This window comes from Coptis chinensis, chromosome 3, assembly GCF_015680905.1.
Source record: "Coptis chinensis isolate HL-2020 chromosome 3, ASM1568090v1, whole genome shotgun sequence".
Classification (NCBI taxonomy): Eukaryota; Viridiplantae; Streptophyta; class Magnoliopsida; order Ranunculales; family Ranunculaceae; genus Coptis; species Coptis chinensis.
The window spans coordinates 118,649,923-118,769,877 of record NC_141458.1 but is presented as its reverse complement, the minus strand read 5'-3'; the positions used below and the strand labels follow the sequence as shown (position 1 = coordinate 118,769,877).

The 119,955-nt window shown below is 40.5% G+C and overlaps 11 protein-coding genes and 5 pseudogenes across 22 annotated transcripts; 2 read left to right on the top strand and 14 right to left on the bottom strand.

The window, feature by feature from the left end:
- Positions 1-2,071: 2,071 nt before the first annotated feature.
- LOC147513627 (membrane steroid-binding protein 1-like) lies at positions 2,072-4,837 on the bottom strand. 2 transcript variants are annotated; one of them, XM_086596772.1, is made up of 5 exons: positions 4,567-4,820; positions 3,225-4,306; positions 2,899-3,141; positions 2,749-2,856; positions 2,072-2,613 (listed from the first exon to the last, which is right to left on the bottom strand). In XM_086596772.1, the coding sequence occupies exons 2-5, from the start codon at positions 3,296-3,298 to the stop codon at positions 2,382-2,384; spliced, it is 657 nt and encodes a 218-aa protein (XP_086452898.1). In that variant the 5' UTR covers positions 3,299-4,306; positions 4,567-4,820; the 3' UTR covers positions 2,072-2,381. The 2 variants fall into 2 exon arrangements, with proteins under 2 accessions (XP_086452898.1, XP_086452897.1); XM_086596771.1 differs by having other exon boundaries at positions 2,749-3,141; positions 4,567-4,837.
- Positions 3,501-4,220, bottom strand: LOC147513628 (rust resistance kinase Lr10 pseudogene; annotated as a pseudogene).
- A 14,217-nt stretch (positions 4,838-19,054) lies between the features above and the next one.
- LOC147513626 (WD repeat-containing protein RUP2 pseudogene) lies at positions 19,055-20,514 on the bottom strand (annotated as a pseudogene).
- Positions 20,515-20,976: 462 nt separating this feature from the next.
- On the bottom strand, positions 20,977-23,878 carry LOC147513625 (uncharacterized). Its single transcript, XM_086596770.1, has 4 exons — positions 23,521-23,878; positions 22,182-23,260; positions 21,706-22,098; positions 20,977-21,566 (listed from the first exon to the last, which is right to left on the bottom strand). The coding sequence occupies exons 2-4, from the start codon at positions 22,649-22,651 to the stop codon at positions 21,335-21,337; spliced, it is 1,095 nt and encodes a 364-aa protein (XP_086452896.1). The 5' UTR covers positions 22,652-23,260; positions 23,521-23,878; the 3' UTR covers positions 20,977-21,334.
- A 5,698-nt stretch (positions 23,879-29,576) lies between these two features.
- On the bottom strand, positions 29,577-30,170 carry LOC147513624 (uncharacterized). Its single transcript, XM_086598937.1, has one exon. It carries the CDS (start codon positions 30,168-30,170, stop codon positions 29,577-29,579), a length of 594 nt encoding a protein of 197 aa, XP_086455063.1.
- Positions 30,171-33,371: 3,201 nt separating this feature from the next.
- Positions 33,372-46,248, bottom strand: LOC147513623 (WD repeat-containing protein RUP2 pseudogene; annotated as a pseudogene).
- A 954-nt stretch (positions 46,249-47,202) lies between these two features.
- On the bottom strand, positions 47,203-96,187 carry LOC147513617 (membrane steroid-binding protein 1-like). 3 transcript variants are annotated; one of them, XM_086596780.1, is made up of 4 exons: positions 96,056-96,187; positions 48,366-49,445; positions 47,890-48,282; positions 47,203-47,750 (listed from the first exon to the last, which is right to left on the bottom strand). In XM_086596780.1, the coding sequence occupies exons 3-4, from the start codon at positions 48,147-48,149 to the stop codon at positions 47,519-47,521; spliced, it is 492 nt and encodes a 163-aa protein (XP_086452906.1). In that variant the 5' UTR covers positions 48,150-48,282; positions 48,366-49,445; positions 96,056-96,187; the 3' UTR covers positions 47,203-47,518. The 3 variants fall into 3 exon arrangements, with proteins under 3 accessions (XP_086452906.1, XP_086452907.1, XP_086452908.1); XM_086596781.1 differs by lacking the exon at positions 96,056-96,187 and adding an exon at positions 49,706-50,074; XM_086596782.1 differs by lacking the exons at positions 48,366-49,445; positions 96,056-96,187 and adding an exon at positions 49,706-50,069.
- Positions 48,349-48,837, bottom strand: LOC147513622 (LEAF RUST 10 DISEASE-RESISTANCE LOCUS RECEPTOR-LIKE PROTEIN KINASE-like 2.1). Its single transcript, XM_086598935.1, has one exon. The coding sequence runs from the start codon at positions 48,835-48,837 to the stop codon at positions 48,349-48,351; it is 489 nt and encodes a 162-aa protein (XP_086455061.1).
- On the bottom strand, positions 50,658-51,047 carry LOC147513621 (WD repeat-containing protein RUP2 pseudogene; annotated as a pseudogene).
- On the top strand, positions 58,501-60,858 carry LOC147513620 (uncharacterized). Its single transcript, XM_086598934.1, has 2 exons — positions 58,501-60,445; positions 60,529-60,858. Exons 1-2 carry the CDS (start codon positions 60,350-60,352, stop codon positions 60,856-60,858), a joined length of 426 nt encoding a protein of 141 aa, XP_086455060.1. The 5' UTR covers positions 58,501-60,349.
- On the top strand, positions 77,281-83,731 carry LOC147513619 (chaperone protein dnaJ 6-like). 8 transcript variants are annotated; one of them, XR_015215558.1, is made up of 8 exons: positions 77,281-77,546; positions 77,670-77,686; positions 77,766-77,848; positions 77,948-78,031; positions 78,645-78,683; positions 79,223-79,460; positions 79,869-79,931; positions 80,100-80,654. XR_015215558.1 is itself a non-coding variant. In XM_086596776.1 (7 exons), exons 1-7 carry the CDS (start codon positions 77,470-77,472, stop codon positions 80,103-80,105), a joined length of 369 nt encoding a protein of 122 aa, XP_086452902.1. In that variant the 5' UTR covers positions 77,281-77,469; the 3' UTR covers positions 80,106-80,654. The 8 variants fall into 8 exon arrangements, 5 of the variants coding, with proteins under 5 accessions (XP_086452902.1, XP_086452901.1, XP_086452904.1 ...); XR_015215560.1 differs by lacking the exons at positions 79,223-79,460; positions 79,869-79,931; positions 80,100-80,654 and adding exons at positions 82,612-83,116; positions 83,186-83,731; XR_015215559.1 differs by lacking the exon at positions 79,869-79,931.
- LOC147513618 (uncharacterized) lies at positions 89,206-89,952 on the bottom strand. Its single transcript, XM_086598933.1, has one exon. The coding sequence runs from the start codon at positions 89,950-89,952 to the stop codon at positions 89,206-89,208; it is 747 nt and encodes a 248-aa protein (XP_086455059.1).
- Positions 93,475-96,197, bottom strand: LOC147513616 (uncharacterized). The gene is made up of 4 exons (XM_086596769.1): positions 96,056-96,197; positions 94,712-95,795; positions 94,200-94,628; positions 93,475-94,064 (listed from the first exon to the last, which is right to left on the bottom strand). Exons 2-4 carry the CDS (start codon positions 95,179-95,181, stop codon positions 93,833-93,835), a joined length of 1,131 nt encoding a protein of 376 aa, XP_086452895.1. The 5' UTR covers positions 95,182-95,795; positions 96,056-96,197; the 3' UTR covers positions 93,475-93,832.
- A 724-nt stretch (positions 96,198-96,921) lies between these two features.
- LOC147513615 (WD repeat-containing protein RUP2-like) lies at positions 96,922-98,215 on the bottom strand. Its single transcript, XM_086596768.1, has one exon. The coding sequence runs from the start codon at positions 98,162-98,164 to the stop codon at positions 97,001-97,003; it is 1,164 nt and encodes a 387-aa protein (XP_086452894.1). The 5' UTR covers positions 98,165-98,215; the 3' UTR covers positions 96,922-97,000.
- Positions 98,216-101,113: 2,898 nt separating this feature from the next.
- On the bottom strand, positions 101,114-104,112 carry MSBP1 (membrane steroid binding protein 1). Its single transcript, XM_086596773.1, has 2 exons — positions 103,550-104,112; positions 101,114-101,683 (listed from the first exon to the last, which is right to left on the bottom strand). Exons 1-2 carry the CDS (start codon positions 103,855-103,857, stop codon positions 101,329-101,331), a joined length of 663 nt encoding a protein of 220 aa, XP_086452899.1. The 5' UTR covers positions 103,858-104,112; the 3' UTR covers positions 101,114-101,328.
- A 5,129-nt stretch (positions 104,113-109,241) lies between these two features.
- On the bottom strand, positions 109,242-110,648 carry LOC147513613 (WD repeat-containing protein RUP2 pseudogene; annotated as a pseudogene). The gene has a single exon (XR_015217398.1). The product of XR_015217398.1 is annotated as a WD repeat-containing protein RUP2 pseudogene (transcript).
- Between the last annotated feature and the right edge of the window lie 9,307 nt (positions 110,649-119,955).

Sequence of the window (119,955 nt, the reverse complement as noted above, 5' to 3'; positions counted from 1 at the left end):
AAGTTTGAGAAGTTGACTTAAATCAATGAATCTATCCTAACTAGTAACTACAAGGTGTTCATGGACTCATGGTTGATGGATCTACTTCTTAGGCTATGTCCAATATCCCTGTATCCTCGCAAAAGTGGTGTGGGGAGCGGGGTGTTTACTTTTCATCCGAATATCACTCTCTATATATAGAGAGTGTTTTTGAGGAATGTAGAGTGCATTCTATGCAAGATGAATTGGAGCCAAATTGAAGAAATGCAAATGGCGCCACTTCACCGCCAGAATGGTTAAGCATATCATTTGGCACCATTTGAAAAATAGAGTCAATTGTTTTGTGTCCCACTAAATTCAGAAACTAATTATGACAATTTTATTTATTTATTTTTAATTATTAAGTGAAAATTTTATTGATATTAATAAGAAATTTTACAAATAATTAGGACAAGCGTGCAACAAGCTGCGCCGAAGTCCTTTCTAATTTTGCACCGGTCGAAGTGGCATAGAATGGTCCGAACCATTAGACACCAAAATTTACTCCCCATTCTCAAAACACTGTTTTTTGGTGAAATGCAGATAGAGGGTAGATATACCATTGGACTCAGCCTTAACATTGAAACGATCAGATGTGTTCTCAAAAAAAAAAAAAAAAAAAGGGTTAACTAAGTATTCTCTCCCCGCCCCCGCCCCCAAAAAAAAAAGTGTAAAAATAGATAGCGTCAAATGTGCACCAAATGAATGAATTTTCCCAGCAGTTTTTTTTTTTTTTTTTTTTAATCATTATTATTATTATCAAATCATAGTGTATTATATTATTGTTAGTCTAATTATTAATGCTAGTATGATGTATGATACTATGATCATTGTTCATGACCACTTGTTACCTGACCAAGTGGAAGACATGTGCTTCCTAGTCTAAAAAAATGGCTGCAATTGGTGTTGGGCTAATAAAAGAAAAATAAATAATGGAGAGCCCATGATCAGCTGGTTAATGGTTGAAATTCTTGCCTACCTGATGATTCTTAGTCACTTGAGTTAGTTTTGAAAATCTTAAAGAGAAGCAAAACAGTAGTTTATTGCGTTGGGCATTCTCTACAGTCACCCATTATTGAAAGGAAAAAGTCGTAAAATAGTGGATGTCAGTATAAGTCACATCCTCCTCGTTATACAGTGTTCCATTTCCATGAGCCAATATGAAGACTGCCTCCTGAAACAGGAGATATAGAAAATGGTTAAATGGCTAGAGAATGTTACTATTCCATGAGATATAGAAAATGGTTAAATGGCTAGAGAATGTTACTATTCCATATTCCATGCAAGAGAATGCTATCTGCTCGTTGAGACAACTTTGTTGGACGCTTGAACAACCCGCACATTTTCTTTTTCATGTCGCACATGATACCTGGCATATTTCTGCCAGACATGAACAGAGTCAAGCTGAGTCAAATTCCTTAACTTCACACGTAAAGATATCCGTTTTTTCTTAACTGAAGAAGTGGTCTGGAGTTTGATCATTACTCGTCAAATAATTTGCAGCACTCCAGGTTAAGGGAATTTGACACATAGGAATGCAACTCTTGACAGAATATAAATGCTCTGTACACAATAGCATAACTGCATGTGTAGGCCCTTTCATAATTGAAATTGCCTTCTTCTTTTGATACTTGTTTTCAACTTCACCATCACAAGTATGGTGCATGGTGCAGTAAAGCACATCACACATTTTACTGCAGCGACCTAATCGGAAGATAGCATAGGTAGCATGCAGGGTTCAATTTATAACTGTCAACGGGCTTGACCAGTCTTGGACAAGGTTAGTAACCTGACCAGAACCACACATCGCCAGATGGTAGCAGTTAAATGTGCACCATAATTATATATAGACAGTACCAGGAAGAGTGATACAACTTCAGAAGCACGTCATGGCACATGATGTACTGATCTGAAGTCTGAATTGTGAAAGTTACATCAGATTGAAGTTAATCACAAGAACGGCCAGGAAGAGATTAAAGAAGAGAGAGAGGGGGGGGCATGGACTTGATCAAAGAATACTAGTTACCTATTATCTCTCGAGACGCTCTGGGAATTTCGCACTCTTCTCTAATACTGTTCACCAAAACCAACATACAATAGACTAGAAACAGGTTCTACCAAGTTTTCCACCACAAAATTGTAATTAACCAGACTTAATGTAGGTAGCATTAGCACACATAACAAGATTTAAGTAAACAATCACGACTCATTGTCTGGTGCAGATGATTAAAAAAGGGATCCTTCCTTGACATCTCCATCAACTGTAACTTCTTTGGGCTTCAGCTCTACATTTTCTACTGCTGCACTTTCTGATGGTTCACCTTCTACAGTCTTAACAGCGATCATTGGGGGCTTCAGAGGAATCACCGACTGAGTGGTGCATTGTCTACTGGCACAATTTTCTTTATTGTTCCAACTTTCACATACCTGGTCATGAACTTGTATTCCCAGTCCTGTAAAGCCTCAAGTTCAAATGGGCCAAGACCTGTGATATCTCCAATTAGATCCTCCTCTTCAAACGACATCTTTGCAAGGGCTCTACTAGCATCCTTAGCAGAAAACAAAGCATATGGCCCACCGGGTCCATAAAACATTCTGCAAAGGAAGGGCAACATTAAAGCACATGAATATATCCAAGACATGTTACTGTGATACAGGAGTTAACCCATTGCAAGAAAATATGAGCTATATATAGGCATATAGCCAATATACAAGTATCTATGGATATACCTGCTTTGAGTAACATCATAGATCTGTCCTCTAATAGCCATAAGCAAAGGTTTCTTAGGATCTGATCCATCATAAGCTTTCAGCTCTTCTTCAGTAACTTCACCAAGTTGTACTGGTGCTTGTAAAGTTTCCATGTCTTCTTCCAAAAGTGTTGGTCTTGGTTTTGGAGCAAATAATCCAGAAACTTTGGGAAAACCCCCCCACAGAGAAGAAAAAGATCTGCCTTGAGTAACATTATAAACCTGTTCTTTAATAGCCATAAGCAAAGGTTTCTTAGAATCTGATTCATCATCCAAAGAAGTACTCTTCGAAGGTGGTCGAGACGTAGAACTCGAACCAGATTCTTTGTGGGTTGAATCCTCTGCTCTCTCGAGAGAATTTTCCTCAGGCACGCTGAAAATAGGATGGTTAATTTGGTTAGTCGCACAGCCTAATTACTATTGTACCATACATTTCATATCAGAAAATTCTCATACCGTTCAATAATGGCAGGAGTAAATTTTGGGAGTGGTCTAGCGCCAAACATGCTGCTTTGAGGCGAAGTCATCATAAAACCCAAACGGATTGGGTGGCTTCTCTAGTACTATTTCACCCTTCAGCATCTTCACTACAATGCTCATGTCAGGTCTATTAATGTGTCGTTCCTGAGTACACCATAATGCAACTAAAGATAATTTCTCAGCATTTTTTCTATTTTTCTCCTCAATGCCACATACCAAAAAAGATTTCATCTAGTTCTTCATTCTCAACTTTCAGACCAACTTCTCCTGAAACCACCCTGGTCCCACAGAGTTCCTTTTCTTCCTCAAAATTTCAAACAACATCATTCCAAAACTATAAACATCACTTTTATAAGTTACTAGTCGTCCCTTACCCACCTCTGGGGCAGCATAACTGCTTGTCCCTCTGTATCCTGATTGTTCAACCTGACTAGAATGTCTAGCCATTCCAAAATCTATAATCTTAGGAGAAAGGTTCGAGTCAATAAGCACATTCTCAGGCTTTATGTCGTAGTGAATTATTCGTGGGTGACAAACCTCATGCAAATAAGAGAGCCCATTTGCTATCTCAATTGCAATATTATACAACTTCCCCCATTCTATATCAAGATGATTTTTAAACAAAATCTTATCCAGTGATCCGTTTTTTATGTATTCGTAAACAAGTGCTTTCATGTCGTTATCAATGCAATACCCATATAGTTTGATCAAGTTTGGATGAGAAACACTACCCATGGTGCTCACTTCAGCCATGAATTGTTTTATCACGATCTCATTTGTGTTTTCTTTCAATACCTTAATAGCTGTTTCGACACCATTAGAGAATTTACCTACGTAGACGTCTCCAAAGCCACCAAAGCCTACAACATTTTTGGGATCTGATATAAAGCTCGTAAGTTTCACGCATGAAAATATACGTGGTGTAGCATACAAAAACTTTTCACTTGGTTGTGAGTATTCATCGCGCTCCATCAAGTTTAGGTCATACAATGTGGTTTTCGATAGTAGTCAAACCAAGTAGAGTATGGAAGACAGCTCAAGTGATAACAACCGGCCGGCTGTGAAAAAGTTAAAAAGTAAAAAATGAAAAAGCGGAGGACATAATTTGATGAATAGCAATAGAGTAAAGAATAGTAAGGTGACTGTAAGAATTGAATGCTCTTCGTTCACTAAGCAACCATATAATTTGATTATTGAATGAAACTAGGTAGAGTTGTAGACATAGAATTATAGTGTAAATGCTAAATAGTCGGCCCAAACAATATTTTCACATTGATAATCTAATGAATAACAAAGAAAAGCTAGCTTGGATGCATACCAAAATGACCAGAAGTGAAGATCCCCCGTTTTCTATGATTGGTGTGTTGGAGAAATCAGTTGGGTACTCAACGGTTGACTCTTATTGGTTTAGCTTTAAAAATCGATTCAATGGGTGCTCGTCTTCAAGAATAACGAAATGATGAATAATGACCCAATTTTATATAGTCTTTCAATATATGGTCTTCAATCTTGTCTTTTTTAATGGGACTTGTTGAGCTCTTTTCATTCTACGTTCTTACTACAATCGGCATCAATGGTTGAACTGTAAATGGGCATGGGCTATTGTCACAACAGCCGAATAAGTAGACTTGGGCCTCCGTTTAGTAGTGAGTATGATTTCTTGGGTCAGGCCTTCCTTGGGGAGATGAGTTTGAGATGAGATTTGGAGGTGAAGCCAACTTTTCAATCCTTAACACACCATTGCTAATTGATGTTGAAGTTGAAAGGCTCAATTAAAGTTTAGAAAAAAAATTAGTATATCATGCCAATGTGTCGTCGATCATCCCACTGAAGAGACTATGAAGCTTATATAAATTTTAATAGGTTATTTAGACTTTGGTCCTACTATTAATAGCGAAATTAGGTTTTGGTCCTACTTTTCAATTTTATTAGGCTTTGGTCATACTTTTTTCCTTGACTGTGAGTCAATATAGTTGACCCTGGTCAAGTTGTTTGTTATTTCGAAATGGCCAGAATACCTCTCTTTGTGCATGTCACGTGATTTTATGTTGACGTATTCAGTTCGCCACGTGTCGATATAAGGTGTGGTTACAGAGAACTAAAATATTAGACCGTCAATTTGTTGTTGTGCACATCTCGAGGAGAACTAAACCATAAGTTGGATAAACTTATACTTTAGTACATAAAACAAAGTCATCTTTTAGGAATTAAACCTACAGAACTTCACAAAATTAGAGTTTAGTCTTATCCATTACAGTTTAAAATTTTGTTAGGTTGAAAATTATTTCATTTGACACAAAAGATTTTACGGGAGCTCCACTCTCCAAAAGAGTGAGCCTTACAGGCCAAAATGCATTGAATCCATTAACCCCAAAATGTCAGGCAAAACCACATCATTTTTGGCTTCTCGACTATGCAACTCTAAGCATTCGGTGTTCTTCCAATCATCCCGTGGAGACTTTATTCTATTCTTGTAAACTGTAAAGGTTGGTGGACTTTATACGATTTGATACCCAAAACCCAAATCAATTACTTTAACATCTCCACCATCTAATTTTGAAGATTCATCTAAAAGAATGACTAGAGCACGTTCTGATACTCATCTTCCGAATCTAATTTAGTTCAGACACTCAATGAGTTTTTAGAAAATGTGGAAGAGCCAGATTTAGAGTTGAATTCGAGGTTTTAGCTGTTTTTTAGCTCTGGGTTGGATGAATTAGTGGAGGAGGAGGAGTGTTTGGGTGGTGGTGGAATTGGGTTTAATGGTGGTGGTAAATATAATGGTGGAGATGGAAGAAATTCTTAAAAGAGGTATAACTAATAAACCTCATCTTTAATTGTGTTAAATTTTGATAAAATAATTGTTTATTTGTTGTGATCTGATTAACACTATTTTTTTTTCTCATGACAAGCACACCGAAGGGTAATGTTGTCATTTTGAAAATACAAACAGATTGAAACAAATTGGCCAAGGTCAACTATATTGACTCACAGTCAACAAACAAATATAGGACCAAAGCCTAATAAATTTAAAAAGTAGGACCAAAACCTAATTTCACTATTAATAGTATGACCAAAATCTAAATAACCCAATTTTTATTTACAAGCCTCAACAAGTTCGTTCCAATTCAGTACATGAGGTACAACGGAGAAACTAAGACAATAACTAAATCTGTAAAGGGGTGTTTTGGATTTCTTGTTGGGACTGGGCTCGCTTCTGAGCGAACTGCCTACGTATCCTCTTCTTAGTTTGTCTCCTTTTTCTTTCTTTTCTCGGAGAGAGGAATCAGGCCCGACGTAGTTCAATCAGGTGGTATTTATAGGCTTAGGGAAGGATCAATCTAGAAGACACGTGTGTTTATGCTACACGTGTAAGGTCGAGATCGTGAATGAGTGTCGAGCTGGTTATATTATAAGTCATGCACTCATTGGGTGCTGATGAGGTTATCCTTATTTTCCGGGGATGGGTAATGATTACCCCTGATGGTTATCATTACCCGAGGCGTTCTGCCATGTGCTCGTACTGAAATATCTTCGTCCTCCTTTCTCGTGGAGGTCGCTCTTGGAGGTCATTGCACCGGGTGTTCCGAGGGAGCCGCTCCACGCTCGGTCTTGAGGGTCGGCGCCCCGAAGTTCGCTTTTACGCTGCACGCTGCATAATAAGATATCGCCCCTACGGCCCCTCTCGGTAGAGTGTTTACGCGATAGGAAACATTATGCCGAGAAAAAGAATGTATGGAAACGGAGCGAAGCTGTGGTGGACGACTTCGACTAGGACGACATGACTTTCGACCACGATGCCGATGCTTTGGCGGAAAGGGAAGTTATGTCGAGCATGCACGCGATGTAATCGTAGTAGTTGGGAAAGAAACGCGGTCGCCGCATTATTCGAACCGTTGAAAAGAAGCACCTTGGAACGCGTGTCGCGGCTATAGCCTAAAGGCTGTAATCATAACTTTTGGTAACCGAACAGCGGTTTATACAAAATCGAATTTGGGGGATGAAAAGGCATTGCGTGTTTTCTTCTTCCACAAAACGCAAGCTAGGGTTCCTCGTGAGTGCTTCGCCTGGCCGTTATCTTTCCATTTTCAATTTGCTTTCCTCCCCGCCGGTCGTTTTTTGCTAAATAGGTAGGTCATTGTAAAGGTATAGGTTTTCAGCTTGAGTAATTGGTAGAAAAAGAAAACTTGCCATAATGTCCGACTCGATGACACTCGACGGAGGAGGTCCGAGATATCCTTGAGTTGGAGAGTACGAGGATGAAGAAGCAGCGAGTGTTGGCATGGAGGTTGATTTGGAAGAAGAGGATAGGATAGGTGAGGGTAATGCCCGATCTAGGGTCGAGGTGACGAGCCGCGACGCCAGTCGAGGGGATATGTCGTCATCGTTTATGTGCCCCTTAGAAGTGTAAACCGTCGGCCGCTAACTCGTTCCCCGAACCGAGGGCAAAGATATGGGATTAATGTCCCCGACACGGAAATATACGTAACCACGATTGAGTGAAAATGTTCAGAGCGAGGGAGTACAACCCGCCCGAATGGTGGAATAATAATCTGTGAGGGTTACCGAGAGCGCGATATGCACATACCGCTTCGAACCGGTATGCGACTTCTTGGCGCTTTGTTGGAAGTCTCCCCGTTACCAGTAGGTAACACCGGCGATTATTTAAGGTGTTCGACCGCCGAACGCGAGTGGGGAATATGACATAAGTGGTATCCGACATAGTGGAACACTATGTGGTACGGCGATCGGGAACATGAACTTTAGCTTGCGCACCATGACGACGGGTTCTGGCCGCGGATCGATGGAGTAAGCAATGAGGCCCTGGACTAAGAGGCCGTTGTTGCTAGTTGGCAACCACCGGTGAACGGGTGTATACCGCAAACTAGGATTTGTAACATATCCGTGGGTAGGACATTTATCCGTTGTTTCTTGTCGAACGCGTTTGATAGTTACTCTAACAGTCCTTGTTTACTTTGATCGCAGAGTTTTCGCGGAAGAAGCGAACCGATCGTGGGGAAATAGAGAGGTTCGCGCGGTTGATTTCGTGAAGAAAAGCAAGTTTAAGCCGCTGAAGTTGCACACTTTTTGTGGAAAAGGGTGGGCCCGCGATCCGGAAAAAGGAAGGCGAAAAAGACCGAAGCCTCGAGGTCAAATAAGGGAAGAGTTGATGGAGGCGCCTTAACGGTTTGATTTAGTAACGCCGAGAAGAAGAGGCAACGGGCGATGGCGGCACGAGGCGACCGCTAGAGGTGGTACCTCCGAGCGGGAGGATCGAAGCCCACCGAAGCGAGGTTCGATCGATACACCCGTGGAGTTGGAAACGGTGGCTTTCAATCCTCGAAATGAGGAGCGGTCGGAGAAGAGGCCGCTGACGCCGGAGCAAGATCTTTGCCGAACCACGAAAGTAGCGCGGCACGCTCTTGGAGAGAGCTCTAGCGCCATGGGTGGTTCTGATGGTGGCCCAACTGGAGCTATTGTTTCTCGCCGGAGTGGAGCACGACCTGAGCAGGTCATGGACTTGGCCACTTTCGGGGCCGGGTCTAGTGCTCCCCGACGGAGGCGTGAATCCAGTCCACTAGCGAAAGCGAAAGCTCCACGTAAGGCAAGTGGAAAAGCTGTTATGGTGAGTGACGACTTAGAGGGGCAATTCGTGTTCCTGGATGAGAATGGGGCGCAACGAACTGTGAAGCGAAGTGACTGTAGCTTCAGATCGAGTAAGATATCGGGTTGCCTTCTAGAACAGATAGCTCTGGATGGCAATCGCAGGGAGCTAGATGATAAAGGGCTGGCCGATAATCTGAGGCGAATGGAAATTGCTCAATGTTTGGTATGCGTGTCTATCTTTGTTTGATGTAAATCTCTCCGTGATAGACGCTTATCAGGTTGTGGCTATTAACCATACGTGTGTATTTGCAGCTGGTAAGTGGGTTTCAAAAATTGAAGGAGATTGCGCAGTTCGCGGAGGCAGATAGAGAGACGGTGGTGAAGCCGCCCTCGATGAGTGAAGAACGCCCGTGAGGCCTCAAGATGGAACACGAGGAACCGGAAGGTTCAAGAAAACTCATCAAGAGCCGAAGTCCGCCAAAATGTTGAAAGACACGAGGTGAAGAGCCGAGGCAAAACTACTGTGGAGTCAAGAGAACGCCCCGGGCAGCCATCGTGGAGATTGGTAGGTTGAACGATTATGCCCTACACTGCAAGAAGGTTGCTCAGGACGCTACCAAAGCCTATGATGTTCTGGATGCAGATTTTGTGGAACTGGAGGCCGACTACAACGCTTTGAAGACAGATCATGCACGCTGCACGTCTTACCTCGGGGTAGAACGGGTGCCAGGAGGAATTAATAGTGCTCCCGTTATTTCAGAGGTTTTGCCCGCGAATCGTGATATCACTTAACCGATGCTACCGTGGCGATCCGATGATCGATGAGTTTAGAGTTGGATGGAGTATCTGTGATAGTGACTGGTACGGATGCTGAGATTGATGAATCGCTTCAGCCAGGAGAACTAATTATGGAGCCCAGAGGTGGCGATTTGTAATTTTGCTTTTTTAGTACTGTTAGCTTTATCTGTTGCGGATACAATAGCCGGGTTTCTCAGGGTAACCCGGGCGCGTTCGTCTTGTTACCTGTATGCTTAAGTACGAAGAACGACCTGGTGCTCCGTGCTGTGCTGCGGTACTCATGTGATAATGAAGATTATTTAGCCGGGTTGGATTTCCCCGAGTAATCAAAGAACCCGTTAACGATTATTTTGCTATCTTGCTAATGTAGATCGGTGCTTTGTCGTATGCCATGATTGTTGCTTACTTCTTTATTACACGCTTGCTCAACTATAATTGTATGTGGTGACGGTGCATGTGGCTAAGAATGGTAGGTATGTTGTAATGACAACTTCGACGCCCGGCTGAGATGTTTGTATGAGCCGTCGTGTTGTTAAATTATCTGCGGCTCTCGAGGTGGTGCTCGTGAATGTGGGGATCGATCGCCGGGCTTCTCTGCGGATGCTAGTCGAAACGCCGTGTTTAGTGCCGCTTAACAGCAAGGTGTTCCCTCGCGTGCGACCGTGGAGGAGGGATAATGAGCGGTTCAAGGAACGTAATGATGGCAGGCAGATGGTGTTTGGCGTCTCAAGGTAATTAAGAGGCGCTTAGGAAAAGACGTTTCCTTTTGAATAAAAACGGCTTATCACAAACCAAGACAAGTATTTGCTTACCTTCTTCCCAAAGCTTCAGTCTGCCTACTTGCTCTGCTCATTTGCTGTGCCTCTCCTCCATTGCCGCTTATCCAGGTACGTTTATTCTCTGCTGTGAGGATTCTCTTGTTGATAAGAGGTTGGGGTAAAAAACTATAGCTCGTGTGACAGTACGTTTGTGCTCTAGGTTGTTATCATGGCGAGATGTCGTCCGTATGCGAGGGGAAGGAACAGCATGAGGGAAACTTCTCCGCTGATAATGGAAGAGATGGAGTTTCAACCGCGCGCGTGCATGGTGATCGCGGGAAGAGGAAAGCCGATCTTTGTAGAGACGAAGAGTCATAAAGCGTTCTAGGAGGGTCAAGGCCCCATCGGGCGGCATTGTCTTTAGGTCGCCGCGAGCGGGTAGGCGCATAACGGGTCGCCACGCCATGCGGAGTGTAGCGACTAGGAGGGCAAAACCGCCGATCGGCGAGAGCTCGTCCCCGCGACCGTGGTGGTGATGTGGGAGCGAAGTTCTACTACGCGGGGAGGACGGGAAGAAGCGTATGGTGAAACGCCAGATCAGCTTCCACTCGGCACCCATAGCGACCGGTGTCCCGGGCGGGATCGTCTTGGATGGTGACAAGGCAGAAGGTGAAGGATGAGGACATGGACACGCCATCGGGGCGATGGATATGGCCGCTTGTTTGGTAAACTCGGACATATACCGATTTGTTATGTCGAGTTATTAAGGCGAACCGATTCTTTAACTTGCTTCATGCGTTTTTGCGAGGATATGACAAAGCCGAAAGATGTTGTACAAAACGCCGAGATGAATGGCAACCCGCACGCCGAGCTAGGATGTATCGCGAGCGTGGGGGGGCATAAAGAGAAAGCCGGAGTTGATGGCGACCAAGTATCGAACGCCACCGCGGAGAATGCCGCGTTAGTGACCGACGCGGACAGAGTTAGAAAGGAACTAGCTGTGGTGATCGCTTATGCGAAGAAATGTCGGAAAGGCGTGGCGAAAAGTAAAGAAGGCGATATCGAAGCCTCAGACGTTTATGCCGCTGGGACGAAAAGTATGACACCGAGGAAAACGATTGCGGGCGATGAAAGAGGGAATGAGATGCGTATGATGCCGAGGTCAGCTCGGCATACTACTTCGACTAGCGCAGCCCCGAAAGATAAGCATGTCATCACTGAGAATCGATAAGGTGATCTTCATTTGACTCTGTTAGTCTTGAGTTGTAAGTTTCGTTCACATTTTTCTCTCTTATACGCAGAGTCAACAATAGTGTGTGTTTCAGGGCTTGCCCGAAAGTTCGCCGCCATTTTATTCAAGGAACTGGTTTCCACGAAAGTGGCAGTTCCACACTTGGTTAATTTTTGTAATGATCATCGATCTGGATTTCCTGGGTAATCCTAGCAGATCGGTGGATGTAGCTGTTATGATGCATGGCTATATAATCTGATTGGAGATGTTCCGTATGTATATTGCCGTGGACTGGTGTGTAATTAGCGCTTTGCTTAGGATTCTAGTAATATACGTCCTGTCTTGAGGTCACCCTGGAAATATAGGTCGTCCCGTGCATGAGAATGGAGGGTCAATGGATCATCGCGGGCTCCAGGGGGAGCCGATCCGCTCATGGGGAGCGCTCGTGTAGTCAATCGTGAGACATATAAGTCATCGGCATAACAAGACTGTAAAAGGCTATAGAGCCTGTAAGCTCCGAGAGTCAGATACGCGGCGAGCGTTCTCGTGTGGTCGATCCTAGAAATATAGGTCCTCGACATAACAAGACTTGGAAAGGTCTGTAGAGCATGTAAGCTCCGAGAGCTGCATGCTTTGAGGAGAAATTCTCGTGTGGTCGATCCTAGAAATATAGGTCCCTCGACGTAACAAGACTTGGAAAGGCTGTAGAGCCTGTAAGCTCCAGAGAGCTGTATGCTTTCGGCGGAGAAAGCGTTCTCATGTGGGTCGATCCTAGAAATATAGGTCCTCGACGTAACAAGACTTGGAAAGGTCTGTAGAGCCTCGTAAGCTCGCAGAGTCAGATCATGGAGAGCATTCTCGGTGCAAAATGGGTGGCCGGCGAGAATGGTGGAACCGAAGGCGTTTGTTGCTTATCTATGCTGTGTAAACTGGTTGACTTGTCAATACAAGTAAATAGGTTATATCGTACTAGCTAATCCAAGAAACGTAGTTTTCATTAATGTGATCATAAAGATATACAACGTGAATATCGCTACTGGTAATTTTTTTTTCAGTAGATAAGTATTCCAAGGGCGAGGCAATATCTTCCCTTCTTAGGTTCTTAGCCAGTATGCTCCATTGCCGACGACGCGTTCCACTATGTAGGGGCCTTCCCATGTGGGTGCTAACTTGGAATCGTCTTGCGTCTTTTTAAGCACGAGGTCTCCAGGTTGAAAAGACCTAGGATGAACTCGCTTGTTGTAGGAGTTCTTCGTGAGTTTGTCGATAAGACGCGAATTCGATGGCAGCTAAGTCCCGCTTTTTTCTTCCAACAGTCGACTTCTCGCTAACACGAGTCGTTATGTCCTGACTCGACAAGTTCTGATCGAGTCGTAGTAACTGTTAGCTCGGTGGGAATTACGGCTTCTGTGCCATAGCATAAGGAGAATGGTGATTCGCCGGTACTGGATCTAGCTGTGGTGCGGTGAGCCCAGAGAATATTCTCCAATTGATTTGGCCATTGACTCTTATTCTTTTCAATCTTTTTCTTCAAGTTTTCCAAGATTGCTTTGTTAGCGGCTGCCTGACCATTACTCTGAGTGTACTGTGGAGTAGAAAATGCGTGAATGATCTTCCACTTGGCTAGAAACTCTTTGACCGTTCTGCCTTTGAACTGGGGCCCATTATCCATGACTAATGTGTGTGGCAAGCAAATCTGGTGATGATGTGGGTCCAAATGAAGTTTCTGACATGTGACTCTTTGACGTGTGCTAAAGGAATAGCCTCGGCCCACTTGGTGAAGTAGTCGGTTGCAGCGAGGACAAAGCGAAAGCCAGTACTCTTCTGTGGGATGAATGGGCCCATAATGTCCATGCCCCACATGTGGAATGGCTACGGGCTCGCTATGCTGATCAGTTCGCGAGCAGGTTGGATGATATTGTGGCTAAACGTTTGGCATTTGAGACATTTGAGGACATATGCTTTGGCATCGATCTGCATCCGGGGCCAAAAATATCCTTGAGAGATGGCCTTGTGGGCTAACGGCGACCACCGGCGTGATTTCCACATTCTCCTTCGTGGATTTCTCGCAAAAATCAATCGACCACTTTCGGGGTAATGCACCGTAAGTCGCGGGCCTCCAGCGTGATTTTCTCGAACAATTTGTTATGAACCAAACAATAACGCCGCGGCTTGGTAGGGGATCCGCTTTAGCCTTGGTGCACGCCTCCTCGGGGGCGTGCGCGGTCTTGATATAATCAATGATGGGTTGCATCCATGTTTGACTCAACCGAGTGGCGGAGAGGAAATAGGTCGCTTATCATCAAGGTGGTCGACTTGGTATGCAGGTCGATTGACGACTTCTATGAGAATTTGTCGGGGAACGCATTTCGCCGGTCCGGGTAGCCAAGTAAGCTAAACCGTCTGCGCGTGGCGGTTCTCCTCACGCAAGAAATGATGTATGTGTACCGCTAAAAGAAGGCAATAACCGATGAACGACCTTAAGATACTTGGAAAGGTTACCTTTAATGGGTAGTGTACTCTTTTGCAACTGGGCGAACGACCGGATTCGCGAGTCACTAAAGACTTGGATCTCTTTCGCTGCGCTATATCGTAGCCATACGAAGTCCCCCGATCGTTACTCAGACTCGCCTCATTGTTGAAGTGGCAAAGTCGATGCGAACGGACTTTTCCATCACCGATCCATCGGTGAAACTAAGACAACCCGATGCGCTGCCGCCCGGGATTGCTAGAACCATCTACAAAGAGAGACTAGGTGGATTTGATGTGCTCCTTCAAATCTGGGAGGTCGGTCTCTTGTTCCCAATTGGGGTCATCAACAGGGAAATCCGCTAAAAAATTGGCAACGACCTGTCCCTTCTGGGAAATTCGTGGTACGAATTCCAGGTGGTGTTCGCCGAGTTCTTCAGCCCAAACTGCCATTCGAGTAGTTTTGTTTTCTTTGTGGAGAATTTTCTTCAATGGGAGGTCGGTAAGAACTTTGATTTGATGCGCCTGAAAGTAAGGCCTGAACTTCCGTGCCGAATATAACAAAGCAAGTACTGCTCTTTCCAGGAAGGAGTAATTCTTTTCCGCTGTCGTGAGCGTCTTGCTTGTGAAGTAGATCGGTTTTTCTGAATTGTTTTCCTCTTTGAAGAGAACTGAGCTGATTAAATCGGATATCGACCGGATAGAGCCCCGAGTCTCTCCATCTACGAGGTTTAGCTAAGGCGCGGCGTGGTGAGGTACTCTTTTGAGAGTGGCGAATGCTTGATGGCACCGATCACTCCATGAGAACTGCCGCTTTTTAAGGAGTTGCAAGAACGGTCTACACCTATCGGATGCCCTTGATATGAACCGGTTGAGTGCAAATGACCATGCGACAATTTCTGTATTTGTTTCGCGGCGCGGATCGGGCATGTCTAAAACGCCGGATCTGGTGCGGATTCGCCGATCCTCGCCGAGACTTGATACCCTAAAAACTTGCCGGAGGACGCCCGAAAAGGCATTTTCTGGATTGAGTTTCATGCCCGCATGCGGGCGAATCGAGAGAACGCTTGCTTCAAGGTGGGCGAGGTGATCACCGCTTTCTTACTTTGACGACCATATCATCGATGTAGACCTCCATGGTGTCGCCTAACATGTCTTGAAATATGTCGATTGACCAGCGTTGATCGTTGCTCGGCGTTTTCAAGCCGAATGGGAGAACGTTGTAGCAATAGATCCCTTGCTCCGTTATGAAAGAGGTCTTCTCTTGATCCTCCCCTCGCGAGTGGGATTTGGTTGTACCCCACCGCAGCGTCCATGAAGGAGAGAAGCTCATGACCACAGTGTCCGGTCGACAAGTCGATTCGATCGAGGTAGGGGAAAACGTCTTTTGAGTGGCCCGATTTACATTCGTAAAATCGGCCGACGATAGGCTTAACGTTCGCTTTTTTTGGATGCGACCCACGATGTTAGCGATCCACTCCGGATAGTCTACTTTTCGGATAAAACCGACTTGCTTGAGTTTGTCGACCTTCGTCATTGATGGCTTTTTGAAAACGCAGGGATAGTGTGGGTCGTCGTTGTGACCGGTCTAGCATGGGGATTAACATTTAATTTATGGCATGCGATCGCGGGATCTATCCGAGCACATCGATATATGACCAAGCAAAACATCTTTATTCATAGATAAGAAATTTACAAGATGGGTTTTGATGGTGGGGTCGAGGTTAGCCCATACATATACAAACTTGGGGTCGCCTTTGATTGCCAAGATTCACTTTTTCTTTTTCTCGCATTTGGAGGTTTTTAACCGATGGCGATGGCACGGCTTGGCGACTCGCTATCGGAGGAGGTCTGAACACCTGGTGGGACGACTGACCGGGGTGAGGGTGGAGTTTAATTGTTCGGCAGCGCTGCCAGGGGTATCCACGACCTGGGGAGTGGGACTCGCGCTGCAGTTACATTGATAATGCCGCTTCTTTGTGGGCGGCGACGACATGGTGGGACGATCTCTGAAACTTTAACTGACGAAGCTACTGTCGTTGGATCAATGCTAGAGGTCTTGGGGGCATTGAGGACTTCGGGGGGCGAGTCGGTATCGGCATTGGAAGAACCGCTTGTAAGAGCCCCGGCGTTACGCTTGGCGATTCGGGGTTGGACTGCGACTAAGTCCGCGTGCCATTGTGTAGGCTGGAGGGTTCTGTGTGGCGGGGCAGTTCGCGGGTGGTCTCATTTGTTGATTTGACACGTTACAATGGTGCGCTTCAAGTTGATTGCTTCTAAGTTCCATCATTCCTCGAGGTCCTGGGAAACGGAGAACTTGATGCAAAGTGGATGGTACCGCCTGCATCTGATGGATCCATCGTCGTCCGAGTATGGCATTGTATGGTGAGTTGCTGTCTAGAACGCAGAACCGTGTATTGCAGGTGATCTTGTCCTCTCTAGAGCCCACCGACACTGGAAGTATAATATCACCCATGGGATCGGCTCTGGAACCATTGAACCCATAAAGGGGGGCGATCGGGTCTACGAGGACAGACTTGGGAAGATTCATCTCTTGCATGGTGTGATAAAACAAGATGTCACAGGAACTGCCAGGATCGATCAGAACGCGCTTGACTGTCCAGTTGCTAATTTTGACATGGACAACCAATGCATCATTATGAGGAAGGCAGACTTTGCTTAAATCGCCTCCCCGTAAAAAGTGATATCGCTGTGGCTGCGACTGAACCACGGGCGTGAGCTGCCTGGGAGGTGAAATGATAGACTTCTGAAGAGCGCCGAACACGACGTCTTTTTCTCTTGGATGAGGTTACGGAATCATCCGGAAAAGTAATCACGTGAATAGTTCGATCATTGTCCGCGATCGGATGAGTCTTTGCCGGCTTCGTGGCTTGAAACGATCTCGTGGGCGTCCTCTGGCGTGTGGGCGACCTTTGAAACTCTTGGGAGTGGCGAGATGGAGATCGACTCGCATTTCGACGAACCATCGGCCATGTCGCGGTCGCCCGTCGAGGAATGCGAGTGTACTGTTTGATGTGGCCGGCTTCTACTAGATCCTGGAGATAGTGTTTAAGCCCCCAGCAAGCATCAGTTTCATGGCATTTGGCGTTGTGAAATGCGCAAAAGGGGCTTGTCGAGCCGATCTCATCGGCTGCCTTCAGCCGGCCGGAAGAATGGGGCTCGCTTAATTTTACCCAGAATGTAGCTGGGGGAGCGCGTCAGGATAGCGAACTCTCTACTGTTTTCTAATCGGGTGCTGGCCTTTGGTGCAAACGACCTAGCGCGTTTCTTTGCCCGTGGTGTACGATCTGAGACTGCTGCGACCTCCTGGTTCTCTTTTAAGCCGTGGAGTTTTAAAGTTTCCTGCAACTTGATGTACTTGTCCACGCGAGCGTAGAGCTCGGACAGTGTCTCTGGGCGTTCCTTCATCAACGACCTGGAGAGGTCGGTGTTTTGCACTCGGCAAGCATTGGAAAAGGCCAGTGTGGCGAAAGATTCTTTCAAGCCACTTTCCATGCACAACAGTTCGGCCTTGAACCGTCCTAGGAATTCACGAATAGTTTCGTCCTTCTTGAATGATAACTGAAACAAAGAGTCGAGATCTGCCTTCTTCCGCCTATTGTGGACGTACTGGCTGGCGAACAAATCAGTAAGCTGTTCAAAGGTTTTTATAGAATCAGATTCCAGTGAGAAGAACCAATCGAGAGCGCCATCCGAGAAATTCGGGTGGAAATAATCTGCAGTGGAGATGATCAAACTCTGGTGAGTTGTAAAGTGCCAAACTCTGAATATAGCGAGCCATATGCTGACCAGGGCACGTGCTGCCGTCGTACATGGGAAAGCGTGGCTAGATAAAGTCTTGTGGAGAGGGTTTATTGAGGACCTCTGCGCTGAACGGAGATGCACGATACGTCTTAAGCATTTTGTGTACAATATGTGTCGAATCCTTCTTTGCGGCGTTATGGCCAATCCTTTGGGATAACTCGTTAATCTGTTGATTAACGTCGTTGATGCTGTTCTCGCTCCGTTGCCGCCTTGTTGTTGCTGGTAACTATCCACTTGAGCACATAAAGTAGCATTTTCCTCCCTGAGTAAGGAAATGCTCTCATTCGTTATTCCCAGCTGGTGGGCAAGGTGCTGGACTTGCTCGTCTAGGCTAACCATGCTTCGTGGGCTTGAGAGTTAGAGATGGATGAGCTTATTTAAAGTGGCTCTCAAGGAATCGAAACCACAGACGGCGCCAATGTAAAGGGATGTTTTGGATTTCTTGTTGGGACCGGGCTCGCTTCTGAGCGAACTGCCTACGTATCCTCTTCTTAGTTTGTCTCATTTTTCTTTCTTTTCTCGGAGAGAGGAATCAGGCCCGATGTAGTTCAATCAGGTGGTATTTATAGGCTTAGGGAAGGATCAATCTAGAAGACACGTGTGTTTATGCTACACGTGTGAAAGGTCGAGATCGTGAATGAGTGTCGAGCTGGTTATATTATAAGTCATGCACTCATTGGGTGCTGATGAGGTTATCCTTATTTTCCGGGGATGGGTAATGATTACCTCTGATGGTTATCATTACCCGAGGCGTTCTGCCATGTGCTCGTACTGAAATATCTTCGTCCTCCTTTCTCGTAGGTCGCTCTTGGAGGTCGTTGTACCGGGGTGTTCCCCGGGGGCTGCTCCTCCGGGTTCGGTCTCGAGGGTCGGCGGCCCCGAGTTAAACTTTACGTTGCAGGCGTGCATAATAAGATATCGCTCCCCTACAAAATCCATACGGTTTTTCTGAACGGACCTGGTACCGAGATTTAGATTTAGATTTACTTTTAATTGAACAACTTCGACTGACAAAAATCTGTAAAGCTTTAGCAAAACATCTAACATGTAACAGCAGCGTAAGCTTTTATATTCATATTTATGTTCCTTTAATAGTTTTTTCGTTTTTTAAAACAAAATCAAAGTGCAGGTGACTGCGAGAAATATTCACTAGATATGGATGACTTTCTTGTTCCAACAAAAACCTGCAAAACACCATCACATCCCCCCGCCACTAGGGTGCACTCATCATTCTCAACTTGCCTCCAGCACACACTACTAATGAACCTGTGGTCACGCCCAGCTCCGACGGTAGGCTCTAATCTGTGCACCCACATTGGATTGCCCCATCTTTTGTCGTAGACGAAAACTTCGTTACTCTCTGAACCACATCCAAGCAGTCCCCCATTCCTCCATACCGATAAGCCCAGTAAATTTCTGTTGTCGGTGTGCCCCCTGTACTTATAGTTTGTGCATCCTTCATATCCCATAGCTTAAGGCACCCATCAGTACCTGCTGATACTATCATTCCATTGCCTAAGAACCGAACATAGGACACTGTTTTTTGATGCCCATGAAATGACAACATTGGATTTGACATATCGTGGATGTCGTAAATGTAGGCCTTACGATCTGCACATCCTACTGCAATCAAGTCTCCCCTGTATCACTGTATGGGTCGAACTCAACACAACAAACTGCGCTCTTTGACATACTAGGTTGTGCCATGGCCACCCACTTATTACCAACACAACGCGTATCCCACATTTGCAAGGTTCCGTCATCAGAACCGGATGCACCTATTGTAGAACCTGAATGTGAATAATCTAAACTCCACACACATCGTCCACCATGCTCATCACGCTCGAAAATTGGCATGCAACGCTCAAGATCATACTCGGTAACAACTCCATCGTAGTCTCCAGATCCCACAACGCGACCACTTGTATTGGGCTTCCACCGCAGACTACTTAGTTTCGCTGGGGTACATATGTGGTAATCACATACACTAGTATGGTCTAACAAGAATGTTACTATTCCATATTCCATGCAAAAGAATGCTATCTGGTCGTTGAGACAACTTTGTTGGACGCTTGAACAACCCGCACATTTTCTTTTTCATGTCGCACATAATACCTTGCATATTTCTGCCAGACATGAACAGAGTCAAGCCGAGTCAAATTGCTCATGTCGATGCAACAACAAAAGTGGCAGCTTATATTTTCTCAGACATGAACAGAGTCAAGCCGAGTCAAATTGCTTAAATTCGCACGGAAAGATACCCGTTTTTGCTTAACTGAAGAAGTGGTCTGGAGTTTGATCATTACTCGTCAAATCAATTGCGGCACTCCAGGTTAAGGGAATCTGATACATAGGAATGCAACTCTTGACAGAATATAAATGCTCTATACCCGATTTAGGAATTCTAATTTTGTTGCTCATGCTCTGGCTAGGAAGGGTAGGTGAGCTCTTCCTTATTTTAGTTTAAATCCTGCTACGACAAGATCTCTGATTCAGATATGTGTGGATGATGTAAACTCTGTAGGAAGCACTTCCTAAATTTCAAAAGTGCCTTCCTTTTATCTCTAAAAAAATAAAAAATAAATAAATAAAAATGCTCTGTACACAATAGCATAACTGTGAAGTGTGTAGGCCCTTTCATAATTGAAATTGCCTTCTTTTGATACTTGTTTTCAACTTCACCCTCACAAGTATGGTGTATGGTGCAGTAAAGCACATCACACATTTTACTGTAGCGACCTAATCGGAAGGTAGCATGCAGGGTTCAATTTATAACTGTCATCAGGCTTGACCAGTCTTGGACAAGGTGACATCATATACCTAAGTAACCTGACCAGAACCACACATCGCCAGATGGTAGCAGTTCAATGTGCACCATAATTATATATAGACAGTATCAGGAAGAATGATACAACTTCAGAAGTACATCATGGCGCATGATGTACTGATCTGAAGTCTGAACTGTGAAAGTTACATCAGATTGAAGTTAATCACAAGAACGGCAAGGAAGAGATCAACTAAGAGAGGGGAGGGGAGGGACTTGATCAAAGAATACTAGTTACCTATTATCTCTCGAGATGCTCTGGGAATTGCAAACTCTTTTCTAATACTGTTCACCAAAAACAACATACAATAGACTAGAAACAGGTTCTACCAAGTTTTCCACCACAAAATTGTAATTAACCACACAAATGTAGGTAGCATTAGCACATATAACAAGATTTAAGTAAACAATCACGACTCATTGTCTGGTGCCGATGATAAAAAAACGGATCCTTCCTTGACATCTCCATCAACTGTAACTTCTTTGGGCTTCAGCTCTACATTTTCTACTGCTGCACTTTCTGATGGTTCATCTTCTACAGTCTTAGCAGCAATCATTGGGGGCTTCAGAGGAATCACCGGCTGAGTGGTGCATCGTCTACTGGCACGATTTTCTTTATTGTTCCAACTTTCCCATACTTGCTCAGGAACTTGTATTCCCAGTCCTGTAAAGCTTCAAGTTCAAATGGGCCAAGACCTGTGATATCTCCAATTAGATCCTCCTCTTCAAACGACATCTTTGCAAGGGCTCTACTAACATCCTTACCAGAATACAAAGCATATGGCCCACCAGGTCCATAAAACATTCTGCAAAGGAAGGGCAACCAACATTAAAGCACATGAATATATCCAAGACATGTTACTGTGATACAGGAGTTAACCCATTGCAAGAAAATATGAGCTATATATAGGCATATAGCCAATATACAAGTATTTATGGATATACCTGCTTTGAGTAACATCATAGATCTGTCCTCTAATAGCCATAAGCAAAGGTTTCTTAGGATCTGATCCATCATAAGCTTTCAGCTCTTCTTCAGTAACTTCACCAAGTTGTACTGGTGCTTGTAAATTTTCCATGTCTTCTTCCAAAAGCATTGGTCTTGGTTTTGAAGCAAATAATCCAGAAACTTTGGGAAAACCCCCCCACAGAGAAGAAAAAGACCTGCCTTGAGTAACATTATAAACCTGTTCTTTAATAGCCATAAGCAAAGGTTTCTTAGAATCTGATTCATCATCCAAAGAAGTACTCTTCGAAGGTGGTCGAGACGTAGAACTCGAACCAGATTCTTTGTGGGTTGAATCCTCTGCTCTCTCGAGAGAATTTTCCTCAGGTACGCTGAAAATAGGATGGTTAATTTGGTTAGTCGCACAGCCTAATTACTATTGTACCATACATTTCATATCAGAAAATTCTCATACCGTTCATTAATGGCAGGAGTAAATTTTGGGAGTGGTCTAGCGCCAAACATGCTGCTTTGAGGCGAGTCATCATAAAACCCAAACGGATTGGGTGGCTTCTCTAGTACTATTTCACCCTTCAGCATCTTCACAACGATGCTCATGTCAGGTCTATTAAGGTGTCGTTCCTGAGTACACCATAATGCAACTAAAGATAATTTCTCAGCATTTTTTCTATTTTTCTCCTCAATGCCACATACCAAAAAGATTTCGTCTAGTTCTTCATTCTCAACTTTCAGACCAACTTCTCCTGGAAACCACCCTGGTCCCACAGAGTTCCTTTTCTTCCTCAAAATTTCAAACAACATCATTCCAAAACTATAAACATCACTTTTATAAGTTACTAGTCGTCCCTTACCCACCTCTGGGGCAGCATAACTGCTTGTCCCTCTGTATCCTGATTGTTCAACCTGACTAGAATGTCTAGCCATTCCAAAATCTATAATCTTAGGAGAAAGGTTCGAGTCAATAAGCACATTCTCAGGCTTTATGTCGAGAGTGAATTATTCGTGGGTGACAAACCTCATGCAAATAAGAGAGCCCATTTGCTATCTCAATTGCAATATTATACAACTTCCCCCATTCTATATCAAGATGATTTTTAAACAAAATCTTATCCAATGATACGTTTTTATGTATAAGTAAACAAGTGCTTTCATGGATTATCAATGCAATACCCATATAGTTTGATCAAGTTTGGATGAGAAACACTACCCATGGTGCTCACTTCAGCCATGAATTGTTTTATCACGATCTCATTTGTGTTTTCTTTCAATACCTTAATAGCTGTTTTCGACACCGTTAGAGAATTTACCTACGAGACGTCTCCAAAGCCACCAAAGCCTACAACATTTTTGGGATCTGATATAAAGCTCGTAAGTTCCACGCATGAAAATATACGTGGTGTAGCATACAAAACTTTTCACTTTCGGTTGTGAGTATTCATCGCTCCATCAAGTTTAGGTCATACAATGTGGTTTTCGATAGTAGTCAAACCAAGTAGAGTATGGAAGAAAGCTCAAGTGATAACAACCGGCCGGCTGTGAAAAAGTTAAAAAGTAAAAAATGAAAAAGCGGAGGACATAATTTGATGAATAGCAATAGAGTAAAGACTAGTAAGGTGACTGTAAGAATTGAATGCTCTTCGTTCACTAAGCAACCATATAATTTGATTATTGAATGAAACTAGGTAGAGTTGTAGACATAGAATTATAGTGTAAATGCTAAATAGTAGGCCCAAACAATATTTTCACATTGATAATCTAATGAATAACAAAGAAAAGCTAGCTTGGATGCATACCAAAATGACCAGAAGTGAAGATCCCCCGTTTTCTATGATTGGTGTGTTGGAGAAATCAGTTGGGTACTCAACGGTTGACTCTGATTGGTTTAGCTTTAAAAATCGATTCAATGGGTGCTCGTCTTCAAGAATAACGAAATAATCTAAATAAAGGAAGATGATGAATAATGACCCAATTTTATATAGTCTTTCAATATATGGTCTTCAATCTTGTCTTTTTTAATGCGACTTGTTGAGCTTTTTTCATTCCACGTTCTTACTACAATCGGCATCAATGGTTGAACTGTAAATGGGCATGGGCTATTGTCACAACAGCCGAATAAGTAGACTTGGGCCTCCGTTTAGTAGTGAGTATGATTTCTTGGGTCAGGCCTTCCTTGGGGAGATGAGTTTGAGATGAGATTTGGAGGTGAAGCCAACTTTTCAATCCTTAACACACCATTGCTAATTGATGTTGAAGTTGAAAGGCTCAATTAAAGTTTAGGAAAAAAATTAGTATATCATGCCAATGTGTCGTCGATCATCCCACTGAAGAGACCATGAAGATTATATAAATTTTAATGGGTTATTTAGACTTTGGTCCTACTATTAATAGCAAAATTAGGCTTTGGTCCTACTTTTCAAATTTATTAGGCTTTGGTCATGCTTTTTTCCTTGACTATGAGTCAATATAGTTGACCCTGGTCAAGCTGTTTGTTATTTCTAAATGGCCATAATATCCCTCCTTGTGCATGTCACGTGATTTTATGTTGACGTATTCGGTTCGCCACGTGTCGATATAGGGTGTGGTTACAGAGAACTAAAATATTAGACCGTCAATTTGTTGTTGTGCACATCTCGAGGAGAACTAAACCACAAGTTGGATAAACTTATACTTTAGTATATAAAACAAAGTCATCTTTTAGGAATTAAACCTACAGAACTTCACAAAATTAGAGTTTAGTCCTACCCATTACAGTTTAAAAGTTTGTTAGGTTGAAAACTACTTCATTTGACACAAAAGATTTTACGGGAGCTCCACTCTCCAAAAGAATGAGCCTTACAGGCCAAAAGGCATTGAATCCATTAACCCCAAAATGTCAGGCAAAACCACATCATTTTTGGCTTCTCGACTATGCAACTCTAAGCATTCGGTGTTCTTCCAATCATCCCGTGGGGACTTCATTCTATTCTTGTAAACTGTAAAGGTTGGTGGACTTTATACGATTTGATACCCAAAACCCAAATCAATTACTTTAACATCTCCACCATCTAATTTTGAAGATTCATCTAAAAGAATGACTAGAGCACGTTCTGATACTGATCTTCCGAATCTAATTTAGTTCAGACACTCAATGAGTTTTTGAAAATGCGGAAGAGCCAGATTTAGAGTTGAATTCGAGGTTTTAACTGTTTTTTAGCTCCGGGTTAAATGAATAAGTGGAGGAGGAGGAGGAGTGTTTGGGTGGTGGTGGAATTGGGTTTAATGGTGGTGGTAAATATAAGGGTTATTTAGACTTTGGTACCACTTCTTATTACGATATTAGGAAATAGTACTACTTTTCAAAAAAAATAGGAAATAGTACCACTTCTATCAGTTGACCGTCAGTTGACCAAGTTGACCACGGTCAAACTGTTTCAATCTGTTTGTATTTTCATAATGCCCATAATACCCTCAATGTGGTTATCACGTGAGTAGGCAAAATACTGTTGAAAAAAAACAAAAACACGTGTCAAAATCACAATTTAATCCAATGGTTCAAAGAATAGAGTCGTTGGGGCCCCCATATAACATCGAGTTCTCCTGCAAGTCATATTCACCCTTCTTCCCTTTTCCTGCAAGTCATCTTCTTCCCTTTCTGCAAATCATCTTTAAACAGTATTTTGCCAAATAAACTTATAAACGAAGCCATGGGTGGAGCTCCTGTAAGAAGTTTTGTTGCACTTGAGGTATTTGCTAAACTAACTAAACTGTAATGGCAGAATAGTGGTACTAAAGCCTAATTTCAAGTAATACATTGGTATTAAAGCCTAATTCATTCTGACGGTTTCTAATTCATTTTTGGGTTCATTTTTTTCACAGATATGTCAGCTGTGTGAGCAAGAAGGCCACACAGCTCTAGCTTGTGCCTACCTTTATAAGAGATGCAACAGCAGCTCCCCTTATTCTCCCAATAGGTGCAGAGGCATTATGAAATTAAGCAAAGGTTCTGATGATTCTGGCAAAATAGTTCAAATGTGGCTTTCATGTGACTGGGTAGGGTGCTTCCATAAGGAGATGATTTACAGTGCTCCCAACCAGCCAATGGTGCCTGCTGAGAAGAATACTACTCTTGTACTAGATTGTGAAGTGTGTGGAAATCAGCTGTGTGTTGTTGATTATCCTAAGTGATGGTGTGTGTTTATGTAAGACCTTTTATGTAATGGTCCCTTTTTTTCTAATAATATAAAAGTGAAGTTCCTATAAATCCTAATAAGATATATCTGCAACAAATCCGAATGCAACACTAACCCTTCAACAGTACCACTGCAACACTGCAACAAATCCAAATACTTCAAACCAATCATATCAACAGCTCAACAGTACCACTGCAACACTAACCATCTTAAACAAACCATAATACTTCAAACCAAACCATAATACTGCAACACTAACCATAATACTTCAACGACACATAAACAAACCTAATCTTAGGAGTAGCAAACCTGAACCTAGACACATAAACAAACCTGAACCTAGCTAGATAACAAAGTAGCAAAACACATAACCAAACCTAATCATTGAACCAAAAGACAGAAACAAGGGACCCCAGAAACAAGCTAATAAACATAGAAGTCCCTACAATTTAAGCTGAAGCAGCCCTTAAACCTTGCCCCACGACTCTAATTGCAGCCTTCTTGTTCTGCTCCAGCAAAGCTGCCTTGCTCTTCTTATTATTCTCCGAAGCAATCTTGCTTTTCTCCAATGCAGCTTTGCTCTTCTCTAAAATAGATTTGTTCTTCTCTAAAGTCTTACTCCCTTCCACAGCACTTAAATATTGGCGGACCTCATCTTGTGTGCAGCCTGGATGTTCATCTATGAAGTCCTTGCAGATCTTTCTTCCTTGAGCCCCAAAGTTGTTATACCCACTTTTATATAAATGAGGATAAGGTGTAGGTGACTCTACTGCAATTTCTTTTCCCTTCCCCATGGATGTTTGCTTTCTCCTAGCCATTTCAGTTTTCAGTATTGATGTTTTGTACTTGAGTCTTGTGTGTGGAGGACTGAGTGTTTAGGGCTGTGGTTTTATAGGCTAAATCATTTAATGAGTTGGTTGAAGAAGGTTTAACTAGGGTAACTTAAATACTGGGTCTTAAAGACTAGGGTACCCTAAAGACTACAACTAGGGAGACTTAAAAAGATCTACAACTACAACTACCAAGACATAAGAGGATATCTTGCTAGAATCCAAGGTGTACTTTTCAAACAAATAAGGACTTCAAAGTACAAGGACTGGATATTCAAACAAGTGCATATATATGTAACCAAAAAAGTAGTAGTTTTCATGCTATGTCTCACATAAAGTGATAAAACTCTAGCTTATTTAGCAATGAGAAAGTAGGAGTTATAAAAATAATGTGAAGTTTACTCATAAAACTCCATTTTGATGCTACTGAAAACCATCCCCTATTAAAACAAGGGTAACAACTAGATATTAACAACTATAATGGTTATATTACTTTTATATAGGGCCCTCCACAGTCTATAAAAACCCCCCATTTCATATCATCACATTATATCATATATATCAGGTACAGTAGAACATTAGAAATAAATCAAATAATAATATTTACCACTTTAGTGCATGGGCAGTATCAAGTTGGCTATGTTCTTAACCTGCCTAACTATATAATAATGCATTTAAAGTAACAAGCAAAAGTAAATGAAATGAGTTAAACATTTGTTACCAGGCGTCCATCTCGTATACAGGACAGAAGTATAATGGGATCCCAAGTATAATCACTACGAAATGTGCTCCCTTTTTTCTCTGCTTGCATTCTTCTTGTTTTCTTTTTGGGTTCTTCATTGTGTCTTAAATACTGGATTCCATTAAAATAGATGGGGACACACAAACACAAGTACTGGATTCCATAACACATAAGGGACATAAACACATAACACAAGTACTGGATTACAATAACACATAAGGTACACATAACACAACCATTTGTTTGTGACATCATATCCCATTTGTTTGTGACATCATAAGCACAAGGGAAACACCTAAGCATAACCATGATCCAAAACAAGCAAAATATGCAAAAAAACACCAAAATATGCAAGCAATAACTGACCAACTACTGTGTCTGGCTAAGTGGCTCTTGGGCTGATGCTGATGTACTTGCATTTCTTGGAGGAGTTGAAGGTGTTTCTCCTCCTCCTCTAACTCCTCTCTCTCCCCTGGTCCTTGCTCCTCTCTCTCCCCTGGTCCTTGCTCCTATCCCTCCCCTGGTCTTTGCTCTTCCTCGGCCTCTTTGCACTGGGGCTGCTACTTGCTCTTGAACTAGTTCTTGTTGTTGTTGTGCTGCTCTTCCTCCTCTAGCCTTACCTCTTGATCCTCTTCTCCCTCTTTGCACTGGGGCTGCTGCTTGCTCTTGAACTTGTTCTTGTTGTTGTTGTGTTGCTCTTCCTCTGGGACTTGGAGGTTGTTGTTGCACTGGGGCTTCTTGTTGTTGCACTGGTACTTGATGTCCAGATGTTGCTTCATCTTGCACTGAGACAGTTCAATTAATATAGCATATACATCCACAAAACATTGAATTAAACTTACCCTTCCTTTTCTTAGAGTTCTTTCCATATTGGCCATTCTGTCTTAGTGCACATGTGATTGCATTGTGACCAAGTTCTCCACATTTTTTGCATTTCCTTTTTGTTTTGGTTAGTTCATCTTCTCTCCTGATTCTCTGTTTTCTTGGCCTTCCTGACTTTCTAGTTAGTTCAGGAGGCAGGACCAACTCTTCAGGGTCCTCCTGTTAAGAGAAATAGTACCAACATCAATATTAAGTTATCAAGTGTACTTATAATAAAGGATAAAGAGTACATAAATTAGGAAATCTAGTTGACTTACTATTTCTGGCCATTTCGCAATGTTATCAAGTGGGTAAAGGTAATTTGAATAAGTTTGTCTAAAAGCCTCAACACTGAAGTATGGACTACAATATCTGCCAACATGGTAAATAGTAAATTAATGTAAACATTGTAAATAGTAAATTAATGTAAACATTGTAAATAGGAAATGATTTAATTAAAAGAGAAAAACAAGTGTCTTACCTAGCCCACTTATCCCCTCTCCTTTGTCTGATGACAGCAATTCCACGTACACAAGGTACTCCAGATAGTTGCCACTCAATACATGTGCATTCAAGCTTCACTAAGTCAACTGAGTACCTTGACCCTTTCTTGGTATTCACTACTAAGTATTCAGTATCACTTACAACCCTTACCTCATACCAATTGTACCTCATCTCCCTTTTCTTTATCATGAATAATACATTTGGAACAACATCACCCTCAAGTAACTCCATAGAAAGCTCTCTTCTAGTATACATCAAATTCAATAAATCTAGGTTGTATTGGTCAATAAAAATGTATTAATGTGGTTTATCTCTTATGTGAAGTATCCATGAATTGAAATACTCACTAAAATTGTTTGTCAATTGATCACACTTTGCTGTCCAATCAAAGTGTGCCCTAGCCCAACAACTCCTTGGCTCCCTATCCAACCAATCCAAAGCTTTGCTATCAGTTTTGTTAATGACACCCAATATCCTTGTAAATTCTTGTACCTTGTATGCCTCTGCTGCTCCCCAAGCCAGATTCTCCCACAACTCACCACGGAAAGTTTTTTAAAGTTCTAGTACATGTGTCTGAAGCAGTATCTACAACAACATATGCACCAATCAGTCAAACTTCACATCATATGTATTAAGACATCAGTTACATCAGTCAAACTATGTATCAAACTCTATATATGTATCAAACTTCACATCAGTCAAACTATGTCAATATTATAAAACTTTACATCATAAAACATGTATTAAGACTTCACATCATATGTATTAAGAGCATGCATGTACCTGTGATTTGAGTCTGGAAAGTACTCAGCTACACTAGCTAATAATCCCTTTTGTCTATCACTCATGAATGTCAGCTTGTCCTTATGCATGTCTAAATGTGAGTTCATCTCACATAAAAATTGCCTCCATGTATCCTTGTTCTCTGCTTTGCATATGTAGATACCAAGAGGAAAAATTCCATTCATGGCATCAAGTCCTATAGCTGTCAAACAACACCCTCCATACTTGCCTTTGAGAAAACAACCATCAAGACCAACTATTGGCCTACACCCATTCCTCCACCCATCTAGTGATGCTTTGAATGCAACCAGAACACCAATCAAATTATGACTGTCTTGGTTCACAAAATATTTGGAAATACTACCTGGATTTCTTCTCATAATCTGCCTACACATTTCTGGGACTAGTTTATAACCATTCTCATAATTTCCATAGATTGCTTCAAGCATTTGCATTCTAGCATTCCAAGCAGTCCAGTAGGATATGTTAATTCCAAACTGTGAAAACATCTCCTTCATTATATCCTTTGGCTTGTAATCAGGATGGTCTCTCATTCTTTTCGATCTAAAAGTGCTTTAGCAACCCATGGTGCTCTAGCCTGTGTGTTCAGGTTCTTCTCATCTGCTTGACATGTATGTTCATCATTATAACTCCTGAGGATGAATGTGTGATTATCTTTTTTAGTAACACTAGCTATTATAGCCCAATCACATCGGGGAACTTTACACATCAACTCAAGTCTAAGTCTGTCATTTCTCACTTGCTTGGTACTAAACTTATGCTTGATTGCCATTGTTTTGAAGAAGTCCCTACAAACCTCAACAGTAGCCTATGACATCTTAGGCTTCAACTCACATATCCCAAACTCTTCCACCACCTGGATTCAAGAACTTTTGCCATCTCCTCTACCTCATAAATGTTTCTATTTAACTTCACAACATTGCCCAACTCAGTACCTTGTATTTCTTCTTCCAAATTTTTAACTTCTTCATCCACCACAATTGGATCAATGTCTTTATCTAACTCATTATATGAGCAATCACTATCTCAGAGGGAATGTAATCATAATCTGCATCATCACTTTCACAACTATTATAGTCTCAGATCCTTCTTATTGCCAAACACAGGTCCAAACCTATCACCATACTCATACTGATCATCTTCAGTGTCACTTCCCTTATCACCATACTCATACTGATCATCTTCAGTGTCACTTCCCTTATCACCATACTCATACTGATCATCTTCAGTGTCACTTCCCCTATCACCACCAACATTCAGGTTCTTTAGTATATCATTTCCCCTATCACCAACATTTAAATCCTCAATTACATCACTATTATCAAGGGTATTATCAACCATATGATCTTCTACATGAGCCTCCAATTCTTCAATATAGGCATGAATATTCTGAGTACAGAAGTCATGATCTATGGGATCTAACTGAGACTCTATCACATTACTATCTGGCATCACAACATCTTCTTCACTATTGCCTTCATGAACAACATCTTCTAAGATAGGGTCCTCTGAGATATTTACTTTATCATGAGCATCTTCTTCACTCTTGTCATCATCAGAAATCTCAAGGACCATTGGCTTTCCATTAGGTCCTAGCACTGGTTTAGTAATTAGTCTGTTAAGCCTTGCAGACCTTCTTACAGGTGTCATTGGTTTAGGTTTTATTTTCTTAGTGCCAACTGGTTTAGTCTTTTGAGTGGGAGTTGATTTAGGGTTTTGAGAGGGAACTGAAGTAGTGGGAATTGATTTGGGGTTTATGGTTTCTGTTTTGGGTGTTGGAGGTGTTGGAGGTTGAGACACATATAAATGATATTTCTTGTCTTTCTCAGGCTGAAGCTCATCCCATACATGCGTCATATGTGCATCATGTGTTATCCTACATATAAACCCATCAATTATACAATCAATCAGGTATATAACTCCTTCACCAACCAATTCTTCCACATCCGTCTTCAAATATTCCAAACAAAATTCATGCCCAGCCATTTCGATTTCCATTTTCTCACCACCATTGTAATCACTGCCCCTAATTTCACCAGCTTTGAGTTTTCCCCAACCACCATCATAATGAATGACAAATTCTTTCAAGCCTAACACCAATTTAGGATCAGCCATAGTTCACTGCAAAACAAAGGGTTATACACATACAATCACAAACAGAACCCCCAAATTCCAAATGCTGGTAATTATCAATTAGGTTATAGTCATACTTTTTAATGTAAATTTAGTTTTTAATACAAATTTATGACGTATGCAACAAGAGTGCAACAACATGCATGCAACAAACAAGGAAAGTTGTGGAAGCATTGATTAACAAACAAAGGGAAGTAATGTGTCCCTTTACTTTATACATGTGTTGGAGTTTTAGTGAATGAAATGAAATCTAACATACGTTATTCAAATAAAAACGTGATTTTTCATCTTACATTATGCAATAATATAAAAACATGATTTTTATTACCAAAACAACTAAAAAGCTAAGCATTAAAACTAACCTAACCTTTAATAATGACAAATAATGGATATCCAACGATCAAGACCCACGATCAGTTCAAATATCACCACGATCAGTTCTGTTCAACGGTTTGTGAAGCCCACGCGATAACCATCCTCAAAATTGATGACGAAATTTGAAGAGGGATAATGATGGGAGACTAAGTGTTAGAGAGTGAGTGAATGAGAAGTGTTATAGACTAAGTGTTAGAGAGTGAGTGAATGAGTGAGAGAGAGACGATGAAGATGTTTACCGATAGAGTGGTAGTGGTACCAAAGCCTAACTAACACATTTTATGTCTAGTGGGAGTTTCCCTCCTTAATTCATCGGGATCAACAAAAAACCAAATTAACGGCCAAGATTACAATACATCGCGCAACCGCTAAGATTGTAACACGTGGTGTCTGAGACACCTTAAAAAGTGGTACCAAAACCTAATTACATCAAACACGTGAGAGGCACGAGAGGGGTAATATTGCCATATTGAAAATACTGCCAGTTTGACCGTGGTCAATTTGGTCAACTGACGGTCAAGAAAAAAAGTGGTACTATTTCCTAATTTTTTTGAAAAGTGGTACTATTTCCTAATATCATACTAATAAGTGGTACCAAAGTCTAAATAACCCTAAATATAATGGTGGAGATGGAAGAAATTCTTAAAAGAGGTATAACTAATAAACCTCATCTTTAATTTTGTTAAATTTTGATAAAATAATTGTTTATTTGTTGTGATCTGATTAACACTATTTTTTTTTCTCGTGACAAGCACACCGAAGGGTAATGTTGTCATTTTGAAAATACAAACAGATTGAAACAAATTGACCAAGGTCAACTATATTGACTCACAGTCAACAAACAAATATAGGACCAAAGCCTAATAAATTTAAAAAGTAGGACCAAAACCTAATTTCGCTATTAATAATATGACCAAAATCTAAATAACCCAATTTTAATTTACAAGCCTCAACAAGTTCGTTCCAATTCAGTACATGAGGTACAACGGAGAAACTAAGACAATAACTAAATCCATACGGTTTTTCCGAAGCGGACCCAGTGCACCGAGATTTGGATTTAGATTTACTTTTAATCGAACAACCGGACCGACAAAAATCTGTAAAGCTTTAGCAAAACATCTAACATGTAACGCCAGCCGTAAGCTTTTATATTCATATTTATGTTCCTTCAATAATTTTTGTTTTTTAAAACAAAATCAAAGTCTGGTGATTGCGAGAAATATTCACTAGATATGGATGACTTTCTTGTTCCAACAAAACCCGCAAAACACCATCACATCCCCCGCCACTAGGGTGCACTCATCATTCTCAACTTGCCTCCAACACACACTACTAATGAACCTGTGGTCACGCCCAGCTCCGACGGTAGGCTCTAATCTGTGCACCCACATTGGATTGCCCCACCTTTTGTCGAGGCGAAAACTTCGCTATTACTCTCGAACCACATCCAAGCAGCCCCCCATTCCTCCATACCGATAAGCCCACAAAATTTCTGTTGTTGGTGTGCCCCCTGTAAGTCCTTATAGTTTGTGCATCCTTCATATCCCATAGCTTAAGGACCCATTAGTACCTGCTGATAGTATCATTCCATTGCCTAAGAACCGAACATAGGACACTGTTTTTTGATGCCCATGAAATGACAACATTGGATTTGACATATCGCGGATGTGGTAAATGTAGGCCTTACGATCTGCACATCCTACTGCAATCAAGTCCCCCTGTATGGGTCGAACTCAACACAACAAACTGCGCTCTTTGACATACTAGGTTGTGCCATGGCCACCCACTTATTACCAACACAACGCGTATCCCACATTTGCAAGGTTCCGTCATCGAACCGGATGCACCTATTTGTAGAACCTGAATGTGAATAATCTAAACTCCACACACGTCGTCCACCATGCTCATCACGCTCGAAAATTGGCATGCAACGCTCAAGATCATACTCGGTAACAACGCCATTGTAGTCTCCTGATCCCACTGTAGGGGAGTGATATCTTCATAAAGTTATCATGCACGCGTAGAGCATAAGCGAACTCAGGACATTGACCTCCAAGACCGACCTGTGAGCAGCTCCCTCGAGAACACGCAGGTGCGCAGCATAGGTGAACTCAGGACATCGACCTCCAAGACCGACCTGTGAGCAGCTCCCTCGAGAACACGCAGGTGTGCAGCATAGGTGAACCCAAGACATCGACCTCCAAGACCGACCTGTGAGCAGTTCCCGCGAGAACACGCATGTGCGCAGCATAGGTGAACCCAAGACATTGACCTCTAAGACCGATCTGTGAGTAACTCCTTTCAGGTAGGTGGTACGAACAAAGATGTCTCGGTACGAACACATGGCCAGAGACAGAACGTCTCGAATAAGGTCACCACCAAGGGTAATCATTACCAAAATCTTACTTGTACTTCCCACCACCGGGAAATAAGGGCGACCGCGCCAACTCCCAATCAGCACACGACTTATAATATAACCAGCCCAACACTCATTCACGATCTCCACCTTACATCGCGGTGCAAGAGACACACGTGTCTCCCGGATTGACATTTCCTCAAGCCTATAAATACCACCTATTTGAACTACGTCGGACCTGATTCCTCTCTCCCCGGAAAAAGAAAAACCACAAGAGGATACGTAGGCAGCTCGCTCATAAGCGAACTCGGTCCATCCAAAAAATCTCAGCCCTCTTCTCTCTCTCTTCACAAATCTTTAGGAAAACATAAACGCTCCTTTACATTGGCGCCGTCTATGGTTTCGATTACTTGAGAAATCACGTTACCCTAACTCAAAAATCTGCAATTCTCAAGCCCACGAAGCATGGTCAGCCTCGAAGCTCAGGTTCAAAGCCTTGCAGAACAAGTGGGTGTAACAAACGAAAGCATTTCCTTGCTCAGGCAAGAAAATGCTGCTTTACGGGCCCAAGTCGACGCTTATCAGCGGTAAACCGGTAATGTTGTTCTGAAAACGGCATCAACGAGGTTAATCGCCAGATTAACTTAATTGTCACATAGGATAGGCAGTGCGGTCGGAAGGATGCAACCCAAATTGTTCAAAAGATGCTCAAGACATACCAGCAGCGTCCCCTTCGAAGGCCGACGTTCTCGATAAACCCTCTCCTCAAGATTTTATCCAGCCACACTTCCCCATGTATGATGGCAAAGACGCCTGATCGGATGTGGCTCGATACATTCAAAGTTTAGCCCTCTACGGTTCCTCCGAGTTTGATCATCTTCATCGCCGACTATTTTCGGCCTCAAGGATGATGGCGACTTGATTGGTTCTTCTCTCGAACCTGATTCTATTAAAACTTTTGAGCGGCCATCGACTGTTTTACTAACCAATACGTGCACAACAGACGGAAGAAGGCAGATCTTGATTCGCTATTCCAGTTATCATTCAGAGAAGATGAGACCATTCGCCAATTCTTAGGGCGGTTCAAGGTTGAACTATTGTGTATGGAAAGCGGACTGAAAAAGTCTTTTGCCACACTGGCATTTTCTATCGCCTGTCGAGTGCGTAATACCGACCTCTCCAGATCGCTGATGAAGGAATGCCCAGAAACGCTATCCGAACTGTACGCCCGGGTTGACAAGTATATCAAGTTGCAAGAAAGTTTGCAGTCCAGTGGTTTAGCCGAGAACCAGGAGGTAGCAGCGATCTCTGATCATACCCCGCGAGCCAAAAAGCGATCCAGGTAGCTAGCACCAAAGGTAGGAACCCGACAGGATAACAACAGAGAATTCGCTGTCTTGACACGCTCTCCTAGTTACATCCTAGACAAGATCCAGCGAGCCTCGTACTTCCGCCCAGATGTGAAGCAGCCAGTAGATCGACCTGACAAGCCATATTGCGCATTCCACAAAGCCAAATGTCATGAAACCAATGTGTGCTGGGGGCTTAAGCACTATCTTCAAGACCTTGTCGAAGCTGGTCACATTAAACAGTACACCAACATTTCTGACGGTGATTTGCGTCATAAGCTCATGGCTCGCCGAGTGCACAGCCGATCTCCACCTCGCCGAGGGCGCAGTCGATCTCCACCTCGCCGTCACCATAAAGACATTCAAGTTCGCCCCCGCAGTAGAGGGCGTCCCCAAGATCGTTCTCGCCACGAGCAAAGACAACACTCCTCAGATCGTGACAATGCTCAAACAATTCACATGATTACTTTTCCCGATGATTCAGTTACTTCATCCAGAGAGAAAAGACGTCGTGTTGGCGCTCTTCAAGAAGTGTATCACTTTACTTCCCAAGTAGCACATGCTCCGCGTCGCTCAGATCGCCATTCAGGAGATATCATTTTCACAGAGGCCGACCTCAACAAAGTCTGCCTTTCTCACAATGATGCACTAGTCGTCCACGTCAAGATCAGCGACTGAACAGTAAAGCGCGTCTTGATCGACCCGGGGAGTTTCTGCGACATTTTATTTTATCACACTCTCCAAGAAATGAGTTTACCCAAGTCAGTTATGATAGATCCGATTGCCCCCCTTTATGGATTCAATGGTTCCAGGGCCGACCCTGTCGGTGATATCGTCATTCCAGTATCAGTGGGATCTAAAGAGGACAAAGTCAGCTGCAATACACGCTTCAGCATCCTCGACATCCAGTCGTCCTATAATGCCATCTTAGGACGACGATGGATCCACCAAATGCAAGTTGTACCTTCGACATTGCATAAAGTTCTCCGTTTCCCGGGCTCCAGAGGACTGATGGAGCTGAGAAGCAATCAGCTGGAAGCATACCATTGTAACCAAATCTTGTCAGCAGGAAAGATCGACAGTACACCACTCCACACAAGTAGCGAACCCATCAGTTATACCATGGCCAAAGACCTGGTTGCAGAGGTCAGAGCCAACGCATCAAAGCAGCACGCTGGGGGCTCCACTAAGAAGAGGAAGTCGTCCATTTACACTCCAGAAGCCAATCTAGCCGTTGCCGCTCCATCAGTACAGATTCCCAAAGTCGCGTCAGTTGGTATTAATACCGCAGTCAAGCCCCCGGAAGACCCCTCTCCTATTGTTATCTCACCAGTTGACATCCCAATGGATTCACAGCCATGTGTCGCACAACAAGTCTCCATGCCGACAGTCACTCCATCCCTTGCTCCTGTCCTCGTCACCACAGATACCGATCCAGTTCGGGTGAATCAATGCACTCTCCCTCAAGTCGCTGCAGTGCCACCACACGAAGAAGCGTCGCCACCCAGGCCAGCACTTCAACAGGTCGACAGAGAGCAGGTGAATTTAAGAACTGATAATGACCCCAAGTTTGTATATGTAGGGGCTAACCTTGACCCTACACTCAAGGCCCAACTTGTAAACTTTCTGGCTATGAATAAAGATATTTTCGCCTGGTCGTATATCGATGTGCCCGGTATAGACCCTAGTGTAGCATGTCATCGATTGAATGTAAGTCCTAATGCTAAACCAGTTCGCCAGCGGCCTCGCCGGTTATCTCTGCGTTTTCAGAAAGCCATTAATGACGAAGTCGACAAACTCAAGCAAGTCGGTTTCATCAGAAAGGTGAACTACCCCGATTAGGTCGCTAACATCGTGGCGGTCCCCAAAAAGAATGGAACAGTTCGCCTATGCGTCGATTTCACGAATGTCAATCAAGAAACACCGAAAGATAGTTTTCCCCTACCGCGCATTGACCGACTTGTCGACCAGACTTGCGGACATGAACTTCTTTTCTTTATGGATGCGTACAGCGGATACAATCAAATCCCACTTGCTGAGGAAGATCAAGAGAAGACCTCGTTCATTACCGAACAAGGAATTTATTGTTATAACGTCCTCTCGTTCGGCCTTAAGAACGCCAGAGCGACATATCAGCGTCTGGTAACTGACATGTTCCAAGACATGTTAGGAGAGACCATGGAGGTTTACATCGACGACATGGTCGTCAAAAGCAAAAAAGCAATCGACCATATTACTCACCTTGAGCAAGCGTTCTCTAGATTGCGCCGCACTCGAATGAAGTTGAACCAAGATAAATGCCTCTTTGAACGCGTCCTGCGGTAAATTTCGGATATCGTGTGTCACGGTAGCGGGATCGAAGCAAATCCAGACCAAATCCGAGCGTTCTTAGACATGTCTGATCCACAGACAAAGAAGCAGATACGGAAGTTGTCAGGCATGGTCGCTGCACTTAATCGATTCATATCCAGGGCGTCAGACAAGTGGCGTCCGTTCCTACAACTCCTTAAGAAAGGCGAGCAGTTCTCATGGAACGATCAATGCCACCAAGCATTCGCCACTCTCAAATAATACCTCACCACGCCTCCCGTCTTAGCCACACTAGTAGATGGAGAGACACTGGGGCTATACCTGGCAGTATTAGATTTCGCAATCAGCTCAGTTCTCTTCAAAGAGGAAAACAACTCAGAAAAGCCGATCTACTTCACAAGTAAGACGCTCACGCCAGCTGAGAAGAATTATTCTTTCCTTGAACGAGCCGTACTTGCTTTGATGTATTCGGCAAGAAAATTCAGGCCGTACTTTCAAGCACATCCGATCAACGTACTGACCGACCTTCCATTGAAGAAACTTCTCCACAAAGAAAACAAGACTACTCGTATGGCTATATGGGCCGAGGAGCTCGGTGAACGCCACATGGAGTTTGTACCTCGCACCTCTCAGAAAGGTCAAGTCGTCGCCGATTTCCTCGCCGATTTCCCTATTAAGGACCCACACTGGGAACCAGAGATGGAGCTTGCTGTTGACAAAGAGCGTGTCAAATCAATCTGGTCTCTCTTTGTAGATGGATCTAGCATCCCCGGAGGGAGTGGCATCGGAGTCGTCTTAGTGTCTCCCGAAGGACTTATGGTTGAAAAATCAGTTCGACTCGACTTCGCATCTTCCAATAACGAGGCAGAATATGAAGCGCTGATCATGGGCCTTCGTGTATATTTCTATTTCGGTGTGCAAAGAGCTTCAAGTCTTTAGTGATTTCATGGAAGTGGTTCGCCCAGATTGCTAAGGAGTACACTACTCAGGAAGGTAACCTTTCGAAGTATCTTCAGGTCGTTCATCATTTGTTGCCTTCTTTTAAGAGATCTACCATACACCATTTTTTGCGTGATGAGAACCGTCATGCAGACAGCCTAGCTTACCTAGCCACTCAAACACCGAGTTGCGCTCCATGACAACTCCTTATTGAGGTAGTCGACCGACCTGCATACCAGGTCGAGCATGCCCTAGTTATAGCCGATCTGTTCCTTCTCTCCGACGATCAGTTGCGCCAGACCTGGATGCAGCCCATCATGGACTACATCTACCAGGGCACGCTCCCTGTAGAGCGTGCCAAAGCCAGACAAATCCAATATCAAGCACGTCGTTATTGCGTGTTACATGATAAGTTGTTTAGAAAATCTGCTGGTGGACCGCACTTGCGATGTATTACTCCAGAGCAGGGCCAATTGATATTTGCCGAAATTCATGAGGGCGAATGTGGAAACCATGTCGGAGGTCGCTCTTTAGCCCACAAGGCAATTTTCCAAGGCTACTTTTGGCCCCGTATGCAGACCGATGCCAAAGCGTACGTTCTCAAGTGCTTAAAATGTCAAACATTCGCCATTAACATCACTTCACCGGCCATACTTGCGGTGATCAATATAGCAAGCCCATGGCCATTTCACATGTGGGGCATGGACATTATGGGACCATTCGTCCCCCAGAAAAGCACGGTTTTCGGTTCGTCTTAGCGGCAACTGACTATTTCACTAAGTGGGTCGAGGCCATTCCTTTAGCACATGTCAAAGAATTGCATGTCCGAAATTTCATCTGGACTCATATCATCACCAGATTTGGGTTGCCACATACACTCGTAATGGACAATGGACCCCAATTCAAAGGTAGAACCGTTAAAGAATTTCTAGCAAAGTGGAAGATAGTTCATGCATTTTCTACTCCGCGATGATTTCGAGTAATGGTCAAGCGGAAGCCAAAGAACAAGGCCATCTTAGAAAATTTGAAGAAAAAGATTGAAAAGAACAAGAGCCCAATGGCCGAACCAGTTGGAGAACATCTTGTGGGCTCATCGCACCACAGCTCGGTCCAGTACCGGCGAATCTCCATTCTCCTTGTGTTATGGCACAGAAGCTGTCATTCCTACCGAGCTGACAGTCACTACGACTCGGTCCGAGCTTGTTGAGACCGGACACAATGATTCTGTCTTAGCACGAGATGTCGATTTGCTCGAAGAACGGCGTGACTTAGCCACCATCCGAGTCGCATCTTATCAACAAACCCTGAAGAACTCCTACAATAAACGAGTGCATCCTCGATCTTTCCAGCCTGGCGATCTAGTGCTAAAAAAGACGCAAGACGAATCCAAGCTAGCCCCTAATTGGGAAGGTCCGTACATCGTAGAACGTGTTGTGGGCAACGGAGCGTACTGGATAAAAACTCAAGAAGGGAAATTGTTACCTCGCCCATGGAATACTTATCTGCTGAAAAGATTTTATCAATAAATCCTTTGTGGTTGTAGATTCTTTTTTTTTAAGCACTGCACGTTTAAGGTTAAATTTTTATGTTACCTAGCATAAGCTATTCCGTTTACTGGCATCAAAACGTCCTACAGCTCGCATCCAATGCACGACTAGTAGACTCCCCCGCTCTCACACGCTTAACGCGCCATACGCTCTCATAAACGAGAATGCTCCCCGCGAGCTGACAGCTCTCTGGAGCTTACAGGCTACATAGCCTCTCCAATTCTTGTCACATCGAGGACCTATATTTCTAGGATCGACTAAACAAGAACGCTCTCCGCGAGCAGACAGCTCTCTGGAGCTTATAGGCTACATAGCCTCTCCAATTCTTGTCACGTCGATGACCTATATTTCTAGGATCGACTAAACGAGAATGCTCCCCATGGCGAGCGCGACTCTCGGAGCTTCACGGGCTACATAGCCTCTCCAATTCTTGTCACGTCGAGGACCTATATTTCTAGGATCGACTAAATGAGAACGCTCCCCGCGAGCAGACAGCTCTCTGGAGCTTATAGGCTACATAACCTCTCCAATTCTTGTCACGTCGAGGACCTATATTTCTAGGATCGACTAAACGAGAACGCTCCTCGCGAGCAGACAGCTCTCTGGAGCTTACAGGCTACATAGCCTCTCCAATTCTTGTCACGTCGAGGACCTATATTTCTAGGATCGACTAAACGGCAGAACATATATATATTTTTAGAATCATAAGCAGGACGCTAGTTACACACAAGTAAACGGCAACATACATGCGGAGCATAACCAATAACACTATATGACTACTCGTCACAACAACTACATCCACCGATCTACTGGGATTACCCAAAAAATCCAGATTGGTGTTCATTACAAAATTAACAAAGTATCGAACTGCCACTTTCGTGGAAACCAGTTCTCTGAATAAAAAAGGCGAACTGCTCAGGCAAGCCTGAAGACACAGCTCTATTGTTAACTCTCATATAAGAGAGGAAAATGTAAACAGCACTTACAATTTATGGCTGACAGAGACAAAGGTAGATCACATCATCAAATCTCAGTTACGACATGCTTATCTTACGGTGCCGCTCGTTGTCGATTGTGCGAAAGCAGATCTCAGCATCACACACATCCCCTGCCCTTGTTCATCGCTTACAGTCGCTTTCTTCAAAGCGTCATACTTCTCGCGTCGAGGCGGCGAGGCGATACGAGGCTTCGGTATCGCCTTCGGGCTTTGGCGCGCCACGCCACCCGACATTTCTTAGCATAAGCAGTCACTACAGCTAATTCCCTTTCTAGCTCCGTCATGTCAGTCACTAACGCAACATTCTCAGCCGTAACGTTCTGGTACTTGGTAGTCATTACTTCCAGTTTTCTTTTGTCAGCCCCCCACGCAGCTCGCATACACCCTAGCTCGACGTGAGGGTTATCATCAGTCTCGGTGTTTTGTACAACATCTTTCAACTTATCATATCCTACAAGAAACTGCACAAACAACGTTAAAAAATCAGATTGCCTTGGAAACCGATATAACCACCTAGTGTGTCATGAACTCACCAAACAAGCGGCCATGTCCATCGTCTCCAGCAGCGTCTCCATGTCCTCATCTTTCACCTCTGCCTTGTCACCATCCAAAGCACGATCCCCTTCAGAACGCTGGTCGCTATGGGCGCCGAGTGGAAGCTACAATCTGAGCGTTTCACCATACGCTTCTTTCCCGTTTTCTCCATGTAGTAGAATTCGCTCCCCACATCCCCACATTGCGGGAGCGAATTCTCACCAGCGACTGGGCGACCTTGCCTCAGGTCGCTACACTCCGCAGCGTGACGATCAATGTCGCCTACCCGCTGCGGCGACCTAAACACAATGCCGCCGGTGGGCGTCCGAACTCCTAGGTCGTTTATGACCCCCGCCTCTGGGAAGCAGCTTTCCTCTTACCGCGATCACCATGCACGTGAGGTTCAAACTCCATCCTCTCCATTATCAGAGGGGACATTTCCCTCATGCTTTCTTCTCCCCTCGTGTATGGACGACATCTTGCCATGATAAAACCTAGGAAACAAGGGTACTATCACATGAGCTACAGTTTTATCCCAAGCTCTTCTCAACGAAATAACACTCACAGATGAGAATGAACGATTATCCGAACGGCAAGAACGAAGGTAGTGCGAGAAAAAGCAGAAGCGAGAAGACGGACTTAAGCTTAGGCAAGAAGAGCGAGCAAATACCTTTTGGTATTCGATGAGCAGTTTTATTCAATAGGAAACGTCTTTTCCTAAGCGCCTCATAATTACCTTGAGACGCCAAACGCCATCTGCCCGCCATCATTATGTTCTTTGAACCGCTCGTCTCCCTACACGTGTCACGCACGCGAGGGAACACTGCTGTTAGCGGCACTGAACACAACACGATTCGACCTACTTCACGAACCAGAGTCTAGCGACCTGGTGGCCTCGTTACGAGCAACACCTCGCAGCTGCAAGCAATTTAACAACAAGACGCCCATGCAAGCTTACCAGTCATGGGCAGGGAAGTTGTCACTGCAATGCATCCGCCATGCTTTGTTATACGCAGTATAACCACACACAACTATGGTCAAGCAAGCGATTCACACATAATAGGGGAACAAACAACAAGCGTGGCATACACACAAACAACGACCTGTCCTAACAAGCTGGAAACATAGTAAGTTAGCCGGGTTGCTGAGACTACTCAGGAAATCCAACCCGACTAAACAATATTCGTCCTCATATGAGTACCCCAAGCGAGCGGGTACCGGATCACTCACGATATTGGCACATACAAATAAAAGACGAACGCCGGGTTACCCTAGGAAACCGGCTATTGTATCACGACTTATAAGGCGACAAACATAACATAACAAACTTACAACTCGCCATCTCTGGGCTCAACAATTAATTCTCCGGGCACGAGTGATTCATCAATTTCAGCATCCCTCCTAGTCACCATAACCGATACTCCATCCAAGTCTAAACTCATAAGCACATCAAACGCAGCAGCATCAGTTCGCGGTATCGCAATCTCCGGCATGACCTCTGAAGCAGCAAGAGCGCCACTAATTTCTCCTCGCACCTGGTCTGCCACAATGTGAGATGTACAGCGTGCATGATCTGCCTTCAAAGCGTTGTAGTCCGCCTCCAGTTTAACAAAGTCTGCGTCCAGAACGTCATAGGTAGCGTCCGAGCAACCTTCTTGCGATTAAAGGCATACTCGTTGAGCCTACCAATTTCCACGGTCATTTGCCGGGACATTCTCTTGACTCCACGTAGTTTTTGCCTCGGATCTTACGCGCGGTGTCTTTCGGCATCTTGGCGGACTTCGGTGGCGATGAGCTTTCTTGAGATCTTCCGGTTCCTCGCGTTCCATCTTGAGGCCTCCTAGACATTTTTCAGCTCATGGGGACGGCTTCACCACCGCTTCTATCCGCGCTTCCATGGCGGGCAATCTCCTTCAATTTCGAAAAACCCACTTACCGGTGCAAAACACACACATGATTAATAGCCACAAAATAACAGCGTGTATAAGTGAACAGTTACATCAAACGAAGATAAACACGCGTACCTAGCATTGCGCAATTTCCATTCATCTCAGGTTATCCGCCAGTCCCTTCTCATCCAACTCCTTTGCGGTTGCCATCGAGCTATCTGTTCTAACAGGAAAAGCCCGATACCTTTTTCGATCCGAAGCTACAATCGCCCGGCTTTCACGGTTAGATTCGTTTGTGCCCCATGCTCATCCAGGTACACAAACTGTCCCTCTAGGTCGTCAGCAACCACAACAGCCTTTCCACTTTCGCTTTACGTGGAGCCGCCGCGCTTCGCCCGGTGGTTCGGGTTCATGCCCCCATCGGGGCGCACTAGACCCCGCTCCAAAAGTGGCCAAGTCCATGACCTGCTCAGGTAGCGCCCCACTCCGGCGAGAAACCGTAGCCCCAGCCAGGGCACCATCAGAACCGGCCCCTGCGCTGGAGCTTTCCCCAAGAGCGTGTCGCGCTACTTTCGCAACTCGGACATCGTCTTGCTCAGAGGCGTCGCGTGGCCTCTTCTCCGACCTGCTCCTAGCACGAGGGTTGAAAACCACCGTTTCCAACTCCACGGGAGCATCGATCGAGTATCATCAGAATCAGACATTATAACGAGTCTTTTTTATCAATTACTCAAGCTTAAACCCTATAACCTTACAATGACCTACCTACTTAACAAAACGCACTGGACAGAGAGGAAAGCAATTGAAAATGGAAAGGTAACAGCAACAGAAGCAGTCACCTGAGGAACCCTAGCTTGCGTTTTTGCGGAAGAAGAAAACACGCAATACCTTTTTGATGTCCCCAATTTGATTTTATATAAACCGCCCGTTCAGTTACCAAGAAGTTATGATTACAGCCTATGCTCTAGCCCGCACATGTGTTCCAATGTACTGTCTTTTCAGCAGTTCCGTATAATGCGACGACACGTTTCTTCCTCAACTGCTACGATTCTGTCACGTGCATATTACAGCACAACTTCCCTTTCCCGCCAAATCATCATGCCACATGATTCAAAAATTGCGTCGTCCCAGTCGAATCGTCCACCACAGCTCGCTCATGCTCCACACGGTCTTCCATTTTTTCTCTCAGCAGAGCGTTTCCCGTGGCATAAACACTCTACTGAGAGGGGGCTGTGTAGGGGAGTGATATCCTCATAAAGTTATCATGCACGCGTGGAGCATAAGCGAACTCAGGACATCGACCTCCAAGACCGACCTGTGAGCAGCTCCCTCGAGAACACGCAGGTGCGCAGCATAGGTGAACTTCGGGGACATCGACCTCAAGACCGACACTGTGGCAGCTCCCCGAGAACACGCAGATAGCGGAAAGCATAGGTGAACCCAAGACATCGACCTCCAAGACCGACCTGTGAGCAGTTCCCACGAGAACACGCATGTGCGCAGCATAGGTGAACCCAAGACATTGACCTCTAAGACCGATCTGTGAGTAACTCCTTTCAGGTAGGTGGTACGAACACATGGCCAGAGACAGAACGCCTCGAATAAGGTCACCACCAAGGGTAATCATTACCAAAATCTTACTTGTACTTCCCACCACTGGGAAATAAGGGCGACCGCGCCAACTCCCAATCAGCACACGACTTATAATATAACCAGCTCAACACTCATTCACGATCTCCACCTTACACGTGTGCAAGAGACACACGTGTCTCCCGGATTGACATTTCCTCAAGCCTATAAATACCACCTATTTGAACTACGTCGGACCTGATTCCTCTCTCCCCGGAAAAAGAAAAACCACAAGAGGATACGTAGGCAGCTCGCTCATAAGCGAACTCGGTCCATCCAAAAAATCTCAACCCTCTTCTCTCTCTTCACAAATCTTTAGGAAAACAGAAACGCTCCTTTACACCCACAACGCGACCACTTGTATTGGGCTTCCACCGCAGACTACTTAGTTTCGCTGGGGTACATATGTGGTAATCACATACACTAGTATGGTCTAACAAGAATGTTACTATTCCATATGCAAAAGAATGCTATCTGGTCGTTGAGACAACTTTGTTGGACGCTTGAACAACCCGCACATTTTCTTTTTCATGTCGCACATAATACCTGGCATATTTCTGCCAGACATGAACAGAGTCAAGCCGAGTCAAATTGCTCGTGTCAATGCAACAACAAAAGTGGCAGCTTATATTTTCTCAGACATGAACAGAGTCAAGCTGAGTCAAATTCCTTAACTTCACACGTAAAGATATCCGTTTTTTCTTAACTGAAGAAGTGGTCTGGAGTTTGATCATTACTCGTCAAATAATTTGCAGCACTCCAGGTTAAGGGAATTTGACACATAGGAATGCAACTCTTGACAGAATATAAATGCTCTATACCCGATTTAGGGATTCTAATTTTGTTGCTCATGCTCTGGCTAGGAAGGGTAGGTGAGCTCTTCTTTATTTTAGTTTAAATCCTGCTACGACAAGATCTCTGATTCAGATATGTGTAGATGATGTAAACTCTGTAGGAAGCACTTACTAAATTTCAAAAGTGCCTTCCTTTTATCTCTAAAAAAATAAAAAATAAAAAAATAAAAATGCTCTGTACACAATAGCATAACTGTGTAGGCCCTTTCATAATTGAAATTGCCTTCTTTTGATACTTGTTTTCAAACTTCACCCTCACAAGTATGGTGTATGGTGCAGTAAAGCACATCACACATTTTACTGTAGCGACCTAATCGGAAGGTAGCATGCAGCGTTCAATTTATAACTGTCATCAGGCTTGACCAGTCTTGGACAAGGTGACATCATATACCTAAGTAACCTGACCAGAACCACACATCGCCAGATGGTAGCAGTTCAATGTGCACCATAATTATATATAGACAGTATCAGGAAGAATGATACAACTTCAGAAGAACATCATGGCGCATGATGTACTGATCTGAAGTCTGAACTGTGAAAGTTACATCAGATTGAAGTTAATCACAAGAACGGCAAGGAAAGATCAACGAAGAGAGGGGAGGGGAGGGACTTGATCAAAGAATACTAGTTACCTATTATCTCTCGAGATGCTCTGGGAATTGCAAACTCTTTTCTAATACTGTTCACCAAAAACAACATACAATAGACTAGAAACAGGTTCTACCAAGTTTTCCACCACAAAATTGTAATTAACCACACAAATGTAGGTAGCATTAGCACATATAACAAGATTTAAGTAAACAATCACGACTCATTGTCTGGTGCCGATGATAAAAAAAACGGATCCTTCCTTGACATCTCCATCAACTGTAACTTCTTTGGGCTTCAGCTCTACATTTTCTACTGCTGCACTTTCTGATGGTTCATCTTCTACAGTCTTAGCAGCAATCATTGGGGGCTTCAGAGGAATCACCGGCTGAGTGGTGCATCGTCTACTGGCACGATTTTCTTTATTGTTCCAACTTTCACATACTTGCTCAGGAACTTGTATTCCCAGTCCTGTAAAGCTTCAAGTTCAAATGGGCCAAGACCTGTGATATCTCCAATTAGATCCTCCTCTTCAAACGACATCTTTGCAAGGGCTCTACTAACATCCTTACCAGAATACAAAGCATATGCCCCACCAGGTCCATAAAACATTCTGCAAAGGAAGGGCAACCAACATTAAAGCACATGAATATATCCAAGACATGTTACTGTGATACAGGAGTTAACCCATTGCAAGAAAATATGAGCTATATATAGGCATATAGCCAATATACAAGTATTTATGGATATACCTGCTTTGAGTAACATCATAGATCTGTCCTCTAATAGCCATAAGCAAAGGTTTCTTAGGATCTGATCCATCATAAGCTTTCAGCTCTTCTTCAGTAACTTCACCAAGTTGAACTGGTGCTTGTAAATTTTCCATGTCTTCTTCCAAAAGCGTTGGTCTTGGTTTTGAAGCAAATAATCCAGAAACTTTGGGAAAACCCCCCCACAGAGAAGAAAAAGACCTGCCTTGAGTAACATTATAAACCTGTTCTTTAATAGCCATAAGCAAAGGTTTCTTAGAATCTGATTCATCATCCAAAGAAGTACTCTTCGAAGGTGGTCGAGACGTAGAACTCGAACCAGATTCTTTGTGGGTTGAATCCTCTGCTCTCTCGAGAGAATTTTCCTCAGGTACGCTGAAAATAGGATGGTTAATTTGGTTAGTCGCACAGCCTAATTACTATTGTACCATACATTTCATATCAGAAAATTCTCATACCGTTCATTAATGGCAGGAGTAAATTTTGGGAGTGGTCTAGCCAAACATGCTGCTTTGAGGCGAAGTCATCATAAAACCCAAACGGATTGGGTGGCTTCTCTAGTACTATTTCACCCTTCAGCATCTTCACAACGATGCTCATGTCAGGTCTATTAAGGTGTCGTTCCTGAGTACACCATAATGCAACTAAAGATAATTTCTCAGCATTTTTTTCTATTTTTCTCCTCAATGCCACATACCAAAAAAAGATTTCGCCTAGTTCTTCATTCTCAACTTTCAGACCAACTTCTCCTGGAAACCACCCTGGTCCCACAGAGTTCCTTTTCTTCCTCAAAATTTCAAACAACATCATTCCAAAACTATAAACATCACTTTTATAAGTTACTAGTCGCCCCTTACCCACCTCTGGGGCAGCATAACTGCTTGTCCCTCTGTATCCTGATTGTTCAACCTGACTAGAATGTCTAGCCATTCCAAAATCTATAATCTTAGGAGAAAGGTTCGAGTCAATAAGCACATTCTCAGGCTTTATGTCGAGTGAATTATTCGTGGGTGACAAACCTCATGCAAATAAGAGAGCCCATTTGCTATCTCAATGCAATATTATACAACTTCCCCATTCTATATCAAGATGATTTTTAAACAAAATCTTATCCAGTGATCCGTTTTTATGTATTAAGTAAACAAGTGCTTTCATGTCGTTATCAATGCAATACCCATATAGTTTGATCAAGTTTGGATGAGAAACACTACCCATGGTGCTCACTTCAGCCATGAATTGTTTTATCACGATCTCATTTGTGTTTTCTTTCAATACCTTAATAGCTGTTTCGACACCGTTAGAGAATTTACCTACGTAGACGTCTCCAAAGCCACCAAAGCCTACAACATTTTTGGGATCTGATATAAAGCTCGTAAGTTCCACGCATGAAAATATACGTGGTGTAGCATACAAAAACTTTTCACTCGGTTGTGAGTATTCATCGCGCTCCATCAAGTTTAGGTCATACAATGTGGTTTTCGATAGTAGTCAAACCAAGTAGAGTATGGAAGAAAGCTCAAGTGATAACAACCGGCCGGCTGTGAAAAAGTTAAAAAGTAAAAAATGAAAAAGCGGAGGACATAATTTGATGAATAGCAATAGAGTAAAGAATAGTAAGGTGACTGTAAGAATTGAATGCTCTTCGTTCACTAAGCAACCATATAATTTGATTATTGAATGAAACTAGGTAGAGTTGTAGACATAGAATTATAGTGTAAATGCTAAATAGTCGGCCCAAACAATATTTTCACATTGATAATCTAATGAATAACAAAGAAAAGCTAGCTTGGATGCATACCAAAATGACCAGAAGTGAAGATCCCCCGTTTTCTATGATTGGTGTGTTGGAGAAATCAGTTGAGTACTCAACGGTTGACTCTGATTGGTTTAGCTTTAAAAATCGATTCAATGGGTGCTCGTCTTCAAGAATAACGAAATGATGAATAATGACCCAATTTTATATAGTCTTTCAATATATGGTCTTCAATCTTGTCTTTTTTAATGGGACTTGTTGAGCTTTTTTCATTCTACGTTCTTACTACAATCGGCATCAATGGTTGAACTGTAAATGGGCATGGGCCATTGTCACAACAGCCGAATAAGTAGACTTGGGCCTCCGTTTAGTAGTGAGTATGATTTCTTGGGTCAGGCCTTCCTTGGGGAGATGAGTTTGAGATGAGATTTGGAGGTGAAGCCAACTTTTCAATCCTTAGGGCATCACCAATGGGACCTTTATATGGCCCTCTATCTTCAAATATAAGGGCATCACCAATGGGACCTTTATATGGCCCTCTATCTTCAAATATAAAGGAACACACCATTGCTAATTGATGTTGAAGTTGAAAGGCTCAATTAAAGTTTAGAAAAAAGATTTGGGCTACCACGAGGATATCCCTATAGGGATGAGTGTTTCTAGAAAAAAACATAAGTATATCATGCCAATGTGTCGTCAATCATCCCACTGAAGAGACCATGAAGATTATATAAATTTTAATTTACAAGCCTCAACAAGTTCGTTCCAATTCAGTACATGAGGTACAACGGAGAAACTAAGACAATAACTAAATCCATACGGTTTTTCTGAACGGACCTGGTACCGAGATTTAGATTTAGATTTACTTTTAATTGAACAACTTCGACTGACAAAAATCTGTAAAGCTTTAGCAAAACATCTAACATGTAACAGCAGCGTAAGCTTTTATATTCATATTTATGTCCCTTTAATAATTTTTTTGTTTTTTAAAACAAAATCAAAGTGCAGGTGACTGCGAGAAATATTCACTAGATATGGATGACTTTCTTGTTCCAACAAAAACCTGCAAAACACCATCACATCCCCCCGCCACTAGGGTGCACTCATCATTCTCAACTTGCCTCCAGCACACACTACTAATGAACCTGTGGTCACGCCCAGCTCCGACGGTAGGCTCTAATCCGTGCACCCACATTGGATTGCCCCACCTTTTGTCATATACGAAAACTTCGTTGCTCTCTGAACCACATCCAAGCAGTCCCCCATTCCTCCATACCAATAAGCCCACAAAGTTTCTGTTGTTGGTATGCCCCTTGTAAGTCCTTATAGTTTGTGCATCCTTCATATCCCATAGCTTAAGGTACCCATCAGTACCTGCTGATACCATCATTCCATTGCCTAAGAACCGAACATAGGACACTGTTTTTTGATGTCCATGAAATGACGACATTGGATTTGACATATCGCGTGTAAAGGTGTGTTTTAGTTCACCTTACAAGTGTAAGTGGGAGGAGATTGGGTTTGGATATTGGAAATATCGAGTTTGTTATTGAGCGAACTGCCTACGTATTAAGCTCTCACTTCTGGGGGAGTTGAATCGGTTTGACACGCGTAGTTCATGTAGGGGGTATTTATAATTGTTGAACATGAGGATCCACTCAGCACGTGTACTGACAAGCGTTGATGTTGTTTCGGCAATAAACTGCTTCAACACAACGAGAGCAATGGTAAAGAACGCATTAAGAAACAGAGAAATTTGATGTTGGGGGAGATGAAACTGAACCAAGATAATGGATGCCTACGTACTCAAGATCTATTCTCTAGGGATCAAGTTTCTACGTAGTTCCTTATGAAAAATAATATGGTATTTATATAGGTAGAGTAGAGAATCCTTGTAGCTTAAGTAATCTTGTTGCTTGAGTAATTGTGATAGAATATAACTGTCAACTGATAATTATCTTTTTGATAAGAAATGAATCTAGACATAAATCAATGTACATTAGTGGCAAGCCATGTGGCTAAGGTTCAACCTTAGACACATGAGTTAATGGGCATGTACATTGATCCATGATATTGCGAATTGGGCTTTAGCCATGTTGATTAAATGAATAAAATAGAGACCCCTACTAATGAACGTTTGCCACGTAACACCGCCCCCTCTTTGTCATGCGAACAAAGTTCACATGGCAAAGAAGAGAAGACAAATGAGCGGAATGTATAACGAAGTGTCGTGCGAAAGGATATGATAGGAAAACTGATTGTCAAAAAATCATGAATTATCGAGAACGAAAAAATGTCAAACTAACATATACGGAACGTAATTAAATAAAAGATGGCCGAAAAATGCACTGAAAAAAAAAAAAAAAAAAAAAAAATATGCACAGAAATAAAATTGCAAAATAAACTGATTGCTGAAAACTGTACCGAACGCATCACGTAACAATACGAAAGTTGATTACGATGACGCGTGCCAGCGGAATAGCGATACTAGGAATAGACCGTTTGAAATTAAACGTAGGGATAGTATAGTAATAATAGTAATCAAAGGAAGTTAAATACTAATTGGACTCAAAGTGTTCGGATGAGATAAGAATGTGGAGGAGATAAGAATTGAGATTAGAGATGAAGTTGGATTAGCAAAGAATTCGGATTAGATAAGGCTTATAATCAAGTCTCCCACATGAAATTGGCTTAAATTGGTTTGGATAAGATAATAAAAGACCAACGCAAGAACGGGAAAAAGGGAAAGAATATATGAACAGATGGAACGTGATGATAACTGATAAAAAAACAGTAACCACAAGCACAGAAAGTCCAGGCCTAGCACGGGAAAAAAGGTTGCGGGTAGAGAAAAGGTTAGTACTGTGTTTGTTTAGCTAAACGGTCTTAGATCTGATAGTCAACCACTTCTCCTGTCTCCTCTGCTTTCAGGTAACTCCCCTCCTTATCTCCTTCTTCTTTTCTCAACTATCTCACCAGTAAAAAGTTTATCGGAGAGATCACTAAATTTATATTAGTTGTCACCATTGAAGTGTAACATGCAAATAATTATTACAGTTAGTTCAACACTACTGAAACTCTGGTGCGCCTTATTCCCATATAAAAAAGTAGCATATTCTTTTAACTCGCTTGCCAGAATCCTTAATATCTCTACGCCTTTCCTTTATGAGAGAGAATGAGTTGTCTGTGTGTTAGGAGCAGTTCTTACTTCCTTGGGAATATAAGAGTAAAAACGATGTACATGAGAAAACATGATTGGGAGTGATGATGCTAGAAGGTTATTAAACAAGAGTGTCACAAAACTCTCATTGCCCTCCCGATAAAACCATAACACAACATCAACTCAATACCAACTCGAATCTATTTTCTGCCAATATTGCTTGAGCACAGTTTTGGATTCACCGAGACTAAAATTTATAATTCTATTCCCCTTCTATCAAATTTATAATTTTGCTTTGTGCCGCAGGTAGAAACTATCAAACAGGCGAACATTTTCATCTTCGCTCTTACTGTCTATAATGGATAGTTGAAATCAATCAAGCAAAATTTGGTATGAACTGTAAGTTGGGTTTGTTGTTTGTGGGTTTGAAGAAAATTTTCATTGTTTGTATTGTTGTGGCGTCAATTATGTTTCAAAGAATGTCTAAGAAGATTGGGCTTGGGAAAAAGATCGGCCAGAAACATCAAAACCAGTACCACCTTCTTCTCCTCCTTCAAAGATTGTACTTGGGTTGGGGTTGTTGAATTGAGTATGAATGGGTGGGGTATTAATATGTTGTTGTACGTGAAACAATCTGTGGAGGACCTGGGCAGGTAAATTGAGATTAGTGGGTATCAATGGTTGTTGAAAAGTAGTGAGGTTTACTTGGTTTTGAAATATTCGACAGTTGGTTGTTGAGGAGGATGAAGCAAATTGTAGATAGGAAGGGTGTACATGGTGTTGGTGGCCGGTGGTAATCTGTGATGGGTATTGATTGTTTGAAGCAATTGGGTGCGAGGTGGCTCGAAAAATTATTTAAGTGTGATCAAACTACTGAAACTCTTGCGGAATATGACATAGCGGTGGTCAATGATGATTTTCGATAGCACGAAACAAGTATGTCAATATTAGTTATTTTAAAATTGTGGTTAAGTCAGAAAGTCTGATGAAAAGATTTGTATTTTTGTCGCAGGTTGAAACGGAGGAATTACGAATAAAAGATATTGACGAAAAATGTTGAGTAGAAATATCGCAATGCCTTAGAAAAAAATAAATAAATAAAGAAGCTGAAGAAAAGTTTTGCTCATGGTGATCGCGCCGCAATGCCGTAGAAGAAATAAAGAAGCCGGAGAAAATTTTCGCCCATAAAAACCGACGAAAAGTGTCTCTTAGAAATATCGGCCCAATGTCTTGGAAAAAAATAAAGAAGCTGGAGCAAGTTTTCGCACGGAGAAACGGCAGTATTACGAGCAAAATATATTCACAAAGAGTCTACGAAAAAAAAGTTGCGCACAGAAAAGTGTTAATTAATGTCGTAGAAGAATTAAAGAAGCTGAAAGAAGTTTCGTTGAGAAAGATCAGCTCAATGTCTTATAGTGCTGTCGGAAAGTTTAACTCGGAAAGATTCGCCCGGAAAAATCGGCTCAATGCCTTAGACAAAATAATGAAACTGTTGGAAAGGTTCAATTCGCTCGGTTTGGCATATAGTTTGGCATATAGTTTCGCTTGAAACGGAAAGAGTTGTACGAGTTGTATAAGCAAAAAACTGATAAGGAACCATTGGCTTTTCCCAAACCAATGATTATGTGATTGTGTGAATGTAATATCATAGAGCTAAAAATTCTTGTAATGAAAATAAAAATAAAGTATGTGTTTGCAATTAAATATCGTTGTGATGTCAGATAATATACCTATGGAAAACTGACAATGTTGTTGAGTTATGTAGATGAAACGAAATAGAATGAAACGCCCCATGTAGAGAAAAACGCCCCCAATGCTAACTTAACTTGGCAAAATTAGACTAAGCGAGCGTAAAAACGTTCAAACTTAGATTAACAAAGCTAAACTTCATCAGATTTTGCAGTACCGATAGTAACGAACTAAGCGAGCGTAAAAGCGTTCAAACTTAGACAAACGAAGCTAAACGTGGCAACTTCACGATTTTGTCGTGTTTAAAATAACGAACTAAGCGAGCATAAAAGCGTTCAAACTTAGGACCGACGTAAATTAAACGTGGTAATTTCGCCGATTTTGTAAATAACGATAGTAACGAATTAAGCGGCGTAAAAACGTTCAAACTTAGGAAATTTAAATTAAGCGTGGTAACTTCACGATTTTGTCGTAACGATAGTAACGAACTAAGCGAGCGTAAAAGTGTTCAAACTTAGACTGACGAAGCTAAACGCGGTAACTTCGTCAGATTTTGTCGTAACGATAGTAACGAACTAAGCGAACGTAAAAGCATTCAAACTTAGACTGACGAAAAGATGACTGCAAAAGTGATGTGTCTTGACCCTTCGCTTCTAACGGCGGCGGAGAGATAAGCTAATGAATCTACATGACGTAAGTCATTTCGGGGTCTTTGAGTGATAGAGATGCTATCAAATTGTCGAGCAAGACTATGTATCAAACTAAGATAAGTCGCCATACGCTCATCTTTTGCTTCAAAAGACCCACCAAATTGATTGGCAACAAGGCGAGAATCCATGTATAACTGGAGCTTTTGCGCCCCCAGTGTCAAAGCTGTTCTCAAGGCACAAATGGCAGCCTCATACTCGGCTTCGTTATTTGAAGCGACGAAGCCAAGTCGCACAGATTTCTCAATCTTTTCTTCGTCGGGTTTAACAAAAATGCATCCAATTCCAGACCCAGATTTACTATGGGAGCCATCTGAGTAAACAATCCATAGGTCAATGGGATTAGGAATTGCGTTTTCATGTTGGTCTTCGTCGCCCCCAGTTATTGGCGGCAGAATGTCTTCCATAGATTCTTCCTGGCGCAAGAAATCGTTAATAGGAGAATCATCAATCGGAAAATCAGTTATCAAAGACGCTAGAGCATGTCCTTTTTCAGTAGTACGACTTTCAAAGACAATGCTATATGCACTAAGATAACTTTCCCATTCGGAAAGATGATCACCAATATGCTTCGATTTAACAACTATATCATCGATATAAGCTTCCATTATTTTTCCCAGCAGATCGGAAAAAATTGTATTGATAAGCTTTTGGTAGGTTGCACCAGCATTTTTCAGATCAAAAGGCATAACAGTGTAGCAGAAAATGCCTTGGTCGGTCATGAAGGCGGTGAACTCTTGGTCATCCACATTCAAAGATATCTGGTAGTACCATGAAGAAGCATCCATGAAAGATAGGCGTTGGAAGCCCGAAGTGGCGTTCACCAGTTTGGAAATTCGTGGCAACGGATACGGATGAATCGGACAAGCTTCGTTAAGGTTCGTTAAGGTTCAGATGAACTTTACGATGAGTGGGAAGTTACATCAAAGGGACTTCGGGTTAAGTGGGGTGAAATCTATTTTATCCAGAAGATTTAAACAGACAGACGCCCCCGGTCGAGCCTATGTGGAAGATGACACCTGTCATTACCTCTTACAAGAGTTAGAGATTTTAGGCGATACCCATGTTCGGGTCCAACTGGAGATTGTCTTTTTCTTTGCGTGTAACCAGCCTATCTAGGTTGGTAGTTTGTCTGGGATTGTGGTCTTCCCTCTAGTTGATTCTGTGACACCTTCCTTCCTTATTGGATCAGACCTGTCTAGGACGACAATTTTCCTCAGGTCAACGAGGTCAGCCTTCCCTGTCAGGTCAGTCTCATTTGAGATATTGGTATTCCTTATATTTTCTTCTGTGACGCCTTCTTTCCCTGCCTGGTCGGACCTATCTGGGATGACAGTTTTTCTCAAATCTGCGAGGTCGGCCTTCCCTGTCAGGTCGGTCCAGTCTAGGATGAAGGTTTTCCTTATACTTTCTTCCGTGAGGCCTTTTTTCCCTGTCTGGTCGAACCTGTCTAGGATGTCGATTTTCCACAAATCTGTGAGGTCGGCCTTCCCTGTCAGGTCGGTCCAGTCTGGGATGAAGGTTTTCCTTATACTTTCTTCCGTGATGCCTTCTTTTCTTCGTGCGGGTCGAACCTGTCTAGGATGGCGATTTTCCTCAAATATGCGAGGTCGGCCTTCCCTGTCAGGTCGGTCCAGTCCGGGATGAAGGTTTTCCTTATACTTTCTTTCGTGACGCCTTCTTTTCCTGTCTGGTCGAACCTGTCTAGGATGGCGATTTTCCTCAAATCTGCGAGGTCGGCCTTCCCTATCAGGTCGGTCCAATCTGGGATGAAGGTTTTCCTTATACTTTCTTCCGTGATGCCTTCTTTCCCTGTCTGGTCGAACCTGTCTAGGATGGCGATTTTCCTCAAATATGCGAGGTCGGCCTTCCCTATCAGGTCGGTCCAGTCTGGGATGAAGGTTTTCCTTATACTTTGTTCTGTGATGCCTTCTTTTGGAGGCGTTGTATCGCCGTTTGCGGTAGCGGCTGCAGCGGTGCTGCTGCAGTTGGATGTTGAGAATTGATCCTACCACTAGGAGCAACTCGATTGTTCAACGGTTCTTGCATTGCCCGACTTGAATTTCGAGGGTTGCGATTCCTATTGGCAGGAGGAATATGTTGTCTGTTCGATCTGCTTCTTGTGCTTACCATCTCGATTGTTTTATGTGATAATGGATTAAAAAAAAACCACAGACGGCGCCAATTATATTTCGGCAATAAACTGCTTCAGCACAACGAGAGCAATGGTAAAGAACGCACTAAGAAACAGAGGAATTTGATGTTGGGGGAGATGAAACTGAACCAAGATAATGGCTGCCTACGTACCCAAGATCTATTCTCTAGGGATCAAGTTTCCACGTAGTTCCTTATGAAAAATAATATGGTATTTATATAGATAGAGTAGAGAATCCTTGTAGCTCAAGTAATCTTATTGCTTGAGTAATTGTGATAGAATATAACTGTCAACTGATAATTATCTTTTTGATAAGAAATGAATCTAGACATAAATCAATGTACATTAGTGGCAAGCCATGTGGCTAAGGTTCAGCCTTAGATACATGAGTTAATGGGCATGTACATTGATCCATGATATTGCGAATTGGGCTTTATCCCTGTTGATTAAATGAATAAAATAGAGACCCCTACTAATGAACGTTTGCCACGTAGGTGGGGGTCGAAACAGATGTATGATAGAGATTAAGAAGAAGTGTTTGGATGGTGTTAGTAGGAATTCTGTAATGATGGGGAGTGGTTACAGTAGTTCGTAATTTGCGGTAATGGCTTGTGTAAGTATCTCTTCAGTAATGATTGCATCTAAAAGAAAGATGATGCCATAAGATAAAGTGTTTTGCGTGAGTTCGTTCGTGCGACCTGTGTCCTTCTGGAGCGAGCTGGTAGGACGAACATCTTGGATCGGATGATGATGTCATTGCTTGTAGTGTGAGCTGAAGTGAACCACCTACATGAGGTGAGTTGGTTATGAAGCGAGCTCGGAAGACGAGGACATGAGGTCGGTAGGATATTTCTGCTTATGCTAGATGCGCACCTAATCTTCATTAGATGTGAATATTAGTCCCTCACACAACCCATCTCAGTAGGTTGCTTTATGCGGAGAAGCGATCTGCTGAGAAAGAACGATGGCGTGTGGCTAGCATATGTGAAGGGACGAATGCTTGTGAATAGAAATATCCACCGTTCTGGCGAGATCGTTCCTTGCAAAGATAACGAACCGGTGTTGAATGCTTGAGCGCATGGGAGAATCGGCGTTGGGGGGGGGACGCGCCTCCTCTTTTTCAGGATTTTGAAAAGACAGGTCTTTGGTAGACGTGTGGGCTACGATTTAGGGTGTAATCATGAGGTGCATCGGGAACCGAAGGATCGGTTACACAAAACCAATCTTAGAAACCTGAAGAGTCATTTTTGTTTATCCTCCAGCAAAAACGCAAGCTAGGGTTCTTCAAGTTAGTGCTTCTACCATTGTTGCTCTTCCCTTTTTTCTTCTGTTCTAGCGTTGTGTGCCCAATAGTTAGGTCAGCTTTAGCTTTTGTTGTTTAGGTTTGGTATTTATTAAGAAAAAGGAGATGTCTGAGTTTGATGATACTCGATCTGAGGAGATTTGAGAGGTGTCTTTGAGTTGTGGTGAAATGGAGGAAGATAGGGAGGAATCAGTGGGGTTTAAGAGTGAGGATGTGGAGGAGGATGTACGATCTGATTCTGTTGTTGCTTTAGCTAATACGTCAGGTCGTGACGAGGTCGTCCTCTAGTGGGTTGCCCCCTAGGGCTGTGGATAAACGTGCACTGAAAGCTTTCGTTGATCTAAGGGAAGCTTATGGTATCCATGTGGGTGACCTGGAGATACGCGAATTGGGAGAGAAGGTATAGGTGTTTAGTGATGGGTACACACCACCGAACTACGGGATAGTAGTTTGCGAGGGACAGTTGAGGGCTGGTATGAGGATACCGTTCTCGAAGCTGACTTGTGATTTTTTGAACTTCTGTTGGAAAGCGCCCTGCCAGTTTGTAGGTAATACCTGGCGGTTGCTTAGGGTGTTCGATCTGCTGAATGCGAGTGGTGAATACCGCATAGGGGTCGCTGACATTATTGAGCACTTCTCGGTAAAGTGATCTCGCGCTCTCAACTTTAGCTTGCAAATGGTGATGAGAAAATCTAACGTGTTGGATGGTGTAAGCAATGAGGCTTGGGAGAAGAGGCCGTTGTTGTTAGTTGGGGACTTCTGTGCTAGAGGATTTGGTGTGAAGAATAGGGTTTGTAACTTTGCGGGTGGGTAGGAGTGTATTGCTCTGTTATTTTGATGTTATGATTGTTGATATTGTATCTGACATGGTTCTGTACTGTTTTTGCAGAGCTCGTTATAAAAAGGCGAACTGATTGGGGGGAGATAGAGAGGTTTGCGAAGTTAACTCGAGCTCAGAAATGGGAGAAATAGCCCGAGGTTGCGCATTACTTTGTGGAGCGAGGAGGTTGTGTGATCAGGGAGAAGAGAAATAATCAGAAGAAAAGGGCTCGGGGCCGCATTGTTCGTGAATCTTCTATTGAAGCAACGATGGAGAAGAATAAAGGCGATCTGGTGACGAGAAAGGAGAGGAACTGAAGCCGTTCTGGTCCTAAGCGACCCGTTGGAGGTGATGGAGCCTCGGGGGCTGGTGGGTCGAGTAGGCTGCTTGAAGGGGGAGGGGGGTCTAGTAGCGCTCCCTTTAACTTGGATGAGATCGAGTTCAAACCTCGTGAGCGAAGCAGCTCGCTGAAGAGGAAGGCTGATACAACTGAGCAGAGAGCTACTAAGAATGCCAAGGCTGTGAGGCATGCGGTCAGGGACAACTCTGGTGTTGGGGGCTCGTCTGGTGGCGAACAAGTGGGGGGGTAAGGTCTCACATAGTTCCAGGTCGAGGGCTGCACCCGACCTGAACATCTTGGATCTGGAGACCTTTGGGGTCAGTCAGAGCCAACCACCAGTGACTCGAGATCGTAGCTCGTCGGTGAGGTTAAAGGTCTCGAGTAAGGTGAGTGGGAAATCTGCTATGGCTGATGATGACTTGGATCGCCAAGTGGTGTATGTCGATGACCAGGGGGTGTAGCGAATAGTGAAGTGAACTAATGTCAGCTTCAAGTCGAGCAAGATTGCTGCCTGTATGACTGACCAGATGGCTTTGGATAGCAACTGCAAGGAGATGGATTCCAAGGGCCTTGCTGAGAATCTGAGGCGAATGGACTTGGCTCACTGTCTGGTAAGTGACGTTCTATAGATCTGCTTGTTAGTTCTTTATTGGAACATTAGGGATTGATTGTTGTTGTATGTGTGCTCATGTAGCTTGTGAGCGGATACCAGAAGCTGAAGGAGATCACTCAGATATCTGAGTCGGACAAGGAGTCTATGGCAAAGCTAAGTGAAGAGTTGAAGAATGTCCAGGACGCGTATGCCGTTGATCGCCAAGAGCTCGAGGAGCTGAAGAAACAACATCATGACGTTTGCCTGGAGAAGCTCGTGATGAGCACCGAGCTGGAAAGAGCGAAGATGGAGCTTAATGCTACGAGGACGGAGCTTAATGCTGCGAGGGTGGAGCGTGACAGGGTGACTGGTTACGCCCAACATTGTAAAGACGTTGCTCAGAAGGCTATTTGTCACAGCCCGATTTTCTAAACAATTAAAAATAATGAATATTTGAAATATAAATATCTCAAACATCACTATATTCAATTGTCTAAAAACCCAGGCTATGACGGGGTGGATACTACACATGTCAAAACCTAAAACCCACATCATAAATAATCTTAACAACAAAAAAATCTCCAAAATGTCTCTCTTCCATTCAAAATCATCAATATAAAAATTCTAAGAATAACGAGGTCCTCAACATCGTATTCTCATTCCATATGATTATGAAATTACGCTTATTACATACTTCCAAAAGAACGGACCTAATAGAATAAACTCGGTTTGCTCCGGGCCGCGAATCCCAATCACACGCCCCGGTTCGGTTCGCCTTCCACCTATGTTCCCAAGAACACACCCACGTTGCCAAAACAAAGCAAACATGGGTCAGCAAATTGAATTTGCTGGTATGAGTAGACTAAACACATAAAACCATTATCATACTTTAATTATTCAAACAATCACTTTATATTATCCCATAACTTAATCATTCACGACTTGGAAGGCGGTGGTTCGTCATTTTAACCGGCATAATTTCTTCCCAAGCAAAACTTCCATTTTATTAACTTCCATCTTATTAACTCATTCTAATAACTCCTTTTAATATCTAGATAATTGAATTACACTTACCGATATCCGCCCAGATAATGGTAGGACCCGGCGTCCTGCCTGCAAAATGTTATTAAGTCCTACCCTCCTCGCGAAAAGAAAAGTTAGAACTTGTATATATAACATATGTAGATATTCTATATGTATTCAAAGGTAAACCCAAGCACACTCGTATAAACAAATCCATTTCTCTTATCAATTAATCAATTACTTTTCTTATACACCCATTTCACACTACAGCTGAGCATAGTTTTAGCAGCGCCATACCCCATCGCTAAAAGGTGCCTTTGAGCGTGGCAAAGATCTGTCATAACGCACCGGATGGCGTTGCAAAGGCGTGGCTAAAAAAGTCGTCTCAAATACTCAAATGCTGGCTTAAAAAGTGGCGTGGCAAATGTTCCTAGTTTGTTCGCGACGCCTATGGGGGCTGCTAATACACTAATTCCGTTGCTACTTCATTTATGAAAATTAAATTAATTACAAATTTATTTCAAACTATTTTTACGCTTTGGCGTATAAAAAGAGAGCTTCAGAATAACAACTAGGATGGCGTTGCAAAAGTGATACCTTTAGTACCACAACTAGACATCATAAAAAGGCAACCTTTTGCTACACTATTTCCGTTCTTGGAAAGTTTGAATTTTAGCTATACATTTGGCGTGACAACAGGGCGTCCATAAATTTAGCGACACACCAAGTGTGGCAAAAGTGTCTACGTTCACGGCGGGGAATCAAATCTTTTAGCTACACCAAAATTGTTGCGAATGATATAAATTCGAGGAAAAGCACACTTTATTTGGCGGTAAAACAACAATGAAATGGCAAAAGAAATGCATTTTTATTCGTTCATTATTAACTCCACATGTACACCCAAAACATCTTACTTAGGCCACCCCATGTGTAAACAAACGAGAAAATATGAGAACTTGAACTAGAGCATATAGTGCCGATAATAAATAGCCCTTGCCATCCAAAATCTTCTCAAAGTCATCCGAAAGCAGGTTGAACAACTTCAGACTGGCGACACATTCAACTCTTTTTTTCAAATTTGTTTCTCAACTTGAGTTCGCATGGTACTCTCCCCGAGTATATCGATGTTTTTTGTCATGACTCAATGGTGGTGAACTGGTGACACAGATATTCAAATTTTCCTGTCTTGAAGAGGCATCCGAGAAATGATTTGCTTCCATGCATCTTGAATTGAAAGTCGCACGATCATAAGCTTTAGCCGCCTTCAATGGCAATTTCAATATATAACACATAATTTGTATTTGATAATTGCTTTGCTTCCACTCACCTCTTGAAAGCGTATGTAATGATTGGGTCATTATGTATAAAATGAATTATCGACACAAACTATTTAACGAAGTAAAAAATAATGCAATCAAATACGAAACGATACAACTAATTCTCTCCGGCCCAAAACCATGAAAAGCAAGAGGGAAAATTTAAGTTTTTGGGAACTTCAAGCCTTGCTATGACTGCATCAGCTTCTCCTATCCGTCTTGGATCTAAAATCACAAGGTAACATCTTTGTCTTCAAAGCGCATACTTGAAAAATCAAAAACATAGATTAACATCCATTAAAACAGAGAGAGAGTAGATAGTTCCACAACTTTTGTGATTAACGGAGTCAGACAAAAAAGTTACCATATACTCTTTTTTTTTTCTTTAATGTGGTTAGGCTGTGTTGCCATAATATGTAACTACCTTGAAACCCAAAGGACATGTTGAAATACAAAATGCACCCAACATAACATGGCAACGAGGGGGATAACATAGGGAATTTCTATTGTTCTATAAGGAAGATCAGTTCCCCAAATTCAGCCTTCTTTGTCATTTAGCATGAGTAAGTACCTACTCTGATGTGTTCATTCTTACCTCTACTACAAGGAGGTATCCGTCATCCTCTTTGTCACCTTTAGAAATGAAGATGGGCTCACCGATAAATCTTCGATTTCCAACTGACCAAGTCGAAACTGACTTGCTGTCCACATTGAGCTTTGCAACAGTATCAAAAGGAAAATGTGGCAAGGTTTGGCAGGAACCAGAAGATGTGGCAGTGCCTCTGTGCAAATCAGAACTGAGCAAACCAATGAGCTTATTTACCACGAGAAAATAGTCTATCAAGCCAGATATATCAAGCAGTAGATAATCACCCATACTGCAGGCTAAACGAAATGCAATCACCTTGCAGACTACAAAAAAGCGGTGACTTTTATTTCCTAAAAGCATCTCACAAAATTAAATGAAATACAATGGTCTACCTTCTTCAGTTCGGTCTTTGGAGGAGGAGGTTCCTTATAGAAAGTAGGCATGGGGGCAGCTTTAAATGTCAGATTCTTTCTGAGTTGCTTGAGATCTGCTTCCTGGCTCTCCTAAAAGATGAACACAAAGGTTAGATAAAGTGAAACTTAGAAAATACCTTATCAAAGCCACGAAAAACAATAAAATTTAAGAGCTGTTCCTTATACCTTTGATTTTGCCTGCAAGTTATTTTTTCGACTTCCTTAGCATGAATTTTCTCTTCTATTTTGAATAAAACTGGCCAATAGAACAAAGAAATAGTTTGAATAGTTTTCAAGCTTAATCTGGTGAGTATCAAAAGTCAAAATCCTTTGAAAAACTAAGGTGATCAGACCTCCTTCCGTTTTCAGCACGCTCATCCAACCTGAAAGCAAATCCAGATCCACTACTCCTCCTTGACCCAGCGAGTGGTACTTCTGGCAATATTGATGAAATCATTAGCCTTTAAAAAAAATAGGAAATGAAGAAAATAATCAATAGAAAATGAAAGTCCATGGGGAGACAAATACGAGGTAGCAGAATGAGCATCTTCATCATCTTTGGTTGGCAATGACTGCCTAGTTGTGATTGAACTTTGATCATGCAATCTATAGTAAAAGCAAATGATCTCATTTAAACCGATAATAGTTGACACAGAAAGAATATATCAAGAACTTACAGAATACAGCTAGCATTAAATAATTGGGACCAGCGTGAAGTGTAACATAGGAGCTACAATTCAAATTGTGTGTTTTTGTATCTTAATTGAATTGAGCGGTAGGCAGTTCCAAAGTATTCTTCTAAATACTTATTTAAACTTCTATAGCCAATATTGCAGAATTCATAACAATTAGAGATAAATTTCAATCAACTTATCATAATTTCTCAAAACTAAAGAGAAGGCAAACAATGAATCACAGTCAACGTGGGTACAAATGTCCAATAAGTATTATTAAGTAAGGGCTTACTCAGTAGCTCCAGAAGCTGGGCCATCAACAGATGCCTTCACAGTATCGCTCTTTCCAGGCTAATTTCAAGTAGATACGGCATAAGATACCGTTATAAAAAGAAGAGATGAAATAACACAAGTAGAAACCGAAGAAGAAATACAAATGGCACAGAAAACAGACACTCACCGCAGACCGTGACGCTAGGCACAGATGCTAAAGTAGCCCGCTTGGGAGTACTCCGTCAATAGTTGGTTTTGTTTCGATGGAACTGCCTCCAGTGGATACCCACCTAGTGGGAGGGCACCTAGTCTCAAGTATGCACCATATTATATTATAATGATATTTGACTAATGTAATTTTCATTTTAACGATAAAATAGGGAAATATAAATGTTGACAGGGGTGCTTATTGCATTCTTATCAAACCTAAAAATAGATGATTGTTATACATATGTCTGTGGTACATAGACTATGTCTGAGGAGACAGGTGCGGTGTGTTTATGTGTATGTGTATGTGTGTGTCAGAGAGACTCACCATGCCATTCCAATCAGCACATTTCTTGTGTTATTTTGTGTTATCTTGTCCTCATACTACATCAGCCAGTCAAGAATAATTAAGGGTCATACTAATTCAACCAATTGAAAGAAATAGCAAGCAAAAAAAAAAAAAAATCCACTTACATGATCATGATTTGGAGACAGTTGGGTGTTAAGATGAAAGTCAACAAAAAAATTTCATTCAATCCATGGCCTGCAGAAGAAGAAAGCAAAGAGCTTTGAGATCAGCCTTTGGAGCAGTCAATTTGCACCTAAGCTTTGAGATTCATGGGTAGCAAAATAAACGAAAGGGCTGACATGCATGAATTGGTATTTTTCAATATCAAAGCATGAGTAATTTACTTCATTCATGCTAAGTATTTCGCCGGAAGCCTTCATAGTCACATGATAATGTATATGAGATGTTGAAAAAGCCCAAGCAAGGTTCAATAAGCAAAATCAGACAGGCCATTAACCGAAATTTAGATCCAAAAATATCCAATGATGTCTGCTAATATTCAATCATATGTGATAAACTGATAATAGATGATAATGTATATGAGATGTTGAAAAAGCACAAGCAAGGTTCAATAAGCAAAATCAGACAGGCCATTAACCGAAATTTAGATCCAAAAATATCCAATGATGTCTGCTAATATTCAATCATATGTGACCTGAAAATCGAAGTTTCACCGGTGGTGGAGTAACACAAAAGCAAAATTAAACCAACTCCATAGGGGGGAGGGGAAGGTAATGATCCTCCAGATTGATATTTAGTTCCAGATCCCAAGATGACTACCCCTCTCCTTGCTCCCTTAAGACCGAGTATGTCTAGCAATAATATCTTTAACAAAATCAAGGAAGACAACTGCTACAAGAGATCAATAGCTAAAACTCTTCTGGTTACTAGCTAATGAGTTGTTTCATTCCCTTCTACGAAAATCTACGACAAAAGAGAATGCATCTGACAATTTGTGAAGACAGTTTTATAGTAGCCTATAGTCTGAAACTATGAATGACTGATCATTTGTTAAGGAAATCATACTTGAATGTGCTTTTAGGATGACAAGCAGTTCCTACTTTCAAATTGATTAGTGGTCATTTCTGGATGATAGCATCAGTCACTATGATAGTACTCCTTTTGTTCTATATGTGAAAGTCCATGGCTGTACTTTATATATACATAACAATAAATGATTGCAGATCACATCTCACCTCTCTTTTGGAAATATATTTCCATTGTTTTAATCGTCTATTAACATGCTTGCCCTTCCACTAGAGAAGACCCCACCCTCACTTTAGAAGCTACCCCATTTTGTTTATAACAAGCCTGCCCTTCCTCTTAACTAGGAGTTCAGTCATGCCATGAAAAAGAACCCTCACTCATATCAAGAGAAGATTCCCACGCAGTAGAAGCAAATTTTGTATGAAAAGAGAGAGAGTTGATCTTCTCTTTAGGGTCAACATCCCGACCCAGATTACACAACCTCATAAACATGCCAAATAACCAAATATTACTATAACATAAGCCACTAGAAATGAAAAACTATTACAGCCCCCAAACACTCCTAGAATATAGTTACTTCCAAAGCAATCATTTAACCAGCACATCCAACCATATAACTTAGGGACTTGAAACCATAATAACTTATTAAAGTTGTGACTAACACAAAACATCACAGAAGGAGTTACTCGATCAGGCATGCAACCAATCAATTTATTACATACAGTTCATACGTACCAGGGAAAACCGCCATTAAACTTCAGCATCCAAGCCTCAAACCTAGCTTGACGGACCACCATATCCTCTATTTTACTTCTAGCTAGATGACTCTGGCAGGACCCCATGCCCAAGCCCTTCGGAGTATCCAGACCTTACACCCAATACTATAATAAAAATTTCTTCCTCGGTCTTTGCCTCATCGCCTTCTACTTCAGATTCAGCTTTAAGATGTCGTATTCGGTCCTGTAAGTTTAAATTGGGTATAAATATATAAAAATATAAGTACCATGGTAAAAGCTAGATACAAGTAAATTTACTTACATAGTTTTCTTTAGCAACATGACTAGTCCATCCCTTACTACTACTAAAGTGGGTTCGATGATAGAATTCAATCTTGCCAATAGGTTCGAAGTCTCGAGTCCTTATTTAAAAGATTTGAAAACGTATTCCTTTATAATTTACTTCAAATAATATCAAATTGCGGAAAAGCAACCAAATGAATGTAAATAAAAAATATTACAGATTCCTCCAAGTATCCTCGGAATGGCTTTGAACCACCACAATGGTTTGTTGGGAGCTTTTTGAATTTTGCTCGCTAATTTTCTGCAATAAAATAAATATAATATCAAAACCAAAGCTAGCAAAAATATAAAACCGGACACAAGATTGCCATATGTAATGAGTAGTGCTAGAATCATTTCAACACAACCCTTATTATAAGCGTAATACTTGGAAGACATACACTCTCCATAGTAGTTGCCAAATTAGCACAATAAGGTATATTACCTTGAAATCTTTTCTAAACCAATCACAACATGCATTCCATTTTTCTTGTGCCAAGCCACTCTAAGGGTGTGATCGTGCGACTCCATCATTTCTAAAACTCCTATAATACTTGTGAAGATGACACCTAAAACCTCTTAAGCATGCGCCTAATATTTTGTCCACAACGTACTTATCGTGTGCAAGGAGAAGAAAGACGAAAAAAATAACAGTAGCAGCACGAAGAAAATGGACAAGGCCAAAGCAGTAGCCATGGTGGGAGCACAAAAGGTAAAGAATGGGACATCAATAGGTATCAAATGGATCAAGACCCAATGCCAAATCTATACACATAATAAAAAGTTTTACAACCAACCAAAATCAGAGAATGATAATGGCAACTCGGTCTCATACATAAGTCAGCTCGCAAAGCACGGGCACATGATGGAAAGTTGGAAACCAACAAGCACCTACTTCACTTTTTTTAATTTAATCATCCTTAAATGGAAACCAGTACCAATTCAAACCACTTCAGTTACATGGTACGTAACAACAAAAACCAAAGAAAACTTTTCTATACCAATAACTTAACCTGACACATATATAACACATTTAAACAAAATAAATTGAACAAATATGAAACAAGGAGAATCATACAGAAAATTCAGTAATGAACTGCCAAACATCCAAAGGTCAACCAAGGAACCAATAATACACAAAAACCATTATCAGAAATCATTCATACTCATAAATTAACGAGAACATCACTAAGAAGTTTATTAAAACCTGAAACACTGCAGGGATTGTGTACAGAAACAATGGCGAGAACCTTAATTCCTATAGATAAACAATAAAAAGGTAAATAAATTACGATAAGGGGTTAAGAGAGAATGGAGTATGAAATAGAATAAACCACTGCAAAATATTTGAGCTTTGGTAACTTCAAACTTCAATTCGTTTAAAGATTGTAACTTTAATTCCAGAATTCAAAACCAAAAATCGGAACTTAAAGTATATAAGCGAGGAGATTATCTCAATTTAAAGGACGTACCAGTCGACAATCAGTAATCAAGGAAGCTTTGACATTGCCGATTCGCCTGATTTAAGCTAAAACAAGACCAATGGTCTAATTAAGAATGGACGAAATGAGTAAAAAAAAGAAAAAGAAAAAACATTACAATGAAAAACCAGTTTGAAGAAGAAGAAGAAGAGATAAAATTAAAATATCCTTACATATTTTGTAGTACGATCGGTTTCGTCAGTCAGTCGGTGAAGAATGTTTTTGTTTTTTTTTAGCAGTGGTAGTTTTTTTTAGGGTTTCTTTTGGTTTCCCAAATTTTTATCGCTTAGAATTTTAGTGGGACGCGAAAACTATTTCCAACGAAAATGATCCCGCCCAATATTAAACATTTACTGGCCTTATGTGACACCAATGGACGCTGCAAATACTATGGTACAGAAAAAATAAATAAATTGGGAGAACAAATATAAAACTTATTAAAGACGCCAAAGGCGTTGCTAAATCCAAAATACCTTTTTGCAACTATTGCAGCGTAGCTAGTGCTCAATTTTTTCAATAAAAATGAAATTCTAAGTAAAAGAAAATTTCAAATGAAAGCTTTTGCGATGCCAGTTAGCATGGCAACAATTAAATCCCAATAAACTGGTACTAATAAGACCGAAACATTTTAGCAGCCCCATTAGGCGTTGCAAATGTTATGCTTTACCAATAAAATTAGGGCGTTGCAAAAAGAGTCGCGTTGCTGGACCGGACCTTCTGTTGTAGTGTCTACAACCTATGTACCTTTTAAAGGTCATTCCCATACATTCGAGGAATACCTATCAAATTCTTATTCGGGCCATTATGGCACATTCAATGAATGCCCGCGGGTCATTTCGCCACATTCAAGGAATGCCCAATCCTACATTCCGTCTACACTCGAGGAATTCAACTAACCATAAAGCGCTAATACCTTAGTTCCTCTACAGGGTAGTCAAACAATCGGGTCATTCACAAGACATTCGATGAATACCCATAGATAACGCTTAACGGGCCATTTATGGCACATTCAATAAATGCCCACCTAACATATGACATCAACAGTCATAAAACTTAATTCTAAAAATTGAGACGTGGAGAGTTCTAAAATAGTGCGGTAAATTTATTTACGCATTATTGAACTTTATTTTATATATCATTTCAGAGAACGAATGAGTAGCTTAATAAATGTATTTTTGGTTTACGCGTTATTAGTTTCATAGATGTCTAAGTGTCCACGTTGTATATTATAAAATACTGCACAATCACATATTAGTTAATACACGTACACACGTATATATAGAAAGGTTTTAGCCTAAAGCCAAGCACGTTAATAGTCTTAGACTTATCCTATTAGACCGAATCATAATTTTAGGAAAAAGTCAAATTTTCGGGTCAACTGGTCAAAGTCAACCATGGTCAAAGTCAAAGTCAAAGTTCACTCTGGTCAACAGTCAAAGTCAGAGTCCACTCTGGTCAACAGTCAAAGTCAACCTAGCCTAAACTCCAAAAACCCAAAAGCCCAAAGCCCATAGTCTAAAATTTAAAAAAAATCAAACAAAACATATAGCCCATACGATTTTGCCCAAGCCCAAATCGTGGGTCACTGTTCATCTCCTTCCTCAAACAAAACTTCCACCACCACCGACCACCACACAGCCACCACCGGCCACCCATGGTAAAAAGAAACCCCGCGGTTTGGTTCAGGGAGAAAAACCCTATCTACCCATATCAACAACGATGATTACATTTATCTTGAAAAAAAACGACCGACGCCATTAAAGCTTTCTCAGAGCTTCCACAGGTATTGCTCGGCACCACTGAGCCACCTCCACTCAACACACAACCCTCCACACCTTACCCCACATCCTCCATGTTCAATTCCAACCATAAACTCACAACAAAACTAAACAAAACATTAATCCAAACGATCGAGGCAGGGCGGTTTGGTGCTGATTTGGCGCCATTAGAGCTTCAAATTGACCCACCTCCACTCAACACACAACCCTTCTAACATCAATAACATTCACGGTAACCATTTCACAGAACAAAATAAGAACCATACAAAAAAAAGAACAAAGAACGGTTTGAGGCTGGCGATGGCGCCATCACCGCGGTCCCGATCGAACGGCGGTTTAATTGCCAAGAGTTAGTCCCTAATTGATCGGGGGTTCAAAATGGTGTTTAACCATTAACAGAGTTGACAAAAATAGAAATTTGAGAAAGAACGGCATTATCGGTATGTTTAAATCGAAAACCAATAAAAAAATATAATCTAGTATGACTACTCGTTTGTTAAAATTTGAGCGAACGGCTCGACTCAAATCGAAACCCCTCGCCGTCTCATCGCGAACCGATTATCTTCCTCGTTCAAAACTCCTGTTTTTCTCTCAGTAAAACTCTCACTTTTTAACAAAACTCTCGCTTTGTTTTTCTAAAAAAAACTCTCATTGAGAAACCCTATTTTCTCGCTTTTTCAAACCTCCCGAAAAACCGGGTTTTAAACCTATCTACTTACTTACGGGCTTTTATCCTATCTACTTACTTACGGGCTTTTTTTCCAAAACTACTGGATATTCTATTTCTGTATTCTATTTACATTATTATTATTATTATTTATTATTATTATTATTTCTAGGAAAAGCAAATAAAACACGGGGTGTTATAATATACACACCTTAAAAGGATCTCGTCCCGAGATTCAAGGTAGAGTGTAGATTAACCAAACAAACAGTACGTCAAACAATAAAAATGAGACATACGTGTATACGCAAGTATACACACCTTTAAAGGAATAAACGTAATTAGTTTATTTAATTTTCAACACTTAAGTAAACTCATTATTTCTCAATTTATCAAAACTCATATTCTTCGAGTTAAATCATACTAAGAAGGCAATGTAGTTCCTCTCACACCGAGGCAGTTAGTTCCACTCTTAGTATTTCCCAACAAATCCAAAGCGTTAAAAAAAATATACCTATGATAATTTCCTTTTTAACGATCTTTCTTGTCAAAACTATTTGTTTAAAAACTCATATGTTTCATCCACCACCTTAGTGTTTACACATATATCAACATTTCTCTCAGTGTCTCACAAACACCACATGTTCGAAAAGAAAAGAAAAAAATAAAACGTATAGACTGATTCATATTATCAACGGCCTATACTATGTCCACCATCACATAGGATCAAACACCTACAATGTGATGCATGCATACTGGCTCACACACCAACGATATGCAAGTATACACTGGTTCACACACCAACGATGCATACTAACTCTCTACCATCACATAGGATCAAACACCAACGATGTGTGGTATGCACACTGGATCACACTCCAACGATGTACATGTACACACTGGATCAAACTCAACGATGCATCTGAGAGAGATGTTATGTATATTGGATCACACACCAACGATATACATAACTTGGACAATATCAAATATTTCAAATCCAACCTTTATCAAAAGGGTTTCTTTATTCCTTGGATAATTCCAATTTACTCAAATATGAAATTTTAAAATACCAATTTCTTCTTTAGCCAATACTTACTTAAAATAGAAAACTCCGTTAGGAAAACAACACTATAACATGCTGAATAATTTCAATTATAAATCATAAGAAGCTAACCGTTAAAACAACCAGCATTTTATTTTCATAATCATACGACAATTTCTTACATGCTAAGTACCAATAAAGGAAACTAGCAAACAACAAATTCAAACATACCTAACATTAACCAGTGCAGTTCTTAGCATAGTGTCCCAGCTGCCCACATTTATAACACTTGCCTACTTGTTCATTTGGTTTAGGACATCTTCGAATAGTATGTCCAACTTCCCCACAGTTCAAACAATTACCATCAAATCTCTTTAGCGAAGCACTAATGTCCTTATTCACATGCTTACTTGCTTGCCTATCATATGGGTGATGCTGACTTTTTCTCTGCCCTTGACGTGGCTGACTAGAAATAAGGTGTAAGCTGGCTTGTTTGGGGGCATCCTCTTTAATCTTCTCATCTCTGGGTCTATTGTCCAATTGTTCATATCTTAATGCCAAATCTAACACACGATCGAAAGTTTGAATCAAAGGGTATCAAATAACTTCGATAGATATGGCTCTAGTCCGCGGATGAACCACGGTTCTTCTTTACTTGGGTATCCACTAGATAAGGAGCATACCTCGATAGTTCATTGAACTTAGTCGCGTGCTCGAAGTAGCAGTTTTTCCTCCTTGGGTCGGATGAAAGAATTCCTCGATTAATTGCTCCTTACTTAACGGCATTAGGAACAAACCTTCCCTCAAATCTTACACGAAAATCCTCCCAAGTCATAGTTCCCACATCCATATTATCCTTGATAGACCTCCACCAAAATAAAGTGACCCTCCAACTGGTGAGAAGCCAACTCACTACGCACCTCGGTGAGTTGCATCTTAGCAAACACGGATTCACACATAGTAACCCATTTTCAAAGATCAATGGCCCCTTTCTCTCCCTTGAACCGGCCTCCTAAAGTTATAAAATCCTTGTTTCTCCTAGCAAAAGGATCCCTAGATTAGCATGTTGACCCTCCGAATAGTTTCCACCAACCGAAGTTAATATAGCTCCCAAATCGCCAGATATAGTATTACTTCCAGTACCAGTAATGTCATTGTCATCTCCAGCCATCACCTTAAAACAAAATGGACTTCTATTAGTACTTCAAACATCTTAAACTCAAACACACCCAACCAATCACCACATTCCGAGGATCACCTAGACCTTCCAAATCTAGACTAACCTAAGCTCTGATACCAAAATGTCACAGCCCGATTTTCTAAACAATTAAAAATAATGAATATTTGAAATATAAATATCTCAAACATCACTATATTCAATTGTCTAAAAACCCAGGCTATGACGGGGTGGATACTACACATGTCAAAACCTAAAACCCACATCATAAATAATCTTAACAACAAAAAAATCTCCAAAATGTCTCTCTTCCATTCAAAAATCATCAATATAAAAATTCTAAGAATAACAGGTCCTCAACATCGTATTCTCATTCCATATGATTATGAAATTACGCTATTACATACTTCCAAAAGAACAGACCTAATAGAATAAACTCGGGGACTGCTCGGGCCGCGAATCCTAATCACGCGCATGGCGGTTCCGCTTCCACCTATGTTCCTAAGAACACACCCCACGTTGCCAAAACAAAGCAAACATGGATTGACAAATTGAATTTCTTTGGTATGAGTAGACTAAACACATAAAACCATTATCATACTTTAATTATTCAAACAATCACTTTATATTATCCCATAACTTAATCATTCACGGCTTGGAAGATGTAGTAGTTAGTCATTTTAACCGGCATAATTTCTTCCCAAGCAAAACTTCCATTTTATTAACTTCCATCTTATTAACTCATTCTAATAACTCCTTTTAATATCTAGATAATTGAATTACACTTACCGATATCCGCCGCTGTATAATGGTAGGACCGCGTCCCTGCACAAAATGTTATTAAGTCCTACCCTCCTGCAAAAGAAAGTTAGAACTTGTATATATAGCATATGTAGATATTCTATATGTATTCAAAGGTAAACCCAAGCACACTCGTATAAACAAATCCATTTCTCTTATCAATTAATCAATTACTTTTCTTATACACCCATTTCACAACCTATGTACCTTAGGTCATTCCCGCCACATTCAAGGAATACCTATCAAATCACTAACGGGCCATTCATGGCACATTCAATGAATGCCCTGGGTCATTCCTGCCACATTCAAGGAATGCCCAATCCTACATTCCGTACACTCGAGGAATTCAACTAACTAACATGGCCGAATACCTTAGTTCCTCTCTAGGGTAGTCAAACAATCAGTCATTCATGGCACATTCAATGAATACCCATAGATAACGCTTTAACGGGCCATTTATGGCACATTCAATAAATGCCCACCTAACATATGACATCAGCCGGTCATAAAACTTAATTCTAAAATTGAGGCGTGGAGTTCTAAAATAGTGCGGTAAATTTATTTACGCATTATTGAACTTTATTTTATATATCATTTCAGAGAACGAATGAGTAGCTTAATAAATGTATTTTTGGTTTACGCGTTATTAGTTTCATAGATGTCTAAGTGTCCACGTTGTATATTATAAAATACTGCACAATCACATATTAGTTAATACACGTACACACGTATATATAGAAAGGTTTTAGCCTAAAGCCAAGCACGTTAATAGTCTTAGACTTATCCTATTAGACCGAATCATAATTTTAGGAAAAAGTCAAATTTTCGGGTCAACTGGTCAAAGTCAACCATGGTCAAAGTCAAAGTCAAAGTTCACTCTGGTCAACAGTCAAAGTCAGAGTCCACTCTGGTCAACAGTCAAAGTCAACCTAGCCTAAACTCCAAAAACCCAAAAGCCCAAAGCCCATAGTCTAAAATTTAAAAAAAATCAAACAAAACATATAGCCCACCACGATTTTGCCCAAGCCCAAATCGTGGGTCACTGTTCATCTCCTTCCTCAAACAAAACTTCCACCACCACCGACCACCACACAGCCACCACCGGCCACCCATGGTAAAAAGAAACCCCGCGGTTTGGTTCAGGGAGAAAAACCCTATCTACCCATATCAACAACGCATGATTCTGTTATACTGAAAAAAAACGACCGACGCCATTAAAGCTTTCTCAGAGCTTCCACAGGTATTGCTCGGCACCACTGAGCCACCTCCACTCAACACACAACCCTCCACACCTTACCCCACATCCTCCATGTTCAATTCCAACCATAAACTCACAACAAAACTAAACAAAACATTAATCCAAACGATCCAGAGACAGGACGGTTTGGTGCTGATTTGGGCGCCATTAGGAGCTTCAGCAGCCCACCTCCACTCAACACACAACCCTTCTAACATCAATAACATTCACAGTAACCATTTCACAGAACAAAATAAGAACCATACAAAAAAAGAACAAAGAACGGTTTGGTGCTGCTGATGGCGACGCCATCAGCCACCGGTGTCCAGACTTCGGCAGTTTAATTGCCAAGAGTCGTCCTAATTGATCAGGGGTTCAAAATGGTGTTTAACCATTAACAGAGTTGACAAAAAAATAGAAATTTGAGAAAGAACGGCATTACTGGTATGTTTAAATCGAAACCAATAAAAAAAATATAATCTAGTATGACTACTCACTGTTAAAATTGAGCGGCCGAGCGGCTCCCGAAATCGAAACCCGTCGTCTCTCATCCACGAACCGATTATCTTCCTCGTTCAAAACTCTGTTTTTTCTCGATTAAAACTCTCACTTTTTAACAAAACTCTCGTTTTGTTTTTCTAAAAAAAACTCTACGTGAGAAACCCCTATTTTCTCGTTTTTCAAACCTCCCCGAAAAACCCGGGTTTTAAACCTATCTACTTACTTACGGGCTTTTATCCTATCTACTTACTTACGGGCTTTTTTTCCAAAATCTACTGGATATTCTATTTCTGTATTCTATTTACATTATTATTATTATTATTTATTATTATTATTATTTCTAGGAAAAGCAAATAAAACACGGGGTGTTATACTATTGAAGCTTACAAGGAGCTGGATGCTGATTTCGCCGAGCTGGAGGCAGAGTACAAAGCTTTCAAAGAGGAGCATGAACGCGGGGCTTCTAGTACACCAATGGTACATGTACTGGGAGATGCATGTGATGCTCCTATCTCCTCTACACCAGCTCTGGAGGTCGTTGAGTCCCAACTTGAAGAGGTCGCTTCTGACGTGCTTGTGGATGTGGATGTTGCTGGTCTCTCTAATGTTGCAGGTGATGGGAACGCTGCAGAAGTTGAACTGGATCCCCTGTCTACTGAAAATTTGTCTGTTCTTTCTTGAATTCGTGAGTTGTGAGTGATTTGTCCTGTGTTGATATTGTATACTGTGATACATTAGAGCTGGTTTTCTAGGGTAACCTGGGCAGTTCGCCGTACTTAGTAGGTTTCTTTTGTTGTACTTTGAACGACCTGGCTTCCCGGACTATTTTGGGGAGGTCATGGGATGATGAATGGTGGCTAACTGAGTTGGATTTTCTGAGTAGACTCGGCAGCTCGGTTAGTAGACGAGCTGGAGCCTGAGTTTGGCCGGACAGTTCATTCTTTTGCCTTTATTAAATGCATGTTTCTTGTTTTTGCTTAGTTCCTTGATGCTTTGAATGTGATATTCTTAATAATGTTGTAATTGTCTGGCTGTGTATGCGACTCTTGGTAAGAGTCGGTGAGGCTAAGTAACATGTGGGCCTGAGTGAGCGTCCTGCTCTTTGATCAGTCTTGGCGTTGTAGGACCAAATAGTGAGAGGCATACTACAAAATATCGCGATAAATATCGAGATTTCAGATATGGGTATATAAATATCAAGATTTTAATTAGGATAAATACCAGTGTAAGTATCGACAATATTTGTATATATATCGCGATATTTTGACGATATAACAGGTTTTTGTTTTAATCACGATATTTTTCGGATATAATTGGTGGTGCTGGTGGCGAGGGAAAGAAAGAAATTGTAGATTACCAGTAGTAAAATAATAAATCTCTTTCAACCCTACTTCTTGTGTTGAGAATTTATGGAGCGTTATTTTCCCTAATAAGCCATAAATAAATAAATTATTGAGCTGAGACTTTGTGTTAATGATGCACTTCAAGCCTTCAATGGTGCAAAACTCGTCTCTCTTTTATCTCCAAGGAGGATGGGGTCTCCCTATACTGTAAGATGTCTTTTTCATTATCTCTTTTGATTTTTGATGCTCTACAACTAATTGATGATTACTCTTTCAATTATAACTGTTTGATACTCGAGCATTCTTTTATGAAACTTTGGGTTGCATCAGGTTTATTCATGCTACTGGTAATCTACTACTTACACCTTAAACTCAAACAATGTTTTACTGCAAACTACTTCTTACGTTTCTCTTTTGCATTTATAGGATCAATGTCCATGGACTATTATGAAACTCTTGGTGTTAGCAAGGATGCAACTGCACCTGAAATCAAGAAAGCTTACCATCGAGTATGTTTTCATCTTATGAAATACCCGTCTTCTTTCACTGTCCTTTACTTAATTTTTACTGGTTTTTTATGGAACTCTTGTAACTCTATGCTTCTGTAGCTTGCAAAGAGGCTCCATCCAGATAAAAACAAAGATGATGCTAATGCCAAAAGAATGTTTCAACAACTTCAAAAAGCTTATGAGGTATTATATTCTACCATATAGCGGAGATGTTCATTCTTTTCCATTGATCATATGACTATATGGACTAGGGTAAAGAATGTTTACATAGGTATCAGGTACTCCCCTCTTTACTTTGGGGCCGAAAAGCTGTTTCTTAGGGCCATTTGAAGTGCTTGGTTACCAATTTGTAGGATTCCTAAAAAATTCGATTCTCTCCTCCTGTTCTTTATCAATGATCAACATCCCTTTTTCCACTGCCACTACTACCATTGTTGCCAGTTTTGTTACCTACTATGAGCCTGATATTCTATCTTTCAATTATCTGCTTGAGGCGCGTCATATTTTTTGGAGCATTCCACAGTTGTACAGAAAGTTCTCCATTCGTAATTGTAAATGAACAGATTCTACTTGGCTCTAGTCTGCTTGGGTTCCTTGGTGTTTTTGAAATTTATTCTTGTGATTCTTGTTTCTCAAATTTTGCAAACGGATGTGTAATTGTGTGTTTATGTTGTGCCTAAGGCGCATCCGCACATGCTAACTAACTTTTGGTTACACTTCATACTTGCATCTGCAGAGAAAATGGCAAACTTGTTTGTGTACGTATTAACAAGTGGTCTCCTGTGCTGTTTTGTAGGTCTTAGGAGACAAAAATATGCAATTTGTGTATGATCAGGTATTTCATTTAAATTATTTAAGGTTACTTCAACCACAATTTGGACAGTTGATTGATTAACCTACACGTTTGATGATATATGATGAGAGATTGATGAAAATGTGTTTATTTATGTTGTTCAGTAGACAAGTTTAAGCGTCGGAATTTTAAAGTGAGAACCTTTTTTAAGTTTTGACGAATGCAAGCACCACTTGGGTCCCCATCTTCTCTGTCTAGGTGATTCTTGAAATGAGAGTAAGGTCTTCTTTGTGGTTATGGAACAGGTTGGTCTTTTGTTTAAAGATTGGTTAATTCCGATCACAAGCCCGGATGCCAATTTTGAACTTGACTGTTATTGTTTGATGTTGTTAATATTTGGATACTTGACTATTAGAATTAAATGTAGAAAAAACGCCAGACACAATTAAGGCAACGTTGGAATTTGAGTTATAGGACCACGTACTTGATTCATGTATTTTTAAATATGAATCATCAAATTTAATTATATTTTGGTTTGATGTATATATTAAATTATTTTCGTTTGTGTTAAATGAGATTAGAAATGCCAAAGGGATTTGATATCGGGTGGGACCACGTTATCTGTATCTCTGGAAATAAAAATGGGACACAGTGCAAATACTGTGATAAGATTTTAGATGGAGGTGGCATTACAAGGCTTAAAGTACATTTTGGCGGAGGAAGCAAAAATGTTGAGAAATGCTCGAAGTGTGGAAAGGAAATTTGAGACATGTTCCGACAAGTAATTGAGTCCGGAATTGAGAAAAGAACGTGTTAAAGGTACAAATCACTGTGTTATTCACAATTATGGAGATAAATACAGCAAATGATGGTAATGTTTTACGAAATGAAAGAAACAATATCTTACAACGTATTAAAGATACTATAGAGAAAATATGTGTTAACTCTGACATTATGGAATATAAAGTAAAAGAAATTTAACAAAGGCTAGCAATCCATAATGAAGGCATAAACTCGAGCTCTTCCACATGTGAGTTCAAAATGTTACAAGATAATTTGTTGTATCTCATGTACTGTAATTTCATTTTGTGTAACTTTCATTTATTTTGTTATGGAAGCGGATATTTAATGTGTTTGTTAAATATCTTGGAAGTGGGGTAGTGGAGCATATATATACATATCTTGGAAATGTTGAATAAATGAGAGTTGTATTATTTTAATTTTCAGGTTATAACAGGATTTAAGTTTATGAAATGTCGAAAATATAGAGGAAATTCTGCCGAAATTTTTGTAAGATTTTTCTGTCTCTGTGTAGTTTGGGTTTTGCTTAGTTGGTCTGTATCACGTTCTGAGTTTTGTAATAATTGTAAATGCCACGTGTCTTTAGTATTCAGTGATTGTTTTGTTGTTTTCTTGTTATCTTCATTCTCTTATCTCTTATCTCTCTGGAAATGTTAGGGCTAGTTGTTCTTGTGTGCGTGCATCTGTACTGAAGATTCATATGTGAAGGAATCATCATAAGAAAAGATGATGAATTCAGTCTCAGCAGAAAACGTCTATGAAATCAATGAGAGTTATATTGATAAAAACATGGGAATAATGATGGTCAATGGTCCGAATGAGACGATGGGTAAGGTCCTAGAATTCTTGCAAGAGGCAAAGGATCATGATCATAGAAAAGGATAGGATTTTCTTAATTAAGTGTTGTTTGTTGGGAAGTATTTTGCGGAATCACCCTTTGCTTACATGCTAAAGGCTCTGGATCTTCTTGAGTACCTTCTTTTCATCAAGGGTGAGGATGAACCAAGATCATTCTATTCTGTTTTATTTATGCTTCCCCTATTGTCCCAAATAACAACCTCTATTAAAGGATGTAAAATCCTGGCTTCAACCAAAGGGCTGCAATATGTTGTAGATTGCCTGATCAAGATGATGGATGCGGTTTATGGCGATTGATGGGAGGATACTAGTGGGAGTATGGTTTTGGCAAGTGATGTACTTGAACACGCCCTATTGACACCGATGAAGTGGATTGGAGTTATGTTGGTCGCGTCTCAAGGCGTTAGAGTGTTGGATATACTCTATATGCGAGGCATCTATGGACATCGGGGTTGCAGGCCTTCACGCTCTTATCATGGATTCAATCACAACGAAGATCTAATAGATCGCTTATATGATTGAACGCTTAGTGCAAGTGCAACAAGTATTGTAATATGTAGAAAAAAAATTTAAGATTCATTGTTAAATAATGAAAAGTCAATGTAATATGTAGGAATTATGAGGTGTATTTTTGAGCATTAGAGAGTAATTTATATTAAAAGTACGACTGTGAGGGAATAATATATTTATATATATTATGCACGTGTCCAACACGAATCAGGAAAACTTATGGAAGATCGTTACAACATAACACCTCGTCCAGAACGAGGTGATAACCTCCAGGACTCATGATAGATTGTTACAACATAACATCTCGTCTAGAATGAGGTGACAACCTCCAGGACTCATGACAGATCGTTACAACATAACACCTCGTTCAGAATGAGGTGACAACCTGGCACATGCACGCAACGGGCAGTAACGCTCAACGTAGCTATGTTGGTTAAAGCCATAACATCAGTTGCGCTAATGAATACACTGTCTAAAAGCTCATTTATTCTCATCAAGACAGGGACCTGAGTTGACGGAGAAAAGAGGGAAGCATTGGGTACTTACCTACATAGTACAAAATATCCCGATATATCGCGATATTTGGGGATATCTATCCAGATTTCAGAGAAAGATATATAAATATAACGATATGTTCAGAGATATATACGACTGTAAATATCGGTGATATTTTGATGATATTTGCGATATTTGGCGTATTTGGCAATATTTTGTGTATATAACAATTTTATTTAATATTTACCATTATATTTCAAATAAATATAAATAATGTATCATGATATATCAAGAAATACTCACAATATTCACGATATTTGTCGATATTTTGGATATATCCACGATATTTGTATGTGAAACAATCTCAAATATCTCCAAAGAGAGAGATATATCCACGATACATATCCAGAAATTGAATATTGATAAATACCCATATCCTGATATTTTGTACTATGCTTACCTATAAAATAGAGGAGAGAAACTACGTCTGGCTTGATTCAAGTTCATCACAAAAACTTGATACGTAGGCAGCTCGTCCCAAAGCGAGCTCAGTCAAAACTCGACCCATTACAATCTTCCCCATTATTCACACTTGTAAGGACTGATCAAATTCAACCTTTACAATGACCACATTTAAAGAAAATATAATTAATTTGTGGATATTTATCGATATTTGTCGATATATTGTGATATATCCACGATATTTGCAGTCAAAAATACCCACACATAGTCTGTAGATATTTGTCGATATTTATCGATATATCTCGATATATCCACGATATTTGCAGATATCCCAATGTAATATATCCCCACACAGGGGGATATATCCACGATACATATCCATAAATCAGAGGTTGATATTTTGCCATATCCTGATATTTGGTACTATGGTGAGAGGTACTAAGGCTCTGTAACTTGGGAGGTCAGGGGAACGTCGTGTGTATATGAGGTGTTCTCCCTTGCGGAGTGTTCTGGTGAGAGAGGATCGCAGCACGTGCATGACACGTGTAGGAATATGAACAGCTAGAGATACCAAAATGATAGTTGCTAGGTGGTCTGTTGTTTGGCGTCTCGATGTAGTTATGATGTGCCTTGGGAAGGTATGCAACTTGAACATAAAAAGAATTGTTGCTAGAAGTTCAAGGGTATTTGCTCTAACTCTTCTTTAAGCTGTTCTCCAACGTGCTTGTCTTTATTCTTTGCTCATTGCAGGTAAGTGTCTTTCATTGTTTTCCCTTCTTCATGGTGCTTGTCTTTGTTCTTTGCTCGTTTTGTGTTAGTTCGCTGAATGTTGGGTTGTTTGTAGAATATACTATGGCCAGGCGACGTGGAAGTGTTGCTGATGATGGAGGGGTGAGGGAAGCCTCCCCCCTCGTGATGGAGGAGATAGAATTTGAGCCTCGTCGTGAATGCGATCGTGGCAAACGTAAGGCGGTTGCTCCTAATCCAAAAAGTAGAAAACGATCTAAAGTTGCAGGTCGCTCTACTGGAGGTATTGTGCTCAAGTCCCCTAGTCGTAGGGATGGGGCCGACTTGACTGCTGAGGAACATGGCGACCTGGGTCAAGGCCAAAGTGTTGCTGGTGAAAGCTCTGCGCAGCATGTCGGCGACCTGGGGAGCGAGTTCTTCTACGTTGGGAAGACGGGGAAGAAGCGTATGGTCAAACACTCAAACGCTCTAACTGTAGCTTCCACTCAGCACCCATAGCGACCTACATTCTGGAAGGGATTGTACTGGATGGTGATATGGCAGAGCTTGAAGATGAAGATCTGGGGACGATTTTGGGGACCATGGATATGGCTTGTTGTTTGGTGAGCTCTTCATTTTTTTTTTTTTTTGTCGTTTAACTGACGAATCTAACATTGGTGTTTTATTTGTAGTTCCTTGCTGGGTATGATAAGTTGAAAGATATTGTTCAACGTGCTAACAATGGTGAAAATGTGAAGACCAAGCTGATACGCATGCGAGATGAATGGGAGACTGACAAGAAGAAATTGAAGGCTATGATGAAAAAGCACCAGGACGTTGTTGATGAGAGGTCGGTGCTGGTCAGTTCGATGATTGACTTGCGAGAGAAGCTAGCGGTAGTGACGGAGTACGCTAAGCATTGCCAGGGCATTGCACGAATGGCGTAGGGCGTATACGACCAGGTATGCGGAGAATATGCAGTACTGGAAGAGAAGTACTTGCAGCTGAAAGAGGAGTGTGGTCGTGGGGCTCTGGGTACGAGTATGTGTCGTACCAAGAGATGTGAGGAACGCTCTTTCGACCAGTGCTGCTCCCGCTGTGCCTGTTGATAATAAACACATTGTTCCTGGTTCTTGACTATGGTTGCTGGATTTGTATTCTTGGATGTAAGTTGTGAAATATTTTGAATGTTTTGTCTGTTATTATCTCTGTAAGAGAGTAATAACAATAGAATTGGTTTCCCAGGCTTGCCCGGCGGTTAAATCTTCTTTTTAGTTACAAAGATCTTGAAATTTAATCTGGTTTCCCCGCCGATGTGGCGATTCGATAGTTTTCAGAACTTGTATTCGGATCGATCTGGATTTCTAGGTAGTCCCAGCAGATCGGTGGATTTATGAATTGGTTTCCTGAGTGTATTCAGGCAGTTCACATGTTGAATGTTAAGGAATGCATGTATTCTGCTTATGTTCAACTGCTTTTGCATATTGTTTTGACCTTTCATCGTTGTAGCCTAGGAGTGTAGGTCTACAATAAATAAGGCATGTAGAGGCTGAGAAGCCTAAGAATTAGCTTAAGGAAGTGTTCTGCTCGTAGAGAGCATTCTCCCTGAGTTGATCCTAGAGTTGTAGGTCCTCAACTAGTGAGAATTGGATAGGCTATAGAGCCAATGATCTCAAGAGAGCATGCTATCTTAAGAAAGCGTGATGCTCGTAGAGAGCGTTCTCACTGAGTTGATCCTAGAGTTGTAGGTCCTCAACTAGTGAGAATTGGATAGGCTATGGATCCAATGAGCTCAAGAGAGCGTGTTAGCTTAAGAAAGTGTGCTACTCGTAGAGACCGTTCTCACTGAGTTGATCCTAGAGTTGTAGGTCCTCAACTAGTGAGAATTGGAGAGGCTATGGAGCCAATGAGCTCAAGAGACCGTGTTAGCTTAAGAAAGCGTGCTGCTCGTAGAGAGCGTTCTCACTGAGTTGATCCTAGAGTTGTAGGTCCTCAACTAGTGAGAATTGGAGAGGCTATGGAGCCAATGAGCTAAAGAGAGCGTGTTAGCTTAAGAAAGTGTGCTGCTCATAGAGAGCGTTCTCACTGAGTTGATCCTAGAGTTGTAGGTCCTCAACTAGTGAGAATTGGAGAGGCTATGGAGCCAATGAGCTCAAGAGAGAATGTTGTGAGGTTGTGAACGTTTGAACCTCGTGAGAGTGTTTGTAGTCGCATATGTTGGTGGCTCGTAGAAAGCGAGCTCCGCGTCTGTTGGTGAACTTGAACGGAGCAGGCTGTAATGAAAACCATAAGTAAAATATACATGTAGTTCCTGTAAATAAGAATATGATTTCCACCACATGACAATTTTATTGATAAAATTTCTTTAACAAATATGTGTTCTATGGACGTGGTAGTGTTTTTCCCTCTTGGGTCTTTATCCAGTACGCTCCATTTCCGATGACTCGTTCCACTATGTAAGGGGCCTCCCATGTTGGTGCCAGTTTAGAGTCATCTTGAGTCTTTTTCAAAACTAAGTCACCAGGTTGAAAAGATTGAGGATTGACTCGCTTATTGTATGAGTTCTTTAGAGTCTGATGATATGCTGCCACTCTGATGGTTACTAGGTCGCGTCATTCTTCGAGTAAATCGACCTCTCGAGCCAGAATGGCGTCATTATGGCCTGATTCGACGATCTCGGATTGAGTCGTTGTGATGGTCAGTTCGGTGGGAATAACTGCCTCCGTACCATAACATAGTGAGAATGGTGACTTGCCTGTGCTAGAGCGAGCTATAGTGCAGTGAGCCCATAATATATTCTCCAATTGATTTGGCCATTGACTCTTGTTCTTTTCAATCTTCTTCTTCAAATTTTCCAGAATTGCTTTATTACTGGCCTCTGCATGGCCATTGCTTTGGCTTTATTGCTGGCCTCTGCATGGCCATTGCTTTGGGCGTACTAGGGAGTGGAGAATGCATGAATGACCTTCCACTTTGCTAGAAACTCTTTGACTGTTTTTCCTTTGAACTGAGAGCCATTGTCCATCACCAGTGTGTAGGGTAGACCAAATCTGGTGATGATGTGTGTCCAGATAAAGTTTTTGACGTGTGACTCTTTGACATGAGCTAAGGGGATCACTTCGACCCATTTAGTGAAGTAATCGGGTGCGGCTAAGACGAATCGAAAGCCAGTGTTTTTTTGTGGGATGAATGGACCCATGATATCCAAACCCCACATGTGAAATGGCCAAGGGATGACGATGTTGATCAATTCGCGAGCTGGCTGGATGATGTTGTGGCCAAAAGTCTGGCATTTGATGCATTTGAGTACGAACTTCTTGGCATCGACTTGCATTCGCGGCCAAAAGTAACCTTGGGAAATTGTCTTGTGAGCCAAAGAGCTACCTCCAGCATGGTTCCCACATTCTCCCTCATGGATCTCAGCAAAGATCAGCTGACCTTGTTCTGGGTTTACGCACATCAAGTGAGGTCCGCCAGCAGATTTTCTGAAAAGCTTGTTGTTTATCAGGCAGTATTGACGTGCCTGATATTGAACTTGTCTGGCTTTGGCACGATCTTCTGGGATTGTGCCATGTTGGATGTACTCTATGATAGGTTGCATTCATGTTTGACTCATCTGAATGTTAGAGAGTGGGCATAGGTCGGTGACTTCCAGGACGTGCTCAGCTTGGTAAGCAGGTCGGTCAACTACTTCGATGAGTAATTGTCTAGGGGCGCAGTTCGGCGTTTGAGTAGCCAGGTAAGCTAAACTGTCTGTGTGGCGATTTTCGTCACGCAAGAAGTGGTGTATGGTGGTTGTCTTAAAAGAAGGGATTAACTGATAAACAATTTAAAGGTATTTAGCGAGGTTACCTTAATGGGTAGTGTACTCTTTAGCAATCTGGCGAACAACCAATTGTGAGTCACTAAAGACTTTTAGTTCCTGGACACCGAGCTGTAGTGTCGTTCTCAGTCCCATAATACAAAATATCCCGATATATCGTGATATTTGGGGATATCTATCCAGATTTCAGAGAAAGATATATAAATATAACGATATGTTCAGAGATATATACGACTGTAAATATCGGTGATATTTCGATGATATTTGCGATATTTGGCGATATTTGGCAATATTTTGTGTATATAACAATTTTATTTAATATTTACCATTATATTTCAAATAAATATAAATAATGTATCATGATATATCAAGAAATACTCACAATATCCACGATATTTGTCGATATTTTGGATATATCCATGATATTTGTATGTGAAACAATGTCAAATATCTCCAAAGAGAGATATATTCACGATACATATCCAGAAATTGAATATCGATAAATACCCATATCCTGATATTTTGTACTATGCTTACCTATAAAACAGAGGAGAGGAACTACGTCTGGCTTGATTCAAGTTCATCACAAAAACTTGATACGTAGGCAGCTCGTCCCAAAGCGAGCTCAGTCAAAACTCGACCCATCACAATCTTCCCCATTATTCACACTTGTAAGGACTGATCAAATTCAACCTTTACAATGACCACATTTAAAGAAAATATAATTAATTTGTGGATATTTATCGATATTTGTGGATATTTATCGATATTTGTCGATATATCGTGATATATCCACGATATTTGCAGTCAGAAATACCCACACATAGTCTGTAGATATTTGTCGATATTTATCGATATATCTCGATATATCCACGATATTTGCAGATATCCCAATGTAATATATCCCCACACAGGGGGATATATCCACGATACATATCCATAAATCAGAGGTCGATATTTTGCCATATCCTGATATTTTGTACTATGCTCAGTCCCATAATTAGAGCTTCGTACTCTGCTTCGTTGTTAGAGGTCACAAAATCGATGCAAACTGACTTCTCAACCATAGTGCCTTCAGGTGACACTAGGACGACTCCGATTCCACTTCCTCCGGGATTGCTATAACCATCCACAAAGAGTGACCATGCTGAGTTGTCTTGCTTTCTGGTGAATGGGACATCTGTTGCTGGCTCCCAGTTCAAGTCGTCTACTGGAAAGTCTGCTAGGAAGTCAGCAACGACCTTCCCTTTCTGGGAGGTTCACGAGACGAACTCGACATGATGTTCCTTGAGTTCCTCTGCCCATACAGCCATGCGAGTTGTCTTGTTGTCTTTGAGAAGGATCTTCTTCAATGGGAGATCGGTGAGTACCTTGATTGGATGTGCTTGAAAATAGGGTATGAACTTCCTTGCAGTAAGGCTAGTACTGCTTTTTCAATATAGGAGTAGTTCTTTTCAGCTGGGGATAACGTCTTACTTGTGAAGTAGATTAGCTTCTCTGAGTTATTGTCCTCTTTAATTTGAAGAGAACCGAGCTAATAGCAAAGTCAGACACTGCAAGGTAGAGCCCCAACGTTTCACCATCTGTTGGTTTTGCTAGGGCGGGCGGTGTTGTCAGGTATTCTTTGAGAGTAGAGAACGCTTGGTGGCACTGGTCGCTCCATAAAAACTGTTCTCCCTTTTTGAGAATCTGTAGGAAAGGTCGGCACTTGTTTGATATTCTCAATATGAATCGGTTGAGAGGTGCCACCATTCCTGACAATTTTTGTATTTGCTTCTTTATTTGTGGATCGGGTATCTCCAAGAACGCTCTGATCTGGTCTGGATTAGCCACAATTCCATGTTGTGATACTTGATACCCAAGGAACTTCCCGGAAGATGCTCCAAAAAGGCATTTTTCGGGATTCAGTCGCATCCGAGTTCGGCGTAATCCGGAGAACGCCTGTTCGAGGTGGTTTAGGTGATCAACCACTTTCTTGCTCTTGACCACCATGTCGTCGATATAGACTTCCATGGTGTCACCTAACATGTTCTAGAACATGTCCGTGACGAACCGTTGGTAGGTCGCTCCAGCGTTCTTGAGGCCGAACGGGAGGACGTTGTAGCAGTAGATTCCCTGTTCGGTGATGAATGAAGTTTTCTCATGATCTTCTTCTGCGAGTGGGATCTGATTGTACCCACTATATGCATCAATAAATGACAAGAGCTCGTGGCTACAGATCTGATCCACAAGTCGGTCAATTCTGGGTAAAGGGAAGCTATCTATAGGTGTTTCTTGGTTGACGTTGGTGAAGTCAACGCAAAGACAAACTGTGCCGTTCTTTTTTGGGACTGTTACGATATTAGCGATCCATTCTGGGTAATCGACCTTTCGGATGAAGCCTACCTGTTTGAGTTTGTCGATCTCATCATTAATTGCTTTTTGAAATCTCAGGAATAGTTTCCTAGGTCGTTGACAAACTAGCCTAGCATTGGGGTTGACGTTTAAATTATGACATGCAACATTAGGATCTATACCAGGCACATCGATGTACGACCAAGTGAAGACGTTTTTATTCATTGATAAAAAGTTTACAAGCTGAGCCTTGAGTATATAGTCAAGGTTAGCCCCTACATAGACGAACTTGGGATTGCCTTCTGTTCCCAAGTTCACTTTCTCCTTTTCTTCAATATGAACTGTTGCTTTAGATTCTGAAGCGACCTCGGCGGTGCTAGTCTCAGGTGATGCTTTCTCGACCTGAGGAACAGAGGTCGTGACAACGGGATCTGGGACGACCTCTGTGGTTACGACAATAGGGGCTGATGCCAGCTCTGTGGTCATGACAACAGGGGCTTGGGCGACCCCTATTGACTGGAGAGTAAGAGTTGGAGCGACCTCTGAGGTCCTGACTCATGGAGCGACTTTGTTGACAGAGCCCCCAGCGTTCTGTTGTGGCGCTTTGGTTTTGACCACAGCGATGAAGTCCTTGGCCATTTTGGTGCTAGCGAGCTCACTGGTGGTTCGAACTGAATCCCCAGCGGTCTTGTTTGCTGAAAGAATTTGATTGCAATGATAAGCTTCGAGTTGGTTGCTACGAAGCTCCATCATACCTCTAGGGCCTGGAAAACGGAGTACTTGATGGAGTGTGGATGGTATTGCTTGCATTTGATGGATCCAACGATGTCCTAGGATGGCATTGTAGGACGATTTGGCATCCAGAACGCTGAACCGCGTGGTGATACTGACTTTGTCTTCTCGGGACCCAACCGAGACGGGGGGTATGATGTCACCAATTGGGTCGGCTCGAGAGCTATTGAATCCGTAGAGAGGGGCAATTGGATCGATGAAGACCGACTTGGGGAAGTTCATCTCTCTGATGGTATGGTAAAACAAAATGTTACATGAACTACCTGGATCTACCAGGACACGTTTGACTGTCCAGTCGTTGATTTTGACGTGGACAACTAGGGCATCATTATGGGGGAGGGAAACCTTGTTGAGGTCGGCCTCCGTGAAAGTTATGTCGCCTGAATTGCGACCTGAACTGCGTGGAGCAGGTGTTACCTGAAAGGAGAACTGATAGACTTCCTGGAGAGCGCCTATGCGTCTCCTCTTTTCTCTAGTGGATGAAACAGAATCATCCTGGAACGTAATCATGTTGATCGTCTTGTCATTGTCTCTATCAGAGGAGTGTTGACGATGGTCATGATGGGAGCGGTCGTTGGGACATCCTCTGCTACGGGAGCGAGCTTGATTATGGTGACGAGCTGGAGACCTGCTACGTTATCGGCGAGCCATGAGCTTATGGCGCAGGTCGCCATCAGCGATATTGATATAATGCTTGATATGACCGGACTCAACAAGGTCCTGGAGGTAGTGCTTGAGCCCCCAGCACTCGTCGATGTCATGACATTTTGCTTTATAGAAGGCACAGTAGGGCTTTCCTGGTCGATCTTCTAGCTGCCGAACCGTAGGTCGATAATAGGATGCTTTCTTGATTTTCTCTAGTATGTAACTGGGAGATCAAGTAAGAACAGCGAACTCACGGTTGTGGTTCGCTCTGTCGCCTGAGTTCTGGCCGTTCTGTCTGGGACGCTTCTTGGAAGGTGGGGCATCATCAGATATTGCTGCCACCTCTTGTTCTTCTGTGAGGCCTTGACGTTTCAAGCCTTCTTGCAACTTGATGTACTTGTCAACTCGAGCGTATAGCTCGGACAACATTTCTGGACGTTCTTTCATAAGCCATCTGGAGAGCGTTGTGTTATGCACACGGCAGGCGTTGGAGAATGCCAATGTGGCAAATGACTCTTTGAGGCCGCTCTCTATGCATAACGGTTTGGTTTTGAACCGACCTAAGAAGGCGCAGATGGTTTCATTTTCGCCTAGGGAAAGCTGGAAGAGTGAATTGAGATCAGTTTTTTTACGCTTATTGTGGACGTACTGGCTGGCGAAGAGATCGGTGAGATGCTCGAAATTCTTTATCGAGTCTGGCTCGAGTGAAAATAACCAATCAAGCGCGCCATCTTTAAGACTGGCTGGAAACAAATGGCAGTGGAGATAGTTGAACTCCTGAGCACTATAAAGTGCAAGGCTTTGAATGTAGCAAGCCACATGTTGACCAAGACATGTGCTGCTATCATACATTGCAAAACGTGGCTGGATGTCTGGAGGAGAAGCTTTACTAAGTACCTCAGCAGTGAACGGGGACGCGCGATATATCTTTAGCATCTTTTGAACGATCTGGGTGGCGTCTTTCTTAACTGCACTTTGATCGATCCTTTGTGACAGCTCGTTAATTTGCTGATTAACCTCGTTAATATCGTCCTCTGCTATGGCACCAGGTGGATTTTGCATGTCCACTTGTGCACGCAAAGCAACATTCTCCTGCCTGAGCAGGGTAATGTGCTCGTTCATTGTACCTAACTGACTTGCTAAGCTCTGGATTTGAGCTTCGAGGTTTGCTATGCTTTGTCGGCTTAAAGATTTTTCTTTATGATTTGTGATTTGTGAAGTGGTTTCTCAAGAAATCGAGACCACAGATGGCGCCAATGTAAATGTGTGTTTTACTTCACCTTACAAGTGTAAGTGGGAAGAGATTGGGTTTAGATATTAGAAAGACCAAGTTCGTTGTTGAGCGAACTGCCTACGTATCAAGCTCTCACTTCTGGAGGGAGAGTTGAATCAGGTCTGACGTAGTTCATGTATGGGGTATTTATAGTTGGTGAACATGAGGATCCACTCAACACGTGTACTGACAAGCATAGATGTATGGTGGAGATTAAGGAGTATTTGGATGGTGTTAGTAGGAATTCTGTAATGATGGGGAGTGGTTACAGTGGTTCTTAATTTACAGTATTGGCTTGTGTAAGTATCTCTTCAGTAATGATTGCATCTAGAAGAAGGATGATGTCATAAGATGAAGCGTTCTGCGTGAGTTCGTCCGTGTGACCTGTGTCCTTCTGGAGCGAGCTGGTAGGACGAACATCTTGGATCGGGTGATGATGTCGTTGCTTGTAGTACGAGCTGAAGTGGACCACCTACATGAGGCGAGTTGGTTATGAAGCGAGCTTGGAAGACGAGGGCATGAGGTCGGTAGGATATTTCTGCTTATGCTGGACACGCGCCTGATCTTCATTAGATGTGAATATTAGTCCCTCACATCGCGGATGTCGTAAATGTAGGCCTTACGATCTGCACATCCTACTGCAATCAAGTCTCCCCCGTATGGGTCGATTTCAACACAACAAACTGCGCTCCTTGACATACTAGGTTGTGCCATGGCCACCCACTTATTACCAACACAACGCGTATCCCAAATTTGCAAGGTTCCGTCATCAGAACCGGATGCACCTATTGTAGAACCTGAATGTGAATAATCTAAACTCCACACACGTCGTCCACCATGCTCATCACGCTCGAAAATTAGCATGCAACGCTCAAGATCATACTCGGTAACAACTCCATCGAGTCTCCTGATCCCACAACGCGACCACTTGTATTGGGCTTCCACCGCAGACTACTTAGTTTCGCTGGGTACATAAGTGGTAATCACATACACTAGTATGGTCTAACAAGGAAGTAGGATTAGTTGTTGTAATTGGTGTTGGGCTAATAAAAGAAAAATAAATAATGGAGAGACCATGATCAGCTGGTTAATGGTTGAAATTCTGGCCTGCCTGATGATTCTTAGTCACTTGAGTTAGTTTTGAAAATCTTAAAGAGAAGCAAAACAGTAGTTTATTGCGTTGGGCATTCTCTACAGTCACCCATTATTGAAAGGGAAAAGTCGTAAAATAGTGGATGTCATTATAAGTCACATGCTTCTCGTTGTGCAGTGTTCCATTTCCATGAGCCAATATGAGACTGCCTCCTGAAACAGGAGATATAGAAAACGGTTAAATGGCTAGAGCTCTGAGAGAATGTTACTATTCCATATTCCATGCAAGAGAATGCTATCTGGTCGTTGAGACAACTTTGTTGGACGCTTGAACAACCCGCACATTTTCTTTTTCATGTCGCACATAATACCTGCCATATTTCTGCCAGACATGAACAGAGTCAAGCCGAGTCAAATTGCTCATGTCAATGCAACAGCAAAAGTGGCAGCTTATATTTTCTCATACATGAACAGAGTCAAGCTGAGTCAAATTGCTTAAATTCGCACGGAAAGATACCCGTTTTTGCTTAACTGAACCATTACTCGTCAAATCAATTGCACCACTCCAGGTTAAGGGAATTTGATATATAGGAATGCAACTCTTGACAGAATATAAATGCTCTGTACACAATAGCATAACTGTGTAGGCCCTTTCATAATTGAAATTGCCTTCTTTTGATACTTGTTTTCAACTTCACCCTCACAAGTATGGTGTATGGTGCAGCATAGGTGCATGCAGGGTTCAATTTATAACTGTCATCAGGCTTGACCAGTCTTGGACAAGGTGACATCATATACCTAAGTAACCTGACCAGAACCACACATCGCCAGATGGTAGCAGTTAAATGTGCACCATAATTATATATAGACAGTACCAGGAAGAGTGATACAACTTCAGAAGCACGTCATGGCACATGATGTACTGATCTGAAGTCTGAATTGTGAAAGTTACATCAGATTGAAGTTAATCACAAGAACGGCCAGGAAGAGATCAAAGAAGAGAGAGAGGGGGGGGCATGGACTTGATCAAAGAATACTAGTTACCTATTATCTCTCGAGACGCTCTGGGAATTTCGCACTCTTTTCTAATACTGTTCACCAAAACCAACATACAATAGACTAGAAACAGGTTCTACCAAGTTTTCCACCACAAAATTGTAATTAACCAGACGAATGTAGGTAGCATTAGCACACATAACAAGATTTAAGTAAACAATCACGACTCATTGTCTGGTGCAGATGATTAAAAAAGGGATCCTTCCTTGACATCTCCATCAACTGTAACTTCTTTGGGCTTCAGCTCTACATTTTCTACTGCTGCACTTTCTGATGGTTCACCTTCTACAGTCTTAACAGCGATCATTGGGGGCTTCAGAGGAATCACCGACTGAGTGGTGCATTGTCTACTGGCACAATTTTCTTTATTGTTCCAACTTTGACATACATGCTCATGAACTTGTATTCCCAGTCCTGTAAACCCTCAAGTTCAAATGGGCCAAGACCTGTGATATCTCCAATTAGATCCTCCTCTTCAAACGACATCTTTGCAAGGGCTCTACTAGCATCCTTAGCAGAAAACAAAGCATATGGCCCACCGGGTCCATAAAACATTCTGCAAAGGAAGGGCAACATTAAAGCACATGAATATATCCAAGACATGTTACTGTGATACAGGAGTTAACCCATTGCAAGAAAATATGAGCTATATATAGGCATATAGCCAATATACAAGTATCTATGGATATACCTGCTTTGAGTAACATCATAGATCTGTCCTCTAATAGCCATAAGCAAAGGTTTCTTAGGATCTGATCCATCATAAGCTTTCAGCTCTTCTTCAGTAACTTCACCAAGTTGTACTGGTGCTTGTAAAGTTACCATGTCACCAAGTTGTACTGGTGCTTGTAAAGTTTCCATGTCTTCTTCCAAAAGTGTTGGTCTTGGTTTTGGAGCAAATAATCCAGAAACTTTGGGAAAACCCCCCCACAGAGAAGAAAAAGATCTGCCTTGAGTAACATTATAAACCTGTTCTTTAATAGCCATAAGCAAAGGTTTCTTAGAATCTGATTCATCATCCAAAGAAGTACTCTTCGAAGGTGGTCGAGACGTAGAACTCGAACCAGATTCTTTGTGGGTTGAATCCTCTGCTCTCTCGAGAGAATTTTCCTCAGGCACGCTGAAAATAGGATGGTTAATTTGGTTAGTCGCACAGCCTAATTACTATTGTACCATACATTTCATATCAGAAAATTCTCATACCGTTCAATAATGGCACGAGTAAATTTTGGGAGTGGTCTAGCGCCAAACATGCTGCTTTGAGGCGAGTCATCATAAAACCCAAACGGATTGGGTGGCTTCTCTAGTACTATTTCACCCTTCAGCATCTTCACTACAATGCTCATGTCAGGTCTATTAATGTGTCGTTCCTGAGTACACCATAATGCAACTAAAGATAATTTCTCAGCATTTTTTCTATTTTTCTCCTCAATGCCACATACCAAAAAGATTTCGTCTAGCTCTTCATTCTCAACTTTCAGACCAACTTCTCCTGGAAACCACCCTGGTCCCACAGAGTTCCTTTTCTTCCTCAAAATTTCAAACAACATCATTCCAAAACTATAAACATCACTTTTATAAGTTACTAGTCGTCCCTTACCCACCTCTGGGGCAGCATAACTGCTTGTCCCTCTGTATCCTGATTGTTCAACCTGACTAGAATGCCTAGCCATTCCAAAATCTATAATCTTAGGAGAAAGGTTCGAGTCAATAAGCACATTCTCAGGCTTTATGTCGTAGTGAATGAATTATTCGTGGGTGACAAACCTCATGCAAATAAGAGAGCCCATTTGCTATCTCAATTGCAATATTATACAACTTCCCCCATTCTATATCAAGATGATTTTTAAACAAAATCTTATCCAGTGATCCGTTTTTTATGTATTCGTAAACAAGTGCTTTCATGTCGTTATCAATGCAATACCCATATAGTTTGATCAAGTTTGGATGAGAAACACTACCCATGGTGCTCACTTCAGCCATGAATTGTTTTATCACGATCTCATTTGTGTTTTCTTTCAATACCTTAATAGCTGTTTCGACACCGTTAGAGAATTTACCTACGTAGACGTCTCCAAAGCCACCAAAGCCTACAACATTTTTGGGATCTGATATAAAGCTCGTAAGTTCCACGCGTGAAAATATACGTGGTGTAGCATACAAAAACTTTTCACTCGGCTGTGAGTATTCATCGCGCTCCATCAAGTTTAGGTCATACAATGTGGTTTTCGATAGTAGTCAAACCAAGTAGAGTATGGAAGAAAGCTCAAGTGATAACAACCGGGCGCTGTGAAAAAGTTAAAAAGAAAAAAATGAAAAAGCGGAGGACATAATTTGATAAATAGCAATAGAGTAAAGAATAGTAATGTGACTGTAAGAATTGAATGCTCTTCGTTCACTAAGCAACCATATAATTTGATTATTGAATGAAACTAGGTAGAGTTGTAGACATAGAATTATAGTGTAAATGCTAAATAGTCGGCCCAAACAATATTTTCACATTGATAATCTAATGAATAACAAAGAAAAGCTAGCTTGGATGCATACCAAAATGACCAGAAGTGAAGATCCCCCGTTTTCTATGATTGGTGTGTTGGAGAAATGAGTTGGGCACTCAACGGTTGACTCTTATTGGTCACCAAAAATCAATCTTTATCTACAACTCTTTCTTCTCTCCCCTCTTTCTCTCAAAAATCGATTCAATGGGTGCTCGTCTGCAAGAATAACGAAATAATCTAAATAAAGGATATGATGAATAATGACCCAATTTTATATAGTCTTTGAATATAATATATGGTCTTCAATCTAAAGTTCTAGAAATCAATAAAAAAGATTGTTCCTCTTGTTTTTTTAATGCAACTTGTTGAGCTTTTTTCATTCTACGTTCTGGCTACAACTGTACAGTACAGTAACAATCAGTAGCAAATGGTTGGACTGTAAATGCTCTAATGCAGAGTGGAATTGGGCATGGGCTATTGTTCACAACAGCCGAATAAGTATACTTGGGTCAGGCCTTCCTTGGGGAGATGAGATTTGGAGGTGAAGCGTGCTACAAATTCATCCTCTGATGCGGTAATATATCATTCGTGCAAAAAAATTCAATCCTTAACACACCATTGCCAATTGATGTTGAAGTTGAAAGGCTCAATTAAAGTTTAGAAAAAAATAATTATATCATGCCAATGTGTCGTCGATCATCCCACTGAAGAGACATGAAGATTATAAACATTTTAATTTACAAGCCTCAACAAGTTCGTTCCAATTCAGTACATGAGGTACAATGGAGAAACTAAGACAATAATTAGATCCATACGATTTTTCTGAACGGACCTGGATCCGAGATTTAGATTTAGATTTACTTTTAATTGAACAACTTCGACTGACAAAAATCTGTAAAGCTTTACCAAAAAAGCTAACATGTAACAGCAGCGTAAGCTTTTCTATTCATATATTTATGTTCCTTTAATAATTTTTTTTGTTTTTAAAACAAAATCAAACTGCAGGTGACTGCGATAAATATTCACTAGATATGGATAACTTTCTTTTTCCAACAAAAACCTGCAAAACACCATCACATCCCCCGGCCACTAGGGTGCACTCATCATTCTCAACTTGCCTCCAGCACACACTACTAATGAACCTGTGGTCACGCCCAGCTCCGATGGTAGGCTCTAATCTGTGCACCCACATTGGATTGCCCCACCTTTTGTCGTAGACGAAAACTTCGTTACTCTCTGAACCACATCCAAGCAGTCCCCCATTCCTCCATACCGATAAGCCCACAAAATTTCTGTTGTTGGTGTGCCCCCTGTAAGTCCTTATAGTTTGTGCATCCTTCATATCCCATAGCTTAAGACACCCATCAGTACCTGCTGATACCATCATTCCATTGCCTAAGAACCGAACATAGGACACTGTTTTTTGATGCCCATGAAATGACAACATTGGATTTGACATATCACGGATGTCGTAAATGTAGGCCTTACGATCTGCACATCCTATTGCAATTAAGTCTCCCCCGTATGGGTCGAACTCAACACAACAAACTGCGCTCCTTGACATACTAGGTTGTGCCATGGCCACCCACTTATTACCAACACAACGCGTATCCCACATTTGCAAGGTTCCGTCATCAGAACCGGATGCACCTATTGTAGAACCTGAATGTGAATAATCTAAACTCCACACACGTCGTCCACCATGCTCATCACGCTCGAAAATTGGCATGCAACGCTCAAGATCATACTCGGTAACAACTCCATCGTAGTCTCCTGATCCCACAACGCGACCACTTGTATTGGGCTTCCACCGCAGACTACTTAGTTTCGCTGGGGTACATATGTAGTAATCACATACACTAGTATGGTCTAACAAGGAAGTAGAATTTATCATACGTTCGGCACTATCATCTGGTAACAATGATTTTATACTGTAAATTCTAATCTTTCGAGCAATTCCTCCTGTCGCTAGGAGTTGATCAGAGGGGTCGAATTCGATTACACCAACGGTATCAGAGGTAGCGTCAATACAGTTAGAATTAGAAACAACAGAACAAAGTTTGAAATCCCACTCGCAACGGGCTTTCTCTTGTTCTTGATCTTGTTCTTCCTTTCTTTCTTCTTTTTCTTGGCTTTGAATTGGAAGATGAAAGTTCATTTCCTACTCATAGAAAATTTAGTGGTGATGGTATTGGAGCTAACCTGTCATGGGGGCCAACGAAAAGCCTCCCTTGAAAGTTCAAACCAAAGCTAGCTAGCTAAGCTCCTGAGCTGTACGTATGAGAAAAAAAGGACAAATATATAAGGATAGTCCCTTCCTATCATTGCTGGTTGTATATTAATGAATGCTAACATCACCCCTCACAATTGAAGTATTTGCAAGAAGTCCTTTTACTCTTTTAAAGCTTAACAACCATGCATATATGCATGGAATCATTGAGGATAGAATTTAAGAGTGTTACACAACAAGAAACTGAAGAAAGTACATAATATATTATCCATCCAGTTATCAGTATTTAGTGGGACATATTACAAAGCCCAGCTAGTACATTAGACAAGATCTATCAATCACTGAAATGGATAAATGAGGATAGACGAGCATATATCTACTTTTCGTAAGTTAGTTTCAATTACTCAAAACCAGTTACATTTTGCTGTTTTGATGCACACTAACCAAATTTGATGTCTTTGATGTACTTTCATTTTTAGTAGGCCATTTGTATAGAACGTGCGTAAACTGATAGGTGTCAAGCTTATTTTCTTAGCATTCATATCAATATTTGGTTATCATTATTCTTAGTGAAGCTTATAACTAGATTATTATTTAATTGTTTGGTTAAGAATAAGATGGGCAAATTGGGTATTGCACAATCAATTGGATGCATGATCCTCATCATTTATGATTTCAATTAGATCCATGGGTAGGAAGTATTTGTTTTAAATGTATGACTCATCAAGTGGAGGAGGGAATGAAGGATATTGTGGTTGTTTTTCTGCCTCATCTATAGGATGTGGACTGCAGCAAGGTTTAGGTTCTTGTACTTACGTGGTTCAAGACAGACCTATTGAGTATTGCTAAATTGACTGAGATTGGAGACAGGATTGTTCACAAGCAATATAATCTGAATTGATCATTTAATATAGGATCAAACGATGAACGTGGTCGGTTTTTGCCATAGAAAAACTCATTTTGACTAAACACATACTAGCAGAAAGTAGCTTATCTGAATATATTTGTGAGCCCTTGAGGGGGAAAAACAATAGTATGTGAATTAAGTTATTTTTATCATGATCCATCTGACCTCACCCAACTCCACCTACTTTATTGTTTGATCTATTGTAAACCCAAGCAAGCTGAGCTGGGGAAAGGGTTTAAGAATTTACCTTAATAGCTATTTCGACACCCTCAGAGAATTTACCTACATACACGTCTCCAAAGCCACCGAAACCTTTAACATTTTTGGGATCTAATTTAGTTCCTCGTGTGAAAATGTATGTGGTGAAGCCTACAAAAACTTTTCACTCGGTTGTGAGTTTCATCGCGCTCCATCATACAATGTAGTTAAGTTTTAGATAGTAGTCCTCCAAGTAGAGTATGGAAGAGAGCTCGAGTGATAAAAACTCCCCGATGAGAAAAAATATAGAAAATTGGGAGAATATAAATTGATAAATATCAATAGAGTAAAGAATAGTGAGGGTACTATGATTTGTCGATGATGTATGTCTTTTCTCCAAAAGATTGAATATCTTCGTTCGCTAAGCAACCAGTTAGTTTTGCAAATAAAATTATAAAACTGTAGGATTCCCAGGCCAAGTTAACAACTCCGTAGAAGACTTTGTTGGTATACTATCTAAAAAAAAGTTCTTGCTGTATATATCATACAAAAATTGTATTATATGTATTATAATTAATGAATTGTATATACCAGTTAGTTTTGAATTTAATTAATGAATGAAAATATGTATTATATCACACAAAAATCTCACGTTTGATTTGTATGTGAATTGAAGAAATAAAAAAATAAAGTAAAATGTGTGTAGAGTTGTAGACATGGAAAGTCGATCAGTTCAACACCAAGAACTAGAAACCAAACAATATTTTCAGAGTTGAGCATTGACAAGGAACAGCAAAGAAAGGTTAGCTTGGATACATACCAAAATGACCAGAGTGAAGATCCTCCGCTCTATGATTGGTGTGTTGGAGCTTTTGGAGGCCTTCTTCTTGTCTAGAGATTGAGTCGGAATTAGGCACGAGAAATAAGTTGGGTGTTAACGATCGAGTCTTCAATGCTAAAGAGGAGATGGAGTTCTACCACAAGGGAGTACAAGGTGTCCAATTTCGTGGGATGGCTTTTTTGTAACCAAATGAATATAAAAGCGCCACATACACTATTTCAAGGAAGACCGGCTAGAGCAGTATCTCCTATAAACAAACTAAACAAATTCGGATAAATATGACAAAAATCGAATAAACATCTCAATTTCTCTCTTCGGACACTTCTTTTACATCTCCAACGTATCTCTTACAGCTATCACATGCAATGCCACTCTTAACTAAGAATGGCTAGAACCTGCCCGTAGATATATAACTATTTATGTAATCGGTAGAGCTTTCCCAGCTGATGGATATGGTTGTCGTGCTTTCATGCGTGCGTTTCCTGTCGTTGGATTATTGTTCTGATTATTGTTTGTATATGTGAGTCTTACATTATGACACGTGATCAAACATAAAATAATTATGTCCTCATAAACATTAACTGGCTCTGCGTTGACGTGAATACTTGGTTTCTAACTTTCTTCAGGACAACCAGTGGGTTCGTACGGATTAACTAAGGTTTAGTTTAGAGGACTTCTTCTCTATGCACCAGGAAGAGTGGTACATCATGTCATGTACTGATCTAATGTCTGAATTCTGAACTGTGTGAAAGTCAAATCAGGCTCAGGCTCAGGCTCAGGCTCAGGCTCAGGCTCAGACAGAAGTTAGTGACAACAGTGAGCCAGAGGGCGAGGCCAAGCACTTGATCAAGGAATTCCACTTACCCACTTACCGTGTTTTTTTTTTCTGATAATAATAACTTAATTAGTTTCTCTAGCGACACTCTGTGGATTGCAAACTCTCTTTTAATACTGATTAATAAAAAAACAATAACAAAATGTAAGGTCCTTATTAAGCTTTGCGTTCAACATATAGCAGCTTAAAAACAGTTTCTGCCAAGTTCTCTACAACAAAATTATAATTAACCAGACTAATACAGGTATCTTTAGCTAATAGATTAAGTAAGCAATCACTGACCCAGTCTGGTGCGGATGATAACACAGGTATCACTCCTTGACATCTCCATCAACTGTAACTTCTTTCGGCTGCTGTACACTTTCTACTGCTGCGCTTTTGGATGATTCGCCTTCTACAGTTTTAGCAGCATCATTATTGGCAGCTTCAGAGGTATCCCCGGCAAGTGGTGCATCCTCTACAGGAATGGTTTTCTTAATTGTTCCTACTTTCGTATACTTGGTCATGAACTTGTATTCCCAGTCCTGTAAAGCATCAATTTCAAATGGACCAAGACCTGCAATGTCTCCAGTCAGATCCTTCTCTTCAAACGACATCTTGGCAAGGGCTCTACTAGCGTCCTTACCAGCGAACAAAGCATATGGCCCACCAGGTCCATAATACACTCTGCAAAAGGAGGGTTAACAACAAAGCCATGTGAGGATATCCAAGACACGTTACTGTGATATAGGAGCTAAACCGTTTTAAGAAAATGAATTTCCATATGTTTTGGAGGCAGGTTGACATCAATGTTCAAAACAATCAAAATATGAGCCACATATACCCAATATATATAATCCATTAATATATATGTACACAACCTGAGAGATCTTTAACGCTTTTAAGGCTAGGTCAACAGATATTTAAGTACATTGCAGGTAATAATCGAAATACAACTATCCCTCTTTAATTTATTTCTGCTGTTAACTACTACAATTTCAATGAGTACCAGCAGGCCACTAAGAGGTGAGAATCATATTTGTTACTTGTATTTGGGTAAAAGAGTAGCTTGAGGAACAAACAATCCCATAATTGCAAAAATGTTATAAACCAGATATAGAGACCACATACTGTATCAGTAAGCAAACAATAACAAGTAATTCCTTTAGTATCTTTGAAATATGCCTAGAAAGACAGGAATAAAATAGCAATTAATTTTCATTTTGTACTAAAGAAGAGTCGAAGACCACAATAGCATTAAACCCAACTAATTTCTTTCCTACTGAACAAGGATCTAACAACTCAAGCATGCGGGTATTTGGCAGGTGCCAGAGTCATCGGCAGCAATTTGTATGACGGGGATCAAATCTTTCTAAAATTTACAGGACACCTAACTTTCAGAGTAATAGAGTATAAAGCAAAACCATCACAATTAGAAGGAAATTCACATCATCAATGCAGGAAGTGAAATGCTTTACAAAATATAGAAAATTAAAGAGACAAATATGGAAATCGATCTCCATTCTAGAGAGATGAAATTAACGTCAACTCCGCTCTGGACAGAATAGCACTGCGTCATTCGTTCAACACATCCAAACAGCAAAGATTTTTTGCACGGAGAAGCACTCAACACACGGGCACATTCTCGATAACCAGTTAGAACTGTGTCAATCCTTTCAAACATGTAATTATCAGTGAACAGAACCAGTAAAATTACTGAGAAGATTCAAAGGTTACACCAATGACTGAGACATCAGGATATATGTTTTCAAACTATAAAGCCCGCTAAACAAAGCAAAGGACAACAGCATGGAGTAATACTTTCGATTTAGGAAAAAGACAGACAAAGGTCCAGAGCGATCATGCAGAGAGAAATGTGAAACCAAAACAGAGTGTACCAAACTAAGAAGACTCGAGCAAGAAGCTCCAACACAATTACAGAGACTACAAACAACTTGATATCAACACGTCATACACAATCTAAAAACATAGCATTACATTTAACAACTAGATGAGAATGAGAATTACTCAAAATATCGTGAACCAGAATATAAGATGTGTAGGTCTCACTGACAACACCAAAATAACATACGTAGTAATGGCCTCAACCTAAGCTCCCAACATTTGTTACCACTTCAGTATGCTCGACACAAGGAGATACCAAGCTACCTTCTATATTCTCACCTTCCACAAAATTATGGTAATCAAGCTACTTTCTCTTATTTCCAAGTACCTTTTTCTTAACCAACAGAATTCTAACACCAAGTTGCTATACTGATTCTAGGGATCCTATTGGTGTTTCTAAATTAAAAAACAAAAAAATCATAAGCCAGACTTTGGAGACACAATTCTACTGGGGAAACACAAGAAAAAAAAATGTTACATATACAATTCAATAAATCCTCTTAATATAAACTAATCCACTAAAACCCTAATAAGATTAGATAAAAATCAAAAGTCTACAGAGCAAAAAAAAAAACCCCAAAACCATACTCTCCAACAACACCAAAATTGCATAAAAATGAAATTAAGAAATACCCATCATAAAAATACCTGCTTTGAGTAACATCATAGATCTGTCCTTTAATAGCCATAAGCAAAGGTTTCTTAGAATCTGATCCATCATAAACTTTCAACTCTTCTTCAGTAACTTCCCCAAGCTGTACAGGTGGTGCCAAAGGTTCCATCTCAGCTTCATAAGACCTTTGTCTTGGTGGTGGAGTTGGTGCAGCAAATAACCCAGAAACCAGATAATAAAAAGCTACTGCTATACCTAAAACCGTGAAAAAAGTTGATGGTGATAAACCTGTGTATGCTGTTATTGATTCTTTCAATGTTTCCCATAGCTCCAAATTAGCCATTTTTGTTGATCAACAAGAAGATGTATGGATGAAAAAGTTTTTTGTCTATCTGACTTTTTTAGATGAGCTACTTTTCTAGTATTGGACTATTTTTTTATGGTAGCCTATTAGATTTTCTTACTACAAGAAAATAGACTCATTATGACGTTTTTTACATTTTTAGTTTCTTTTTCTATTTCTAGGGTTTGGACTTTTGGAATTATCTATGGTGTCTTTTGGCATCTCGATTTGTTTTTTTTCCCTATCTCGATTCTCGAATCGACTGAAATTGTAATGTTTCAGCTTATACCAAAGTACCAAAACTCTGAAATTCGAAATGTTATATGAAATTTTGTGGATTTCGTGAGTTTTCAGTTCAATTTTACATATAATATTGTTTATTTTTAAAAGGGGAATAATATCAGAAATGATTAACATTTATTGAAAGAATTCAATCAGAATTTGTGTTTTGACATTGAAGGGTAGGTGGCTAAAGGGACACACAAAGTCACAAACAACAACCTTTCCAAAGCCTTCTGGACCCAAGTATATGTTTTTAGTGACAAGAGGTTGGGACCTAATCTGGATTCTCGTGAAGGGAAAAAACAAAAAAGAGGTCGTGATTTTAAACAAACACTTACTTAATTACTATAAATTATAAAATAGACTGGTTTTTTAAAATACTTACTCAATAATCATAACTATATATATATATAAATTTTCTAATAAATTGTGATTCTTGTTTTCATCGCTAATTCATTTTAATTTTCTAACAAATTATTTTAATCAAATTTTAAAAAACTGTTTTAATTTATCAATAAATTATTTTAATTAAATTTTAAAAATTCATTTTTTAATTAGAGGATTCTATTTTAATTTAGAAGTGTAATTTCCATTTTTAATAGTTGAAGGATTCTCGTTTTAATTATAAATATTAGATTTTTCTTTTTCAATAGGGATGAATAATTCCCATTATAATAAGAGAATTATTCTCATTTTAATTATAAGTGTTAGAATTTTTTTTTCCAATAAGAATAAATTCTCATTATAAATTTATAATAAGAGAGGAATTCATGTTTTAATAGGAGTTGATGACCTGAAATTTTAAGAGAGCTAGAAAAATATTATTTGTGAGAGCTTTAATATCAACAAGGCTTTAGACCCGACTAGATGGCCGGAATCATTTTTAAAATTCACATCTCCTAAATTTTTGGTGAGGAATTCAATGATTGATAATTATTAACATTAGTTTTTTGAGTTGATTTATCAATGTTTTCTTATTTGAGTCGTATAAAATTTCTTTGTCAGATGTTGATTGATTTATTAAAATTGTGTTGTATTAGAAAATTTCTTAAGATTAAGAGTTCATGTTATATTAGAAAACTTCTTATGATTAATTAAAAGTGTCTATGTGGCTTGTCTATGTCTCAAGAATGGGCCACTTAGAAAAAAAATTGTTCACATAAGATGCACTATGCTTTAATATAGAGAGAAGTGATGTATTGATATTGATTTGAGCAGGGAGAAATTGACACAAGTAAATGTTATACAGTTGATGCAAAGTGTACTTGGTCTTGGGCTATTGTTGCAACAGCCGGATATTGGGCCTAGATTGAGTATCCTGTCTTGGGCTCCGTTTGTTGGGGCCATGCCTTCTTTGTGTAGTTATATTTAAGATGGTATTGGCCTCTTGGGTTGGGTTTGGATTTAGTCTTTCAAGAGTCGAGTTAGGTAAACCAAGGACCAAAATATCGATATCGGTTAATATATCGGTGTATTCAAAAACCAATATATATCAGATATATCTATTTTTTTGTGACCAGTCCAAACTATTTAAAATATCGAAAATATTGGAAATATCAGATTTATATTTAAAAAATGGTCAAAAAGTCAAACGATATATATCGTAAATATCGATTATCTCGGTGATATAAATTTTTATATCGGAAATTCCGATATATATCGGAAAAAAATATATTCTATATTCGGTGGATATATATTGAAAATATCAATGTTGGTGTACCAAAATACCAATATATATCGGCGATATTTTAGTCCATGAGGTAAACTATCCAATTGAGGAAAATTCTGTAACCAAACATAACGTTATCATCTTGAATTCCTGAGTACCTGCCCCTTTATACTAGGCGAAAAAGAGTTTGATGACCGAAGTTCTTAGTAGGGCTTGCTTAACCGTTCTAATTTCATCATATTAATCTCATGGTGGGAACATGAAAACTCAATAGTCACTACCTTATAAAATTGTGATTGACACTCACTTAATCTTCAAACACAATTTAGAGTTTAACAAATGTAGTTGTTTGCCTTTTTCTCCGGCTAGGCTAGGGCTATGGCTAGGGCTGTCAATGAGTTTTGATAATCCGATAACCGATCCTAACCAAACCGATAAAAAAACGGTTTGGGTTTTGGTAATTTGGTTTGCCTTCTACCAAATCAATAATATATTGGTTTGGTTTTGGGTCGGGTTTGCCCTCTATTGAACTGATAAAATGGCATTTTAGTTATATTTATGATTAATTTTGTATATGTTTATCAATTGTGTGGCTGAAATTAATCGATTTAATTTGATATTTAATTGATTTTATAGTTTTTGGTTCTATTTGGTTTGGTTTCGAGTTCTCAATTTTCTTATCAGTTTGGTTCGATTTTGGGTTCCCAATTTTCTTATTGGTTCAAGTTCAAATTTTCCAGAATCCGACCCAAACCGATCCATTAATTGACAGCCCTACCTATTTCCCTTGATCACACTTGATATCGATATACACTCACACAAGCAACATACATAACTCGGTGAAACCTTGATTTTGGATTTCAAGAGGCAAGAAATTGGTCCAGAGTACCAATTCCGGGCCAAAATCACTCTCAAGGACATTTTTTTTTCTAAATCACTCACAATCCCAACCCCAATTTTCAGGTGAAAATAACTTTTAAGGACAAATAATCCGGATTTGAAATTAATATATTCTGATTTTACCATTTATGTCATTTCGGTATTCTCATGTATGAACAGTGTGTTCATATCCAAATAAGTGAACATACCTCATACATTATGTTGATGTATGAATAAAGGTTGTTCATAGCTTATGTTGAGGTATGAACTGATTGTTCATATATCAATAGATGTTCTTACTAATTATACATTATGTTTATGAACCAAATAGATAAGAACAATGATTGTTTATACTCCAATATGTGTTTTCTTATTAATCATACATCAACGATTACTCATATTACATACACAGGGTCGTTTTTGTTCGGTCGGGTCGTTTTTTATTTTGGGTCAGGACTCAGGAGTATATTGGGCTTAAAATCTACCTAGTATTTGTGAGTGATTATAACAAAAAAAATGTGGGTTTGAGAGTGATTTTTTTGTCATTTTTGTCCTTCAGAGTTACTCTTTATTTCAAGAGGACCTCTGTCATTGTCATTGGGTGAAAGAAGAAAAAAATTAAAATTCTTGTTCTTATTAACTCTAATATGATGAGTTTCCAACAATTCAAGCAATCGATCAACGCCATTCGATCAATATTCCATGTTTTTTAACAATAAAATCTAATGCAGGTACATAACCATTGTGCAAAGTTTTTCCTCTTTAACAATATTGGCCAAGTGGTGGAAGGACATCCATGAGCCCATCACTGTGTGGTTCCTTTCGCGGTATTATGTACAACCTTACTCTCTAACGTGGTATGTACAACCTTACTCTAAAATTGATGTTGAACTTGAAATTGATGTTGCAAAAAATAAATTGTGCCGCACCAGCCCCTTAATTAAAAAGGTTAGAGGTAGCTTTAATCTACAATGTCTCAAATGTCTCAGGGTCATTGCAAATTTCAGGTTAACTAAGTTTTTTTTTACAAAACATATCAATATATTAATATTAAAGCTCACAAAGAGTATTTTTCTAGCTATTTTAAAATTCTATGTCATCAACTCCTATTAAAACAGGAATTTCTCTCCTATCGAAAAAAGAAATTCCAACACTTTTAATTAAAACAATAATCTTTCTCCTATTATAATGAGAATTCATCATCTATTGAAAAAGAAAAATCTAACACTTTTAATTAAAACGAGAATTTTTATCCTATTTAAAATGGGAATCACACTTCTAAATTAAAATGTGATCTCTCCCCCAACGGGTTTTTAAAACTCAATTAAAACAATTTGTTGAGAAATTAAAATGGGTTTTTAAGAATTGATTAAAACAATTTGTTAGGAAATTTAAACGGGTTAGTAACGAAAACAATAATCACAATTTGTTAAAAAAATTATATATGTATAGTTATGATTGTTGAACAATTTTTTAAAAAGGCCGGTGCGTATGCACGGGTCTATTTTATAATTAATATATTAAAGCTCTCACAATGAGTATTTTCTAACTCTCTTAAAATTCCACGTCATCAACTTCTATTAAAACGGGATCGGAATTCCTTTCTAATTGAAAAGAGAAATTATAACACTTCTAATTAAAACGGGAGTCATTCAACTATTATAATAGGAATTTCTCCCCTATTGAAAAAGAATAATCTAACTTTTATAATTAAAACGGGAATTTTTCTACTCCTATTAAAAATGGGAATCACACTTTTAAATTAAAACGGGATCCTCCAATTAAAAAATGAGTTTTAAAAACTTAATTAAAACTCTTACAAATAGTATTTTTCTAGCTCTTTTAAAATTTAACGTCATCAACTCATATTAAAACCGGGATTCCTCTTCTAGTCAATTTTTTTTTTCTAGCATTTATAATTAAAACGGGAATCACACTTCTAAATTAAAATGAGATCTCTCCCCCAATTAAAAAATGGGTTTTTAAAATTTAATTAAAATAATTTGTTGAGAAATAAAAACAGGTTTTTAAGACTTGATAAAAACAATTTGCTAGGAAATTAAAATGGGTTAGCGAAAACAAGGTTCACGATTTGTCAAAAAAATTATATATGTATAGTTAATGATTGTTGAGAATTTTTTAAAAGAGGTGGTGTATATGCCACAAGTTTATTATCTAGTGTATATATAAAAAGACCTTAAAATAAGTATCAAATCTAAAACAACCCACAACTTCACTAACTTAATTTTTGTGGATACAATCTACTGACCATAAATATCATCTCTACAAATGGATACACTGAAAGTCTGAGCAAAATTTTGGTAGAATACTTATATCAAACGAGCTATAAACCCATTTAGCTAGATCATGAGCCTCACCATTAAAACATTTTCTTAACTATATAAAACATGAAAAATTAAATTTACTAGCAATATATTATGATAATTGTTTTAAGTACTTGAGATAAGGGAGAAACTAATATATATATATATATATATATATATATATATATATTTTGGAATGAACCTGAAATTGGAATGGAACTAATGAACTATTTGTTCAATCAAGTGATCTAGATTTTGGTATTGGCTTTTTTAATGATTCCAAATTTCTAATGGAAAATCACAAAGCTTTTGCGTAACATCGACATGACCCTTTATATTCATGTTATGTTCTCTAAAGATTTTTTAGAAAAAAACAAATCAAAGTGTAGATGACTCGCAGGAATGTTCACCAGAGAAAGATGACTTTCTTTTACCCACAAAAACTTGCAAAACACCATCACAACCCCCTGCCAGTAAGGTGCACTCATCATTCCCAACTTGCCTCCAACACACACTACTAATGAACCTCTGGTCACGCCCACCTCCTATCGTAGGCTCTAATCCATGCACCCAAATTGGATTGCCCCACCTTTTGTCATAGATGAAAACTTCGTTGCTCTCTGAACCACATCCAAGTAATCCCCCATTCCTCCATACCGATAAGCCGACAAAATTTCTGTTGTTGCTATGCCCCTTGTAAGTCCTTATAGTTTGTGTATCCTTCGTATCCCATAGCTTAAGACACCCATCGATACCTGCTGATACCATCATTCCATCGCCTAAGAATCGAACATAGGACACTGTTTTTTGATGCCCATGGAACGACGACACTGGATTTGACATATTACGGATGTCGTAGATGTATGCCTTACGATCCGCACACCCCATTGCAATCAATTCTCCCCCATGTGGGTCGAACTCAACACAACAAACCGGGTTGCCTGAAATACTAGGTTGTGCCATGGCCACACACTCATTACCAACACAACGCGTATCCCACATTTGCATTGTTCCGTCATCAGAACCGGATGCACCTAATGGAGAGCTTGAATGTGAATAATCTAAACTCCATACACGTCGTCCACCATGCTCATCACGCTCGAAAATTGGCATGCAATGCTCAAGATCATACTCGGTAACAACTCCATCATAGTCTCCAGATCCCACAACGCGACCATTTGTATTGGGCCTCCACCGAAGACTACTTAGTTTCGCCGGAGCACATATGTAGTAGTCACATACACTAGTATGGTCTAGCAAGGAAGTAGAATTTATTATACCTTGGGTAGTATCATTCGGTAACAATGATTTTAGCCTATAAATTCTAATCTTTCGAGCAATTCCTCCTGTCGCTAGGAGTTGATCAGAGGGGTCAAATTCGATTACACCAACGGTATCACTAGTAGCTCCAATGCAATTAGAATTAGAAACAACTGAAGAAAGGTTGAAGTCCCATTCACAACGAGTTTTCTCTTGATCTTGTTCTTCCTTTCTTTCTTCTTTTTCTTGGCTTTGAATTGGAGGACGAAAGTTCATTTCCCATTCATAGAAAATTTGGAGGTGTATTTGGAGCTTTTGGAGCTTTTCTGTATTGGCGGCCAATGAGAAGTCTCCGTTGAAATTATAAAACCAAAGCTAGCATAGCTCCAAGGTGATATTTAAGATTGAAAATAAGGATGGTCCCTTTCCAGTCACTGGTTGTATAAATTAATGAGTGCTAACATCAACCCTCACAATGGAAGTATTTGCAAGATGCCCTTTTGCATTAGAACTTGATAACACCGTATATACGCATGGACTCATTGATGATTGCCACCATAATCAAATTTAAAGAAGAGTGTTGCTAACTTCTATTATCATTGAAAAAAGAAGAAAAGTGTTGCTACAGAAATTAACAAATTGATATCCATGTATCGCATTATCATTATTTTTAGACAAGATCTATGTATCACTGAATTGGATACCAAATTAAAATGCAAATAACTAGATGAGGATTGGAAAAGTTATATTAAATTACTCTAATACTTTTACATTTTGAGGTATAAGTAGTTGCTGTTTTGATCCACATTAACCAAAGTCGATGTCATACTTTGATTTACTTTTATTTTAAGTATGTCGTTTGTATACTGCGCGTAAACGGATAGGTGCTTTCAAGCTATATCATTCATGTCAATATTTGGTTATCATTATTCTTAGTGAAGCTTATAATTAGATTTCTTGTTTGGTAAACAATAAGATGGGCAAATTAGAAATTTACACATTCAATTGGAGGAGCGATCCTTATCATCTACGGTTTGTTTATATCCATGGGAAGGAAGTATTTGTTTTAGGGTTTTAATATGTGACTCATCGAGTGGAGGAGGGAATGAAGGATAATGTGGCTGTTTTTCTGCCTCATCTGGAGGCTGTGGACTCACATTTGGGTTTAGATCCTTGTACTCACGTGGTTCAAGACAGGCCTATTGAGTATTGCACTATTGCCTACTCTAAAAGATTACGTAACCGGGTCTAAAACCGCATGTCTATGCCGCTGAGAAACTGAGTTGATCGTTGATCCCAAAATAGTGAAAATACAACAAGTACCGCGTGCTTTCCAGTTCCTACATCGATGGCTTGATCGATATGTGAAATGGCGACTTCTGTAGAACTTTGCAGTATATAAAATGGAACTTGTACGATAAATTCATATTGAAGCCCTAAGCGAGTTAATATTGGATTAAATTGCTGATTAAGCGCGGGTTAGAGCAATATGGTTCATCCCGATTTCTCAGTTATTATCCAGTTAGCGATTTATTCGGTTATTTCGACCAAGAAAACCGATTTCTCAACAAATGAGGAAAAAAAAAGTAACCGATATTATCGAAAAACTTAATGTTATGGTTTGATTTTTTTGGGTGGACGAGTGATGGAGCTTGAACGTGAATGCTTAAATCTTTGGGGGTATTTAAAGAGATTGTGATTTCTTTTTCAATTCAAAGCTCATGGTAAGTGTAGAGAGAGAGATTTGGGAGTGGTTCTGTTCGGCGAAAACAGATTTTGATTTGAGGAGGAATCGTGGAAGACGATGGTTGTTAGTTTAAAATAAAATTTTGCTATTGTGTGATTGTGTTGGAACATAACTATTCTACAAGTTTGGGTATTGCCCTATTGGATATGAAATGTTTACATGGAAAAGCACATCTCTCTAGTAATGGGCGGTCTTTTTCCAATTTTGTTATTTTTTATTCTAAAATAAAAATAAACACCACAAAACAAATTCTGTGATGTATTTTGAAGGTATTATTAGACTTCAATGTGTTGTTGCTATTCTATATTTTGAACGTATAATTGTATTTTTATATATTTTAATATAAAACCGATTAAATTACCAATTAATCACATATCAACTCCTAGACTGAATTTTGAAAACCGATTTTAACTATTTAGATTGAAACACACACGTCACAACTCTAGTGTGGTCCATGGTCCACATTTCGTACTCAAAATAATACTGATATAACAAGAGTCCATAAGTGATAACCTTTCACCCCATGGCCCATACTAGTATGTACTAAGTGAGTAGTGTCGTAGTGATAAGCTTCTTACCGAAAAAAGTAGTGATATGAGCTATTTTTTAAGGTGATTCCATTGGGCACTCATCAAATTGGATTGGGCAACCCTTCAAAAAAAAGAAATTTTACAAATTTGCCATATTACAAATTTGCCATAAAGCCCCAACCCAAAGAACCAATTCAACCGGTATTGCCAAAGCGAACCTCCTCCGGTGGTTTTACGTTTCTATTTCAAACGACACGGCCACGTCAGTTGCGGTGACACTCAAACGACTTGGCTAAAGTGGTTTTACGTTTTACCTCAAAGCGACATGGGTCGTGTCGTTTGAGTAAAAGTAAACGGCGACATGACCATGTCGTTTGAGTGAAAAGCGTAAAACGACTTAAGCCAAGTCGTTTTTAAGTGTACACTTCGGGACGATTATGACCACGTCGTTTTGAGTGTTACTTTGAGTTTGAGTTACACTCAAACTAGATGGCAAAAGTCGTTTGAGTGTATACTCAAACGATATGGACAAGTCGTTTGAGTGTTACTCACACTAACACGAAACTTCTGGCGGCCATGTCGTTTGAGTGTACACTCAAACTACTGTGAGCCATGTCGTTTGAGTGTGCACTCAAACTACATGACCAAGTCGTTTGAGTGTATACTCAAACGACATGGTCAGCGCGTAGTTTGGTGTTACTCACACTAACACTCAAACTCACAGCGGCCATGTCGTTTGAGTGTACACTCAAACTACGATGTCATGTCGTTTGAGTGTATACTCAAACTACATGACCGCCGTAGTTTCAGGTGTTAGTGTGAGTAACACTCAAACGACTTTGTCCATATCGTTTGAGTATACACTCAAACGACTTGGCCATCTAGTTTGAGTGTAACTCAAACTCAAAGTAACACTCAAACGACATGGTCATGTCGTCCCCGAAAGTGTACACTCAAACGACTTGGACATGTAATTTGAGTTTACACTCAAACGACTTGGTCAACGATTTGAGTGTACACTCAAACGGCGTGGACACGACTCAAACGATTCCAAATGCACTCAAGCGATTTCAATTGAATTAGAAAAATTGAAATCCGATTTAAAAATTGGGTTAGAAACAACACAATTACATTAATAAAACTACATGCACTCTACACTCTTTTTATATGTTATGACATAGTATCTTTATAACCAAGTTAAAACATGTAATCAAACATGCTATAAAATCTAAAATAATAATTTGTTTTATATCTAAACTTGTTATTATTATTATTTTTCAATTGTGAATTATAAACTAGTTTGGGGTTTAGAGTTGAGTTCAAGGTTTAGAAATTTCGCACCAACATATTTCACTTAATTATTTGAAATAATAATTTGTTTTATATCTAAACTTGTTATTTTTATTTTATTTTTTAAAATTGTGAATCATAAACTAGGTTGAGATTTAGGGTTTAGGGTTTAGAGTTGTTTACAAATTTCGTGCTAACAAATTTTACTTAATTATTCAAAATAATAATTTGTTTTATTTATAAACTTATTATTTTTATTTTCTTTTCAAATTTTGAATCATAATCTAGTTTGGGGGTTTGGGGTTTGGGTTTAGGGTTTAGGGTTTACAAATTTAAATGCAGACATAAAAAAAAAAAATTTAATTTCAAACATATTTCACTAAATTATCCAAATCTAAAATAATAATCGTTTTATATCTAAACTTGTTATTTTCCATTTTTTTATTCAATTGTAAATAATAAACTAGTTTGGGGGTTTACAAATATATTTCACTCAATTATTGAAATATATCAAAATTTCAAATATATATAGAATACTTTCATTCACTCGGTTTAGAGTTTAGGGTTTTCATAGAATACTCAAGTTTTTCTCTACATACTCAAGTTTTCTACATACTCAAGTTTCTCTACACACTCAAGTTTCTCTAAATGGAACATGAAGATGAAGAAGAAGTATTTGAGGTAATGTTTGATGTACAACAACAAATTAGAGAAGAACAACAAATTAGAGAAGGAGAAAATAGAAGATATGTTGAAAGTGAAGAAGTGGAACAAAATGTTGAAGGTCAAGGTGAAGAATTTGAAGATCGACAAGTCGAGCAAATGAAATTCGGAGAAATCGTCGGCGACAAAATGCAAAACCTAAATAATGAGGTAACACTTGATTAAAATGAATACAAAACACTTGATTGATTGAATGAATGAATGAATGGATGCAAAATGAATGAATGCAAAACCCGAGCCCAAACGACATGGTATGGAATTCGTTTGGTAACACTATCAAACGACATGGGCTGTGGTTTGAGAACAACTACTGAACGACATGGTGGTGTAGTTTGAGAACACTACTGAACGACATGGCGGTGTAGTTTGAGAACACTCACTAAAACGACATGGCTGGGTCGTTTCATTACACTTCTGAGAACTACATGGCGGTCGTTTCATTACACTATAGAACTACATGGCGAGGTCGTTTTGGACTCTTGATGAAACTACATGGTGGTCGTTTTGAAACTAAAATGCATTGTTTGAGACTCTTGTTTTATTCTTCTATATGTAGAATTCTTTGCCACTATCGGGGAACCGATCTTCCGAAAACTTCGAATGATGTGGATTGTCAACCGATTTTAAGTGATACTGTGAAATTTTACTACTGAAGAGGTATGATTGAGTAGGCATTGATTTCATTTTTTTTAAATTTTCTAAATATAATTTTATTAGTGTATTAATAATAGTTGTTGTTTTTTTATGTGTTTAGGTCTTTCATACACGTGGCGAGGCAATCGATTGGGCAAACCGCTAGAGGAAGACAAGTTAATGTTGTTGTGGTCATTGAAAAGTCGAGTGTGCCAAAGGAAACCGAGTAGCAAGATTGAATTTGGCTGCGAGTGCTTTCGGGTGTGTATCGGTCACACAAGAAGAAGGAAAGCGAAGAGAAGGCTAATAAGAGAAGGTCGGGGAACCAAGAAATCGGGATGTCCATTTTAAGTTAAAAGGTATTTTCCAACGCGGCTTTGTCGATAGTTGGAAAATTATGGATTCTTAATGGTGTTCACAACCATCCATTGGCGAAGACCCTTGAAGGACATGCATTTGCTACTTTCGACTAACCGTTCGAGTTAAAGTATTTGTCGAGAGATGAGTAAGTGTGGAATAAAACCTAAACAAATATTGGATTCCATCAAGAATAGGTATCATGATAACATCTCAGTATATCCCAGTCTACACCGCAAAGGCGAAGGTAAGGAAATGGATATGAGCGGTCTCACACAATTCTGAGATTGCGTGAGTTGTTAGCAAAAAGAACATTATTTTGAGGAGTTGAGACGGGATGAGAATACCGAGGAGATAACGGGATTGTTATGGGCCCATCCGGAAGGTGTTAAGTTGGCTCGGACTTTTTCAGCCGGTTTTCATGTTAGACATTTACCTACAAAACTAACGGTATCGGTGGCCTTTCGATCTGGTTTGTTGGGGTGACTTCAACATGGAAATCTTTTCACCGTGTGTTAGTCTTTGCTTGATCTAAAACAACGGTCGACTATGAGTGGGCCTGCATCATTTTAGTGGCTTGCTTGGTGACATAAGTCCATCGTGATCGTGTCGCGGGGACTTATACGATGAGTGCCACGACGGAGTTTTTCCTAACGCGCACAAGCATCTATGTAGATGGCATATCGCTTCGTCGCGTCCTTTCAAAATGTTACGATATTTTTCCAACTACTACAGAACTTGTAGAGAAGGCCTAGTTCTCGTGGAACAACGTAGTCAAATCGAAGAGAGGAGGTTATTTTTCAGTAGATGGGATGCTTTGGAAAAATATTACGGGGTTGAGTACTCAATTTTGTTTGTTATTTCGCGAGAGACTTGGTTTCCTCACGGGGATCGATTCGTATGTTGTTGGACTCGACCAACACATTCACTTTGGGGAATACAACGACCAATAGAGTTGAAGGGTCTCATGCTTTCGGTGAAGCGTGTACTAGGAAATGCAAAGCTGTCATGATTTTTTGAGTATGTTTAGCTTAATCCACCCGATTCTAGAGATCCGGATGTCGAGATTAGAGCTACGCCGTAGAGAGAAGTATGATTGTAACTTCGGCCAACCACCGGATTCCTTTGTTTCGTGAACTTCGGAGGCCTTGTCTCCATGAAGTGTTTAGACTTGTTATTTGAAGAAATAGATACCAGCGTAAAGCGTGTTAAAGATGGAGAGATAAGGTGTTGGTGCTATTTGCGCACGAGCCATGGGCGCCATGTGCTCATGAATTAATTGAGTTTGAAGAGCAAAGCGGTCCATCCCTTTGATCGCTATCGACCCCTTTTGGAAAACATTATCCGCTTCTCCCAATGTGTCGGTGGGTGTTGGTCCCGATGTTGCACCTTCGATGGACTTGTTCATGAATAGATTTGCAATGGTTTTACGAAGAAAGAGTAGGGTTATGATTAGGAAGCTTATGGAGATTGCCGTACCAGAGAAAGTACATGGCTAGTACGCCTTGTGAGGAAGCAAAACCAAAGGTCGGCCGAAGGTAGGCTGCGGTGAGAAAGCTTCAAACGGAGATGATAACTCTTTGGCGAGATCCATCTCATTTTGAACATTCTCAAGCGTGACCATGAAGAGTGGGTCTCGTCCACAACCAAACATTACGCCCACCCAAAACACCCACACTACACCAAGAAAAAGTCTTCTCCAAAACTACCAACCCAAAACATCCCACCACACCAACAAATAAGCGCTTCTTCAAAACACCAAAAACAACCACACCAAGAAATAAACCTTCTCCCCAAAACACCAAAATAACCACACCACGAAATAAGCCTTCTCAAAAACAGTCACACCACCGAAATGTGAGAGATAGCTTAGACTTTGGAAAAGCGAGGGGTCCTAAGGATTACGGGTTGGATATTCTGAAGAAATGCATAAATACATTGTTAGAGTCCATGACCCTGTTGGCGATGGCAAGCTAGCGGTTATAGAGCTTTTCTGCATTGCATTAGGAAGAAGTCAAGAAGAATGGCCACATATGAGAAGGGAGTTATGCGAAGAGCTTTATCGACAACCTCCCCCTTTATTGTACTTTGTACAATCAAAGTGAGTTTTTTATTCGATGAAGGAAATCCTACATGAAGAAGGTTATGCACCCTTAAATAAGTGGATGAGCATGCCTTTTCTTTGGATACTTATTTGCTTCAAGATTTAATGTTGTCCTTATGCATTTAGGAGCTCGTCGGTGCTTCCTTCTCATGCGTGAGAACCCAAGCAAATCACGAGAGAGTGACCCAAGTGTTGGGTAGGCGCACATGTTGGTGGAAATCATTTTGTCAATGTTGAACTTGTTGAAGATTGTCCGGTTCCTCGAAGTAATGCCCCAATGGCTTAGAGCTCGATATGATATTCTTTGAAAGTTGGAATTTGGCCTTGCGATGTAAAGGCAATTGCAATTTATGGCATTGAACATTCCCAATTTAATATGGGAAAATGAGCTCGTTGAAGACCAACCGATTACATGTTATCGACTAAGTTGTTTGTATGTTGTCGATATGATATTTTGATGTAATTTGTATTTTGATGTAATTTGGAACAAGTGTAATTTGATTTGATTTTTATGTTATCAATGTTAGGGCTTTTATTTGATTTGATTTGGAAATCGAGTGTCGACTAAGTTGATTCGGACGACAAATTTTGAAATCGGCGATCGACTAAGTGATATATTGATGTAATTTGATATTTTGATGTAATTTGGAACAAATATAATTTTATTTTATTTTATTGTTATTTGGAAATAATGTTAGGGCTTTTATTTGATTTGATTTGGAAATCAAGTGATCGATTAAGTTGATTCGGACGGCAATCAGTGATTTGGAAATAAGCGATCGACTAAGTTGATTCGGACGTCAATCAGTGATTTTGAAATCGAATGATCGACTAAGTTGATTCGGATGGCAATCGAGTGATCGACTAGTTGATTAGGACCCTAATCGAAGTGATTTGAAATAACGTTAAGTATGTTGTCAATAATGGCCGAAACTACCACGGTGAAGTCGTTTGGCTTTAATACAAAACGACCCAGCCAGATCGTTTGGTCTAAAGGGAAAACGATGTGGTCATGTCGTTTGGCCTTTAGACCAAACGATGTGCATGGGTCGTTTGAGATTTAAAGCGACCGATCTGCCGTGGTCGTTTGGTATAAAGGGAAAACGATCTGCTGAGGTCGTTTGGCCTTTATGCCAAACGATAATGTTTGGAGTCGTTTGGAAGAAAAAATTTCAAAATTCGTTTTGTTTTACAACACTTTCATATTCATCAAATTCCACTTTTCCATTTAAACATCAAATATCAAACTCTCATTCATCAAATTCCACTTTTTCCATTCAAACATCGGATATCAAACATTCATCCATACATAAAATTCCATTCATACATTAAACCCTATTTGAAACAAATTACATTCAAACATTAAACCCTAAACCCTAAACATTAAATTCCATTCAAACATTCATGCAAACATCATATCCATCAATGTATGAATTACATCCATCAAACTAAACTACAAAGTTACAAACACATTCTACAAACCCTAAACTGAAACAAATCAACTATGGCCCACCAATGTACTTGCACCTAGTCAAGTTATGCGCTGTTTGAAGGAGGACCTTGCTTCCTCGGCATATCATTTCCGACCAATTGCAGACCTCTCTAGCAAGCGATTTGGTTTCATCGATGGCGTCGTTTAAGCCGAAAAAGAAAAATCAAGATAAGTTACCAATCGAATGCAAAAATCACAGTTAGAAAACTCAATTAAAAATCACAATACTTACAATCGGTGAACGGTTAGGCGGTGTCTCGGGGAGGGATGAATCGAAGAAGCTCGGGGTTCACCAAAACTACATGAGAATTCCTCGCATACCAAGTCATGTAGTTTTGATGACACTCCCATGGATAAGGCGAAATAGGTCCCCGGTTGCGAGAGTTGAATCGTGATTCTGCCCGACGACTCGATAGTAAAGTGGCCCGATATTGGTCACTCACCTCATACCAGCGTCCGCCCACGGTTCTTGTTCTCAATTTGGCATTGGAGGATCTTTAGGTACAAGTTGCACGTGACCCAACCGACGCACCACCCTTGCGGCAGTAAAAGCTCGACAATGTTGAAAAACATAGCAATCCCTCAAAAATGCAATGTCATCGATGGGGTTTGTATCTCGATATTTTTGTAGGGATGCCAAACAACTGAAACAAAATCAAATGTGTCATTAACAACTCTAATGATCAATTACTAAAAATAAATATAAACAAACTTAAATACCAAATTGTCATTGAATTTAATACTTACATTGAACTCATTCAAATCATCAATTATAAATTTCGATAAAGCGCAATGCATACGTTGTGTC

Excerpts from the sequence above, each read along its gene's own strand:
- LOC147513627 (XM_086596771.1), bottom strand. The coding sequence starts at position 3,298 with ATGATGACTTCGCCTCAAAGCAGCATGTTTGGCGCTAGACCACTCCCA. Across the intron at positions 3,142-3,224 it reads ACTCCTGCCATTATTGAACG|CGTGCCTGAGGAAAATTCTC; the intron begins GTATGAGAATTT and ends TCCTATTTTCAG. Across the intron at positions 2,614-2,748 it reads TATGATGTTACTCAAAGCAG|AATGTTTTATGGACCCGGTG; the intron begins GTATATCCATAG and ends CTTCCTTTGCAG.
- LOC147513625 (XM_086596770.1), bottom strand. The coding sequence starts at position 22,651 with ATGGCTAGACATTCTAGTCAGGTTGAACAATCAGGATACAGAGGGACA. Across the intron at positions 22,099-22,181 it reads ACTCCTGCCATTAATGAACG|CGTACCTGAGGAAAATTCTC; the intron begins GTATGAGAATTT and ends TCCTATTTTCAG. Across the intron at positions 21,567-21,705 it reads TATGATGTTACTCAAAGCAG|AATGTTTTATGGACCTGGTG; the intron begins GTATATCCATAA and ends CTTCCTTTGCAG.
- LOC147513624 (XM_086598937.1), bottom strand. The coding sequence starts at position 30,170 with ATGAGAGACCATCCTGATTACAAGCCAAAGGATATAATGAAGGAGATG.
- LOC147513617 (XM_086596780.1), bottom strand. The coding sequence starts at position 48,149 with ATGGCTATTAAAGAACAGGTTTATAATGTTACTCAAGGCAGGTCTTTT. Across the intron at positions 47,751-47,889 it reads TATGATGTTACTCAAAGCAG|AATGTTTTATGGACCTGGTG; the intron begins GTATATCCATAA and ends CTTCCTTTGCAG.
- LOC147513622 (XM_086598935.1), bottom strand. The coding sequence starts at position 48,837 with ATGGCTAGACATTCTAGTCAGGTTGAACAATCAGGATACAGAGGGACA.
- LOC147513620 (XM_086598934.1), top strand. The coding sequence starts at position 60,350 with ATGACTGACCAGATGGCTTTGGATAGCAACTGCAAGGAGATGGATTCC. Across the intron at positions 60,446-60,528 it reads TGGACTTGGCTCACTGTCTG|CTTGTGAGCGGATACCAGAA; the intron begins GTAAGTGACGTT and ends GTGCTCATGTAG.
- LOC147513619 (XM_086596775.1), top strand. The coding sequence starts at position 77,470 with ATGATGCACTTCAAGCCTTCAATGGTGCAAAACTCGTCTCTCTTTTAT. Across the intron at positions 78,032-78,644 it reads AACTTCAAAAAGCTTATGAG|GTCTTAGGAGACAAAAATAT; the intron begins GTATTATATTCT and ends GCTGTTTTGTAG. Across the intron at positions 78,684-79,222 it reads TGCAATTTGTGTATGATCAG|AAATGCCAAAGGGATTTGAT; the intron begins GTATTTCATTTA and ends AAATGAGATTAG.
- LOC147513618 (XM_086598933.1), bottom strand. The coding sequence starts at position 89,952 with ATGATTACGTTCCAGGATGATTCTGTTTCATCCACTAGAGAAAAGAGG.
- LOC147513616 (XM_086596769.1), bottom strand. The coding sequence starts at position 95,181 with ATGGCTAGGCATTCTAGTCAGGTTGAACAATCAGGATACAGAGGGACA. Across the intron at positions 94,629-94,711 it reads ACTCGTGCCATTATTGAACG|CGTGCCTGAGGAAAATTCTC; the intron begins GTATGAGAATTT and ends TCCTATTTTCAG. Across the intron at positions 94,065-94,199 it reads TATGATGTTACTCAAAGCAG|AATGTTTTATGGACCCGGTG; the intron begins GTATATCCATAG and ends CTTCCTTTGCAG.
- LOC147513615 (XM_086596768.1), bottom strand. The coding sequence starts at position 98,164 with ATGAACTTTCATCTTCCAATTCAAAGCCAAGAAAAAGAAGAAAGAAAG.
- MSBP1 (XM_086596773.1), bottom strand. The coding sequence starts at position 103,857 with ATGGCTAATTTGGAGCTATGGGAAACATTGAAAGAATCAATAACAGCA. Across the intron at positions 101,684-103,549 it reads TATGATGTTACTCAAAGCAG|AGTGTATTATGGACCTGGTG; the intron begins GTATTTTTATGA and ends CTCCTTTTGCAG.